General features: G+C 46.1%; 2 protein-coding genes and 1 pseudogene across 17 annotated transcripts; all 3 read right to left on the minus strand.

Moving 5' to 3' along the window:
* Positions 1–23,440: 23,440 nt before the first annotated feature.
* LOC129040406 (basic proline-rich protein-like) lies at positions 23,441–24,995 on the minus strand (annotated as a pseudogene).
* A 60-nt stretch (positions 24,996–25,055) lies between these two features.
* On the minus strand, positions 25,056–26,718 carry LOC129040408 (putative uncharacterized protein FLJ44672). Its single transcript, XM_054494885.2, has one exon. It carries the CDS (start codon positions 26,052–26,054, stop codon positions 25,071–25,073), a length of 984 nt encoding a protein of 327 aa, XP_054350860.1. The 5' UTR covers positions 26,055–26,718; the 3' UTR covers positions 25,056–25,070.
* A 3,677-nt stretch (positions 26,719–30,395) lies between these two features.
* Positions 30,396–102,909, minus strand: LOC129040409 (putative uncharacterized protein FLJ44672). 16 transcript variants are annotated; one of them, XM_063667298.1, is made up of 25 exons: positions 102,595–102,909; positions 100,116–100,226; positions 98,711–98,785; positions 95,579–95,695; positions 89,618–89,840; positions 87,497–87,646; positions 77,408–77,591; positions 76,003–76,061; positions 74,250–74,478; positions 73,488–73,572; positions 67,911–67,998; positions 55,012–55,155; positions 54,548–54,614; positions 54,038–54,134; positions 51,676–52,795; positions 51,085–51,189; positions 45,239–45,601; positions 44,982–45,105; positions 43,518–43,610; positions 43,272–43,395; positions 42,392–42,590; positions 41,839–41,932; positions 41,465–41,529; positions 35,838–35,960; positions 30,396–35,095 (listed from the first exon to the last, which is right to left on the minus strand). In XM_063667298.1, exon 25 carries the CDS (start codon positions 31,444–31,446, stop codon positions 30,502–30,504), a length of 945 nt encoding a protein of 314 aa, XP_063523368.1. In that variant the 5' UTR covers positions 31,447–35,095; positions 35,838–35,960; positions 41,465–41,529; positions 41,839–41,932; positions 42,392–42,590; positions 43,272–43,395; positions 43,518–43,610; positions 44,982–45,105; positions 45,239–45,601; positions 51,085–51,189; positions 51,676–52,795; positions 54,038–54,134; positions 54,548–54,614; positions 55,012–55,155; positions 67,911–67,998; positions 73,488–73,572; positions 74,250–74,478; positions 76,003–76,061; positions 77,408–77,591; positions 87,497–87,646; positions 89,618–89,840; positions 95,579–95,695; positions 98,711–98,785; positions 100,116–100,226; positions 102,595–102,909; the 3' UTR covers positions 30,396–30,501. The 16 variants fall into 16 exon arrangements, 2 of the variants coding, with proteins under 2 accessions (XP_063523368.1, XP_063523370.1); XR_008503622.1 differs by lacking the exons at positions 30,396–35,095; positions 35,838–35,960; positions 43,518–43,610; ... (2 more) ...; positions 73,488–73,572; positions 98,711–98,785 and adding exons at positions 40,557–41,186; positions 94,131–94,306; positions 100,465–100,586 and having other exon boundaries at positions 51,676–51,733; positions 89,730–89,840; XR_008503616.1 differs by lacking the exons at positions 30,396–35,095; positions 35,838–35,960; positions 43,518–43,610; ... (1 more) ...; positions 67,911–67,998; positions 74,250–74,478 and adding an exon at positions 40,557–41,186 and having other exon boundaries at positions 51,676–51,733; positions 87,539–87,646; positions 89,730–89,840.
* Positions 102,910–143,494: the final 40,585 nt, after the last annotated feature.

Here is a 143,494-nt window from a genome sequence, read left to right on the forward strand (position 1 = left end):
TTTTGAAACACTCCTTTTGTAGAATCTGCAAGTGTTTATTCGGAGCACCTTGAGGCCTATGTTGGAAAAGGAATATCTTCACATAAAAACTAGAGAGAAGGATTCTCAGAAACTTCTTTGTGATGAGTTCATTCAACTCACATTGTTGAACCTACCAATTGATAGAGAAGTTTGGAAACACTCTTTTTGTAGAATCTGCAAGGGGATATTTGGAGCCGTTTGAGGCCTATGCTGGAAAAGGAAATATCTTCACATAAAAACTGAACAGAAGCATTCTCAGAAACTTCTTTGTGTTGAGTGCATTCAACTCACAGACTTGAACTTACCTATAGAAAGAGCAGTTTTGAAACACTCTTTTGGTAAATTCTGCAAGTGGTTATTTGGAGCACTTCGAGGCCTGTGCTGGAATATGGAATATCTTCACCTAAAAACTACAGAGAAGCATTCTCAGAAAGTTCTTCATGATGCCTTCATTCAACTCACAGAGTTGAACCTTCCTTTTCATAGAACAGATTTGAAACACTCTTTTTGTAGAATCTGCAAAAGATATTTGGAGTGTTTTGAGGTCTATGCTGGAAAAGGAAATATCTTCACATAAAACTAGACAGAAGCATTCTCAGAAACTTCTGTGTGATGAGTGCATTCAACTCACAGACTTGAACGTTCCTCTCAAAGAGCAGTTTTGAAACACTCCTTTTGTAGAATCTGCAAGTGTTTATTTGGAGCACTTTGAGGCCTATGTTGGAAAAGGAAAGATCTTCATATAGAAACTAGACGGAAGCATTCTCAGAAACTTCTTTCTGATGAGTGCATTCAACTCTCAGAATTGAAGCTTCCTTTCGAAAGAGCAGTTTGGAAACACTCTTCTTATAGAATCTGCAAGTGGAACTTTGGAGCGTTCTGAGGCCTATGCTGGAAAAGGAAATATCTTCACATAAAAACTAGACAGAAACATTCTCAGAAACTTCTTTGTGATGAGTGCATTCTACTCACAGTGTTGAAGCTTGCTTTTGATAGAGCAGTTTTGAAACACTCTTTCGGTAGAATCTGCAAGTGGATATTTGGAGCGCTTTGTGGCCTATGCTGGAAAAGGAAATGTCTTCACGTAAAAACTAGACAGAAGCATTCCAGGAAATTTCCGTATGATAAGTGCATTCAACTCACAGACTTGAACGTTCCTTTTGTTAGAACTCTTTTGAAACACTCCTTTTGTAGAATTTGCAAGTGTTTATTTGGAGCGCTTTGAGGCCTAAGCTGGAAAAGGAAATATCTTCACATAAGAACTAGACAGAAGCATTCTCAGAAACTTCTTTCTGATGAGTGCATTCAACACACAGACTTGAACCTTGCTTTTGAAAGAGCAGCTGTGAAACACTCTTTTCGTAGAATCTGCAAGTGGATAATTGGAGCACTTTGAGGCCTATGCTGGGAAATGAAATCTCTTCACCTAAAAACTAGACAGAAGCATTCTGAGAAACTTCTGTGTGATGAGTGCATTCAACTCACAGACTTGAACGTTCCCTTTGATAGAACAGTTTTGAAACACTCCTTTTGTAGAATCTGCAAGTGTTTATTCGGAGCACCTTGAGGCCTATGTTGGAAAAGGAAATATCTTCACATAAAAACTAGAGAGAAGGATTCTCAGAAACTTCTTTGTGATGAGTTCATTCAACTCACAGTGTTGAACCTACCAATTGATAGAGAAGTTTGGAAACACTCTTTTTGTAGAATCTGCAAGGGGATATTTGGAGACGTTTGAGGCCTATGCTGGAAAAGGAAATATCTTCACATAAAAACTGAATAGAAGCATTCTCAGAAACTTCTTTGTGTTGAGTGCATTCAACTCACAGACTTGAACTTACCTATAGAAAGAGCAGTTTTGAAACACTCTTTTGGTAAATTCTGCAAGTGGTTATTTGGAGCACTTCGAGGCCAGTGCTGGAATATGGAATGTCTTCACCCAAAATCTACAGAGAAGCATTCTCAGAAAGTTCTTCATGATGCATTCATTCAACTCACAGAGTTGAACCTTCCTTTTGATAGAACAGATTTGAAACACTCTTTTTGTAGAATCTGCAAGAAGATATTTGGAGTGTTTTGAGGCCTATGCTGGAAAAGGAAATATCTTCACATAAAAACTAGACAGAAGCATTCTCAGAAACTTCTGTGTGATGAGTGCATTCAACTCACAGACTTGAACGTTCCTCTCAAAAGAGCAGTTTTGAAACACTCCTTTTGTAGAATCTGCAAGTGTTTATTTGGAGCGGTTTGAGGCCAATGTTGGAAAAGGAAATATCTTCACATAAAAACTAGACAGAAGCATTCTCAGAAACTTCTTTGGGATGAGTGCATTCTACTCACAGTGTGGCAGATTGCTTTTGATAGAGCAGTTTTGAAACACTCTTTTGGTAGGACCTGCAAGTGGATATTTGGAGCGCTTTGTGGCCTCTGCTGGAAAAGGAAATGTCTTCACATAAAAACTAGACAGAAGCATTCCAGGAAACTTCTGTATGATAAGTGCATTCAACTCACAGACTTGAACGTTCCTTTTGTTAGAACTCTTTTGAAACACTCCTTTTCTAGAATTTGCAAGTGTTTATTTGGAGCGCTTTGAGGCCTCAGCTGGAAAAGGAAATATCTTCACGTAAGAACTAGACAGAAGCAAAGGAAATATCTTCACGTAAAAACTAGACAGAAGCATTCTCAGAAACTTCTTTCTGATGAGTGCATTCAACACACAGACTTGAACCTTGCTTTTGAAAGAGCAGCTTCGAAACACTCTTTTCGTACAATCTGCAAGTGGATATTAGGAGCGCTTTGAGGCCTATGCTGGGAAATAAAGTCTCTTCACCTAAAAACCAGACAGAAGCATTCTGAGAAACTTCTGTGTGATGAGTGCATTCAACTCACAGACTTGAACGTTCCCTTTGATAGAACAGTTTTGAAACACTCCTTTTGTAGAATCTGCAAGTATTTATTCAGAGCACCTTGAGGCCACTGTTGGAAAAGGAAATATCTTCACATAAAAAGTAGAGAGAAGGATTCTCAGAAACTTCTTTGTGATGAGTTCATTCAACTCACAGAGTTGAACCTACCAATTGATAGAGAAGTTTGGAAACACTCTTTTTGTAGAATCTGCAAGGGGATATTTGGAGCCGTTTGAGGCCTATGCTGGAAAAGGAAATATCTTCACATAAAAACTGAACAGAAGCATTCTCAGAAACTTCTTTGTGTTGAGTGCATTCAACTCACAGACTTGAACTTACCTATAGAAAGAGCAGTTTTGAAACACTCCTTTTGTAGAATCTGCAAGTGTTTATTTGGAGCACTTTGAGGCCAATGTTGGAAAAGGAAATATCTTCATATAGAAACTAGACGGAAGCATTCTCAGAAACTTCTTTCTGATGAGTGCATTCAACACACAGACTTGAACCTTGCTTTTGAAAGAGCAGCTTTGAATCACTCTTTTCGTAGAATCAGCAAGTGGATATTTGGAGCGCTTTGAGGCCTATGCTGGGAAATGAAATCTCTTCACCTAAAAACTAGACAGAAGCATTCTGAGAAGCTTCTGTGTGATGAGTGCATTCAACTCACAGACTTGAACGTTCCCTTTGATAGAACAGTTTTGAAACACTCCTTTGGTAGAATCTGCAAGTGTTTATTCGGAGCACCTTGAGGCCTATGTTGGAAAAGGAATATCTTCACATAAAAACTAGAGAGAAGGATTCTCAGAAACTTCTTTGTGATGAGTTCATTCAACTCACATTGTTGAACCTACCAATTGATAGAGAAGTTTGGAAACACTCTTTTTGTAGAATCTGCAAGGGGATATTTGGAGCCGTTTGAGGCCTATGCTGGAAAAGGAAATATCTTCACATAAAAACTGAACAGAAGCATTCTCAGAAACTTCTTTGTGTTGAGTGCATTCAACTCACAGACTTGAACTTACCTATAGAAAGAGCAGTTTTGAAACACTCTTTTGGTAAATTCTGCAAGTGGTTATTTGGAGCACTTCGAGGCCTGTGCTGGAATATGGAATATCTTCACCTAAAAACTACAGAGAAGCATTCTCAGAAAGTTCTTCACGATGCATTCATTCAACTCACAGAGTTGAACCTTCCTTTTGATAGAACAGATTTGAAACACTCTTTTTGTAGAATCTGCAAGAAGATATTTGGAGTGTTTTGAGGCCTATGCTGGAAAAGGAAATATCTTCACATAAAAACTAGACAGAAGCATTCTCAGAAACTTCTGTGTGATGAGTGCATTCAACTCACAGGCTTGAACGTTCCCTTTGATAGAACAGTTTTGAAACACTCCTTTGGTAGAATCTGCAAGTATTTATTCAGAGCACCTTGAGGCCACTGTTGGAAAAGGAAATATCTTCACATAAAAAGTAGAGAGAAGGATTCTCAGAAACTTCTTTGTGATGAGTTCATTCAACTCACAGAATTGAACCTACCAATTGATAGAGAAGTTTGGAAACACTCTTTTTGTAGAATCTGCAAGTGGATATTTGGAGCCGTTTGAGGCCTACGCTGGAAAAGGAAATATCTTCACATAAAAACTGAACAGAAGCATTCTCAGAAACTTCTTTGTGTTGAGTGCATTCAACTCACAGACTTGAACTTACCTATAGAAAGAGCAGTTTTGAAACACTCTTTTGGTAAAATCTGCAAGTGGTTATTTGGAGCACTTCGAGGCCTGTGCTGGGATATGGAATGTCTTCACCTAAAAACTACGGAGAAGAATTCTCAGAAAGTTCTTCACGATGCATTCATTCAACTCACAGAGTTGAACCTTCCTTTTGATAGAACAGATTTGAAACACTCTTTTTGTAGAATCTGCAAGAAGATATTTGGAGTGTTTTGAGGCCTATGCTGGAAAAGGAAATATCTTCACATAAAAACTAGACAGAAGCATTCTCAGAAACTTCTGTGGATGACTGCATTGAACTCACAGACTTGAACATTCCTCTCAAAAGAGCAGTTTTGAAACACTCCTTTTGTAGAATCTGCAAGTGTTTATTTGGAGCGCTTTGAGGCCAATGTTGGAAAAGGAAATATCTTCACATAAAAACTAGACAGAAGCATTCTCAGAAACTTCTCTGGGATGAGTGCATTCTACTCACAGTGTTGAAGCTTGCTTTTGATAGAGCAGTTTTGAGACACTCTTTTGGTAGAATCTGCAAGTGGATATTTGGAGCGCTTTGAGGCCTATGCTGGAAAAGGAAATGTCTTCACATAAAAACTAGACAGAAGCATTCCAGGAAACTTCTGTATGATAAGTGCATTCAACTCACAGACTTGAACGTTCCTCTCAAAAGAGCAGTTTTGAAACACTCCTTTTGTAGAATCTGCAAGTGTTTATTTGGAGCACTTTGAGGCCTATGTTGGAAAAGGAAAGATCTTCATATAGAAACTAGACGGAAGCATTCTCAGAAACTTCTTTGTGATGAGTGCATTCAACTCACAGAATTGAAGCTTCCTTTTGAAAGAGCAGTTTGGAAACACTCTTCTTATAGAATCTGCAAGTGGATATTTGGAGCGTTCTGAGGTCTATGCTGGAAAAGGAAATATCTTCACATAAAAACTAGACAGAAGCATTCTCAGAAACTTCTTTGGGATGAGTGCATTCTACTCACAGTGTTGAAGCTTGCTTCTGATAGAGCAGTTTTGAGACACTGTTTTGGTAGAATCTGCAAGTGGATATTTGGAGCGCTTTGAGGCCTATGCTGGAAAAGGAAATGTCTTCACATAAAAACTAGACAGAAGCATTCCAGGAAACTTCTGTATGATAAGTGCATTCAACTGACAGACTTGAACGAATATTCCTCTCAAAAGAGCAGTTTTGAAACACTCCTTTTGTAGAATCTGCAAGTGTTGATTTGGAGTACTTTTAGGCCTATGTTGGAAAAGGAAAATCTTCATATAGAAACTAGACGGAAGCATTCTCAGAAACTTCTTTGTGATGAGTGCATTCAACTCACAGAATTGAAGCTTCCTTTCGAAAGAGCAGTTTTGAAACACTCTTCTTATACAATCTGCAAGTGGATATTTGGAGCGTTCTGAGGTCTATGCTGGAAAAGGAAATATCTTCACATAAAAACTAGACAGAAGCATTCTCAGAAACTTCTTTGTGATGAGTGCATTCTACTAACAGTGTTGAAGCTTGCTTTTGATAGAGTAGTTTTGAAACACTCTTTTGGTAGAATCTGCAAGTGGATATTTGGAGCGCTTTGAGGCCTCTGCTGGAAAAGGAAATGTCTTCACATAAAAACTAGACAGAAGCATTCCAGGAAACTTCTGTATGATAAGTGCATTCAACTCACAGACTTGAACGTTCCTTTTGATAGAACTCCTTTGAAACACTCCTTTTGTAGAATTTGCAAGTGTTTATTTGGAGCGCTTTGAGGCCTCAGCTGGAAAAGGAAATATATTCACGTAAGAACTAGACAGAAGCATTCTCAGAAACTTCTTTCTCATGAGTGCATTAAACACACAGACTTGAACCTTGCTTTTGAAAGAGCAGCTTTGGAACACTCTTTTCGTAGAATCTGCAAGTGGATATTTGGAGCGCTTTGAGGCCTATGCTGGGAAATGAAATCTCTTCACCTAAAAACTAGACAGAAGCATTCTGAGAAACTTCTGTGTGATGAGGGCATTCAACTCACAGACTTGAACGTTCCCTTTGATAGAACAGTTTTGAAACACTCCTTTTGTAGAATCTGCAAGTGTTTATTCCGAGCACCTTGAGGCCTATGTTGGAAAAGGGAATATCTTCACATAAAAACTAGAGAGAAGGATTCTCAGAAACTTCTGTGTGATGAGTTCATTCAACTCACAGTGTTGAACCTACCAATTGATAGAGAAGTTTGGAAACACTCTTTTTGCAGAATCTGCAAGGGGATATTTGGAGCCGTTTGAGGCCTATGCTGGAAAAGGAAATATCTTCACATAAAAACTGAACAGAAGCATTCTCAGAAACTTCTTTGTGTTGAGTGCATTCAACTCACAGACTTGAACTTACCTATAGAGAGAGCAGTTTTGAAACACTCTTTTGGTAAAATCTGCAAGTGGTTATTTGGAGCACTTCGAGGCCTGTGCTGGGATATGGAATATCTTCACCTAAAAACTACAGAGAAGCATTCTCAGAAAGTTCTTCACGATGCATTCATTCAACTCACAGAGTTGAACCTTCCTTTTGATAGAACAGATTTGAAACACTCTTTTTGTAGAATCTGCAAGAAGATATTTGGAGTGTTTTGAGGCCTATGCTGGAAAAGGAAATATCTTCACATAAAAACTAGACAGAAGCATTCTCAGAAACTTCTGTGTGATGAGTGCATTCAACTCACAGACTTGAACGTTCCTCTCAAAAGAGCAGTTTTGAAACACTCCTTTTGTAGAATCTGCAAGTGTTTATTTGGAGCACTTTGAGGCCTATGTTGGAAAAGGAAAGATCGTCATATAGAAACTAGACGGAAGCATTCTCAGAAACTTCTTTGTGATGAGTGCATTCAACTCTCAGAATTGAAGCTTCCTTTCGAAAGAGCAGTTTGGAAACACTCTTCTTATAGAATCTGCAAGTGGATATTTGGAGCGTTTTGAGGCCTATGCTGGAAAAGGTAATATCTTCACATAAAAACTAGACAGAAGCATTCTCAGAAACTTCTTTGTGATGAGTGCATTCCACTCACAGTGTTGAAGCTTCTTTTGATAGAGCAGTTTTGAAACACTCTTTTGGTAGAATCTGCAAGTGGATATTTGGAGCACTTTGAGGCCTATGTTGGAAAAGGAAATATCTTCACATAAAAACTAGACAGAAGCATTTTCAGAAACTTCTGTGTGATGAGTGCATTCAACCAACAGACTTGAACGTTCCTCTCAAAAGAGCAGTTTTGAAACACTCCTTTTGTAGAATCTGCAAGTGTTTATTTGGAGCGCTTTGAAGCCAATGTTGGAAAAGGAAATCTCTTCACATAAAAACTAGACAGAGGCATTCTCAGAAACTTCTTTGTGATGAGTGCATTCTACTCACAGTGTGGAAGATTGCTTTTGATAGAGCAGTTTTGAAACACTCTTTTGGTAGGACCTGCAAGTGGATATTTGGAGCGCTTTGAGGCCTATGCTGGAAAAGGAAATGTCTTCACATAAAAACTAGACAGAAGCATTCCAGGAAACTTCTGTATGATAAGTGCATTCAACTCACAGACTTGAACGTTCCTTTTGATAGAACTCTTTTGAAACACTCCTTTTGTAGAATTTGCAAGTGTTTATTTGGAGCGCTTTGAGGCCTCAGCTGGAAAAGGAAATATCTTCACGTAAGAACTAGACAGAAGCATTCTCAGAAACTTCTTTCTGATGAGTGCATTCAACACACAGACTTGAACCTTGCTTTTGAAAGAGCAGCTTCGAAACACTCTTTTCGTAGAATCTGCAAGTGGATATTAGGAGCGCTTTGAGGCCTATGCTGGGAAATAAAGTCTCTTCACCTAAAAACCAGACAGAGGCATTCTGAGAAACTTCTGTGTGATGAGTGCATTCAACTCACAGACTTGAACATTCCCTTTGATAGAACAGTTTTGAAACACTCCTTTGGTAGAATCTGCAAGTATTTATTCAGAGCACCTTGAGGCCACTGTTGGAAAAGGAAATATCTTCACATAAAAAGTAGAGAGAAGGATTCTCAGAAACTTCTTTGTGATGAGTTCATTCAACTCACAGAGTTGAACCTACCAATTGATAGAGAAGTTTGGAAACACTCTTTTTGTAGAATCTGCAAGGGGATATTTGGAGCCGTTTGAGGCCTATGCTGGAAAAGGAAATATCTTCCCATAAAAACTGAACAGAAGCATTCTCAGAAACTTCTTTCTGTTGAGTGCATTCAACTCACTGACTTGAACTTACCTATAGAAAGAGCAGTTTTGAAACACTCCTTTTGTAGAATCTGCAAGTGTTTATTTGGAGCACTTTGAGGCCTATGTTGGAAAAGGAAAGATCTTCATATAGAAACTAGACGGAAGCATTCTCAGAAACTTCTTTCTGATGAGTGCATTCAACACACAGACTTGAACCTTGCTTTTGAAAGAGCAGCTTTGAAACACTCTTTTCGTAGAATCAGCAAGTGGATATTTGGAGCGCTTTGAGGCCTATGCTGGGAAATGAAATCTCTTCACCTAAAAACTAGACAGAAGCATTCTGAGAAACTTCTGTGTGATGAGTGCATTCAACTCACAGACTTGAACGTTCCCTTTGATAGAACAGTTTTGAAACACTCCTTTGGTAGAATCTGCAAGTGTTTATTCGGAGCACCTTGAGGCCTATGTTGGAAAAGGAATATCTTCACATAAAAACTAGAGAGAAGGATTCTCAGAAACTTCTTTGTGATGAGTTCATTCAACTCACATTGTTGAACCTACCAATTGATAGAGAAGTTTGGAAACACTCTTTTTGTAGAATCTGCAAGGGGATATTTGGAGCCGTTTGAGGCCTATGCTGGAAAAGGAAATATCTTCACATAAAAACTGAACAGAAGCATTCTCAGAAACTTCTTTGTGTTGAGTGCATTCAACTCACAGACTTGAACTTACCTATAGAAAGAGCAGTTTTGAAACACTCTTTTGGTAAATTCTGCAAGTGGTTATTTGGAGCACTTCGAGGCCTGTGCTGGAATATGGAATATCTTCACCTAAAAACTACAGAGAAGCATTCTCAGAAAGTTCTTCACGATGCATTCACTCAACTCACAGAGTTGAACCTTCCTTTTCATAGAACAGATTTGAAACACTCTTTTTGTAGAATCTGCAAAAGATATTTGGAGTGTTTTGAGGTCTATGCTGGAAAAGGAAATATCTTCACATAAAACTAGACAGAAGCATTCTCAGAAACTTCTGTGTGATGAGTGCATTCAACTCACAGACTTGAACGTTCCTCTCAAAAGAGCAGTTTTGAAACACTCCTTTTGTAGAATCTGCAAGTGTTTATTTGGAGCACTTTGAGGCCTATGTTGGAAAAGGAAAGATCTTCATATAGAAACTAGACGGAAGCATTCTCAGAAATTTCTTTGTGATGAGTGCATTCAACTCTCAGAATTGAAGCTTCCTTTCGAAAGAGCAGTTTGGAAACACTCTTCTTATAGAATCTGCAAGTGGATATTTGGAGCGTTCTGAGGCCTATGCTGGAAAAGGAAATATCTTCACATAAAAACTAGACAGAAGCATTCTCAGAAACTTCTTTGTGATGAGTGCATTCTACTCACAGTGTTGAAGCTTGCTTTTGATAGAGCAGTTTTGAAACACTCTTTTGGTAGAATCTGCAAGTGGATATTTGGAGCGCTTTGTGGCCTATGCTCAAAAGGAAATGTCTTCACGTAAAAACTAGACAGAAGCATTCCAGGAAACTTCTGTATGATAAGTGCATTCAACTCACAGACTTGAACGTTCCTTTTGTTAGAACTCTTTTGAAACACTCCTTTTGTAGAATTTGCAAGTGTTTATTTGGAGCGCTTTGAGGCCTAAGCTGGAAAAGGAAATATCTTCACGTAAGAACTAGACAGAAGCATTCTCAGAAACTTCTTTCTGATGAGTGCATTCAACACACAGACTTGAACCTTGCTTTTGAAAGAGCAGCTGTGAAACACTCTTTTCGTAGAATCTGCAAGTGGATAATTGGAGCGCTTTGAGGCCTATGCTGGGAAATGAAATCTCTTCACCTAAAAACTAGACAGAAGCATTCTGAGAAACTTCTGTGTGATGAGTGCATTCAACTCACAGACTTGAATGTTCCCTTTGATAGAACAGTTTTGAAACACTCCTTTTGTAGAATCTGCAAGTGTTTATTCGGAGCACCTTGTGGCCTATGTTGGAAAAGGAAATATCTTCACATAAAAACTAGAGAGAAGGATTCTCAGAAACTTCTTTGTGATGAGTTCATTCAACTCACAGTGTTGAACCTACCAATTGATAGAGAAGTTTGGAAACACTCTTTCTGTAGAATCTGCAAGGGGATATTTGGAGCCGTTTGAGGCCTATGCTGGAAAAGGAAATATCTTCACATAAAAACTGAACAGAAGCATTCTCAGAAACTTCTTTGTGTTGAGTGCATTCAACTCACAGACTTGAACTTACCTATAGAAAGAGCAGTTTTGAAACACTCTTTTGGTAAATTCTGCAAGTGGTTATTTGGAGCACTTCGAGGCCGGTGCTGGAATATGGAATGTCTTCAGCCAAAATCTACAGAGAAGCATTCTCAGAAAGTTCTTCATGATGCATTCATTCAACTCACAGAGTTGAACCTTCCTTTTGATAGAACAGATTTGAAACACTCTTTTTGTAGAATCTGCAAGAAGATATTTGGAGTGTTTTGAGGCCTATGCTGGAAAAGGAAATATCTTCACATAAAAACTAGACAGAAGCATTCTCAGAAACTTCTGTGTGATGAGTGCATTCAACTCACAGACTTGAACGTTCCCTTTGATAGAACAGTTTTGAAACACTCCTTTTGTAGAATCTGCAAGTGTTTATTTGGAGCGCTTTGAGGCCAATGTTGGAAAAGGAAATATCTTCACATAAAAACTAGACAGAAGCATTCTCAGAAACTTCTTTGTGATGAGTGCATTCTACTCACAGTGTGGAAGATTGCTTTTGATAGAGCAGTTTTGAACCACTCTTTTGGTAGGACCTGCAAGTGGATATTTGGAGCGCTTTGAGGCCTCTGCTGGAAAAGGAAATGTCTTCACATAAAAACTAGACAGAAGCATTCCAGGAAACTTCTGTATGATAAGTGCATTCAACTCACAGACTTGAACGTTCCTTTTGATAGAACTCTTTTGAAACACTCCTTTTGTAGAATTTGCAAGTGTTTATTTGGAGCGCTTTGAGGCCTCAGCTGGAAAAGGAAATATCTTCACGTAAGAACTAGACAGAAGCATTCTCAGAAACTTCTTTCTGATGAGTGCATTCAACACACGGTCTTGAACCTTGCTTTTGAAAGAGCACCTTCGAAACACTCTTTTCGTAGAATCTGCAAGTGGATATTAGGAGCGCTTTGAGGCCTATGCTGGGAAATAAAGTCTCTTCACCTAAAAACCAGACAGAAGCATTCTGAGAAACTTCTGTGTGATGAGTGCATTCAACTCACAGACTTGAACGTTCCCTTTGATAGAACAGTTTTGAAACACTCCTTTTGTAGAATCTGCAAGTATTTATTCAGAGCACCTTGAGGCCACTGTTGGAAAAGGAAATATCTTCACATAAAAAGTAGAGAGAAGGATTCTCAGAAACTTCTTTGTGATGAGTTCATTCAACTCACAGAGTTGAACCTACCAATTGATAGAGAAGTTTGGAAACACTCTTTTTGTAGAATCTGCAAGGGGATATTTGGAGCCGTTTGAGGCCTATGCTGGAAAAGGAAATATCTTCACATAAAAACTGAACAGAAGCATTCTCAGAAACTTCTTTGTGTTGAGTGCATTCAACTCACAGACTTGAACTTACCTATAGACAGAGCAGTTTTGAAACACTCTTTTGGTAAATTCTGCAAGTGGTTATTTGGAGCACTTCGAGGCCAGTGCTGGAATATGGAATGTCTTCACCCAAAATCTACAGAGAAGCATTCTCAGAAAGTTCTTCATGATGCATTCATTCAACTCACAGAGTTGAACCTTCCTTTTGATAGAACAGATTTGAAACACTCTTTTTGTAGAATCTGCAAGAAGATATTTGGAGTGCTTTGAGGCCTATGCTGGAAAAGGAAATATCTTCACATAAAAACTAGACAGAAGCATTCTCAGAAACTTCTGTGTGATGAGTGCATTCAACTCACAGACTTGAACGTTCCTCTCAAAAGAGCAGTTTTGAAACACTCCTTTTGTAGAATCTGCAAGTGTTTATTTGGAGCGCTTTGAGGCCAATGTTGGAAAAGGAAATATCTTCACATAAAAACTAGACAGAAGCATTCTCAGAAACTTCTTTGTGATGAGGGCATTCTACTCACAGTGTGGAAGATTGCTTTTGATAGAGCAGTTTTGAAACACTCTTTTGGTAGGACCTGCAAGTGGATATTTGGAGCGCTTTGAGGCCTATGCTGGAAAAGGAAATGTCTTCACATAAAAACTAGACAGAAGCATTCCAGGAAACTTCTGTATGATAAGTGCATTCAACTCACAGACTTGAACGTTCCTTTTGATAGAACTCTTTTGAAACACTCCTTTTGTAGAATTTGCAAGTGTTTATTTGGAGCGCTTTGAGGCCTCAGCTGGAAAAGGAAATATCTTCACGTAAGAACTAGACAGAAGCAAAGGAAATATCTTCACGTAAGAACTAGAGAGAAGCATTCTCAGAAACTTCTTTCTGATGAGTGCATTCAACACACGGACTTGAAGCTTGTTTTTGAAAGAGCAGCTTTGAAACACTCTTTTCGTAGATTCTGCAAGTGGATATTTGGAGCGCTTTGAGGCCTATGCTGGGTAATGAAATCTCTTCACCTAAAAACTAGACAGAAGCATTCTGAGAAACTTCTGTATGATAAGTGCATTCAACTCACAGACTTGAACGTTCCTCTCAAAAGAGCAGTTTTGAAACACTCCTTTTGTAGAATCTGCAAGTGTTTATTTGGAGCACTTTGAGGCCTATGTTGGAAAAGGAAAGATCTTCATACAGAAACTAGACGGAAGCATTCTCAGAAACTTCTTTGTGATGAGTGCATTCAACTCACAGAATTGAAGCTTCCTTTCGAAAGAGCAGTTTGGAAACACTCTTCTTATAGAATCTGCAAGTGGATATTTGGAGCGTTCTGAGGCCTATGCTGGAAAAGGAAATATCTTCACATAAAAACTAGACAGAAGCATTCTCAGAAACTTCTGTGTGATGAGTGCATTCAACTCACAGACTTGAACGTTCCTCTCAAAAGAGCAGTTTTGAAACACTCCTTTTGTAGAATCTGCAAGTGTTTATTTGGAGCGCTTTGAGGCCAATGTTGGAAAAGGAAATATCTTCACATAAAAACTAGACAGAAGCATTCTCAGAAACTCCTCTGGGATGAGTGCATTCTACTCACAGTGTTGAAGCTTGCTTTTGATAGAGCAGTTTTGAGACACTCTTTTGGTAGAATCTGCAAGTGGATATTTGGAGCGCTTTGAGGCCTATGCTGGAAAAGGAAATGTCTTCACATAAAAACTAGACAGAAGCATTCCAGGAAACTTCTGTATGATAAGTGCATTCAACTCACAGACTTGAACGTTCCTTTTGATAGAACTCTTTTGAAACACTGCTTTTGTAGAATTTGCAAGTGTTTATTTGGAGCGCTTTGAGGCCTAAGCTGGAAAAGGAAATATCTTCACGTAAGAACTAGACAGAAGCATTCTCAGAAACTTCTTTCTGATGAGTGCATTCAACACACAGACTTGAACCTTGCTTTTGAAAGAGCAGCTTCGAAACATTCTTTTCGTAGGATCTGTAAGTGGATAAATGGAGCGCTTTGAGGCCTATGCTGGGAAATAAAGTCTCTTCACCTAAAAACCAGACAGAAGCATTCTGAGAAACTTCTGTGTGATGAGTGCATTCAACTCACAGACTTGAACGTTCCCTTTGATAGAACAGTTTTGAAACACTCCTGTTGTAGAATCTGCAAGTATTTATTCAGAGCACCTTGAGGCCACTGTTGGAAAAGGAAATATCTTCACATAAAAAGTAGAGAGAAGGATTCTCAGAAACTTCTTTGTGATGAGTTCATTCAACTCACAGAGTTGAACCTACCATTTCATAGAGAAGTCTGGAAACACTCTTTTTGTAGAATCTGCAAGGGGATATTTGGAGCCGTTTGAGGCCTATGCTGGAAAAGGAAATATCTTCACATAAAAACTGAACAGAAGCATTCTCAGAAACTTCTTTGTGTTGAGTGCATTCAACTCACAGACTTGAACTTACCTATAGAAAGAGCAGTTTTGAAACACTCCTTTTGTAGAATCTGCAAGTGTTTATTTTGAGCACTTTGAGGCCTATGTTGGAAAAGGAAAGATCTTCATATAGAAACTAGACGGAAGCATTCTCAGAAACTTCTTTCTGATGAGTGCATTCAACACACAGACTTGAACCTTGCTTTTGAAAGAGCAGCTTTGAAACACTCTTTTCGTAGAATCTGCAAGTGGATATTTGGAGCGCTTTGAGGCCTATGCTGGGAAATGAAATCTCTTCACCTAAAAACTAGACAGAAGCATTCTGAGAAACTTCTGTGTGATGAGTGCATTCAACTCACAGACTTGAACGTTCCCTTTGATAGAACAGTTTTGATACACTCCTTTTGTAGAATCTGCAAGTGTTTATTCGGAGCACCTTGAGGCCTATGTTGGAAAAGGAAATATCTTCACATAAAAACTAGACAGAAGGATTCTCAGAAACTTCTTTGTGATGAGTTCATTCAACTCACAGTGTTGAACCTACCAATTGATAGAGAAGTTTGGAAACACTCTTTTTGTAGAATCTACAAGGGGATATTTCGAGCCGTTTGAGGCCTATGCTGGAAAAGGAAATATCTTCACATAAAAACTGAACAGAAGCATTCTCAGAAACTTCTTTGTGTTGAGTGCATTCAACTCACAGACTTGAACTTACCTATAGAAAGAGCAGTTTTGAAACACTCTTTTGGTAAAATCTGCAAGTGGTTATTTGGAGCACTTCGAGGCCTGTGCTGGGATATGGAATATCTTCACCTAAAAACTACAGAGAAGCATTCTCAGAAAGTTCTTCACGATGCATTCATTCAACTCACAGAGTTGAACCTCCTTTTTATAGAACAGATTTGAAACACTCTTTTTGTAGAATCTGCAAGAAGATATGTGGAGTGTTTTGAGGCCTATGCTGGAAAAGGAAATATCTTCACATAAAAACTAGACAGAAGCATTCTCAGAAACTTCTGTGTGATGAGTGCATTCAACTCACAGACTTGAACGTTCCTCTCAAAAGAGCAGTTTTGAAACACTCCTTTTGTAGAATCTGCAAGTGTTTATTTGGAGCGCTCTGAGGCCTACGTTGGAAAAGGAAATATCTTCACATAAAAACTAGACAGAAGCATTCTCAGAAACTTCTTTGGGATGAGTGCGTTCTACTCACAGTGTTGAAGCTTGCTTTTGATAGAGCAGTTTTGAGACACTCTTTTGGTAGAATCTGCAAGTGGATATTTGGAGCGCTTTGGGGCCTATGCTGGAAAAGGAAATGTCTTCACATAAAAACTAGACAGAAGCATTCCAGGAAACTTCTGTATGATAAGTGCATTCAACTCACAGACTTGAACGTTCCTTTTGATAGAACTCTTTTGAAACACTCCTTTTGTAGAATTTGCAAGTGTTTATTTGGAGCGCTTTGAGGCCTAAGCTGGAAAAGGAAATATCTTCACGTAAGGACTAGACAGAAGCATTCTCAGAAACTTCTTTCTCATGAGTGCATTCAACACACAGACTTGAACCTTGCTTTTGAAAGAGCAGCTTTGAAACACTCTTTTCGTAGAATCTGCAAGTGGATATTTGGAGCGCTTTGAGGCCTATGCTGGGAAATGAAATCTCTTCACCTAAAAACTAGACAGAAGCATTCTGAGAAACTTCTGTGTGATGAGTGCATTCAACTCACAGACTTGAACGTTCCCTTTGATAGAACAGTTTTGAAACACTCCTTTTGTAGAATCTGCAAGTGTTTATTCGGAGCACCTTGAGGCCTATGTTGGAAAAGGAAATATCTTTACATAAAAACTAGAGAGAAGGATTCTCAGAAACTTCTTTGTGATGAGTTCATTCAACTCACAGTGTTGAACCTGCCAATTGATAGAGAAGTTTGGAAACACTCTTTTTGTAGAATCTGCAAGGGGATATTTGGAGCCGTTTGAGGCCTATGCTGGAAAAGGAAATATCTTCACATAAAAACTGAACAGAAGCATTCTCAGAAACTTCTCTGTGTTGAGTGCATTCAACTCACAGACTTGAACTTACCTATAGACAGAGCAGTTTTGAAACACTCTTTTGGTAAAATCTGCAAGTGGTTATTTGGAGCACTTCGAGGCTTGTGCTGGGATATGGAACATCTTTACCTAAAAACTACAGAGAAGCATTCTCAGAAAGTTCTTCATGATGCATTCATTCAACTCACAGAGTTCAACCTTCCTTTTGATAGAACAGATTTGAAACACTCTTTTTGTAGAATCTGCAAGAAGATATTTGGAGTGTTTTGAGGCCTATGCTGGAAAAGGAAATATCTTCACATAAAAACTAGACAGAAGCATTCTCAGAAACTTCTGTGTGATGAGTGCATTCAACTCACAGACTTGAACGTTCCTCTCAAAAGAGCAGTTTTGAAACACTCCTTTTGTAGAATCTGCAAGTGTTTATTTGGAGCGCTTTGAGGCCTATGTTGGAAAAGGAAATATCTTCACATAAAAACTAGACAGAAGCATTCTCAGAAGCTTCTTTGGGATGAGTGCATTCTACTCACAGTGTTGAAGCTTGCTTTTGATTGAGCAGTTTTGAGACACTCTTTTGGTAGAATCTGCACGTGGATATTTGGAGCGCTTTGAGGCCTCTGCTGGAAAAGGAAATGTCTTCACATAAAAACTAGACAGAAGCATTCCAGGAAACTTCTGTATGATAAGTGCATTCAACTCACAGACTTGAACGTTCCTTTTGATAGAACTCTTTTGAAACACTCCTTTTGTAGAATTTGCAAGTGTTTATTTGGAGCGCTTTGAGGCCTAAGCTGGAAAAGGAAATATCTTCACGTAAGAACTAGACAGAAGCATTCTCAGAAACTTCTTTCTGATGAGTGCATTCAACACACAGACTTGAACCTTGCTTTTGAAAGAGCAGCTTTGAAACACTCTTTTTGTAGAATCTGCAAGTGGATATTTGGAGCGCTTTGAGGCCTATGCTGGAAAATGAAATCTCTTCACCAAAAAACTAGACAGAAGCATTCTGAGAAACTTCTGTGTGATGAGTGCATTCAACTCACAGACTTGAACGTTCCCTTTGATAGAACAGTTTTGAAACACTCCTTTTGTAGAATCTGTAAGTGTTTATTCGGAGCACCTTGAGGCCTATGTTGGAAAAGGAAATATCTTCACATAAAAACCAGAGAGAAGGATTCTCAGAAACTTCTTTGTGATGAGTTCATTCAACTCACAGTGTTGAACCTGCCAATTGATAGAGAAGTTTGGAAACACTCTTTTTGTAGAATCTGCAAGGGGATATTTGGAGCCGTTTGAGGCCTATGCTGGAAAAGGAAATATCTTCACATAAAAACTGAACAGAAGCATTCTCAGAAACTTCTTTGTGTTGAGTGCATTCAACTCACAGACTTGAACTTACCTATAGAAAGAGCAGTTTTGAAACACTCTTTTGGTAAAATCTGCAAGTGGTTATTTGGAGCACTTCGAGGCCTGTGCTGGGATATGGAATATCTTCACCTAAAAACTACAGAGAAGCATTCTCAGAAAGTTCTTCATGATGCATTCATTCAACTCACAGAGTTGAACCTTCCTTTTGATAGAACAGATTTGAAACACTCTTTTTGTAGAATCTGCAAGAAGATATTTGGAGTGTTTTGAGGCCTATGCTGGGAAAGGAAATATCTTCACATAAAAACTAGACAGAAGCATTCTCAGAAACTTCTGTGTGATGAGTGCATTCAACTCACAGACTTGAACGTTCCTCTCAAAAGAGCAGTTTTGAAACACTCCTTTTGTAGAATCTGCAAGTGTTTATTTGGAGCGCTTTGAGGCCTACGTTGGAAAAGGAAATATCTTCACATAAAAACTAGACAGAAGCATTCTCAGAAACTTCTTTGTGATGAGTGCATTCAACTCACAGAATTGAAGCTTCCTTTCAAAAGAGCAGTTTGGAAACACTCTTCTTATAGAATCTGCAAGTGGATATTTGGAGCGTTCTGAGGCCTATGCTGGAAAAGGAAATATCTTCACATAAAAACTAGACAGAAGCATTCTCAGAAACTTCTGTGTGATGAATGCATTCAACTCACAGACTTGAACGTTCCTCTCAAAAGAGCAGTTTTGAAACACTCCTTTTGTAGAATCTGCAAGTGTTTATTTGGAGCGCTTTGAGGCCAATGTTGGAAAAGGAAATATCTTCACATAAAAACTAGACAGAAGCATTCTCAGAAACTTCTTTGTGATGTGCATTCTACTCACTCTGTGGAAGCTTGCTTTTGATAGAGCAGTTTTGAAACACTCTTTTGGTAGGATCTGCAAGTGGATATTTGGAGCGCTTTGAGGCCTATGCTGGAAAAGGAAATGTCTTCACATAAAAACTAGACAGAAGCATTCCAGGAAACTTCTGTATGATAAGTGCATTCAACTCACAGACTTGAACGTTCCTTTTGATAGAACTCTTTTGAAACACTCCTTTTGTAGAATTTGCAAGTGTTTATTTGGAGCGCTTTGAGGCCTAAGCTGGAAAAGGAAATATCTTCACGTAAGAACTAGACAGAAGCTTTCTCAGAAACTTCTTTCTAATGAGTGCATTCAACACACAGACTTGAACCTTGCTTTTGAAAGAGCAGCTTCGAAACATTCTTTTCGTAGAATCTGCAAGTGGATATTTGGGGCGCTTTGAGGCCTATGCTGGGAAATAAGTCTCTTCACCTAAAAACCAGACAGAAGCATTCTGAGAAACTTCTGTGTGATGAGTGCATTCAACTCACAGACTTGAACGTTCCCTCTGATAGAACAGTTTTGAAACACTCCTGTTGTAGAATCTGCAAGTATTTATTCAGAGCACCTTGAGGCCACTTTTGGAAAAGGAAATATCTTCACATAAAAAGTAGAGAGAAGGATTCTCAGAAACTTCTTTGTGTTGAGTGCATTCAACTCACAGACTTGAACTTACCTATAGAAAGAGCAGTTTTGAAACACTCCTTTTGTAGAATCTGCAAGCATTACTTGTTTTTTTCTTTCTAAAGTTTACATCAAGATGAAATTTTGGAGGTGGGACATTTCTGTTTACTGGAGGTCTAGGGTAATTACTAGTTAAAGCTGTTTGTCTTTGGAAATTTTTAGTAAATGTTTTCTATCTTCCAAACCACAGTATATGGTTTTATTTATGTCAGGAGAGAAGGTTAAATGAAAAAAACAAAAGAAAACATTTCTGTCACACTCTAAATATGAACCAAAATTTTAAATTAAAGGTATACCTGAGCTAGTGACTCAAAACCAACACAAATAAACATGTGTGAGACCAAATCCAAGAAATCATGCATGGCTTTAACTAAAGCTCCAAAGAGAGCACAAAAAGTGTAGCTTTTCCATGATTAAAACACCTATTAAAAACAGCTTCCTGCAAATGGGGTGCAATCTACATTTTCAGACCACATATTCTAGTGTCTCAACTTCTCAGTTTACCATCAACCCACAAAGGCCAGTCAGAAGATGGAAAGCAATGGTCGGTAAAACAGAAGAACAAAAAATTTCTATGGGGTAGAAAAGCTTCCAAATGTGTACTCCAAAAGTCCGAGAGTTGTACAAATGATAGAAAACAAATAAATTAATCATTATAAATGTTTCTTGCCTAAGCTAGGGGTACTAACCGAGAAATAAAATTTTGAGGGTGAGTCTAAAAACCTTCAATTTTTTTTTCAATTTGATTTCAGCTGCAATGCTGTTTTGCTAATTACCTGGACGTTAACATTTCAAATACATGGTAAGGTTTACATCTTTGAGGGACTGAGAAAGGCCTGGGAAAGGTTAAAGTATATGTTGTAAATCCTGCAGCAAAGTCAAGCAGGCAATTTGAGCATGTAAAGGGTTTTCTTGAGGCGGAGAAAGAAGAGCCCTCTGAAAATGTTATGTAGTTATTATACAGGTAATAGTTATTCAGCTTGGTCTGTAACTTGTCTGTGGCTGGATATTGTTTATGGGTTATACTCTAATTCACAGTTTCTGATGTCATTTCACAATGTCTAAAAAATACGACCTATTGAATGTCTACTTTCATGAAGTTACTGACATAATTTTGAACACAAAATTTTAAAATTTTAAATATTTTTCTATGGAATTTGACAATAATATGTATGCTCTTTATACTAGTTAATAATGCTATCCATTTGTTCATATGATAACTAATCAAACTGCCTTAAATGTTAATGAACACTCTTTATGTTTACTTATTTGTTGTATATTAAAAAAGTTTATTTTTTGACAGTTTAATGTCACCTAATATTATATTTAATGTTTCAATTTCTCATTTACATGAATGTTTCTGTTATTTTAGTCTTACAGGTATTATTTAAACTGTCTGGGCAAATGCCTTGGAATAGTGCGTAACACATCGTGAATTCTATGTACGTGTTCAGGGCTGTTTCATCACATTTTAATCTGTCATACCCTTCTTCATTTACCCCACGAGAGGCACGAGCCGGGCCTCCACGGCCCAGCGTGAGGGAGGACCTCGGCCCGCACAGGCCAGTGTGAGGCAGGAGCTCACACCACTGGGCGGGTTGCGAGAGGCATGAGTCGGGCTGAAACAGGCCACTGTCAGGGAGGAGCTGGGCCTGTCGAGGCAGCCGGGAGGCAGGCAGGAACCTGGCCCCGGGAAGCCGCCGTGAGGCCAGGCGAGAGCCGGGCCCGGAGAGGCCCATGGGAGGCAGGAGTGGGGCCTGCAGGGGCTGATCTGCAGCCAGGCCTGCGTCTGCGCAGGCCACCAGGAGGCAGCAGGCGGGCCTGCAGAGCTTCGGCTGGAGAAAGGGCTGGGCCCACAAAGGCTGGCGGGAGCCGGGCAGGAGCTGAGCCCAGAGAGGTTGTTTGCTTTGCTTGGGAGGCAGGAGTTGGGCCTGTCGACGCAGCCAGGAGGACCAGGAAGAGCTGGGCCCGGAGGGGCCGCCATGAGGGAGGCAGAGGCTGGGCCTCTAGAGGCCGACGGGAGGCAGGAGCTGGCGCTGGATGGGCCCACTCGAGGACGTGATGCGCCCGGAGAGGCCGCCGGCAGGCCGGACCTGGACACGGGGAGGCCGGCTTCACGACGAGTTGGGCCCCCAGGGGCCGCCGGGAGGCCCAAGTTGGGCCGAGAGGAGCACACTGGAGGAAGTCTGGGGGCCCGGACACGCCATCAGAGTGCGAGGAGCTGAGCCCGGAGAGGCCACCGCCGAGACCTGAGCTGGGCCGGGAGAGCATGGCTTGAGGAAGATTTGGGCCGACAGAGGCCCCAGGAGCTGGGCAGGAGCTGGGTCCAAAGCGGTTGCTGTGAGGCAGGAGCCGGGCCTGTAGACGTAGCCGGGAGGAAGAGCTGGGCCTGGAGAGGACGCCGGGAGGCAGCACCAGGTTCTGGAGAGGCTGACTTGAGGAGGTGCTGGGCCTGCAGAGGCCACCAAAGGGGACAAACCGGGCCCGGGAAGGGCGTCGTGAGGAGCCAGCTGGGCCGAAAGAGACCGTCGGGAGGCAGGAGCTGGGCCTGTCGAAGCCGCCGGAAGGCAGGCGCGTTGCACTGCGGGGGGGCCGCAGGGAGGCCAAGAGCGGGGCGTGGAGACTCCAATGTGAGGCATGAGCCTGGGCCTGTCTACGGGCCCTCAGAAGGCAGGAGGCTGGGCCTGGGGAGGCCGACCGGAGGTCAAGCTCTGGGCCTGAAGAGGCCGCCAAAAGTCCAACGCGGGGCCTGGGAGGGCCGCCGGGAGGCGTGAGCCGGGCTGGGCCTAAAGAGGCCACTGGGAGGCAGGAGGAGCTGGGCCTGGAGAGGCCGAGTGGAGGAAGTTGTGCACCTGGAGAGGCCGCTGAGAGGCAAGAGCTGGGCCGGGGGAGGCCGACTGGAGGACGACTTGGGCCCGCAGAGGCCGGCGGGAGGCAGGAGCTGGCCCTGGAGAGGCCCACTGGAGGACAACTTGGGCCTGCAGAGGCCGCCAGGAGGAAGAGCTGGGCCGGGAGAGACCGACTGGAGCACGTTCAGGGCCTGGCGAGGATGCAAAGGAGCAAACGCCAGGCCTGGAAAGGCCGCCGTGGAGGCAGGAGCTTGGCCTACGCAGGCCACTGGGAGGCAGGAGCTGGGCCTGCAGAGGCCGCCGAAGGGCAGGAGCCTGGCCAGAGGAGGCCACGGCGAGGCAAGAGGTGGGCCTGGAGGGCCCACTGCGAGGTCGAGGCTGGGCCGGGAGAGGCCGCCAACAGGCAGGAGCTGGGCCTGGGGAGGCCACGAGAGGCACGAGCCGGGCCTCCACGGCCCAGCGTGAGGGAGGACCTCGGCCCGCACAGGCCAGTGTGAGGCAGGAGCTCACACTGCTGGGCGGGTTGCGAGAGGCATGAGTCGGGCCGAAACAGGCCACCATCAGGGAGGAGCTGCGCCTGTCGAGGCTGCCCGGAGGCAGGCAGGAACCTGGCCCCGGGAAGCCGCCGTGAGGCCAGGCGAGATCCGGGCCCAGAGAGGCCCCTGGGAGGCAGGAGCGGGGCCTGCAGGGTCTGTTCTCCAGCTAGGGCTGCGTCTGCGCAGGCCACCGGGAGGCAGAAGGCGGGCCTGCAGAGCTTCGGCTGGAGAAAGGGCTGGGCCCACAAAGGCTGGCGGGAGCCGGGCAGGAGCTGAGCCCAGAGAGGTTGTTTGCTTTGCTTGGGAGGCAGGAGTTGGGCCTGTCGACGCAGCCAGGAGGACCAGGAAGAGCTGGGCCCGGAGGGGCCGCCATGAGGGAGGCAGAGGCTGGGCCTCTAGAGGCCGACGGGAGGCAGGAGCTGGCCCTGGAGGGGCCCACTCGAGGACGTGCTGCGCCCGGAGAGGCCGCCGGGGGGCCGGACCTGGGCCCGGGGAGGCCGGCTTCACGACGAGTTGGGCCCGCAGGGGCCGCCGGGAGGCCCACACTGGGCCGAGAGGAGCCCACTGGAGGAAGTCTGGGGGCCCGGAGACGCCGTCGGAGGGCAAGGAGCTGAGCCCGGAGAGGCCACCGTCGAGGACTGAGCTGGGCCGGGAGAGCGTGGCTTGAGGAAGTTTTGGGCCGACAGAGGCCGCCAGGAGCTGGGCAGGAGCTGAGTCCAAAGCGGTTGCTGTGAGGCAGATGCCGGGCCCGTAGATGCAGCCGGGAGGAAGAGCTGGGCCTGCAGAGGACACCGGGAGGCTGCAGCTGGGTCTGGAGAGGTCGACTTGAGGAGGTGCTGGGCCTGGAGAGGCCGCCAAAGGGGACAAACCGGGCCCGGGAAGGCCGTCGTGAGGAGCCAGCTGGGCCGAAAGAAGCCGTCGGGAGGCAGGAGCTGGGCCTGTCGAAGCCGCCGGAAGGCAGGCGCGTCGGACTGGGGGGGCCGCAGGGAGGCCAAGAGCGGGGCGTGGAGACTCCGCTGTGAGGCAGAGCCTGGGCCTGTCTACGGGACCTCGGGAGGCAGGAGGCTGGGCCTGGGTAGGCTGACCGGAGGTCGAGCTCTGGGCCTGAAGAAGCCGCCAAATGTCCAACGCGGGGCCTGGGAGGGTCGCCGGGAGGCGTGAGCCGGCCTGGGCCTAAAGAGGCCACTGGGAGGCAGGAGGAGCTGGGCCTGGAGAGGCCGACTGGAGGAAGTTGTGCACCTGGAGAGGCCGCCGAGAGGCAAGAGCTGGGCCGAGGGAGGCCGACTGGAGGACGACTTGGGCCCGCAGAGGCCGGCGGGAGGCAGGAGCTGGCCCTGGAGAGGCCCACTGGAGGACAACTTGGGCCTGCAGAGGCCGCCAGGAGGAAGAGCTGGGCCGGGAGAGGCCGACTGGAGCACGTTCAGGGCCTGGCGAGGATGCAAAGGAGGAAACGCCAGGCCTGGAAAGGCCGCCGTGGAGGCAGGAGCTTGGCCTACGCAGGCCACTGGGAGGCAGGAGCTGGGCCTGCAGAGGCCGCCGACGGGCAAGAGCGTGGCCCGAGGCGGCCACGGCGAGGCAAGAGGTGGGCCTGGAGGGCCCACTGCGAGGTCGAGGCTGGGCCGGGAGAGGCCCCCAACAGGCAGGGGCTGGGCCTGGGGAGGCCACGAGAGGCAAGAGCCAGGCCTCCACGGCCCAGCGTGAGGGAGAACCTGGGCCCGCATAGGCCAGTGTGAGGCAGGAGCTCACACCGCTGGGCGGGTTGCGAGAGGCATGTGTTGGGCCGAAACAGGCCACCGTCAGGGAGGAGCTGGGCCTGTCGAGGCTGCCGGAAGGCAGGCAGGAACCTGGCCCCGGGAAGCCGCCGTGAGGCCAGGCAAGAGCCGGGCCCGGAGAGGGCCCTGGGAAGCAGGAGCGGGGCCTGCAGGGGCTGTTCTCCAGCCAGGGCTGCATCTGCGCAGGCCACCGGGAGGCAGAAGGCGGGCCTGCAGAGCTTCGGCTGGAGAAAGGGCTGGGCCCACAAAGGCTGGCGGGAGCCGGGCAGGAGCTGAGCCCAGAGAGGTTGTTTGCTTTGCTTGGAAGGCAGGAGTTGGGCCTGTCGACGCAGCCAGGAGGACCAGGAAGAGCTGGGCCCGGAGGGGCCGCCATGAGGGAGGCAGAGGCTGGGCCTCTAGAGGCCGACGGGAGGCAGGAGCTGGCCCTGGAGGGGCCCACTCGAGGACGTGCTGCGCCCGGAGAGGCCGCCGGGAGGCCGGACCTGGACCTGGGGAGGCCGGCTTCACGATGAGTTGGGCCCGCAGGCGCCGCCGGGAGGCCCAAGCTGGGCCGAGAGGAGCCCACTGGAGGAAGTCTGGGGGCCCGGAGATGCCGTCGGAGGGCGAGGAGCTCAGCCCGGAGAGGCCACCGTCGAGGCCTGAGCTGGGCCGGTAGAGCGTGGCTTGAGGATGTTTTGGGCCGACAGAGGCCGCCAGGAGCTGGGCAGGAGCTGAGTCCAAATCGGTTGCTGTGAGGCAGGAGACGGGCCCGTAGACGCAGCCGGGAGGAAGAGCTGGGCCTGGAGAGGACGCCGGGAGGCTGCAGCTGGGTCTGGAGAGGCCGACTTGAGGAGGTGCTGGGCCTGGAGAGGCCGCCAAAGGGGACAAACCGGGCCCGGGAAGGCCGTCGTGAGGAGCCAGCTGGGCTGAAAGAGGCCGTCGGGAGGCAGGAGCTGGGCCTGTCGAAGCCGCCGGAAGGCAGGCGCGTCGGACTGGGGTGGGGCCGCAGGGAGGCCAAGAGCAGGGCATGTAGACTCCGCTGTGAGGCAGAGCCTGGGCCTGTCTACGGGCCCTCGGGAGGCAGGAGGCTGGGCCTGGGGAGGCCGACCGGAGGTCGAGCTCTGGGCCTGAAGAGGCCGCCAAAAGTTCAACGCGGGGCCTGGGAGGGCCCCGGGAGGCGTGAGCAGGGCTGGGCCTAAAGAGGTCACTGGGAGGCAGGAGGAGCTGGGCCTGGAGAGGCCGACTGGAGAAAGTTGTGCACCTGGAGAGGCCGCCCAGAGGCAAGAGCTGGGCCGGGGGAGGCCGACTGGAGGACGACTTGGGCCCGCAGAGGCCGGCGGGAGGCAGGAGCTGGCCCTGGAGAGGCCCACTGGAGGACGACTTGGGCCTGCAGAGGCCGCCGGGAGGAAGAGCTGGGCCGGGAGAGGCCGACTGGAGCACGTTCAGGGCCTGGCGAGGATGGAAAGGAGCAAACACCAGGCCTGGAAAGGCCGCCGTGGAGGCAGGAGCTTGGCCTACGCAGGCCACTGGGAGGCAGGAGCTGGGCCTGCAGAGGCCGCCGAAGGGCAGGAGCCTGGCCCGAGGAGGCCACGGCGAGGCAACAGGTGGGCCTGGAGGGCCCACTGCGAGGTCGAGGCTGGGCCGGGTGAGGCCGCCAACAGGCAGGGGCTGGGCCTGGGGAGGCCACGAGAGGCACGAGCTCGGCCTCCACAGCCCAGCGTGAGGGAGGACCTCGGCCCACACAGGCCAGTGTGAGGCAGGAGCTCACACCGCTGGGCGGGTTGCGAGAGGCATGAGTCGGGCCGAAACAGGCCACCATCAGGGAGGAGTTGGGCCTGTCGAGGCTGCCGGGAGGCAGGCAGGAACCTGGCCCCGGGAAGCCGCCGTGAGGCCAGGCGAGATCCGGGCCCGGAGAGGCCCCTGGGAGGCAGGAGCGGGGCCTGCAGGGGCTGTTCTCCAGCCAGGGCTGCGTCTGCGCAGGCCACCGGGAGGCAGAAGGCGGGCCTGCAGAGCTTCGGCTGGAGAAAGGGCTGGGCCCACAAAGGCTGGCGGGAGCCGGGCAGGAGCTGAGCTCAAAGAGGTTGTTTGCTTTTCGTGGGAGGCAGGAGTTGGGCCTGTCGACGCAGCCAGGAGGACCAGGAAGAGTTGGGCCCGGAGGGGCCGCCATGAGGGAGGTAGAGGCTCGGCCTCTAGAGGCCGACGGGAGGCAGGAGCTGGCCCTGGAGGGGCCCACTCGAGGACGTGCTGCGCCCGGAGAGGCCGCCGGGAGGCCGGACCTGGGCCCAGGGAGGCCGGCTTCACGACGAGTTGGCCCCACAGGGGTCGTCGCGAAGCCCAAGCTGGGCCAAGAGGAGCCCAATGGAGGAAGTCTGGGGGACCGGAGACACCGTCGGAGGGCGAGGAGTTGAGCCCGGAGAGGCCACCGTCGAGGGCTGAGCTGGGCTGGGAGACCTTGGCTCGAGGAAATTTTGGGCCGACAAAGGCCGCCAGGAGCTGGGCAGGAGCTGAGTCCAAAGAGGCTGCTGTGAGGCAGGAGCCGGGCCCATAGACGCAGCCGGGTGGAAGAGATGGGCCTGGAGAGGACGCCGGGAGGCTGCAGCTGGGTCTGGAGAGGCCAACTTGAGGAGTTACTGCGCCTGGAGAGGCCGCCAAAAGGGACGAACTGGGCCTGGAACGGCCGTCATGAGGAATGAGCTGGGCCTGAAGAGGCCATCGGGAGGCAGAAGCTGGGCCTGTCGAGGTCTCTGGGAGGCAGGCTGGAACTTGGCCCTGGGAAGCCGCTGTGAGGCGAGAGCTGTGTCTGAGAAGTCCCTGGGAGGCAAAAGCGGGGTCTGTAGGTGTTGTTCGGCAGCCAGAGTTGCATCCGTTCAGGCCCCCTGTAGGTATAAGTTGGGCCTACAGAGGTTTGGCGGAAGAAAAGTTTGTTCCTGCAGATCCTTGTCTTGAGAAAGGCTTGTGCCTACAAAGGCTGGCATTATCGGGGTAGTATCTTAGCCCAGAGACGTCTGCTGTGAGGTGGTAGGTTGGCTTGTTGATGCAAACACGAGAAACACCTGGGCCTGGAGAGGTCGCCACGCACAAGAAAGAGTCTTGGCCTCTAGATGCCGACGGGATTCAGGAGCTGGTACCGGATGGGCCCACTTGAGAACATGTTGCACCTGGAGAGGCTGCCGGGAGGCTGGATCCTGGCGTGGAGAGGCGGACTTCAGGACGCTTTGGGCCAGCAGAGGCTGTCGAGATGCCCAATCTGGGATTAGAGAAGCCGAATGGATGAAGTTTGAGGGCCTGAAGACCCGCATTGGAGGGCAGGAGCTGAGTCTGGCGAGGCCTCCGTGAGGCATGAGGTGGGCCGGGAAAGCTTTGTTTGAGGAAGTTTTGGGCCTACAATGACTGCTAGGAGCTGAGTAGGAGCTGAGTCTGAAGAGGGTGCTGTGAGGCAGCAGTTGTGCCTGTAGATGCAGCTGGGGGGAACAGCTGGGCCTGGAGAAGAGGCCGGGAGGCTCCAGCTGGGTCTGGAGAGGCCTACTTGAGGAGGTTCTGGTCGTGGAGAGGCCGCCAAAAGGGACAAAGTGGGCCTGGAAAGGCCCTTGTGAGGAGTGAGCTGGGTCTAAAGCGGCCATCAAGAGGCAGGAGCTGGTCCTGGAGAGGCTGATTTGAGGAAGTTTTGCTCCTGGAGAGGTCACTGAGAGGCAAGAGCTCCTCCTGGAGAGACGGACTTCAGGAAAATTTGGGCCTGCAGCCGCCACGTGGATGCAGGAGGCTAGCCCTGTAGAAGCTGAGATGAGCACCACTATTTCAGCCTGCAGAGGTCGCTGGAAGGAAGAGCTTCGCCTGTAGAGATCGACTGGAGGAAGTTCAGGGCCAGTAGAGGATGCAAAGAAGCCAACGCTACGCTTGTACAGGCCGCCGTGAGGCATGAGGTTGCCCTACAGAGGCCACTGGGATGGAGGAGCTGAGCCTGTAGAGGCTGACTTCAGGGCGATTTGGGCTGCAGAGGCTGTTCAGAGGAAGAGCGTGGCCTGGACATGCCGACTACAGGAAGCTGTGGGCCTGGAGCGGATGTCAAAAAGCAAAGGCCGCCGAGAGGCCTGAGCCTGGCCTATAGAGGACATTGGGAGGGAGGAGCTGGACCTGTAGAGGCTCCTGAAAAGCAGGAGTTTGGCCTCAGGAGGCCACGATGAGGCAAGTGGTGGGCCTGGAGGGTCCACTGTGAGGTAGAGTATAGGCCTGTGTATGCCGATGTGAGGCAAGAATTGGGCTGGGAGGAGCCGTCTTTGGACAATTTGGGCCTGCAGAGGCTGCCAGGAGGCAAGAGCTGTGCCTGGAGATTCCGCCTTTTCACATGAGCTGGGCCTAAAGGGGCCATTGTGAAGCAGCACCTGGACTTGTCGTTGACTGCTGGGAGGCAGGCAGATTTGTGGCCTGGGTAGGCCGCCATGAGGCAAATGCTCAGTTTTCGGAGGATGCCGTGATGCAGGCAGAAACTCAGCTTTCAGAAGCTGCCGTGAGGGAATATTTGGTCCTGTCGAGGCTGCCGGGAGCCTGAAGGTGGGCCTGGAAAGCTTGACTTTAAGAATTCTGTGGCCTACAGAGGCTGCCAGCAACTTGGCAGGAGTTGGGCCAAAAGAGGTTGTTGTGAGGCAGGAAATGGGCCCATTGACGCAGCCGGGAGGATGAGCTCATCCTGGAGATGCCAAATTGAGGACATTCTGGAGAGGCTGCAAAAGGCAAAAGCTGTGCCTGGAAAAGTCACCATGGGGCATAAGCTTGGCCTAAAGAGGCCTTTCAGAGGCAGGAGCTGGGCCTGTAGAGGTTGCTGAAAGGCAGCTGCTTGTTCTGAGGATGCTACAGTGAGACATGAGCTGGATCTGAAGGTTCCACTGTGAGGCAGAGGCTGGGCCTGTAGAGGCCAACAGAAGGTAGGAGCTAGGCCTGAAATGGCTGATTTGAGTAAGTTTGCAGCTCTGAGAGTCCACAGGAGGCAGGAACTGGGCCTGGATAGGCGACGACAGCATGAGTTGGGCCTAAACAGCCCAGTGTGAGGGAGGACGTGTGCCTGTTGAGGCTGCTGCCAGGCAGGCAGAAACTTGGCCTGGGGCAGCTGCCATGAGGCAAGAGCTGGGCCTGGAGAGGCTCCTGGGATGCAAGAGCAGGCCCTGCAAAGATTGTTCTCAAGTCAAAGTTGGGCCTGAACATGCCACTGGGAAGCAAGTAGGCCTGGAGAGTTTGACTTGAGGAAGTTTTGGGCCTACCGCAGCTGCCATGAGCTGTGCAGGAACTGGGCCAAAAGAGGTTGTTGTGAGGCAGCAGACTCAGCCACGAGGAAGAGCTGAGCCTAGAGAAGCCACCCTGAGGCAGAGGCTGGGCCTGTAGAGGCCAATAGGAGGCAGGAACTGAGCCTGCAGAGGCCAACTTAAGGAGCCTTTGGGCCTTCAGAGGCTGCCAGGAGGCAGTAGCTGGGACTAGAGAGGCTGAATTAAGGAAGTTTTAGGCCTGGAGATGACATCCCAGGGAAGGAGCTGGGCCTGGAGAGGCCACCATGAGGCATGAGCTGGGTGTAGAGGCCAGTGTGAGATAGGACCTGGGCCTGTCCAGGCTGCTGGGAGACAGGCAGGAACCTGACCAGGGGAAGGTTGCCATGAGACAAAAGTTGGGCCTGGTAACGCCCTTGTGACTCATAAGCTTGGCCTAAGAAGGCCACCGAGTGGCAGGAGCTGGGTGTGTAGAGGCTGCTGAAAGACAGGAGCTTGGCTTGGGGGGGGCGCCGCAGTGAGGCAGATATTGGGCCTGAAGAATCTGCTGTGAGGCCGATGGGAGGCAGGAGCTGGGCCTGGAGAGGCCACCAAGATGCAGGAGCTGGGCCTGGAGAGGCTGCCAATAAGCATGAGCTGGGCCTAAAGAAGCCAGTGTGAGGCAAGAGATTAGCCTGGAGAGGCCAACTTGAGGAAGATTTTGGCCTGGAAAGCCTGTCAGGGACAGGAGCTGGGCCTGGAGAGGCCACCGTGAGGCATGAGCTGGGCCCAATGACAACAATGTGAGGCAGGAACTGGGCCTGTCGAGGCTGCTGGAAGGCAGGCAGGAACTTGGCCGGGGATGATCTCCGTGAGGCAAGAGCTGAGCCTGGAGAGGCCACTGTCACGCAGGAGCTGGCCCTGTTCAGGCCACCGGGAGACAGAAGTGTGTGCTGGAGAACTTGATGTGAGGAAGTTTTGCGCCTACAAAGGCCACCAGGAGCTGAGCAGGAGCTGAGTGGAAACACATTGTTGTGAGGCAGGAGGTGGGCCTGGAGATGCAGCCAGGAGGAAGAGCTGGGCCTGGAGAGGCCCACTTGAGGAAGTTCTGGGCCTGGAGAGGCTGCCAAAAGGCAAAAGCTGGGCCGGAATGGCCACTGTGAGGCATAAGCTTGGTCTAGAGAGGTCATTGGGAGGCAAGAGCTGGGCCTGTAGAGGCTGCTGAAAGGCAGCAGATTGGCATGGGGGGCTGCGGTGAGGCAGAGGCTGGGCCTGGAGAGTCTGCTGTGAGGCAGAGGTTGAGCCTGTAGAGGCAGGAGTTGGACCTGGAATGGCAGACTTGAGAACGTTCTTGGTCTGGAGAAGCCACCAGGATGCAGGAGCTAGGCCTGGAGAGGCCACCGAGAGGCATGAGCCATGCCTAAAGAGGCCAGTGTTAGGCAGGAGCTCTGCCTGAAGAGGCCGACTTGAAGTTTTGGGCATGGACAGCCTGTTGGGGGGCAGGAGCTGGGCCTGGAGAAGCCACCGTGAGGCATAAGCTGGCACTAATGACGTTAGTGTGAGGCAGGATCTGGGCCTATCAAGGCTGCCAGGAGGCAGGTAGGAAACTGTTAAGCGAAGACCTCCGTGAGGCAAAAGCTGGGCCTGGAGAGTCTGCTGGGAGGTAACAGCTGGCCCTGGAGAGGCCATTGTCACGCAGGAGCTGGGCCTGGAGAGGCCATTTTCACACAGGAGCTGGGCCTGTCCAGGACATTGAGAGGCAGAAAGTGGGCCTGGAAAGCTTGACTTGAGGCAGTTTTGGGCCTACAAAGGCCACTAGGAGCTGGGCAGGAGCTGAGCCAAAAGAGGTTGTTGTGAGGCAGAAGTTGGGCCTCCAGGCACAGCCAGAAGAAAGAGCTCGGCTTGTAGAGGCCACCTGGAGGCAGCAGCTGGGCCTGGGAGACTGACAGAAGGCAGGAGCTGGGCCTTGAGGGGCCGACTTGTGGACATTTTGGGCCTGGATAGGCCACCCAGAGGCAGGAGCTGGGACTAAACAGGCTGTTTTAACGCAGGAGCTGGGCTTGTACAGGCTGCCGGGAGGCAGAAGGTGAGCCTCAAGACACCACTGTAAAACAGGAGCTGGGTCTTGGAGGGTGGCTGTGAGGCAAAAGCTGGCCCTTGGGAGGCTGATGAGAGGCAGGAGCTGGGCCTGGTGAGGTCAATTTGAGAAAGTTCTGGGCCTGGAGAGAAGGCTGGGAGGCAGGAGCTGGGCCTAAAGAGGCCGTTGTAATGATGGAGCCACGCCTGTGGAGGCTGCCGTGAGGCAGTAGCCTCATCTGCAGAGACTGTCGTGAGGTAGGGTATGGGACTAAATAGGACATTGGGTGCCATGAGCTTGGTCTGTAGAGGCTGACTGGAGAAAGTTCTAGGCCTGAAGAGGCTGCTGGGAGGCAGGAGCTGGGCCAAAAGAGTCAAACACATTACATTTATTAGGTACTTTATTTCCCCTATTATGTTGTAAGATATAATGAAATCATAGAATTCACCATAATGTAGCATCAGTGGCTGTGTTAAGCCTGTTTTCCTGTGACTAGATGGTCCCATCCTCTGAGCATGATGGGAGAAAGTGACAGATCATCAGGCATTAGATTCTCATAGGGACAGCGCAACCTAGATCTCTCACATGCACGGTTCACAAATAGGGTGTGAGCTCCTATGAGAATCTAATGCTGCTGCTGATCTGAGAGAAGGCGGAGCTCAGGCAGAAATGTGAACAAAGGGGAGTGGCTGTAAATACAGATGAAGCTTCCCTCACTCGACACCACTCACCTCCTGCTGTGTGGCTCCTTACAGCTCCATGGCTCAGGGGTTGGGGACCCCTGCTCAAGTGCATCCAAAAGGACCCTTCCCACACCACTCTTCATAGTGGTCAAGTGCAGCAAACACTTAACTCCCAAGGCATGTGCCTCAGCTGGCATTTCATCACAATCAACAGTAAGTGGTAGCTTGAGTCATTGTGAGGTCACTTCCTGGAAATCACCAGCATCCCATTTCCCATTGGCAAGGAGCTCAGCACTGCCCCTTGGATAACCAAACCTATGCCCAAATCCCATCTGTGTGGGTTTATCTCCTGGGACCCTTCCTAGCATATTAGTCAGAGTCCAATCAGGAGACATAAACCACTCAAAAGTTTAAAGTGGTAAAATTTAATACAGAGAATTATTCATTATAACGGGGAACAGCACAATGAGAGATTGGCTAGCACAAACTAAAGAGAACTCTAGAAAATAAAAGACTAGTACAGGCCAGACATCACGGCTCATGCCTGAAATTCCAGCAATTTCAGAAGCCAACGCAGGAGGATTGCTTGAGGCCAGGAGCTAGAGACCGGCCTGGACAGCACAGCAAGACCCTGTCTCTATCCAAAAAAAGAAAAAAATTAGCTGGGAGTGCTGGTGCACACTTGCAGTCCCAGCTACTCGGGAAGCTGACATGGGAGGGTAGTTTGAGCATGGGAGGTCAAGGCTGCAGTGAGTCATGATTATGCCATTACAGTCATCAAGCCTGGGTGACACAGCAAGACCCTGTCTCAAAGAACAAAACAACAACAACCATTTACAGACAGAAAGGAAATAGAGCTAATAAGCTATGGAAAGATGTTAAAATGTGACAAATAAAGTAACATGAGGTCTTTTATCTATTTAAAACAATGAAAAAAACTTATTAAATTATAATACCCTGTGCTGGCAGAGGTGCAGTGAAATGGACACTTTCTTGTATTATGAGGGGTGTTTTAAGTAGTACATAGCCTTCCAGGGTAAAGCTTGGCAATTTTTTAAAATAATAAAGACAGGGTCTCACCTTACTGCCTCCTCCAACTCTTGGCCTCAAGCAATTGTCCTGTCTTAGCCTCCAAAGGGCTGGGATTATAGCTGGGAGGCACCCAAAACCTTGTCAGTTTACATCAAGGGCAAATAGAATGTCCATTCACCATGACTCACAGTAATCTTACTTCTGGAAATACCTTAGGGAGGCAATTCAATCTAAACAAAAGGTCAACTGTACAAACTCAAGTGAAAATCTAGGAGTGATTGAAGACAGAGTAGTTAAGTGAAATAAGAAACAGTTATAAGAAACTAAACTATGATATTTATAGGCATCTAGTAAAAGGTCACTTCATGTTAGCTGCTACTTTTTTGAGACGGAGTGTCACTCTGTCACTCAGGCTGGAGTGCAGAGGCCTGATCATGACTCACTACAATCTCAGCTTCTCTGAGCTCAGGCGATCTTCCCACCTCAGCCTCCCAAGTAGCTGGGACTACAGGAACACGTCACCACACTAGGCTAATTCATGTATTTTTCTGTAGGGATGGTGACTCCCTTTGTTTCCGAGACCTGTCTCAAACGCTTGACCTCAAGCCATCCTCCTGCCTCAGCCTCCCAAAGTATTGTGATTAATGGTGTGAGCAACCACACTTGGCCAGCTGCTACTTTTATCAATATTATTATTCCACCCTATTAAAAATTATTTGTCATTACAAATTATTATTTTAAAGGCTACAGAACAGTATGTGTCCTACAGCATAATTGTAAAACCACATACAGTTGTCCCTTGGTATACAGAGAGAATTCGTTCCAGCCACCTATCTCTGCATATATCAAAATCTATGCATACTCACATTTCGCAGTCATCCCTCTGGAACCCACATACAGAAAAAGTCCAAATATGAGTTGGGCATAGAGGCAAGCACCTATAGTCTCAGCCACTTGGGAGGCTGAGGTGGGAGGATTGCTTGAGCCTGGAAGGTTGAGACTACAGCACCACCACACTCCAGCCTGGACAACCAAGCAAGACCTTGTCTTGGGGGGGGGGGGGGGGGAACAGGTTAGAAATTATCTAATGAGGTTTGTTGGGTAAAACTCCATATAAGCAAAATATATATTAATGAAGCAAATCATGATAAATTAGTACAACGGACTTTTTGGAGTCTCTGACAATAAAGGTAAGAAAAATGCAAAACACAGAGATAGATGGTAAAAAAAAAAGAAATTAGGGAAGCATTCTATATGTCTAATAAGAAGATGCTAGCCATGTTTGTGCAGCAGCAGTATGTCGCAATACGACATACCTTGGAGAAAAGTTAACCGATGAGGAAGTTGATAAAAATGATCAGAGAAGCAAAATACTGATAGCGATAGTCAATAAACCACGAAGAATTTCCATAAGTGATGTCAGCAAAGTGGGAATATTGTACAGTGTGTGTTGAAGTTCTTATACAACAGTTTATTTGCCTTTTTTTTTTTGTAAGGAACATATATACTACAAGTTCTTCTTGCTGTCGAAAGAATATGTGTGAATAAGTTATTTGAACTTACTCTTCTGTTTTTCTACTTTTCCTGCCATCATCCCACAGCCTTTAGACATTTTTTACCTTTTTAGAAAATTGAACAAGCGCTTGTTGTCATGGTTCATACCTCTAGGATGGGAGGCAGGGGTGGAAGGGTCACCTGAGGCCAGGAGTTTGACACCAGCCTGGCCAATAAAGTGAGACCCCATGTCTACAAAACAATTTAAAAATTAGCCAGGTGTCATCATGTATACCTACAGTCCCAGCTACTCAGGAGGCTGAGGCAGGAGGATCCTTAGCCCAGGAGTTCAAAGCTGCAGTGAGCTGTGATGGCACCACTGTACTCCAGCCTGAGTGACAGGGTGAGATCCCATCTCCTAAAAGAAAAGAGAAAAAAAGAAAATAGATTAAGTAGCAAGTTCCATGTGCCTTACTTTGAATATTTCTAAACTAGAAGTTCTCAATCTTTTGGGGTCTAGCATCCTTTTACATTTTTTAACTTTATTGAAGATCTCTAAGACTTTTTCTTTATATAAATATATTAAAATTAGAAAATATAACTAAATTTTAAAAATATTATTACATATTAATAAAACCATTACATGTTGATATAATACAAATTTTTAAAAATATTTAATATTCATTACATATTAATAATAAAATCATTACATGTTAATACTCTTTTTTTTTTTTTGGAGATGGAGTCTCGCTATTTCACCCAGGCTGGAGTGAAGTGGCGCGATCTCGGCTCACTGCAACCTCCATCCCCAGGCTCAAGTGATTCTCCTGCCTCTGCCTCTCAAGTAGCTGGGCAGGTGCCCACCACCATGCCCGGCTAACTTTTGTGTTTTTTCAGTAGAAACGGGGTTTCACCATGTTGGCCAGGCTGGTCTCGAACTCTTGACCTCAGGTGATCCATCCCCTTTGGTCTCCCAAAGTGCCAGGATTACAGGCATGAGCCACTGCACCCACCCCAATTAATACATTTTTAAAAACACTGATTAGTCAGGCAACAACACTGGGCAGCGGTCTCCTCATTCCCGGAAGTACAAACCCCACTGCACGGCTCTGAGGTTGCAAGGGCTGCAGAGACAAAAGGCTCTAACTTGAGATTTCATTATTTTATTTGTATTTCTGTTTGTACTGTGAGACAGGTCGTGCTCTGTCACCCAGACTGGAGTGCAGTTGTGTACTTACAGCTCACTGCAGCCACAATCTCCTGGGCTCAAGCCATCTTGCTGTCTCAGCTCCCCAGTAGCTGGTACTACAGTTGAGTGCTACCATACCTGGCTATTTTTTAAATTTTTTGTAGAGTGAGGGGTCTTGCTATATTGCCCAAGCTGGCCTCAAACTCCTGACCTCAAGAGATCTGCCCACCTCAGCCACCTGAGTAGCTGGGACTACAAGTATACATCACCATGCCTAGCTACATTTATTTTATTAAATTTTGAAAAACATTTTTGTAGAGAGGAGGTCTTACTATGTTGCCCACGCTGGTCTTGAACTCCTGCCCTTAAAAGATACTCCCATCTCTGCTTCCCAAACAGCTGGGACTAGAGGCATGAGCCACTGCACTGAGAATGAAGAGATTTCTTTAATCTAGCATCCCATACTTGGTAGGATTGAGAAAGGCAGTAGTGTTTTTTAAAATTACTTAATAATTCAGTAAGAATCAAACTCAACCTTGACCCCTGCCTTCTCTCACACCCCACATCTAGTCTGTCAGGAAATCCTGTTGACTGTCTTCAACACGTACTGAAGATCCCCACCCAGCAACTCCCTGGCCTCCTCCCCTACTTCTCTCCTCTGACCATCTCTCACCACCACCAAGACCCTGGTCAAGACCACTAACATCTCCTGCCTGATGCTGACACAGCTTGGCCCCCATGCTTCTACCCACATCTTCCCACAGCCTTTCTCAACTCAGCAGCCAGAGAATGCTTTTATATCAGGAGACAGATCACGTCGCCTCTCTGCTCAGAACCCTCCCACAGTTCCCATCTCAGTCAGAGTAAAAGCCAAAAACCCCCAGCAATAACCTCCCAGGGCTTATGTGATATGTATTGATCCCTTCCCCTAATTCTCTCCCTCTATCCTTCTGCTCCACTGGCCTCCTTCCAGAGCCTTAGACACACCTCAGACACTTTATTCTGTTTTTCTGCCTATAATCCTCTTCCCTCAGCACCTTGGCCAACTCCTTCCCCTCCTTCAAGTCTTTGCTCAATTTTCACTTAGGAGGCCACCCCTGACCATTCTATTTAACATTGCCATCTGTCCCCATGCCCACCATGCTCATGTCTTCTCTTTTTTTTCTTTTTTTCTTTCTTTTTTCTTTCAGTCCCTCTCTCTTTCACAAGATCTCACTCTGTCACCAAGGCTGGAGTGCAGTGGTGCAATCACAGCTCACTGTAACCTCAAATTCCCAGGCTCAAGCGGTCCTCCCACTTCAGCCTCCCTAGTAGCTGGGACTACAGGTGTATGCTATCATCCCTGGCTCATTTTTCTTATTTTATTATTTATTTTATTTTATTTATTTTATTTTTTATATATTTTATTTTATTTTATTTATATATTTTATTTTATTTTATTTTAAATTTTGAGACAGAGTTTCACTCTTCTTGCCCAGGCTGGAGTGCAATGGTGCAATCCCAGCTTTACTGCAACTTCCACCTCCTGGATCCAAGTGATTCTCCTGCCTCAGCCTCCCAATAGCAGGGATTACAGGTGCTTGTCACCATGCCTGGCTAATTTTTGTATTTCCAGTACAGACAAGGTTTTGCAATGTTGGCCAGGCTGGTCTCGAACTCCTGAACTCAGGTGATTCACCCACCTCGGCCTCCCAAAGTGCTGAAATTTCAGGCATGAGCCACCGTGCCCAGCCAATTCTTTTATTTTTCATAGAGACAAGGTCTCACCATGTTGCCCAGGCTGGTCTTGAACTCCTGGCCTCAAGTGATCCTCTTGTCTAAATTCCTGAAGGGCTGGGATTGCTGGCATTAGCCACCATGACTGGCTTCATGTTCATTTCTTCTTGCTGCTGCAACAGTTTGCAGTTTCTTACATTTAGTGGCTTAAAACACCACAAATCTACCATTTACAGTTCTGGGGGCCAGAAGCCCAAAATAGGTCTATTAAGGCTAAAGTCAAGGTGTCAGCAGGCTGCATTCCCTCTGGAGACTCTAAAGTGTTCCCTTAGCTTTTCCAGCTTCTAGAAGCCACCCACATTCCTTGGATCATGGCCCTTCACTCCATCTTCAAAGCTAGAAGTGAAGCATCTTCAAATCTCCCTCTCTGACCTCTGCTTCCATCACCACATCTCCTGCTCCAATTCTAACTCTCCTACCCTCTTTCTTTCATAAAGATCCTTGTGATTGCTGGGCATGGTGGCTCCCACCCATAATCCCAACACTGGGAGGTCAAGGCAGGAGAAACACTTGAAGCACAAAGTTCGAAACTAGACTGAACAACATAGTGAGACCCCACCTCTAGAAAAAAATTAAAATAAATATTAGCCAGACATGGTGGTGTGCACCTGTAGTCCCAGCTACTTGAGAGGCTGAGGTGAGAAGATCACTTTAGCCCAGGAGTTTGAGATCGGCCTGGGTGACATAACTTAAATCTCATCTCTATGAAAATGAGCTGGGCATCAGTGACATGCATGTGTAGTCCCAGCTACTTGGGAGGCTGAGGAGGGAGAATGGCTTGATCTCAGGAGGTCAAAGCTATAGTGAGCTATGATCACATCACTGCACCCCAGTCTGGATGACACAGGGAGATTCTGTCTCAAAAAAAGAAAATAAATACATATTTAATCTCTGTCCCTGGTTCCTGGCACAGAGCTTCTAAAGCTCTTACAAAGACCTCAGTGATAGACATGATAGGAGCGTCTTTTGTTTTTAATATTTAGTCTTGGTCCCAGGTTTCTAATACAACAGCCTCTAAGAACTTTGGGGGCAACCACATGATTAGAGGCTTGGAACTTTCAGCCTCATGCACTGAACTCCAGGAGGAAGAGGGGCTGAAGACTGTCTTAATCACCAGTAGCCAAAGATTTTATCAATCATGCTTCCATAATAAAGCCTCCATAAACACCCTGAATGGGGTTTGCAGAGCTTCTGGGGTTGCTGAACACAGGAGATGCTGGGAAGGTGGCATGTTCAACAGAGGGCATGGGAGCTCTGTGCCCCTCCTAACTTACCTTGCCCTGGGCATCTTTCTTTTCTTTTGAGACAGGGTCTGGCTCTTTTGTCCAGGCTGGAGTACAGTGGCACAATCTCAGCTCACAGCAACCTAAGCCTCCCCAGTCCCCAGCTCAAGGCATCCTCTTGGCTCACCTTCCTTGGTAGCTGGAATAATAGGTGCACAACACTGCACCCGGGTATTTATTTTTATTTTTCTAACTTTTTGTAGAGATGGGTTTTCACCATGTTGCCCAGGCTGATCTCAAACTCCTGAGTTTAAGTAATCCTCCCACCTCAGCCTCCCAAAGTGCTGGAATTACAGACATGAGCTACCACATCCGGGAAGTACGTCTCTTTCACTGGCTGTTTCTGAGATGTATCCTTTACAATAAACCAGTAATAGGAAATGAACTGGCCAGATACAGTGGCTCACATCTGTAATCCTAGCACTTTAAGAGGCTGAGGTGGGAGGATCACTTGAGCCCAGGAATTTGTGGCCAGCCTGGGCAACACAACAAGACCCCATCTCTACAAAAAATAAAAGAAATTGGCCAGATGTGGTGATGCAGGCATGTAGTCTCAGCTACTAGGGAGGCTGAGGTGGGAGGACCACTGGAGCCCAGGCAGTTGATGCTGCAGTGAGCTATGACTGCACCATTGCACACCAACCTGTGCAACAAAATGAGAACCTGTCTCTCAGAAAAAAAGAAAATAAACTTTTTCCGAGTTCTGTAAACCATTCTAGCAAATTATTAAACCCAAGAAGAGGGTCATGGGAACCCCTCATTTGTAACAGGTTGGACAAAAGTACAGGTGACAACCCAGGACTTGCCATTTGCATCTGAAGTGAGGATAGTCTTGTGGGACTAAGCCCCTAACCTCTGGGGTCTGTGCTAACTCCAGGTAGTGTCAGAATAAAATTGTGGGATACCCAGTTAATATCCAGAACACTGGAGAACTTGGTGTACAAACTCCACACACACGTTCAGTCAAAAGTGCGTGAGTAGAGACAAACACAGGCTTTTCTGTCACCTGTCTACCTGCTTAACTGCATAGGAGAGGCAATACGTGGTGCTCATGAACAAAGCAAGCGTTAAAGTCAGACCAGACCCAACATTTGACTCAGTCTTAATATCCAGGTGAGCCTGGGCAAATCATTCATTATTCCTAAGTCTTCATCACTTCATTCATAAAATGGGGATAACTGTGGCACCTACCTGTGATTTTGTGAGAATTAATGAGATATTATTACGCTTGGTGTTATTGTGATCATTATACCTATTCCAAATTATTTGACAAGGACAGGGATGGATGATAACATCAAAACATTAGAAACTGTAGTGAGGTCTCTCAGGCAAAATTCCATACAATCAAATTTATTGTCGCTACAAAGCATTACTGCCACACTTAATTCACCATTTCCTGAAAAAAAAATGTGCCAACTTCATTGTTCAGGTCATTACAGTGCTGGTTTCCCTGCCTGGGCAGCTCACTCCATCCCATCCCAGCCCTTTCCCCATCCCTCCACCTCCTCCCTTCCCTCCCCATTCTCATACAACTCTTCCTCATCTTTCAGGACTTGGTTTCAAAGGTCACCTTAACTGGAAGCTTCTCTCACCCTCCAGAAGAGCTTCCCATTGCACTTGATGCATGCACTATTATTTGATCATTTTTGAGTTATATTCCAAGTCTTTTTGTACCTGAATAACATGTTGCCCAGTCAGTCTCTCTTCCTGGACTCTGAAGTCTTTCATGGTAGATCCAGCTGGAAGTTGACAAAAAGACATTCTTTTGAAATAGAACGATGACACAGACAGACATAAGTTCTTAAATGTTTTAAATGGTATGTGAAACTTTAACAAAATTCAAAGGCTTCTGGGGAACATTTAGGAGGGAAAGTTACTGGGAATGTCATAAAGGATTAATTTGTATTTTATTTTATTTTATTTTTTGAGACAGAGTCTCATTCTGTCACCTAGGTTAGAGTGCAGTGGTGCAATCAGGGCTCACTGCAGCCTCGACCACCTGGGCTCAGGTAATCTCATTTAATTTTTATTTGGTTTAAAAAACTCACGTGTTGGTTGAGCGTGGTGGCTTATGCCTGTAATCTCAACACCCTGGGAGGCTGAGAGAGGTATATTACTGGAGGCCAGCAGTTTGAGATCAGCCTGGAAAACATATTAAGGCCCTGTCTCTACCAAAAAATAACAGAGTGAATGTGTGGAAGGCAATTTTTCCACAGACTGGGGGTGAAGGAAATGATTTCAGGATGTTTCAAATGCATTACACATATTGTGCACTTTATTTCTATTATTATTACATTGTAATATATAATAAAATAATTCTACAACTCACTACAATGTAGAATCAGTGGGATTGCTGAGCTTGTTTTCCTGCAACTAGACTGTCCATCTGGGGTGATGGGAGATAGTGACAGATCATCAGGCATTAGATTCTCATAAGGAGCACGAAACCTAGATCCCTCACATACACATAACAGGGTTCGTGCTCCTAGGAGAGTCTAATGCTGCTGCTGATCTGACAGGACATGATGCTTAGGTGGTCATGCAAGTGATGGGAGGGCTAGAAATACAGACGAAGTTTCCCCTCACTTGCCTACTGCTCACCTCCGGCTCTGTGGCCCTGTGGTTGGAGACCCGTGCTCAAGTGCATCCGAAAGTATCCATCCCATGCCATTCTTCAGAGTCATCTTTACTGCCACAGTGGTCAAGTGTAGCACTCCTAAGCTCGCAGGGCCTATGGCTCAGCTGGCATTTCATCACAATCAACAGTAAGTGGTAGCTTGAGTCATTGTGAGGTCACTTCCTGGAAATGACCAGCATCCCATGTCCCACTGGAAAGGAGCTGAGCACTGCTCCTTGGATAACCAAACCTATGCCCAAATCCCATCTGTGTGCATCTATCTCCCGGGATCCTTCCTATTATCAATTCTGTATTCGTAGGAGTCCAATCAGGAGACACAAGCCACTCAAAAGTTTAAACTAGAATGAGGAAAGTGGCTCACACTTGTAATCCCAGCATTTTGGGAGGCCAAGGTGGGTGGATCGCTTTGAGCTCAGGAGTTTGAGACCAGCCTGGGAAACATTGTGAAACCCCATCTACAAAAAACACAAAAACTAGCCAGATGTGGTGGCATATATCTGTAATCTCACCTACTCAGGAAGCTGAGGCAGGAGAACTGCTTGAGCCTGGCAGGTGGAGGTTACAGTGAGCAGAGATTGTGCCACTGCACTCCAGCCTGGGTGATAGCGTGAGACCCGATTTCAAAAAAAGAAAAAGAAGAAGAAGAAAAACAATATATGTAAATTTAGTATAAAAAGTATTAATTTTGGCCAGGTGCAGTGGCTCACGTCTGTAATCCCAGCACATTGGGAGGTAGAGGTAGGCAGATCACCTGAGGTCAGGAGTTCGAGACCAGCCTGACCAACATGGAGAAACCCCGTTTCTACTAAAAATATAAAATTAGCCAGGCGTGATGGCACATACCTGTAAATCCCAGCTACTTGGGAGGCTGAGGCAGGAAAATCGCTTGAACCCTGCAGGTGGATGTTGTGGTGAGCCGAGATCACGCCATTTCACTTCAGCCTGGGCAACAAGAGCTACACTCCATCTCAAAAAAAAAAAAAAATTAATTTTAACAGAGGATCAGCATACTGAGGGACACACTAGCACAAATTAAAGACAACTCTAGAGAATACACAACTAGCAGAGACCAGGCATGGTGACTCAAACCTGTAATCCCAGCTACTTGGGAAGCCTAGGCAGGAGGATCGCTTGAGGCCAGGAGTTGGAGACCAGTCTGACAAACATAGTGAGACCCTGTGTCTACCAAGAAAAGAAAAAAATTAGCCAGGTGTGGTGGTGGTGCACACCTGTAGTTCCAGCTACTTGGGAGTCAAGGTTGGGAGGATCCCTTGAGCCTGGAAGTCTAGGCTACAGTGAGCCAAGATCCTGCCACTGCACTCCAGCCTGGGCAACAGAGACCCTGTCTTAGAAATAAGATAAGATAAGATAAGACAAGATGGGATGAGGTAAGATGAGATAAAATAAAATAAAATAAAAGTGTTAATCCCCCTATGGGAATCTCCTCCGGCCCTCTCTGGAACCTCACTTGTCAGTTCTTCCTCCCACTTCCCTGTATCTTTAACCTATCCCCCGCTTTTAGCTCCTTCCCACCATCATTTAAATTACTCAAACTTCTTCTATTTTAAAAACCTCTCCCTAAACTCAGTGTGTCCCCTGCTTTAGGTCTCCAGCATACCCACTGAGCCATCTGCTCCCCCTGGTGCCTTCTCCACACAGCAGCCTGAGCCATGTCTCTAATCCATTAATCTTGTCACGTTACTCCCCCATTTACATCACTTCTCCTTGTCTCGGGGATTAAGTCCAAACTCCTTAAAAGCCCCTGCTCTGCCCTGCCTTGCAAGGCAGCCTCACTGCTTGCCCTTCTCCATTTTACCTGCTGTGGAGTCCAACTGAGCCTCATCTGCCCCCTGAATTGGGAATTAGATTCTCATAAGGAGTTGAATCCTGAATCCACATTCTTTCCCCTCTGGGAGTCTCTGAAGTAGGTGATGCCCTCTGCTTAGAGTACACTTCCCCTTAAATCTCTACTCTCTTCCTGGCTAGCTTTGGCTCCTGTCACTTGTCCACTTTGGCATCACCTCCTCCTGGAAGCCTTCCTTGACTCTCCAGATTCTCAGGAGCATGGGAGGTGAGGTGCTCCTCCCATGAATGGATGGAGATTAGCGAGTATGTGTTATTCATGCTTAATTCACTAGTGCTTAGCTGAGTGCCTGGCACAAAACAGTTACTGTGGTGGCCAAAGTAATGACCCCCCCCACCAATTGCTCATGTCCTATATTACAATGCACAAATACATAGGAAGGGGGAATTAAGAGTGCAGATGAAATTAATGTTGCTAATCAGCTGACCTTAAAACAAGATTATCCTTGAGTATCTAAAAGAGCCCATGTAATTACAAGTGCTCTTTAAATGTGGAAGAGGGAGGCAGAAAGTTAAGAACCAGAGATGGTGGGCACAATGGTTTATACCTGTAATACCAATACTTTGGGAGGCCAAGGCAGGAAATTCCCTTGAGTGCAGGAGTTCAAGGCCAGCCCTGGCAACATAGTGAGAGGCCCCATCTCTACCAAAAAAATAACAATAATAATCACCGTGTGTCACAGTGCTTACCTGTAGTCCCAGCTACTGGGAAGGTTGAAGTGGTAGGATCGCTTGAGCCTGGGAGTTTGAGGCTACAATGAGCCATGATAGGACCACTGAACTCCATCCTGAGTGACACAGCAAGGTCCTGTTTCTAAAGAAAAAAAAGGACATTGGAATCAGGATCCCCTCCATCCTAAGGTGCCTACAATGCATCTCTCTCTGCAAACGAGTAAACATCATCCTCCAACTCCTCACAGAGTGGAGCAGCAGGAAAACTCCCTCACCTCATTTCTGTGCAGTTTGGGAGGCCTGGACAGCCCAATAACCAGCTCCTTGCTGATGACGCGATCGGGAAATGGCTGGAGTTGAGCTAAGGAGAATTTGGATCCTTCTTTCTTTTGGTTCTCAAGAGGCAGGGTAGGGGTCAGGCATGGTGGCTCATACGTGTAATCCTTGCACTTTGGGAGGTCAAGGTGAGAGGATCGCTTGAGGCCAGGAGCTCAAGATCAGCCTGGGCAACATAGCGAGACCCGGGTGGCATGCACCTGTGGTCCCCACTACTTGGTAGGATGAGATGGGAGGATTGATCACTGAATCCCAGCAGTTTCAGGCTACCATCAGCCATGATCACACCACTGCACTCCAGCCTGTGTGATAGAAACAGACCATGTCTCAAAAAGTAAAAAAAAAAAAAAAAAGAGAGACTATAGGCAGGCACCACCACACCACCACATCTGGCTAATTTTTAAATATTCTGCAGAGATGAGGTCTTGCTAGGTTGCCAAGGCTGGTCTAAAACTCCTGGCATCAGGCTGGGCATGAGGGCTCATGCCTGTAATCCCAGCACTTTGGGAGGCCAAGGCAGGCAGATCACCTGAGGTCAGGAGTTTGAGACCAGCCTGACCAACATGGTGAAACCCCATCTGTACTAAAAGTGCAAAAATTAGCTGGGCAGTAGTGGCATGTGCCTGTAATCTCAGCTACTCGGGAGGCTGAGGCAGAAGAATCACTTGAACCTGGGAGGCGGAGGCTGCAGTGAGCCGAGATCGCACCACTGCACTCCACCCTGGGTGACAGAGTGAGACCGTCTCAAAAAATAAAAAAAAAATACAAAGAAAGAAAAACAAAAACAAACAAAAAAAACTCCCAGCATCAAGAGATCTTCCTATCTCACCCTCCCAATGCCCTGGGATTATAATTTTTGTTTAGAATAATTGAAGACACTTGTTCTTACACTGCTTTAAGGTATAAAGGAAAAAAAAAAAGACAATAACAAATGTTGGTGAAGGCCGGGCACAGTGGCTCAGCCTGTAATTCCAGAATTTTGGGAGGCTGAGGTGGGCAGATCACTTGAGGCCAGAAGTACGAGACCAGCCTAGCCAACATGGTAAAACCCCATTACTACAAAAAAATATGAAAATTAGCCAGGCATAGTGGTGTGTACCTATAATTCCCAGCTACTCAGGATGCTGACATGAGAGAATCACTTGTGCCTGGGAGGTCAAGGCTATAGTGCACTGTGATGGCATTACTGTGCTACAGCCTGAGACACAGAGCAAGCCCCTGTCTAGAAAAAAAAAATGTCAGTGAAGACGTGGAGGAATTGGAACCCACATACATTACTGGTGGGAACATAAAATCATGTAACCAATTTGTTTGGGTATTTCTTTTCCTGTCATTTTAATTGGATTTTTCAAAAAATCAAGACAGGGTCTCACTATCTAGCCTAGGCTGGTCTTGAACTCATGGGCTCAAGCCACCTCCCAACTGAGCCTCCTGAGTAGCTGGGATTACAGGTGTGAGCCATTGCACCTAACTGGTATAGCCACTTTAGAAAACAGTCTGGCAGTGTCTCAAAATGCTAAGTGTACAGTCATCATATAATGCAACAATTTCACTCCTAGGCATATATCCCAGAGAAATAAAAATATATGTCCACACAAAAACTTGTACAGCAATCTTCATAGCACCATTATTCATAATGGCCAATACATGGAAAAAACCCAAATGTCCACCAACTGATGAACAGATAAACAAAATGCAGTGTGTCTCTAACATAGAATATTATTCAGACATAGAAGGAATGAAATATTGATACACACTATGACATAAAGGAACTTTGAAAACATTGTGCTAAGAGGGGAAAAAAAGCCACAAAAGACCACATATTATACAATTCTATTTGTCCAGGTTAGGCAAATCTATAGTGACAAAAAATCAATCAATGGTTGCCTAACGCTGGCAGCCAAGGCAGGTGGGGGGAGTAGGAGGTAGTGGCTAAGGGGTGCGGATTTCTCCTTTCATATAGGGTAATGAAAGATTCTAAAAGTGACTGTGGTGATTGACGTACAGCTCTGGGAATATTCTAAAACCTACTGAATTGCAGATTTCAATAAATAAAGTGAATGGTATGTGAATTGTATTTTAATAAAGCTATTATTTTAAATAATAATAATAAGGGGCTGGGCACAGGTGGTCATGCCTGCATGTAATCCCAGCTCTTTGGGAGGCTGAGGCAGGAAGATCACTTGAGGTCAGAAGTTTGAGCCCAGTCTGAGCAACCTAGAAAGATCCCGTCTCTATGATAAAAAAATAAAAAAAATTAGCTGGGCATGGTGGCACACGTCTGTAGTCCCAGCTACCTGGGAGACTGACATGGGAGGATTACCTGAGCCCAGGAGTTTGAAGCTACAGTGACCCATGATCATGTCACTGTACTGCAGCCTGGGTAACAGAGCAAGACCCTGTCTCTAAAAAGGAAAGAAAAGAAATGCAAGTTTTTATCACTTCGTGAGTGTAGCCAAGTTGGTGGAGAAATAGACAAGAATAAAAGGGCATTGAATAATGAGGGTGAGTGGCTGGTTAGGCTCAGTTGCCAGCTAATCAGCTTCTAAAAAATTCATTAGTAAAGTTACAGCTCTGGGGATAGCCATGCAGTCAAAGAATGAATGCTAAGTTCATTACAAATGCTCATGGTCTTTCTTTACATGCCTCCTAGTGAAAAATTCCTAAGTGTCTGAATAGGAAGTCTGCAATGATAGCAGCTATTTATTAAAGACTACAAAAAAGAAATGGATGCCACGCATGGTGGCTCACGCCTGTAATCTCTACACTTGGGGAGGCCTAGGCAGGCAGTTCACCCGAGGTCAAGAGCTCGAGACCCGCCTGGCCAACATGGTGAAACCCTGTCTCTACTAAAAATACAAAAATTAGCTGGGTGTGGTAGCATGTGGCTGTAATCCCAGCTACTCGGGAGGCTGAGGCAGGAGAATTGGTTGAGCCCAGCAGGAGGAGGTTGCAGTGAGCCAAAATCATGCCATCGCACTCCAGCCTGGGCGACAAAAGCAAGACTCTGTCAAAAAAAAAAAAAAAAAAAGAAATGGCATCTTTTTCAAGAATGACATAGTTTCATGATAAAAAAAGTTCTAATTTTGCATTTTGATTTGATTTAGCCAATATGACACCAATCTTGGATAAAGTGCAAACAACGCAATTTCATTTTCTCATTAATCAAAACTGATTTGGTAGTCTAATATCAATTCTGATCTTTTAAAAAACTGATCAGATAAAAAAAATTATGGAATGATGGAGCCAATAAGATGTTACAATTTCTTTTAAGAAGAATTTCAAAACCCACACATATCTGAGATGAGCAAGTATGAGGAAACATATTTGATTACTATATTTAAAAATAAACTGATTATGTATCCAACAGCAACTGGAAAGAGGTCTCCTCATCCACAGCCACACAAACCCAATCACACAGCTCTGCGGTTGCAAGGACTGCATAGCCTAGAAAGGACTGGTCTGACTTCAGATTTCATTTCATTTGTATTTGTATTTTGAAACAGGGTCCCACTCTGTCACCTAGGCTGGAGTGCAGTGGTATAATCATAGCTCACTACAGCCTTCACCAACTGGGCTCAAGAGATGCTCCTGCCTCAGCTGCCCCAGCACCTGGGAATACAGGCAAGTAACACCATGTCACGCTATTATTTTTTTAATTTTTGTAAAGAGAGAAGTCTTGCTATATTGCCCAAGCTGGCCTCAAACTCCTAGCTTCAAGAGATCTGCCTACCTCAGCCTCCTGAGTAACTGAGGCCACAGGTACACACCACCATGTCCAGCTATATTTATTTTATTAAATTTATTTTTGTAGAGAGGAGGTCTTGCTATGTTGCCCAGGCTGCTCTCGAACTCATGGCCTTAAAACATACTCCCATCTCTGCCTCTCAAGCTGTTGGAACTATAGGTGTGAGACACTGCATCTGGCCTGACTTGAGATTTCTTTAATCTTGCATCCTTTACTTAGTAGGACTGGGAAAGGTAGCAGTGTTTTTTTTTTAATTACTTAATAATTCAATTAGAATCAAACTCAAGCTTGACTCCTGCCTTCTCTCGCAGTTCATATCCAGTCTGTCAGGAAATCCTATTGACTGACTTTAACACGTATCCGGGCTCTGACCATCTCTCACCACCACCATGACCCTGGTCAGGACCTCTACCATCTCCCACCTGGATGTTGCCACAGCTTGGCCCCCCATGCTTCTACCCAAATCTTCCCACAGTCTTTCTCAACTCAGCAGCCAGGGGGTGCTTTTAAATCAGGAGACAGATCATGTTGCCTCTCTGCTCAGAACCACCACGCAGTTCCCATTTTAGTCAGAGGAAAAGCCAAAGCCCCAGCAATGGCCTCCCAGGGCTTACATGATCTGTACTGATCCCAGCCCAGCAACTCCCTGGCTCCTCCCCTACTTCTCTCCCTCTATCTCTTTGCTCCACTGGCCTCCTTCCAGAGCCTCAGACACACCAGGCAGTTTCCTCCCAATGCCTTTATCCGTTGATTCAGCCTACAATGCTCTTCCCTCAGCACCTCAGCCAGCTCCATCCCCTGCTTCAAACTTTTGCTCAATTTTCACTTATAAGGCCAACCCTGACCACTCTACTTAACATTGCCATCTGTTCCCATTCCCAACATGCTCATTTTTTTCTTTCTTTTTGAAACAGAGTCTTGCTCTATTGCCCAGGATAAAGTACAGTGGTGCAGTCACAGCTCACAGCAACCTCAACCTCTCAGGCTTAAACAATCCTCCTGCCTTGGCCTCCCTAGGAGCTGAGACACCTGGCTAATTTTTTTTTCAATTTTTTTTTTTTTTTTTTTTTTGAGACAGAGTCTCGCTGTCACCCAGGCTGGAGTACAGTGACGCAATCTCGGTTCACTGAAACTTCCGCCTCCTGGGTTCAAATGATTCTCCTGCCTCAGCCTCCTGAGTAGCTGGGACTACATACAGGTGCCCGCCACCATGCCCAGCTAATTTTTGCTTTTTTAGTAGAGACCGGGTTTCACCACGTTGTTCAGGTTGGTCTTGAACCCCTGAACTCAAGCGATCCACCACCTTGGCCTCCCAAAGTTCTGGGATTACAGGCTGAGACACTGCATCTGGCCCCAACCACATTTTTTGAGGCTTGGAACTTTCAGCCTCACTCGCTGAACTCCAGGAGGCAAAAGGGGCTGGAGATTGACTTAACGACCAATGGCCAATGATTTTATCATGCTTCCATGAAAACCCTAAACAATACGGTTTGGAGAGCTTCCGGGTTGCTGAACACAAGGAGGTGGTGGGAGGGTAGTGTGCCCAACAGAGGCATGGAAGTGCCCCTTCCCACTTACCTTACCCTGTGCATCTCTTTCATTGGCTGATCCTGAGATGCAGCCTTTACATTGAGCCAGTAATAGAAAATAAACTGGCCAGATGTGGTCGCTCATGCCAATAATCCCAGCACTTTCCCAGATCTTTTTACCTTGACCTCCAAAGTGGCTGGGACAATAGGCATGCATTAGTGTACCATCATACCTGGTTATTTTTTTTATTTTCAGTAGAGATAAGGTCTCACCATGTTTCCCAGGCTTGTTTCAAACTTCTGGGCTCAAGCAATCCTTTTGCCTCAGCATCTCAAAGTGCTGGGGTTACAGGTGTGGGCCATGGCCCAGCCTGGAACCATGCTACTTGTATAGTCTGCAGAACTGTAAGCCAAATAAACCTTTTTCCTTTATAAACCACCCAGCCTCAAGTGTTTCCTTATAGCAATGGAAAATGGACTAATACAGGAATTGTATGTCAACACTTACCAGACTGTGATGAGCACAATGACAGAAGTATAGAGTGGGAATGAAATGCTCCCAAGGGGCTTCTTGTTGCATCACAGAGAGTGGGGTGAGACATCTCAGCTGCGGCTAAAGATGAGCAAAGATGAGAATGAAAGAGTGATGATGGGAGTAGGGAGAGGGTTTCCTGAAGGACCAGTAAAGTCCCGGAAGGAAACTGACATTCCGTGTGGCTGGAGGGTAGGTGAATTCAACTGTCATTGCAATTCAGCAACCCGCACATTTAAGTTTGTGTTTGATTTTCAATAACATCAGCCCTGCGGATACAAGAAATAAGGAATTGTGTTTGCGCTATCATGGAAGCTCTCTGGATCTTAGACCGTGACTTATGCTGAGAGGTAGACTTGAGCTTTTTGTTTTTCTCTCTGTAAGTGCTCAAGTGCAGCGGTCCCCAATTTTTTTGGCACCAGGGACCGGTTTTGTGGAAGACAATTTTTCCACAGACTGGGTGCAGCAGGTCAGTTTTGGAATATTTCAAGTAAATTACATTTATTGTGTACTTTATTTCTATTATTATTACATTGTAGTATATAATGAAATAATCATGTAACTCACCATAATGTAGAATCAGTGGGAGTCCTGAGCTTGTTTTTCTGCAACTAGACGGTCCCATCTGGGGGTGATGTGAGACAGTGATAGATTACCAGGTATTAGATTCTCATAAGAACAGAGCAAGGTAGATCCCTCACATGCACAGTTCACAATAGGATTCACGCTCCTATGAGAATCTAAAGCTGCCGCTGATCTGACAGGAGGCAGAGATCAGGCAGTAATGTGGGGAGTGCCTGTAAATACAGTTCAAGCTTCACTCACCCACCCGCTGCTCACCTCCTGCTGTGTGGCCCAATACAGGCCTGTGACCCAGGGATTAGGGGCCCCTGCTCAAGTGCATCCAAAAAGGCCCTTCCCACACCAGTCTTCATAGTGGTCAAGTGCAGCAACTACTTAGCTCCCAAGGTATGTGCCTCAGCTGGCAATTCATCACAATTAACAGTAAGTGGTAGCTTGAGTCATTGTGAGGTCACTTCCTAGAAATGACCAGCATCCCATATCCCACTGGCAAGGAGCTCAGCACTGCCCCTTGGATAACCAAACCTATGCCCAAATCCCATCTGTGTGGGTCTATCTCGTGGTACCCTTCCTAGCATCAATTCTTTATTTGTAGGAGTCCAATCAGGAGACACAAACCACTCGAAAATTTAAAGTGGTAAAATTCAAAATAAAAAAGTATTAATTATAACAGGGCAACAGCATAATGAGAGATTGGCTACCAAAAAACAAAGAGAAGGCTAGAGAACATAGGACCAACGGAGGCCAGGTATTGTAGCTCCTGCTTATAATTCCAGCAATTTCAGAAGCCAAGGCAGGAGGATTGCTTGAGGCCAGGAGTTTGAAATCCGCCTGGGAAGCACAGTGAGGCCCTGTCTTTAAAAAAAAAAAAACAAAAAAAAACACGAAAACAAAAAACCTCCAACTCAAAAACAAATAATAAAAATAAACAAACAAATAAAATAAAAAATAAAAAATTTAGCTTTGCATGCTGTTGTACGTCTGTAGTCCCAGCTCCTTGGGAAGCTGAGGTGGGAGTATTGCTTGATCCCAGGAGTTTGACACTACAGCGAGCCATGATCACACCACTGCACTGCAGCCTGAGTAACAGAGCAAGACCCTGTATCTACAAAGGAAAGAAAAGAAATGCAAGTTTTTATCATTTTGTGAGAGTAATAAAGTTTGAGGAGAAACAGAGAAGAACAAAAGAGCACTGAATGGTGAGGGTGGGTAGCTGGTTAGGCTCAGTTCCTAGCTAAGTGGCTTCTGAAAAATTCTTTAATAAAATCATAGCTCTGGGGGTCAGTCATGCAGTCAAATGATGAATGCTAAATCCATTACAAATGCCCATCATCTTTCTTTACATGCCTTCTAGTGAAAAATTCCTAACTGCCTAAATAGCAAGTGGTCTGAAATCACAGCAGTTGTTTATGAAAGAAATAACATCTCAGCCAGGTGCGGTGGCTCATGCCTGTAATCCCAGTACTTTGGGAAGCCAAGGCGGGCAGATCACCTGATGTCAGGAGTTGGAGAACAGCCTGGCCAACATGGCGAAACCCCTGCCTCTACTCAAAATACAAAAAATTAGCTGGGTATGGTGGCGGGCACCTTAATCTCAGCTACTCAAAAGGCTGAGGCAGGAGAATCGCTTGAACCTGGGAGGCGGAGGTTGCAGTGAGCCGAGGTCACACCACTGCACTCCAGCCTAGGCAACAAGAGCAAAACTCCATCTCAGAAAGAAAAAAAAATCTAAATTTTTAAAAACCGTGAGTCAAATATTATTTTCCTCCTCCCATTTTACAGGTGTGCAACCTAAATAACAGAGAATTGAAGCAATTTTCCTAAGTGGCAGAGTGCAGATTTAAACCCTATCACTTTGGCCTCAGAATTTGTGCCTTATATTATTTTATTATTTTAAAATTCATCTTTTTAAAACCAAGAGACTTATGCAAAATTGTGCTAGGATTCAAAAAAATCCTCTTGCTTTTCCTGACCATGGGTGCAGGCAGGGCTCATGCAGCATTTTCTTTACTTATTTATGTCCAGCTTGGATGGAGACATGATGACAGGAGCTCCCTCCATCACCGTGCACCAGAAAGAAAAGTGAAGAGAAGCACAGGGAAGCCAGTCTTACCATGTTTGAGCAACTGAACCAATGTCAGCCTCAGCCTACCAGCACAATTACTTTTCTGTGAGAAAAACAGGCATCTCCCTATTTGGAAAATCACAGCTGGCTGCAGTAGTAAAGAATCCACAAGTTATTCCTGGTAACACTATTCCTACAGCCCTAACCTGTCTCAAAAAAAAAAAAAAAATGATCCTAATGCAGTTATTTCCTTTTGCATTCATGAGGAGAGGGAAGAAATACCCATATTTGATGGTTGGCTGGGAACTGTCTTTGGTATTGTATGAAGTATTTTAATATTGTAAACATGAAAAGATGAGAATCCTGGAGACCCTGTGGGCTTGGAGAAAAGGAAGTACATTAGAGGGTGTTGTAGGAAATATTTTCATTCCAGGCACTGCTGTTAAACTACCCCTAAACTTTCTTTCCTTAGAAGAACAGAAAAAACAAAAGAGCACAAAAGATCAAGAAACATTCCAGGTGACCCTCTCCACTCTCATTTGTTGTAATAAAGGAAAAGCATTTTGGAGATATTCTTGAGTGCAGTTTATGATGTGATCCAAGTTATTTATTTTCTGCTAATGATTTTCAAAATTTGAATTAAAAACTTTCAGAAATTTAGCTTTATCAAAGGCAGCTATTCACATGTAAAACTAGTTTGGTTAACTTCATCTGTATGAACACATAGCTAGTGAATTGGCATAACTATTAAACTGAAGAATCAACAGAAACATGCCAATGACTGGCCCTTACCTTCCACAGTGACCTCAATTTCAGGAAGCTTTTCATTACTCTCAGGACTTCATGGTCTTTTGGGGGACTGAAAGTTGTAAAATAAGCACAGAATTACTTTAGTGTATTGTAGGAAAAAAAATACAAAAGGAGATGTTTTATAAGAGTAGAGTATTAAACTTCATACAGTTTGACTCTTTTCAAAGAAACCTGCAGAATTAAACTTGTAGTGTAATCCTCCAAAGGCGGCTCAAAAAAGCCATAGAAACATGAATAAAGTAGGATTGCAAATGTGACATTTCCAGTGAAATTTTTTTTTTTAAAAAGAAAAAGAGGTCCATTAAATAAAATACCTTAAAAAGCTAAGAAACTAACTGCAAGTCCCACAAAAATATTGGCCAATGATTCTCTATGATTTTATAAAATGCTGATAAAGAATGTCTTAAGGTAGTGAAATATAACAGGAAGTACATGTAATCTCTTACCTTTAGTGTGGCAAGTAGGAAATAATTAGTTCAAGCCAAGAAAGAATACCAAGAAATGTTACAGTAGCCAGTACAACGGTGGTCTAACAGCTAGTAAAACAGTCCTGATGAGAGTTTTTTCCAAAAGGAGTTCGCAGAGTCACCCTGTAATGTAACAATAATTCCTATCATTGTGGACAAAAACCCTGACTTTTCCTTCCCATGACTGGCAAGTAATTGTATGAAGAATAAATTACTTCTTTCATGAAAAAGAAAATTAACACTAGTGTATTTTCTTCAGCCACTAAAATTCTGCAGAAACATAGATATAGTAAGAAACTCAATCATCACATCAGGCCGGGTATGGTGGCTCATGCCTGTAATCCCAGCACATTGAAAGGTCGAGGTGGGTGGGTCACTTGAGTTCAGGAGTTCAAGACCAGCCTGACCAACTTGGTGAAACTCCATCTCTACTAAAAACACAAAAATTAGCCAGGCATGGTGGCGCATTCCTGTAATCCCAGCTACTCAGGAGGCTGAGGCAGGAGAATCACCTGAACCCAGGAGGCGGAGGTTGCAGTGAGTGGAGATCACACCACTGGACTCTAGCCTGGGCTACGAGAGTAAAACTCTGCCTCAAAAAAAAAGAAAAGAAAAGAAACTCAATCATCAATATTTAGTCACTCTTAAGATTGACCCAGGAGTAACAGAGAAGATAAAACCCAGCAAATTAGACTTCATTCAAGTACTTAGGTGTACTGTGAGCCACCATGGTGCCTCTAAACACCATGGAGGCAGTGGTCACTATTCTTGCACTGATGAAGATGGCTGTGGACAGCACGGGGAACTTCAGGGGCAATGGAGAGTGCCAGGACTGCAGCTCAGAGCCAGGCTTTTCCATGAAGGACTTATAGCCACACTTGTCACCTCTAGCTAGAAAAACATTTTAGTAGAAATGTCATTTTATTGTTTTAATTCCAGAAATGACTTCAGTGGCAAATAGAACTTATTTTTTTACTGTTGTTGTTGTTGTTGAGGCAGAGTCTCACTCTGTTGCCCAGGCTGGAGTGCAGTGCTGTGATCTCAGTTCATAGCAGCCTCTGCCTCCCAGCTTCAAGTGATTCTCCTGCTTCAGCCTCCCGAGTAGCTGGGATTACAGGTGCCAGCCACCATGCCTGGCTAATGTTTTGTATTTTTAGTAGAGATGGGGTTTCACCATGTTGGCCAGGCTGGTCTCGAACTCCTTACCTCAGGTGATTCACTCACCTCAGCCTCCCAAAGTGCTGGGATTACAGGCATGAGCCACCACACCCAGCTTAGAACTTACTTTTTAACAACAAACTTCATTTTATTACTCCCATGGATGATTCTTTCAAGTCATGGAATTCCAAACCACGTAGGGCTTTGAAAGGGAATCCCCTCTGGCAAGCCTTCTACATATAGGAACTCGGGGTTTGATTCAAACGCAGAATATGGTACTTTTACTGCCTCAGCGAGCCCAACAGCTTGAGCTGAAAGTGCAAGAGAACGGTTTGTGGAAGATAAAATTTGACACAGACATTCTTTTATTTGTATCTGCATTCTCAAGTACATTATGGACAAGTTCCCTACAATCGAGCAATATCCACTTCATATTGAAGGCGTTTTGCTTAGGCTATTTGGCAAATCTGAAGAACAAGCCTAAAAGATAAGCACTTTTAAAAGATACATTTAACACTTCTTTTTTTGAGAAGGAGTCTTGCTCTGTTGTCCAGGCTGGAGTGCAGTGGCATGATCTCAGCTCACTGTAATCTCCACCTCCCGGATTCAAGTGATCCTCCGGCCTCAGCCTCCCCAGTAGCTGGGACTACAGGCACACACCACCATGCCTAATTTTTTCTATTTTTAGTAAGCGGGGGTTTCACCATGTTAGCCAGGATGGTCTTGATCTCCTGACCTTGTGATCTGCCTGCCCTGGCCTCCCAAAGTGCTGGGATTACAGGCGTGAGCCACTGCACCAGGCCCATTTTTAACACTTTCAATCAAAAGCAGAGTTATGTTATTAGTCAAAATGACCTCTGTGTTCTAAGCAGAAATGACTGAAGGCCATTCTCCACACAGCAGTGGTCCCTGGTAGCCTTTCCATTCTCATCAAGAGGCAGGGTAGCTGTGCAAAGACAGGTGGTTTCTATGATGCAACTAAGCAGCGCTCAGTAAGTTCGAGTCATCAGACACAGAGTAGTCAGGATTTCTGATAAGGAAAGGAAACGTCAACATCAGGTACTGAGATAATGGACAGGAACGCCCTGGGAATGCTGTGAGTGCTCCCCACTCCTTGCTTCCTTCTCCATGAGGGACACACCCAATCAACTGAAACACACTTTCTTGCTGAGCCTCCTCAGAATTATTCGAGACAGCACTACAGGAAACCGCTGTCAATAAATCTAAGTATTTGCCACACGTGTGTTAGCCAGATTAGAAATACAGACAGCAGAATGACACTTACCCAACGCCTCCCTTCCTCTCCCATTCTGACACATGAGAAAGCTGAATCCGAGAGAAATGAAGTCGTCTGCTTGGTTTCAATAGCAAATGTAGTAGTAGAAATAAACCAAAGCCTGGCTTCTGGGACCTTCTGTTTTTAGGTCCTCAACTTCTGTAATTCATTCAGACATGACCCTTCATTGATATGTTACTAAAGACACACTGTAGGGGAAGGGACTATGAGTCCCTTCATGTTCATATGAAAGAGTGAGACTTTTGTCTCCAAAAAATAAATAATACAAAAATGTTTCAATTTAAAAAAAAAGTATGATGGTCTTTGGCAATGTTTAAATAAAAAATAAGAGTATCCCCTTCAAATAAGCTGACACTAACACATAATAACCAGGGTCACAGAATCACAGAGGCCAGTGAGATTAAAAAGTACCCCTGTGATTCTGTGACAGATACACCACCAGGAAAACTTCCTGTTCCTGTCCTCAACAAATCCACAGCAACATAATGTCAGCAAGTGCCTCCCCTACTTCCAGGCAGCCACAGGGAAAGGGGAGAGCAAAGAAACCACTCTCTGTGTCACTGATAAGTGAGGCTCAATGGGAAACATGAGGCATGAGGGGCATCCAAAGGTAGGTGACAATTTCAGTGTCTCCCCTTTGTCTTCCTGCTTCAGATATCATCTGCATCTTCTGCTCTTTTCATGATAAGGAAGGAGGCAGCAATAGCATGTCTACTGTGAAAAGGTGGAACTACTCATTAGGCATCATGGAACTTATTGTAGAAGTTTAGACAATCCTGGGAAGCTTTCAGACCTGGTCTCCTAACATGTACATCTAAGTCTGCTAAGGCTCTTGAAGAGGCAGTAGACTGTGAACCTCCAGGAGTTAACACAGGTTTTCTAGGGTCTTCACACTGCTAAGTACAGTCATGGCAACTCCTTCATTTCCTTTTTAAACAAGTGTTTTCCCAATTATCCCTTTAAAATTGGGCAGTTTAGGCCGGGCACGGTGGCTCACCCCTGTAATCCCAGCACTTTGGGAGGCCAAGGCGGGTGGATCACTTGAGGTCAGGAGTTTGAGACCAGCCTGGCTGACATAGTAAAACGCCATCTCTACTAAAAAATACAATAATTAGCTGGGTGTGGTGGTAGACACCTGTAATCCCAGCTGCTCAGAAGGCTGAGGCATGAGAATCCCTTGAGCCTAGGAGGCAGAAGTTGCAGTGAGCTGAGATTGTGCCACTGTATTCCAGCCTGGGTGACAGAGTAAGGCTCCATCTCAAAAAAGAAATTGGGCAGTTTTCCGCCTCTGATATAGCAAGTGAGTGTGCACAGTGATTAGTAGTGATGAGCTAATAAACATTAACTAGGCCATGGTGGTTTTTTAAAACCGTGATTGGCTGGGCGAGGTGGCTCATGCCTGAAATCCCAGCACTTTGCGAGGCTGAGGCAGGTGGATCACGAAGTCAGGCGATCAAGACCAGCCTGGCCACATGGTAAAACCTCATCTCTACGAGAAATACAAACTTAGCCAGGAATGATGGTGAGCTCCTGCAATCCCAGCTACCCGGGAGGCTGAAGCAGAATGTCTGGAACCCGCGAGGCAGAGGCTGCCAGTGATAGGAGATCACACTACTGCATTAGAGCCTGGGTGACAGAGCGAGACTCTGTCTCAAGAAAAAAAAGGAAAAACTGATAAAACACGTGGGCCCCTAAAATTTGAAAGTTATATGCAAGACTGGGTTAAAATATGTTTAAAACACATCTTCTAAAAAATGTATGAACAGCGCAGGTGTGACAATATGCTAAAAAAAATCTATGAGGAGTGTGGAAGAGCAAGACAGTGGTCCCCCTTCCCTGCTCCCTTTACAGTTTGATTTCATCCTTGGCTTTTCATAATGGACTTTTGTAAAGAGGGTAGATTTGCATCCAGGTCTAGGATTACAACTATAGGTTTCTGTTTGTTTGTTGAGATAGAGTCTCACTCTACTGCCCAGGCTGGAATGTAGTGGTGCAATCCTGGCTCACTGTAACCTCCGCCTCCTGGGCTTACGTGATTCTCCTGCCTCAGCTACATGCCCAGCTAATTTATGAATTTTTTGTAGAGATGGATTTTCACCATGTTGGCCAGGCTAGTCTTGAACCCCTGACCTCAAGTGGTCCACCTGCCTCAGACTCTCAAAGTCCCGGGATTACAAGCATAAGCCACTGCCCCCAGCCTGGGTTACAACTATTTTAAGACCACTTTCAGCAGAAGTGTAGCCTCAACTAGATAAATGCAAACATGTTGGCTCATGCCTGTAATCCCAGCACTTTGTTTGTTTTTTTGAGCTGGAGTCTTGCTCTGTTGCCCAGGCTGGAGTGCAGTGGCGTGATCCCGGCTCACTGCAACCTCTGCCTCCTGGGTTCAAGTGATTCACCTGCCTTAACCTCCTGAGTAGCTGGGACTACAGGAATACGCTACTACGCCTGGCTATTTTTTTGTATTTTTAGTAGAGATGAGGTTTCACCATGTTGCCCAGGCTGGTGTCGAACTCCTGAGCTCAGGCGATCTGCCTGCCTCAGCCTCCCAATGTGCTGGTATTACAGGCTCACCACACCCAGCAATTCCAGCACTTTGGAAAGCCAAGGTAAGAAGATCACTTGAGCCCAGGAATTCGAGACTAGCCTGGGCAACATAGGGAAACACTGCCTCTACAAAAATTAAAAAATTAGCTGGGCTTGGTGGCATGTACCTATGATCCCACTTACTTGGGGAGGCTGAGGTGGGAGGATCACTTGAGCCTAGAAGGTTGAGGCTGCAGTGAGCTATGATTGTGCCATTGGACTCCAGCCCAGACAACAAGATGAGACCTTGTCTCTTAAAAAATAAAAAGATAAATGCAAATGTGAATCACCTACAGAGTTAAAAGGCCACAAATGTTCCAATGTTAGCAGGGAGCCTAGAAGAAGCCTCCACAGCTGCCCCAGTCAACCCAACTAAGAGAAAGAGGTTTAGGTAAGGCAAGCCTTCATTTAAGCCCATCAGGTTCTGCAGAAAAAATATTCCATGGTCATGGGATGACCTGACTGACTGATGCAAACTGTCCACACAGCTAGTTGACCTTTGCCTCCTCCCTAGATCCAAGATGTACTGGAAATGAATGCCACATGAGATCTATCCCTGCCCTCCTTATCACACACCCTTTCTAGGAGAGCCCACACTAGCTGATGACTCTGGAATTCTGGTTACCATGAATCTAGATATCATGTCACTGAGCTCTGTCTTTCCAACTACCTTTTAGACATGTCTACCTGGATGTCCTGAGCATCTTATGTCCAAAGATTAATTCCTTCTCCCTGACAACATGTTCTTTGTTTCTCCACTTTCCCTGTCTCAGTTAATGACACTGCCATGCACCAAGATACCTGAACCAGAAACCTGAAGGGCATCCTACACTCCTCCTTCTGCCCTCCTCCTATTTCTATTCACTGTGTTAACAATAAGCTGTCCTGATATTTTACCTCCTAAATACTCTCAAAAACTCACTTTCCCTTCATATTCACTGGCACCCCCTATTCAGCATCTCATCACTCATTCAACAATATTTAATGAGTATGAAGCATAGCTAGGTGTTTTAAAACAGAATAAAAACAGTGTGATCTTTGTTTTCTGATGGCTAAACATCTAGTTTTTTCTTTTTTTTTTTTCCTGAGATGAAGTCTTGCTGTGTTGCCTAGGCTGGAGTACAGTGTCTTGATTTCAGCTCACTGCAGCTTTTGCCTTCCAGATTCAAGCAATTCTCCTGCCTCAGCCTCCCAAGTAGCTGGGATTACAGGTACACATTGCCACGCCCAGCTAATTTTTCTATTTTTAGTAGAGATGAGATTTTACCATGTTGGCCAGGCTGGTCTCAAACTTCTGACCTTATGATCCGTCAACCTCAGCCTCCCAAAGTGCTAGGATTACATGAGTAAGCCACCACACCCGGCTAAAATCTAGTTATTTCTTATATGAACTATTCAGGTATACTCTTGACTCTTACTTACAATTCATTCCCTAAACAATATCCAGAGTGTCTCCTCCTCACAACTTAAATTAGATCATTTAATTCAGAAGTCAGTAAACTTTTTCTATAAAAACCAGATAGTATTTTAGGTTTCTGGGCCATATGTTCTCTGTTGAAACTACTCAACTCTGCTCTTGTAACACTAAAAACAGCCGTGGACAATATGTAAACCCATGGGTGAGACTGTGTTCCAATATGGTTTATTCGTTAAAATAGGCAGCAGGCCAGATTTGACCCATGGGCCGTAGTTTGTCGACCCCTGATTTAATCACAATGCTTCTTACTCCACTGGAATTCATCCAGATTCCTTTCCATGGCCTAGAAGGTCCATCCTCATCTGAATATTACTTGCTCCTCCAGGGTCTACTATGCTCCAGCCACCCTGATCATCTTTATGGCGCTTCAACACTATGCCAAGTCTGTTAACATCTCAGGTCCCTGCCCTTGATATTCTACCCAGCAGGACCAGACCAGATCTTGACCAGATCTTCTTCGAGCTGCCTCAGCTCAAATGTCACCTCCTCAGAGAGGTCTTCACTGCCCACCCCAATAGGTCAGTACCCATTCCAACGCCCATAACTCCCATAGCTCTTTTTATTTTCTTCAAATTACTTATCACCATCTGAAAAAATATCATTTGTTGCATGTACATAGCCTGCTTCCCCACCACCACACCACCACTAGAATGGAAGCTCCCCGAGAACAGAGACTGACTTACTCATTCTCCCTTAGTTCCCAGGACCTAGATATGTGCCTGGAACTTAGCAGGGGCTCAAAAAATATCTGTTATCTGAACTGTTATTGCCTCTCATCTCACTCCCTTCAACTCACTGGTGTCTTCACTATCACTAGTCACCTTTCAAAAATACAAATGGGGCCAAACATGGTGGCTCACACCTGTAATTGCAGCACCTTGGGAGCCCGAGGCAGGAGAATCACCTGAACCCAGGAGGGTGAGGCTGCAGTGAGCCATGATCATGCGACTGCAGTCCAGCCTGGGAAACAGAGTAAGATCCTGCCTCAAAAAAAAAAAAAAAATTAGCAGTGTGTGGTGGTGCACACCTGTAGTCCCTGCTACTTGAGTGACTGAGGGAAGAGAATCACTGAGCCCAGGAGTCTGAGATTACAGTGAGCTATGACTGCACCACTGCATTTATGCCTGGGCAACAGAACAAGACTCTGTCTCAAAAAAAGAAAAAAGTGCGCAGGGAGCAGGGGCTCATGCCTGTAATTCCAGCACTTTAGTAGGCCAAGGCGGGTAGATCACCTAACATCAGGAGTTTGAGACCAGCCTGGCCAACACAGTGAAACCCCATCTCTACCAAAAATACAAAAATTAGCTAAACATGGTGGTACATGCCCGTAGTCCCAGGTACTTCAGAGTCTGAGGCAGGAGCATCGCTCCAACTCAGGAGGCGGAGATTGCAGTGAGCCGAGACTGTGTCACTGCACTCCAGCCTGGGTGACAGAGTGAGACACCATCTCAAAAGAAAAAGTAAAATACAAATGAATCATTGAATCGTGTCACTCTCCTGCTTAAAACATTTCCATGGCTTCCCACTGGCTTTAAGATACAAATGCAAATTATGTGGCAAGATCACTATAGCTCTTATCACACCTTCCCACACTCTCCCAGTAGTAGACTCTGAGCTCTAAGTGGCAAGGACCAACTCCTGTTTATCTTTTTATCTCAGGTGATCAGGACAGTACCAGGAACACTGTTGGTGTTCCATGAATACAGAATGAAATCAATCAACAGTAGTACAACAACTACCACAAAGCACAAATCTAATGCAATAACTCAGTAAGTACCCAATTTTAAGGAAATGAAGCAAGATTTTGCACAACACTCGTTTTCTTTTCATTTTTTTTCCCCAAGACACAGTCTTGCTCTGCCACCCAGGCTGGAGCGCAGTGACGCAATCTCACTGTATTTTTAGTAGAGACAAGGTTTCACCATGTTGGCCAGGGTGGTCTTGAACTCCTGACCCGGTGGCCTGCCTGCCTCAGCCTCCCAAAGTGCTGGGATTACAGGTGTAAGCCACCACACTTGGCCTCTTTCTTTTCTTTGGAAGCTATTTGGGTGGGGGCTATGCTTATAACTCTGGATTTGACTTTGGATTTTGCCACCAAGATTTTACCTGGCAGGCAGTACTTATCACTTTCTATAAGAATGAAGGGAGGAGGCACGAAGATAAGTCATACAAATCTATTTCCCATGATCAGCTCTGGTAAAAGGGTTAGGAAAAGAGACATAACACGGAGGCTAAAATGCAACTTAGGGATTCTCCATAGATTCCAAGTGTCTACATTCTCCTTGTCATCTATTAGCAAAGAAAACCCAATGCTGGCTGGTTTGCTGTATAAAATAATCTAAGAGATTCAGGATGATCTCATCAATAGAATGTAAATTGTTCCTTCTAGAACAATTTCCATTAGCCCTTTGAAATCCTTCAACATTCATTAATGCCAAAGAGTTTTCACCTAATTTAATCTGATGGGTATGTGACCAGAGTCTTTCTAGGGAATACAGACTCCCAAACTGTTCAGATAGAAAGCAAGGAGGGAATTTATTACTCAAAATCAAAGGGAAATAAAAAGAGGTCAACCTAGAATGTCATTATTCTTGCTTGGTAGGGAGGGGAATGGATTCCAGAGTCATTCCATGACGTTTACATGACCTCCTTATTAGCATCTAAAAGCTTCCAGTGTTGGATGCAACAAGCTATGTTCTCTTCTAATGTAATAAAATCTGCTTCAGCAAAGCTTATGCAAAGCCATCCCCAGACTGCAGAAATAATAGGCTATAAATTACTGGATCTCCCATTTGATATAATGAAGTATAAGCATGGTCCTGCGTGACCGTTAACCTAAGCCCAGGTAGGACCTTGTTTACTAGAGTATTAGGCATGGGTTGGGGCAATGATTCTAACCAGAGAAACTGGCTTCAGTGAGGGCAGGTTTGCAATCCAAGGCATGGCATGCATAGGACTGGTGAAATTCAGGGTGATTGAAGCAAAAGCTTCAGAACAAGAAAGACCACATCTGGGGGTAGAGCACAAAACTCTCATGAGATCAATCTTTTTAAGAGTGAGGCAGAGCTACATAGCAGTTTTAGGAGATCTGTTGGTGCCCAACAAGAGCTCCATACTGGCTGTAAGCACGGATGCATGCTGTAGTCTCAGGAGAGGAGGTTCACAAAAGTAATTCAGACCAACAGCCCAAACTGCGTTCTCTACTAAAAGGAATCAAGGCTCCCTACAGAAATGGCTGACTTCTTGTATGGTGCAGTATACAGATCATGGAACATCTTTTATGCTAGAAAGCAATGAAGCCATCAAAGTCCAAAAAGATCACATCAAAAAGACATGAGAGTCAACTTGAAGAGATAATTATTAACCTAAATGAGACGATGTATGCATCCAAAACAATTAATAAATAATAACTGCAATGGTCTAAAATACATCAAATGCAAACAATAATCTATGAGTTCACAATGATATTCAGGAAAAAAACTATTGGTCACTAGAGTAGAGGTTACTACGTCACTAACTCATTACTCTGAAAAGTGACTTAAAATAGGAGGTAGGGTGGAGAATTTGGTATGTATCCAGTTTTTCCTGTACCGACAAATTTTTAGGGAGATTGAATAAGATGAAACAAATCTGGCAAAATGGAGATAACTGTTTAATCTGGGGATTGGATACATGGAGGTTCATCTTATTTCTTTTGTGTATATTTGAACCCCCTCCCAAAAAAAGCACAAGACAGAATGTGAGCTAAGCAGCTTAGGGTTTAGGAAAGGCTTCTGCCTACAAGAGACACTAGGATATGAGGGGTAGTTTTAGCCCTGATAAGCTGAGCCAACTGGAGGTATATAGACAGGTGCTAAATTGCAGAGGTATCATGTTGCCCAACACTTGATCAAATCCTAGATCCTAGGTCTGCTTGGTAGCATGTTTCCTAGGTGATGGATCTGAGGCTACCTATAGAACTTCCTTTGCAGTCATAATTGGCTCAGAAACTACAAAACGGCTTGGTCTTGAAAATGGAGCCATCTTTGTCCATTTCATGCTGCTATAAAAGAATGCCACAGACTGCATAATTTACAAAAAGGAATGAATGAATGAAGGAAGGAAGGAGAGAGAAAGGAAGAAAAAAGGAAGGAGGGGAAAGGGAAGGGGAAGGGAAAGGGAAACGAAGGAAGGGAAGGAGAAAAGGAGGGAAGGAGGAAAGGAGGGATGGAGGGAACGGAGAGAAGGGAAGGGGAGGGAGGGGAGGGAGGGGAAGGAAAAGAATGGAGAAAGGAAAGGAAAGGAAGAAATTTATTTTGTACAGTTCTGGAGGCTAGGAAGTCCTAGGTTGAAAGGCCTGCATCTGGTGACGGTCTTCTTGCTGCATCATCCCATGGCAGGACAAGAGAGTGGGAGAAAACAAAAGGGACTCAACTCTGTTACAATAAGCCCACTCCTGTGATTACTAAACTATTACCACAATAACATTAATTCATTCATGAGGGCTCTCTTTATTAGGCCCCACATCCCAACTGTTGCATTGAGGATTGAGTTTCCAACACATAAACTTCCAACACATTTAAACCATAGCAGAGCCCTTATGTAAATTCAACCAAGAGGAGCTGGGAAAATCAAAGGCATGAGAAAGACAGCAAAGTCTAGCAGAGAAGTATGTGCAGGTTAAGGAAAAAAGTCACAATGAATCCTGTAGTGCAGACTACTTTGTACAAAACACCTAAAAATGATCTCATTAACTCCCCCAACTCACCTGCACCCACATCTAAAAAGCCACACACATGGATCACGAGGTCAGGAGATCGAGACCATCCTGGCTAACACAGTGAAATCCCGTCTCTACTAAAAATACAAAAAATTAGCCAGGCACGGTGGCGAGTGCCTGTAGTCCCAGCTTCTCAGGAGTCTGAGGCAGGAGAATGGCATGAACCCGGGAGGCAGAGCTTGCAGTGAGCTGAGATCATGCCACTGCACTCCAGCCTGGGCGACAGAGTGAGACTCTGTCTCAAAAAAAAAAAAAAAAAAAAGAGCCATACACAGCACCACCAAAGGCAGCATTCTCCTCAAAACATGAGCTGTGAGAATCCAGACAGACACCCAACCTCAACAGCTCCAGAACAGCCCCAAGACAGCTCCTCCCTAACCACCACTCAAGTAACCAGCTGGGAAAGTATTCAGAAAACCCAAATCCTGACACACCACTACCAAACAACTTAAAACAGCAAAGAACAACCCATTTAAATAGCAATGCCAGCTGCCAGGAACAGTAGGGACAATGAGTAGAAGAAAAGCAGACCTCTTGGGGTCCACCAAGACCCGGTCTCTCAGCGTCAGCACTTTCAAATGCAGAATCCATTCATCTCTGAGGCCTGTGGTGCTTGAGTCATGTTGTCCTCAAAGATAAATGAGCAGGCAAGCTGGCTAGAAAACCACTCAAGGTATTACTCTTTAAAGAATCTTCATAGGGTCAAAGAGGAATGGGTCTACACGCTATGTGTATTTCCCACAGATTCTGAGGATGATGTCAGTATCCCTTTGCAGATGTGTTTAATACTTTGCAGTCATTTGTATTCCTGCCACTGAGCGCCAGTGCTTTTCTAATTTGAACACATTCCAGCTCACGCTGACCCCAGCTCCATGGATCTGGTTACCATTAGCCAAGACCGTCATCCATACTGTACCTTTTAAAGAGTCCTAAAAACAGCTCTTCCCCTACTCTTCAAAGACAAGTAAAAATGTCTGCCAAAGAAATGGGGAAAAAAGATTCAGAGACAGAATACAATTAACATACTATCAAGAGAGCAAAAAGTGAAGGGAGAAGAGAAACTAGGAAAATCATATGTGACCTCACACCTATTTCCAAAGCTGGGCTACTATCCTTTTGCTTGTGTCTAAATAAGGCACCAATTTTAAGCTGCTACTGGAAAAAAGGAAAAGAGAAAGAAAGAAGCAGGTCCAGGCCAGGTCCAGTGGCTCACTCCGGTACTCCCAGCACTTTGGGAGGTCGAGGCGGGTGGATCACCCAAGGTCAGGAGATCGAGACTAGTCTGGCCCACATGGTAAAACCCCGACTCTACTAAAAATACCAAAAAAAAAAAAAAAAAAAATTAGCCAGGCGTGGTGGTGCATGCCTATAATCTCAGCTACTCGGCAGGCTGAGGCAGAATCGCTTGAACTCGGGAGGCAGAGGTTGCAGTGAGCTGAGGTTGCACCACTGCACTCCAGCCTGGGCAACAAGGGTGAAACTCCATCTCAAAAAAAAAAAAAAAAAAAAAAAAAAAAGAAAGAAGGTGGTCCAAATCTTACAGTAAAACTTTTAGCATAGAAAATATGCTATGGTGAGAATTCCATTCCCTGGTTACTTACCCCATAGGCTGAAGAGCTGCCTCTACCTCTAAGGATCAGGGCACTCTGTGTTTGATGGCAGAACCTAAGTCAGAATCCAGCACAATCCCTGACAAGTGACAACATCAGGGTGAGTTATCCTGACCTTGACATTGCTTCTCCAGCTCTCCGATTAAAAAAATACACATAAGAACCAAGGAAGAGATCCCTCCTTGCCACCTCAGTTGTTTGAAATTAGCTACTCAAGATCCATTTTGTCGAGATCAACAGCTCCCATGAGAGACTGTGAGGCAGATCTGATCACTCAGAGGGCTAAAGGCAACCTTATAAAACCTGATGATGTGAAAGGAGGATGTAGCTGCTGCTCAGAAACTCCACTAGTCCATCTTGGAAAGAAAGAATCTATAAACAGAGTAATTCCCAGTTTCCAATTCTAGGCCTTACAGTTTTGCTGGGTGTCTCTAAGCTTTTTTTTTTTGGAGATAGTCTCACTCTATCCACCAGGCTGGAGTGCAGTGGTGCAATCTCCACTCACTGCAAACTCCACCTGCTGGGTTCAAGCAATTATCATGCCTCAGCCCCCTGAGTAGTTACCCACCACCACACCTGACTGATTTTTGGGTTTTTTTTTTTTTTTTTGAGACAGAGTCTCGCTCTGTCGCCCAGGCTGGAGTGCAGTGGCACAATCTCGGCTCACTGCAAGCTCCGCCTCCCAGGCTCATGCCATTCTCCTGCCTCAGCCTCCCAAGTAGCTGGGACTACAGGCACCCGCTACCACACCCAGATAATTTTTTTGTATTTTTAGTAGAGATGGGGTTTCACCATGTTAGCCAGGATGGTCTTGATCTCCTGACCTCGTGATCTGCCCACCTCAGCCTTCCAAAGTGCTAGGATTACAGGCGTGAGACACCGCGCCCGGCCTGACTTTTTTATTTTTAATAGAGGTAGGGTTTCACCATGTTGGCCAGGCTGGTCTTGAACTTCTGACCTCTGGTGATCCACCTGCCTCGGCCTCCCAAAGTGCTGGGATTACAGGCGTGAGCCACCGCACTGAGCCTTCTGCTCTTTCTTATTTTGCCCACCTAATGTAAGAAAACTAAGCTAAAATAAACTTTATAACCAAACCAAAATTAAGTTCTCTAGGTGGTATGGCTACTATACTCAGCAGACTTCAACTTCCCTTGACCCAAAAATGGCTATCTACAAGTCACCATCCTCAGAGTACATTTCAGATGCAAACTAGAATACATCGGTGTACAGTATGAAAGTCCAGAGTCTTTGCTTGAGTAAAACTAGACGCAGCAAAACCGTGGGTTTCGTGCATGATTCGTATTGTAAGAGAGGTCATGGGGAGTAGAATTAAATATGACACCTTCAGCCGGGTGCAGTGGCTCATGCCTGTAATCCCAATACTTTGGGAGACCAAGGTGGGCAGATCACCTGAGGTCAGGGGTTCCAGACCAGCCAGGCCAACATGGTGAAACCCTGTCTCTACTAAAAATACAAAAATTATCCAGGTGTGGTGGCAGGCACCTGTGATCTCAGCTACTTGGGAAGCTGAGGCAAGAGAATCACTGAAACCTGGGAGACAGAGTTTGCAGTGAGCCAAAATTGTGCCACTGCACTCCAGCCTGGGTGACAGAGCAAAACTCTTGTTTCAAAACAAACAAACAAACAAACAAAAACAAATATGACACCTCTTGACTTACGACCAAAGTTCCTTCTAAACTCAGTTTGGGGCACCATATATCACAAACCAGATGGCAAGAAATTAAATAAATTTTGGTCTTTTTCATGCCATCTCAATTAATTACATCTTGGTCAATTCACAAACATGTTTCAGCAAATGCTGGAGGAGTTTTTCTCTCTTTAGGAGTCCTCTTTCACTTTACCTGCTTAACAAAAGACCACACACACTTAGAAAGAGGATGAAAACAGGGCAGCTTCAGGACATGCTGCACAGGGAAAACTGACTATCCCAAAAAGAGGGCTCTACACCCCCCTGACAACTCCACAATAGACTGGCTACACACAAATGCCTGAAGGAAGTTTATCAAGCAAATGAACAGTTGACTAGGCACAGTGGCTCATGACTGTAATCCCAACACTTCGGGAAGCTGAGACGGGTGGATCACCTGAGGTTGGGAGTTTGAGACCAACATGGAGAAACCCTGTCTCTACTAAAAATACAAAAAATCAGCTGGGCGTGGTGGCACATGCCTGTAATCTAAGCTACTTGGGAGGATGAGGTAGAAGAATCTCTTGAACCTGGGAGGCGGAGGTTGCAGTGAGCTGAGATCGCACCATTGCATTCCAGTGTGGGCAACAAGAGTGAAACTCCATCTCAAAAAAGAAAACAAAGAAAAGAAAATGAAGAGTTGGTAAGATCAAGACTTCTGGCCCAAAGGGCCTGCAGCTGTTCTGACCATTTATCAAAAAATCTTAATTTAAATGGAGACACACTGGACTGTGACATGCAATACAAGAATTAAAGCAGCAAAGGGTCTTGATTTGGGTTTCCTTTCCACCCTACACAGCTCCAGTGAATGGAGGTGTGAGCATGCCTGTGGTGCTCCTGACACATCTGGGGTAGTTCCCATTGACAGTGGTCAACCTTTGGGATTTTCTACACATTGCAGGGTCATCGTCCATCTATGCTAAACTAGAATGTCCAGATAAAAGCTCCTGTTTAGAGACTGGAGAGAAAATTGTCAAACCTGAAAGCCCATGAACTATCTCAGTCTAGGGAGAACACATGTAGGAAAGACTACAGAATCTGATGTCAGAAGCCTAATTTCAGGTTGACCCATACACCTTTATGATTGTGAGTAATTAACTTACTTTTCAAGGCTCTGTTATTCTCTCATCAATGAGAAAAGTGGACCAAATACTCTCCCAGATCCCTTCCAATCTTAACATCCTCTGACTTTATGATTAAAGGCTGCAGTGGCTCATGCCTATAATCCCAGCACTTTGGGAGGCTGAGGTGGGCAAATCACCTGAGGTGGGGAGTTTAAGACCAGCCTGACCAACATGAAGAGACGCTGTCTCTACTAAAAATACAGAATTAGCCAGGTGTGGTGGTGCATGCCTGTAATCCCAGCTACTTGGGAGGCTGAGGCAGGAGAATTGCTTCAACCTGGGAGGCAGATGTTGTGGTTAGCCGAGATCATACCATTGCATTCCAGCCTGAGCAACAAGAACAAAACTCTGCCTCAAAAGAAAAAAAAAAAAAAAAGTGATACTAATAAAGCTAAAACTGTGGCTTAACCCCAATAGGAGCCTGCTGGGATTATGCTAAGCAAAAACTATTCCACACAGAGCCACTCTGACCATGCTCCTCCCTACACCAGCTATCATACAGATATGCACCACTGGTATGAGAACTCCCTTCTACAGAGGACACTGACTGATTCAATAATAGGCTGATTTAGTCATTCAACCAAAAAATATTTGCTGAGCACCTTTCTAGGTATTTAGGTATACAAGAGAACAAAACAGACAAAATCCCTTCCCTCATGGAGCTTACGTTTTAGAGAAAGAGGAAGAGGAGTCAGATATCAAATAGGAAATATGAGTTGAGGATATATTTTATGCAGAGCAGCCTGGAGTCCCTTGATAAGGTGACTTCTGAGCAAAAATCCAAAGCACTGCAGAGTGAGCCATGCAGACACTAGGGGAAGAATGTTCCAGGCAGAGGGAACAGCAAGGCCCAGAGACAGGACAGGGTCAAGCATGCCTGGCATGTTAAAGGAAACACCATGAGCTCAGTGTTTATGCAGAGGAGTAAGAGCAGGAGAGTAGCAGGAAGCAGTGAGACAGGTCGTAGGGGCCAGATCATGTAGAAAACAAAGCCACTCGAGAGTTTGAACAGACAGGTAAACATGTTCTGAATTCCACTGTAAAAGGATTGTTCTAGCTGTTGTACTTAGAGTAGACTAGGAGGGCGGGGTGGCTCAAGCCTGTAATCCCAACATCTGAGAGGCCGAGGCAAGTGGATCACTCGAGGCCAGGACTTCAAGATCAGACTGGCCAACATGGCGAAACTCTGTCTTTACTAAAAATACAAAAAATTAGCCAGGCCTGGTGGCTCATGCCTGTAATCTCAGCTACTAGGGAGGCTGAGGCAGGAGAATCACTTGAACCCAGGAGGTGGAGGCTGCAGTGAGCCAAGATCAAAACATTGCACTCCAGCCTTGGTGACAAAGCAAGACTCCGTCTTAAATTAAAAAAAAAAAAAAGAGAGAGAGAGTAGACTGAAAGAGGCAAGCATGGAAACAAGGAAACCAGTTAGGAGACTACGGAGATAATCCAGGTGACAGATGATGGCAGATGGGTCCAGGGTGGCAGCAGTGAGGAGTGAAGAGGGACAGACTCTGGGATATATTCTGAAGTTGAATCAACTGGACACTGGAGGACAGGATGATCTTGGAAAATCTTGGGACTACTGCAGAATGGAATGAAGCCAAATGGCACTAAATTCCAACATATACTGTGAAATCCTGGGATCAGGGATTTGTTCACCTCTGTCACCTACTGTCCCACCCAGTACTTGGCACATAATGGGGATATAAAAATCTTCAATTCTTGAATGAATAAATGTAGAACTGAATATTTTACAAAGCCAAAAACCCTGAAATTTGATAGGTCACTAGGAGACCAAAAAGCATCTGGTACTAGATATATTTTACTAACAATGGATCCCCTCCCCTGAGTAAATCTATTTCTCTTTTTTCTTTTTTTTTTTGAGACAGGGTCTTGCTCTGTCACCCAGGCTGGCAGTGGTACAATGTTAGCTCACTGCAACCTCTGCCTCCCAAGATCAAGCAATTCTCGTGCCTCAGCCTCCTCAGTAGGTGGGACTACAGGAACCCACCACCATCCCCAGATAATTTTTTTTGTGTGTATTTTAGTAGAGATGGGGTTTCACCATGTTGCTGAGGGTTGTCTCAAACCCCTGAGCTCAGGCAATCCACCTACTTTGGCCTCCCAAAGTGCTAGGATTACAGGCATGAGCTACCACACTCAGCCTGAATCTCCTTCTTTTTATAAAAAAAATTCCCTTTATAACTTATTTCACAGTAGTAAGCAATGAAGCTGATGAACAACTTCACATAAATACAGTTGAAAATCTGAACAACTTGGCCATTTCCCTGAGAGGCCAGATGTAGTCAACAAACCTCATACCACCTCAGTAACTTCCAACTAAAATACAGGAATAAATGTTACACAAGTAGTAAGCTCATGTTCTTATAAATAGTAAATCATGTGCCAGGCACCGTGGTTCACACCTGTAATCCCAGCACTTTGGGAGGCTGAGGCAGGTGGGTCATCTGAGGTCAGGAGTTCAAGACCAGCCTGGCCAACATGGTGAAACCCCACCTCTACCAAAAACTACAAAAATTAGCTGCATATGGTGGTGCGTGCCTGTAGTCCTAACTACTTGGGAGGCTGAAGCATGAGAATCCCTTGAACCTGGGAGGCAGAGGTTGCAGAGAGCCGAGATCATGCCACTGCACTTCAACCTGGGCAACAGGGCGAGACTCTGTCTCAAAAATAAAATAAAATAAAAATAAAGGCATATACGACGTCACTTACATGGACAGGTGTTAAGGGCTTGTGTGGAGGAGTTATGGATGAGGACGAAAGTCGACTTGGAGACAATGGAGGCTAACTGGAGTTACTGGATGAAGAAAGGAGGGAAAGAGAGAAAAGGAAAAGGGTAAAGGGAGTGGAAAATTCGCCTCAGTGTAGAGGTCATCTCTGATTGCTGACAAAGGAAAATGTTGGAGAAGGTCTGAAAATATTGCTAAAGGTTGGTAGTTTCAGAAAATCTTGTAATATTTCCTTCACTTTAAAAGAAAACTCAGCTCAAAGGTTTAGTAGCAGTTGTTTCTTTTCCCCCATGGATTTCAGAGTAGTTGAACCATTCAGCCACAGAAAATAACTCCAGTATCAACCACATTGGAGTACTACCAATAAAGACATGGGACTCTCCTCCTCTGAGGTCGAGCGCTTCATTCACTTGCTGCTCAGCCTCCTCTTCTGCCCATCCTCACCTCCTTTTCTGGCATCTGTTCCTCCCATGGAGGACTTCACAGCCTCCTCACAGAGCCAGGTGCCACCTCCCACTCTTCGAGGCTCCATCACCTGCCTGGCTCCACTGCCTTCTCACGTGTGACCTCTACCTTTCACCAAGCTGAGGACACAGTGCACCCATGGTGTGTTTAAGGAGACAGTTCTGATGGCCACAAAATTCTGTCATGTGGTCTGTGATTTGAATTGTCCTGTCCAAAGACTAATGCATGGTCCACGGTCAGGCCAAGTAAGGTTATGTTAAAATGACAAACCAGCAAGTACCTTTAATTCCTTCCAAGATCTTTTATGAGTGGGAGAAAGTCGAGTGCTGTTAGTGATGGCAAGAGTGGAGATTCTCCTTCTGGTGACACCTGCTGCACTCTGGTGACGATGGCAGGTCCAGCACTGCTCCAGCACCAAATCCTTGCAGTGTCTTCTATGGCACTTGCACATTCTTTATGTAATACAGGCTTCACATTCACGGTTTCTGTAATCACTGTCACATCTGCCCCTAATGAAAGCGGTGACTGTACTCCTCACAACCTTGAATTTGAGCTTTGTCTTCAGAAATGAAGTTTTCTACAGGTTTCATCATCTTCAGACCAATGCAAACTGAAGATCTACCTCCAGTAATATTTTTATTTCTCTATTACTTCCCTTAGCAAAAAATGTGTAACTTCCAATCTTAAATTCTTCACCAATGCTTTGATACTTTGGCTAAATCAAAAGCATACTGAGGGCATGGTGTGGTGGTTCACACCTGTACTCTCAGCACTTCGGGAGGCCGAGGTGAGCGGATCACAAGGTCAGGAGTTTGAGACCAGCCTGGCCAACATGGTGAAATCCCATTTCTTCTAAAAATACAAAAATTGGCCAGCCATGGTGGCATGCACCTGTAATCCCAGCTACTCAGGAGGCTGAGACAGAAGAATTGCTTGAACCCGGGAGGCGAAGGTTGCAGTGAGACAAAATCATGCCACTGCACTCCAGCCTGGGAGACAAAGCGAGACTCCATCTCAAAAACAAAACAAAACAAAACAAACAAACAAAAAAACCCGTGCTTAACCTATGAGTTAAGCACTGAGTTTTGTCTTCTCCACTGCAGAACTCCTGGACAAGGATAATTTTCTTACCCTACTACAGAATTTCTCAACCACTTTCCATGCCATAATCCACAAAAAATCTATTTGGCACACTGACTGACCTTAAGTAATTGCCCCCAGGTACTGTGAGAGCTGAAGGAGCAGTATTTCAGGACACACCCATTAACCCAACTTGAGAACATTTATTCACCTTAGTATTCATGAGAATGATTAACTGCACAAATTTGTAAACACCTAATACATACACATAATTCATACTTGATTCCCAACACTTATTTCCTGACAATACAAAACTTCGTACTAAATGGCCATTTATTAGTTCTTGGCAACATAAGTTCCTAAGGTAGTGGATGATCTACAAATTGTGGCCAATTACTCTGACAATGCACAATGGCAAACAAAAAGATGGGAAAGAAAGAAAGGTACACTTACAGCTCTAATAAAGAAACTAGGCCGGGCACGGTGGCTCATGCCTGTAATCCTAACACTTTGGAAGGCTGAGGTGGGCGGATCACTTGAGGACAGGGGTCCAAGACCAGCCTGGCCAACATGGCAAAACCCCATCTCTACCAAAAATACAAAATTTAGTTGGGCATGGTGGCATGCACCTGGAATCCCAGCTACTCGGAAAGCTGAGGCAGGAGAATTGCTTGAGCCTGGTTGCAGTGAACCTAGATCACACCACTGCACTCCAGCCTGGGTGACAGAGTGAGACTCTGTATCAAAAAAAGGAAGAAAGAAAAAAAAAAGCTTGGGTTACCCCTACACTGCATCTGTTCATATTGATAAATCACAGAGTGCCTATATTGAGCTTCTGCAAAAGATTTCTTGGGGAGGTGAAGGAAGGAGCAGTTCCATCATTTTAAAACATTAATTTTTAAAAGCTTCAAGATTAATCTGTGCTTTTAAAAACGATTTCACAACTATCTTACCTGTTGTATTTGTTCTTGGCTGAGTGACTTCAGTTGTATTGTGAGTAAGAAGTTCTGGTCTGTAAAAAGAGTTGATATTAATATTATAATAAAACATTTAGAAGATATTTACAGGTCTTTCTCACACAGCTTTGCACTGCTAACTATTATTATTTAAGAAAGAGTCTCATTCTGTCATCCAGGCTGGAGTGCAGTGGCACAATCCTGACTCACTGCAACCTCTGCCTCCCATGTTCAAGCTATTCTCCTGCCTCAGCCTCCCAAGTAGCTGGGACCGCAAGTTTGCACCACCACACCTGGCTAATTTTTGTATTTTTAGTAGACACAGGGTTTTGCCATGTTGGCCAGGCTGGTCTTCAACTCCTGACCTCAGGTAAACCACCCACCTCAGCCTCCCAAAGGGCTGGGATTACAAGCATGAGCCACTGCATCTGGCCAGTTTTTAAACATAATCCATTCTGCCTTCATTTTACAGTGAAAAAAAATCATTTTGGTGACTTGAATTTTGAAAATAGCAATTTTCAGACATTCAGGTGAAACCACTGGATGTCTCCAAAGTCATCTTTTTTGTAAGATAAATATGCAAAAGTCACTTTTCCCCCAAACCAGCTCAATTATATTTCTGAATCTTAAGATGAACTGTCCCACAGCACAGCCAGAAGGTGCTTGCTGTATCATCTTAAACCTTTCCTCTCCCTTATAACTCAGTACCAACGAATATACACAGATGCACAACCTCAATCAGTAAGCAAGACTCTACCCACTTCAACATTCCTTCCACGAACAGAGAGAGGCCTTCTCTTCCTACCCCCAACACTCAAACTACCCATGTGTTTCCATTCAAAATCAAGCCAGAATAACTCTTCTAAAGGGCAGATCCAAATTATTTTAAGAGGAAACTGCTATGAGACCATTTAATGACTGCCACTGCTTCTGTAGGAGCCAAGGCCTTCCTCTGGCCACAAAAGTCTATCTAAGCAATCCCACCACAACCACATGGCACTCCTCACTCCACAAAGAATGTGTAATGTATATGAAGATGTGAGAGATGTGAGCATATTTGACTCCTCTCTGCCTTTACTCATATTTGAAACACACTGCCTCCCTTCTGGATGCACAAGTGACTGATCTGGGTGTGCCATCCTTGCCTTCTCCCCAAAAAATGTTCAATAAATCTTCATTGCATTTTTCTTAGTATTAAGCGTCCCAAGGACAGGGTTCTTGCTAGACCCAAATTTGCACATCTGATGCTTATACTAAATAAATGTTTGTTCAATAAATGAATCTAAATGTTAATTTTAATATAAAGAAGTCACGATGAAAGGGGAACAAAAGGCCCATCTTTGTCAAATTAATCTCTCCTTAGGGAAGACAATGAATTTGTTTCTGCAGATTATCATCTTACCTCTTCATAACAAATTTAATTCGATTGCCCTCTTGAAAGATGTTTTCCAGCCTTGGGATTCCATACCATGAGGGTCTTCTGAAAGGAATGTTTTCTGGTAGTCCTTCCACATTCAGATCATTCACATGTGCTTCAAATTTTTGGTACAATACAGCCTTGGCTTCAGTGCTCCCCAAGGCTTCAGCTGAACACAACCAAAACAATTCAGAAGATTATGTTTGTGTTGAAATCAGATTTTTAGTACATTCCAAAGCAAGGTGCAGGTCAATTTTTTTTTAATTGGAAAAACTCTAGAAACATATTTACTAACTATTGAAACAGACTTAAAGCAAAGGCAAGTATAAATGACCCATCATTAGACAGATCAACGAGACAGAAAATTAACAAGGATATTAAGGACTTGAACTCAGTTCTGGACAAAGCAGACCTAATAGACATCTACAGAACTCTCCACCCAAATCCACAGAATATACATTCTTCTCAGCACCTCATCGCACTTATTCTAAAATTGATCACATAATTGGAAGTAAATGCAAATGCAAAAAAACAGAAATAATAACAGTCTCTCAGACCACAGTGCAATTAAATTAGAACTCAGGATTAAGAAACTCACTCAAAACCACACAACTACATGGCAACTGAACAACCTGCTCCTGAATGACTAGAGGGTAAATAACAAAATTAAGGCAGAAATAAAGACTTTCTTCAAAATCAATGAGAACAAAGACATAACATACCAGAATCTCTGGGACACATTTAAAGCAGTGTTTAGAGAGAAATTTATAACACTCAAGGCCCATAAGAGAAAGCAGGAAAGATTTAAAATTGACACCCTAACATCAAAATTAAAAAAACTAGAGAAGCAAGAGGAAACAAATTCAAAAACTAACAGAAGACAAGAAATAACTAAGATCAGGGCAGAACTGAAGGAGATAGAGACAAGAAAAACCCTTCAAAAATTCAATGAATCCAGGAGCTGATTTTTTGAAAAGATCAACAAAATAGGTAGACTGCTAGCCAGACTAACAAAAAGAGACAAGAATCAAACAGACACAATAAAAAATGATAAAGGTGTTATTACCACTGATCCCACAGAAATACAAACTACCATCAGGGAATACTATAAACACCTCTATGCAACTAAACTAGAAAATCTAGAAGAAACAGATAAATTCCTGGGCACATACACCCTCCCAAGTCTAAAGCGGGAAGAAGTCAAATCCCTGAATAGACCAATAACAAGTCCCGAAATTGAGGCAGTAATTAATAAGCCTATCAACCAAAAGTAGTCCAGGACCAGACAGATTCACAGCCACATTCTAACAGAAGTACAAAGTGGAGCTGGTACCATTCCTTCTGAAACTATTCTAAACAATAGAAAAAGAGGGACTCTTCCCTAACTCATTTTATGAGGCCAGCGTCACCCAGATAAAACCCGGTAGAGACACAACAAAAAAGAAAATTTCAGGCCAATATCCCTGATGAACATCGATGCAAAAATCCTCAATAAAATACTGACAAACCAAATCCAGCAACACATCAAAAAGCTTATCCACCACGATCAAGTCAGCTTCATACCTGGGATGCAAGGCTGGTTCAACATACACAAATGAATAAACGTAATCCATCACATAAACAGAACCAGTGATAAGAACCACATGATTATCTCAATAGATGCAGAAAAGGCCTTCGAAAAATTTCAACACCACTTCACGCTAAAAACTCTCAATAAACTAGATATTGATGAAACATATCTCAAAATAATAAGAGCTGTTTATGACAAACCCACAGCCAATATCACGCCAAATGGGCAAAGTCTGGAAGCATTCCCTTTGAAAACTGGCACAAGACAAGGAGGCCCTCTCTCACCACCCCTATTCAACATAGCATTAGAAGTTCTGGCCAGGGTAATCAGGCAAGAGAAAGAAATCAAGGGTATTCAAATAGGAAGAGCGGAAGTCAAATTTCTGTTTCCAGATGACATGATTGTGTATTTAGAAAACCCCATCGTCTCAGTCCCAAATCTCCTTAAGCTGATAAGCAACTTCAGCAAAGTCTCAGGATACAAAATCAATGGGCATCCCTACACAACAACAAAAGACAAACAGAGAGCCAAATCATGAGTGAACTCCCATTCACAACTGCTACAAAGAGAATAAAATGCCTAGGAATACAACTTACAAGGGATGTGAAGGACCTCTTCAAGGAGAACTACAAACCACTGCTCAAGGAAATAAGAGAGGACACAAATAAATGAAACAACATTCCATGCGCATGGATAGGAAGAATCAATATTGTGAAAATGGCCATACTGCCCAAAGTAATTTATACATTCAATGCTATCCCTATCAAGCTACCATTGACTTTCTTCACAGAATTGGGAAAAACTACTTTAAATTTCATATGGAACCAAAAAAGAGCCCACAGAGCCAAGACAATCCTAAGCAAAAAGCACAAAGCTAGAAGTATCAGGCTACCTGACTTCAAACTATGCTACAAGGCTACAGTAACCGAAACAGCATGGTATTGGTACCAAAACAGATATATAGACCAATGGAACAGAATAGAGGCCTCAGAAATAAAACCACACATCTACAACCATCTGATCTTTGACAACCCTGACAAAAACAAGAAATGGGGAAAGGATTCCCTATTTAATAAATGGTGTTGGGAAAACTGCTTGAGCCATATGCAGAAACTGAAACTGGACCCCTTCCTTACACCTTCTACAAACATTAACTTAAGATGGATTAAAGACTTAAACATAAGACCTAAAGCCCTAAAAACCCTAGAAGAAAACCTAGGCAATATCATTTAGGGCATAGGCATGGGCAAAGACTTCATGACTAAAACACCAAAAGCAATGGCAACAAAAGCCAAAACTGACAAATCAGATCTAACTAAAACTAAAGACCTTCTGCACAGCAAAAGGAACTGTCATCAGAGTGAACAAGCGAACTACAGAATGGGAGAAAATTTGTGCAATCTATCCATCTAATAAAGGGCTAATTTCCAGAATCTACAAAGAACCTAAACAAATTTACAAGAAAAAAAAAATCAAGTGTTGAGATATGAACAGACACTTCTCAAAAGAAGACATTTATGCAGCTAAAGAACATACCAAAAAAAGGCTTATCATCACCGGTCATTAGAGAAATGCAAATAAAAACCACCCCAGTTAGAATGGCGATCATTAAAAAGTCAGTAAACAGCAGATGCTGGAGGGGATGTGGAGAAATAGGAATGCTTTTACACTATTTTTTGGGAGTGTAAATTAGTTCAACCATTGTAAAAGACAGTGTAGCAATTCCTCAAGGATCTAGAACCAGAAATGCCATTTGATCCAGCAATCCCATTACTGGGCATACACCTAAAGGATTATAAATCATTCTACTATAAAGACACCTGCACAAGTATGTTCATTGTGGCACTATTCACAGTAGCAAAAACTTGGAACTAACCCAAAAGTTCATCAATGATAGACTGGATAAAGAAAATGTGGCACATATACACCATGGAATACTAGCCAGGTGTAAAAAAGGATGGGTTCATGTCCTTTGCAGGAATATGGATGAAGCTGGAAACCATCATTCTTAGCAGACTAAAGAAGAGAAAACCAAAAACTGCATGTTCTCACTCATAAGTGGGAGTTGAACAATGAGAACACATGGACACAGGGAGTGGAGTATCTCACATCGGGGCCTGTCAGAGGGTGGAGGGCTAAAGAAGGGATAGCATTAGGAGAAATACCTAATGTAGATGAGGGGTTGATGGGTGCAGCAAACCACCATGGCATGTGTATAGCTAGGTAACAAAACTGCACATTCTGCACATGTACCCCAGAACTTAAAAGTATAATAAAAATAATAATAATCACAAAATGCTGCCCCCAATACAAGGCCACAATTTAATTAGAGCCTATAAAACAGGACAAACAAAAATGTCACTCTGTTTCCTTCACTCCACAACTTGTATGTGTGGCTTACAATGCATTTACTTTAATATCAGTCTTGATAAACTCTGGGGCAGAAAACCAGGGGTAACCCACCTAATCCTTTCATGAAATGTCTAACATGGCCTCAAGTGTGTGGGATCTTTCTCAAGCCCCCATGCTTCAGTGCCATTTGCTGATAGCCCTTCCCCATGAGTGAAGAAGCTGTGTCACTAGTTGAACACTAGGTACAAGAGAGCATGAGAATCATGCTTGCAGCTGTAGTTAGCTGGGGAGCTAGTGGACGGCACTGCTCCATGATTGTACATTCTGAGTTCTCCCATTTTAATGATAACTGTATATGTTTTCTATCTCTGAAGATTCTTGCATTTTTACATATCAGAATCCCAAGGCTGATAAATATTTAAAAAATTAAAATAATAATAATAATAAAAATAGCCAGGCACAGTGGCTCATGCCTGTAATCCTAACACTTTGGGAGGCCAATGTGGGCGGATCACAAGGTCAGGAGATCGAGACCATCCTGGCTAACATGGTGAAACCCCATCTCTCCTAAAAATACAAAAAATTAGCCAGGTGTGGTGGTGGATGCCTGTAGTCCCAGCTACTTGGGAGGCTGAGGCAGGAGAATGGTGTGAACCTGGGAGGCGGAGCTAGCAGTGAGCAGAGATCATGCCACTGCACTCCAGTCTGGTTGACAGAGTGAGACTCCATCTCAAAAATAAATAAATAAATAACAATAAATGACCCATCATTAACAGCCAGATTTTGGCAAATTTAACTGTCCTGGTCCCAAGACAATCTTAATAACTCTAAGATCTTAAAAGACTAAACACTATTTTTCAATATCCTGAGAAAGAGAAAGAAAATCATTATAGACAATAAAGAATACAACCTAAATACTATTTGCTTTTTCTTTTTTCTTTTTTTTTTTTTTTGAGACGGAGTCTTGCTTTTTCACCCAGGCTGGAGTGCAGTAGCATGATCTCGGTTCATTTCAACCTCCGCCTCCTGGGTTCAAGTGATTCTCCTGCCACAGCCTCCTGAGTAGCTAAGATTACAGGTGCCTGCCACCACGCCTGGCTAAAATTTTTGTACTTTTCAGTAGAGTTGGGGTTTCACCATGTTGGCCAGGCTGGTCTCAAACTCCTGACCTCAAGCGATCCACCCACCTCAGCCTCCCAAAGTGCTGGGATTACAGGCATGAGCCACTGCACCTGGCCTGCAAATACTATTTGGAAGCAGCCTTTTGCTACTAACTGCTCATGACAGTAATAACCCTCCTCCATCGGCTGCTGCAAACTGGCATTTCAGGCTAAACTTTCATCTACACAGGAACAACAAGATCAATCTTCTTTACCCCTTCAACCTTGTGAGCATGCTATTAAAAAAAAAAATTTGCACAAAGAATTAATGGAATGGGAAATTTAAAAAGTAAGCAGAGGCCTGTTTAGATTACAAGAAGCATAACAACCAAAGTTAGCACATGAAGATTGTTTGGATCCAGATTTAAAGCAAAATTTTTCAGATAATAAGAAAATGAGATACTGTTCAGGTAAGAGTGAGGAAACTTGGCTAGGTGCAGTGGCTCACACCTGTAACCCCAGCACTTTGGGAGGCCGAGGTGGGAGGATCACCTGACGTCAGGAGTTCAAGACCAGCCTGGCCAATATGGTGAAACCCCATCTCTACTAAAAATACAAAAATTAGCCAGGTGTGGTGGCGTGCGCCTGTAATCCCAGCTACTCAGGAGGCTGAGGCAGGAGAATTGTTGGAGCATAGGGGGCAGAGGCTGCAGTGAGCCGAGATTACACCATTGCACTCCAGCCTGGGCGACAGTGCAAGACTCTTTCTCAAAAAAAAAAAGAAAGAAAGAAAAGGGTGAGGAAACTCAACTAAGGGCTGCATATGAGCTGATACCAAAAAATCATTGTTCATTTTGTCAGATGTGATGAGATAGTGGCTGTGTAGGAATACATAAATGCTGTTCGGGGATGCACACTGAACAGATAAAATGATGTGATGACTGATTTGCTTTACAATATTCCCACAAAGGGAGGTAAAAGAACAGAAGAACAAAATGTGGGACAATCTTAAAGATCACAGAAATTGAGGAATGGGTATTTTAGTAGTCATTGTACTATTTTCTCTACTTCTGAATAGGTATAAAAATTGTAATTTAAAAATGTAAACTAAAACAGCCAGGCGCAGTGACTCATACCTGTAATCCCAGCACTTTGGGAGGCCAAGACAGGTGGATCACATGAGTCAGGAGTTCGAGACCAGCCTGGTCAACATGGTGAAAGCCTGTCTCTGCCAAAAATACAAAAAAACAAAAAAAATCAGCCAGGTATGGTGGCAGGCACCTGTAGTCCCAGCTACTCAGGAGGCTGAGGCAAGAGAATCACTTGAACCCAGGAGGTGGAGGCTGAAGTGAGCTGAGATTTTGCCACTGCACTCCAACCTGGGCGACAGAGTGAGAATCCACCTCAAAAAAAAAAAAAGAAAGAAAAAAGTATAAATGAATTGACTAATCCCTGCTCTGAAGCCACATCCAAACAGAACTCTAAAAAAAAGATTCAAGCAATTTACATGGCGCTGTTTATATACACCTCTCCCTCACACCTCTGTAACATTTAAATATTTTGCAACATGATGGGTGGGAGTGGCTCAAAGCTGGACATGCTGGCATGTGCCTGTAGCCCCAGCTACTTAGGAGACTGAGGCAGGAGGATAACTTGAGCACAGGAGTTCTAGTCCAGCCCAGACAACATAACAAGACCCTGTTTCTTTTTTTTTTTTTTTTTTTTTTTTTGAGATGGAGTTTGACTCTTGTTGCCCAGGCTGGAGTGCAATGGTGCAATCTCGGCTCACTGCAAACTCTGCCTCCTGGGTTCAAGTTATTCTCCTGCCTCAGCCTCCCTAATACCTGGGATTACAGTCACACACCACCACACCCAGCTAATTTTATATTTTTAGCAGAGATGGGGTTTCTCCATGCTGGTCAGGCTGGTCTTGAACTCCCGACCTCAGGTGATCTGCCTTCCAAAATGCTGGGATTACAGGCATGGGCCACCACATCAGGTCAATCCTGTTTCTTTAGAAAGAAAGGTTGGGGAGCTGTCAGGGAGCTCACTGATGAATTATTTTGGCAATATCAACAATTGCTATCAAAACACAACTATAAAATCCAAAATTATACCTATTCCCAGATCTTTCTCCTTACTTCCAAACTCATTTATTCAACTGTCTCCTCCACCTCCACACCTCAACTTAAATGTCAACTCAAAATAAATTAATAATTAATTTCTGTGTTCTTAGATTGGCTTTCCTCTAACATCTCAAGACTTGTCTTAAATTCTTACTTAATGTTATTAGCACCAAATCTGAAGGACTCTAGTACAGAGACTCTTTGATATAAGAAACGTGTTTTTGAGAAACCACACAAAATGAAATAATTATTATAGCTGTAAAAACAAATATGCCCATAAACAAAAAACAGTAAAGGATTAAAGGCTTTCAGTCACACTAGAGAGTGATGTTAAATTAAATTATTCTGTTAATTCAAGAAAATACATAAACCTAATTCCAACGAATTTGCTATAAAATAAAAAAGAACCAATTGTTGAAGTTGAGAGTGAAAAAAGTGGAAGTTTTAGAAAGAGGTGAGGCCAACTGCAGAATGTGCTCATTACATATCACCAAGGCTGCCCCAATCACATCCCCTACCTCCCCATCCCCTTATTCTACTTAATTCTACCCCAGATCTTAACACCTTACACTGTAAATATCTCCTACTTACTACACGTTTCCCCACCAGATTGAATGCTCCAGAATGTATGGGGCAGTTCCCCCGCACCTCACTCACAGGTGCCAAATGACTGCAGGATTATGAGGCTGGAAGTAGTAAATATTTCCTCAATACTTGCAGTGGTTCACAGCAATGAAAAATCTAAGATTTCCTCTCTCCCTTTCAGGAACCTTAAAGAAAGCAGCAATACTGTCAGAGGCATCTGAAAGAGAGCAACTCGATCTTAAATAGGAGCTGGGTAAAATGAGGCTGAGACCTACTGAGCTGCATTCCCAGATGGTTAAGACTTTCTAAGTCACAGGGTGAGGGAGGTCAGCACAATATACACGTCATAAAGACCTTGCTGATAAAATGGGTTGCAGTAAAAAAGCCAGCCAAAACCAAGATAACCATGAGAGTGACCTCTGCTCGTCCTCACTGCGATACTCCCATCAACTCCATGGCAGTTTACGAATGCCATGGCAATGTCAGAAAGTTGTTCTGTATGGTCTAAAAGGTGAACCATAAAATTAATCCACTCCTGGCCGTGTGCAGTGGCTCTCACCTGTAATCTAAGCACTCTGGGAGGCCAAGGCGGGTGGATCACCTGAGGTCAGGAGTTTAAGACTAGCCAGGCCAACAAGGTGAAACCCTGTCTCTACAAGAAATACAAAAAAAATTAGCTGGGTGTGGTGGTACATGCCTGTGATCCCAGCTATTCAGGAGGCTGAGGAAGGAGAATCACTTGAACCCAGGAGGCAGGGGTTGCAGTGAGCCGAGATCACACCAGTGTACTCCAGCCTGGACTCCATCTCAAAAAAAAAAAAAAAAACCACAGTATGAGAGGCTGGGCATTGTGGTTCATGCCTACAATCCAAGCATGTTGGGAAGCTGAGGTAGGTGGATCACCTGAGGTCACAAGTTCGAGACCAGCCTGACCAACATGGTGAAACCCCATCTCTACTAAAAATACAAAAATTAGCTGGGCATAGTGGCAGGTGCCAGTAATCCCACCGACTTGGGAGGCTGAGGCAGGACAACCACTTGAACCTGGGAGGTGGAGGTTTCAGTGATCTGAGACCACACCACTGCACTACAGCCTGTGTAACATGAGCAAAACTCTGTCTCAAAAACAGAACAGTAAGAGAAAACTGAAGCTGAGTCCTACCCATTGTATTTACTTTCCTAAATAAAACATTATAAAAAACATTACTCAGTAATATAATTTAGTTGAAGGGGAAAAAAACAGACTTATCAAATTTTTTTGCAAAAAAGCTGATCCATCATTTTCCCTCATTTAGTGATTCTGGCATACCATATTCCTTCCCCATCAAAATCACAGGAACACAAGTTTTCTCAATCTAATGGGTTTAATAACTTGGGTTATTAAATATTATTATAAAATAGGCAGTATTTTTCTTTCCTGTGACTATTTTTTTTTTTTTTTGAGATGCAGTCTCGTTCTGTCACACACGCTGGAGTGCAGTGGCACGATCTCGGCTCACTGCAAGCTCCGCCTCCCGGGTTCATGCCATTCTCCGGCCTCAGTCTCCTGAGTAGCTGGGACTACAGGCGCCCGCCACCACGCCCGGCTAATTTTTTGTATTTTTAGTAGAGACAGGGTTTCACCGTGTTAGCCAGGAGGGTCTCAATCTCCTGACCTAGTGCTCCACCCGCCTCAGCCTCCCAAAGTGCTGGGATTACAGGCATGAGCCACCGCACCTGGCACCTGTGACTAATATTATTTCTAAGATCCAGAATGTATTTATTACCGAAACAATGCTGACATACACTGCACAAAAAAAGAACCAGACATTCATTAAAGCTAGGAAAAAGCAGAACTCAGTGTGTTCAAGAACCACTAGCAGGCAGGACAGGTTGTCTCATGCCCGTAATGCCAGTACTTTGGGAGGCTGAGGTGGGCAGATCACCTGAGGTCAGGAGTTCCAGACCAGCCTGGCCAACATGGTGAAACCCAAACTCTACTGCAAATAAAAAATTAGGCAGGTGTGGTGGCAGGTGCCTGTAATCCCAGCTATTCGGGAGGCTGAAGCAGAGAGAATTGCTTGAACCCAGGAGGTGGAGCTTGCAGTGAGCTGAGATCACACCACTGAACTCCAGTATGGGCAACAGAGGAAAACTCCACCTCAAAAAAAAAAAAAAGAGAACAGCAAACAGCTAGCAGGTGCCATTTGCTATGGGGAGACTAGGGATATGATCTTGCTGGCAATCCTTCCATTTTAGTAAATCTAAACAGTGTGATCCCATTCTTTTTTGTCTGCACTCCACTCTAGAGCCAAAACAAGAAAATCAATCATATTTCTATTTCTTTCAAAACACACTTAACAATTAAGAGATGATACGCATGGCTCCATGCTCTAAAAGGAACCTTCTTATGTCCTGGGTATCGTGGACATTTGATGAATGCTTGTTCAGTTGGCTAGTGTAGACTTCAATAATAAACTGTTCAGTGCATAATGTCAGATAAATCTTGCATCTGAAAAGCAGGACAAATATTGTTCTTTTAGTTCTGTCTACCCATAAATGCAACACTTACATGTATTTATAATGGGTTAATAAAAAGAAAATGAGTTTATTGTTCAAGAGAGTATTAGAATTTTGACAACATGAATTCTCCTGTCCTGGAAAATTAATTAAAATTATTTAATTTTAAATAATTAAAAGTAAGAGGGATATTATTTCATGTGAAAGGTACCATTAAAAAAATCATTGTTAAGCATTAAATAATTATTTCACATAATCTTCTGACTTAAGACTGCAGACCTACTGCCTGAAGCTGGTTTATCAAGTTGTAAGTCTTCACGTGTTGAATTCATAAGTTCATGTCTGAAGGGTGAGAATACTTAATATTCACTAGGCAATATTCAGCAAAGTAATATTCACTGGTGCATATTTTACATTTCATTACCAAGGGTGGCTTTGAAAAAAAAAAAAGACAGGCTGGCCATGGTGGCTCATGCCTGTAATCCCAACACTTTGGAAGGCTGAGGCAGACAGATCATGAAGTCAGGAATTCAAGACCAGCCTGGCCAACAAGGTGAAACCCTGTCTCTACTAAACATACAAAAATTATCCAGGCGTTGTGGCAGGTGCCTGTCATCCCAGCAACTCAGGAGGCTGAGCTAGGAGAATCACTTGAACCTGGGAGGCAGAGATTGCCGTGAGCCAGGATCACACCATTGCACTCCAGCATGGGTGACAACAGCGAAACCCCAGCTGAAAAAAAAAAAAAAAAAAAGAAAAAGAAATAGAAATATCCCATTACTTTAAGGCAATGTAGATACAGCCAGAATTTCTACAGAAGTCTGAACCACATTATAAAGCCAGAAAAACATACTAGCTAATATTATTTAATACATATAGCACTAAATGGAAGAGGTAATATTTTCTTTTACTTCTTTTTTTTTTTTTGAGACAGACTCTTGCCCTATCACCCAGGATGGAGTGCAGTGGCAGAATCTCGGCTCACTGCAATGTCCGCCTCTTGGGTCCAAGCAATTCTTCTGTCTCAGCCTCCTGAGTAGCCGGGACTATAGGCACCCGACACCATACCTGACTAATTTATATATTTTTGTAGAGACGGGGTTTCATCGTATTGGTCAGGCTGGTCTTGAACTCCTGACCTCAGGAGCTCCGTCCACCTCAGCCTCCGAAAGTGCTGGGATTACAGGCGTGAGCCACCATGCCTGGCCGGAAAAGGTAATATTTTCCAAACATATACATTAGCGTAACCTTATTGGACTTATAAAAATAACTTTTTTTAGTAACAGAAGCAGAAGATTCTCCTGAACTGTATCATTTCAGCTAACATTTATTTACTTAAGATTAAAATAATATAACAGCTATAAAAAGTCAAGAGGTAGCCAGGCACAGTGGCTCATGCCTGTAACCCAAATACTTTGGGAGGCCGAGGCAGGTGAATCACCTGAGGTCAGGACATTGAGACCAGCCGGGCCAACATGGTGAAACCCCATCTCTACTAAAAATACAAAAATTAGCTAGGCATGGTGGCAATCACCTGTAGTCCCAGCTACTAGGGAGGCTGTGATGGGAGAATCACTTGAACCTGAGTGGTGGAGGGTGCAGTGAGCTATGATTGCACCACTGCACTCCAGCCTGGGTGACAGAGCAAGACTCTGTTTCAAAGAAAAAGTCAAGAGCACGGAGAGTATTAAATTCAGACATAACCAATGGTGTATCATCAGAACAGCTCCATTTTTTTTGCTATCATTATACGTTAAGGTCAATTAGCTAAACACGAATATTTGTACTAAAGTTTTAAGTGTACCATATAACACATTATTGCTGACTTAGGTTTAATGTCCTTTGCCGTACAATATACCTGAATATCATACTTATATATCACAACAAAAGTATCTTTCCCTAAGGCAATTACCATTAATACTGCTTTAAAGTTATAAAATGTGGGCTGAGGTGTGGCTCACACCTGTAATCCCAGCACTTTGGGAGTCCGAGGCAGGCAGATCACAACGTCAAGAGATCAAGACCATCCTGGCTAACACGGTGAAATCCCGTCTCTACTGAAGTACAAAAAGTACCTGGGCGTGGTGATGCACCCCTGTAGTCCCAGCTACTTGGGAGGCTGAGGCAGGAGAATTTCTTGAATCTGGGAGGCAGAGGTTGTGGTGAGCTGAGATTGCAACTCCAGCCTAAACAACAAGTAGGAAAGTTTGTCTCAAAAAAATATATATATATAAAATGTGAGAATTGTTTTTATAATTTTACAACACCTGAGCAATACTGTCTTTAAACTAAATAATCTAATAAATCACCATCACAACAAAAGCCCCACAAGATAATCTGTTTCACCTTATAAAAAGCACTGACATTTAGTGTGTGGTAATCTGTTGCAGCAGCCACAGGAAACTAGTATTGTACTGAAGCCTCAACACCCACATGAAGGGGCTGGGCATGGTGGCTCATGCCTGTAAGCCCAGCACTTTGTGAGGCCCAGGTGGGTGGATCACTTGAGGTCAGGAATTCGAGACCAGCCTTGCCAACATGGTGAAACCCCATCTCTAAAAATTACAAAAATTAGCTGGGTGTGGTGACACATGCCTATAATCTCAGCTACTCAGGAGGCTGAGACATGGAAACTGTTTGAACCCAGGGTGAGGCGGAGGTTGCAGTGAGCCAAGATTGTGCCACTGCACGCCAGCCTGGGTGACAGAGTGAGGCTCCATCTCAACAACAACAAAACAAAACAAAACAAAATAAAACAAAACAAAACAAAACCCCACCTGAAGAAGGTTTCCGTTCTGTCAACAGTCCCCCACCCAACCTCTCAGAAGCACACAGTCTTTTGCTGTGGGCCATGGAGAGGAAGACGGAAGCGCCTCCTCATTGTAGAGGCCTACCCAGGAGAAACTCAAGGGAAGGCACTCCCAGGCCGGTCCTTCTGCCAAGGCCATTTTCTTTTTTTTTTTTTTTTCTTGGGGTGGGGGGGCACAATTTCACTCTGTCTCCCAAACTGCAATGCAGTGGCACAATCTCAGGTCACTTCAACCTCTGCCTCCCCAGTTCAAGTAATTCTCCTGCTTCAGCCTCCCGAGTAGCTGGGATTACAGGAACATAGAATGTCTAGCTAATTTTTGTATTTTTAGCAGAAATGGGGTTTTGCCATGTTGCCCAGGCTGGACTCAATCTCATCGCCTCAAGTGATCCACCTATCTCAGCCTCCCAAAGGGCTGAGGAGTGAGCCACCGCACGCAGCACTCACCAAGGCCTTTGGTGGCAGGCTTTTTCCAGGTGACCACTCCTTATCTGGTCTGGTTCTGCCCCACTCTCCCTCTAACCACGTTGGAATCCCTCCCTACTTTTCAGTAGAGGAGAGTGTGTACCCCAATCTCAGCTTGGTATGATTCAGATCTGCATGTACCTCATTAAACCTGGCTGATCCTCAAGCCCTGGAGAAAAAAAGGTCTCTCTGTGAGTATGATACAGGACAGGTCTGTCCCCAGGACCCTGGGAGAGGGAAGCCCAATGTCCCACCAGGTTGGCAGCGCTGGGGAAGGGAAAGTGTTATGGTAGCCCCAAGACTAAAAAGAGACAGCAGAGGGAGCAGGACATCACTCCCATAGAACTCATGCCACTGCCTGAGCGAGGTGAGGGAGGAGTGCACCTGAGTGACGTGAGGGGGCAGAGAGGCATGGTTCCAGGGCAGCTCTCACCCTTACTTCCTGCCATGTTACTCTGATCCCCTGCAGGTGAGCCTGCCCACTTTTGGCTTAGGGCTGCTTCTGGGGCCTGTGCTCAAACGCAGCCCCCCATGGCCATGGCTCCAGGAGTGGGGCAGAGCAGGGAGGAGTCCTAGATAGAGGAGAGGCTGGGGCAGGAGGGAGTGGGCCTCAAACTCCAGGAGGGGGCCCTTCTCATAGGTCCTCTTTTCCGGCCTCTCTTTACTTACCCCTGGGCTGATCACCTGGGGAAGAACTGAGGCAAGCTTTCTCATCCTCAGGTCTGAGGGGTTCAATTACCGGGCCCAAGTAGCTGGGATTACATGCATGCACCACCACGCCTGGCTAATTTTGCATTTTTAGTAGAGACAGGGTTTCTCCATGTTGGTCAGGCTGGTCTCGAACTCCTGACCTCAGTTGATCCACCCACCTCTGCCTCCCAAAGTGCTGGGACTACAGGTGCGAGCCACTGAGACTGGCCAAGAAATCCTTTTCTAAAAATGAGCTGGGCTCGGTGGCTCATGCCTATAATCCCAGCATTTTGGGAGGCCAAGGTGGGTGGATCACTTGAGGTCAGGAGTTTGAGACCAGCCTGGGCAACATGATGTAACCCCATCTCTACTAAAATAAATAAATAAATAAATTAGCCAGGTGTGATGGTGGCCACCTGTAATCCCAGCATCTCAGGAGGCTGAGACAGGAGAATCACTTGAAACTGGGAGGCGGTGGTTGCAGTGAGCAGAGATCATGCTACTGCCCTCCAGTCTAGGTGACAACAGTGAGACTCCATCGCAAACAAAAACAAAAAACCAGATTCCATCTCAAAATAAATAAATAAAACAAAAAATGTGGTATGGCAATGAAAATAATTACTGTGTTAAAGACAGTTTCGTAGAAAATAAAAGACCACTCAGATACAATAAGCTGTCTTTTTAGATGAGTATACTTGTTATTCTTATTTTACAGCTAAAGAAACTGGCTCAGAGAATGTTACTTGATTGGACCATGTTGCATTTCTGGACGGTGCAGCTGAGATCAGACTTTGTGTGTAAATCCACTAGCCTACCAGGGTGCTTCTCATAAAGGTAAGAAATGTAAATTTGGCCTAATATACAAAGTTGCCAGGGCAGCACTGGGTCAATTCTACATACAGTACTTCTATATTCATCAAGAGAAACCTTAAGGGAAGGTGAAAATGCTTCTAGAAGGCAACTGGACACCAGCGCCCTGGCTTGCTGCCTTTGGGCTCTTCCTCTAAGGCCAACAGTGACCTGAAATTACCAACTGTTTCAATCAAGTGGACAAAATGGTACCAAAGTCGTCAACATCAGACAAATTCACTTGAGGACTTATCTATGTGCTTTGAAAGACAAAACTGCTTTTGTAAAGGATACTGTATTTTAGAAAAACAAAATCATATTAACAACTAATAACACTGTAAAATGCTGATGTGTTGAATGCTACTTTAGAAAAACATGTTCAAATCCAGGAAAAAAATTTCTGATAGAAAACTATATAATTGGCTGGGCACCATGGCTCACGCCTGTAATCCCAGCACTTTGGGAGGCTGAGGCGGGTGGATGATGAGGTCAGGAGTTCAAGACCAGCCTGACCAACATAGTGAAACTCCATCTCTACTAAAAATATAAAAAATTAGCCAGGCATGGTGGCGTGTGCCTATAATTCCCGGCTACTCAGGCAGGCAGAAGAATCGCTTGAACCCAGAAGGCAAAGGTTGCAGTGAGCAGGTGAGCCAAGATCACACGACTGCATTCCATCCTATGTGACAGAACAAGACTCTGTCTCAAGAAAAGAAAAGAAAAGAAAACTACGTATCAATTATCTAGCTAGCTAGCTAACTATCTAGAGAAATGGTTTCATTCTATTGCTCAGGATGGAGAGCAGCAGGATGATTATAGCTCACTGCAGCCTTGAGCTCCTGGCCGCAAGTGATCCTCCTGCCTTAGCCTCCTAAGTAGCTGTGGCCACAGGTGGACAGTTACACCTGGCTTTTTGTTGGTTTTTTGTTGTTGTTGTTGGTTTTTGTACAGAAAGGGTTTCACTACATAGCCTGGGCTGGTCTCAAACTTTAGTCTCGATGTGTCACCCAGGCTGGGGTGCTTGGTGTGATCTCTGCTCATGGCAACCTCCACTTCCCAGTTCTAGTGATTCTCCAGTATCAGCCTCCCGAGCACCTGGGACTACAGGCATGTGCCACCACACCCGGCTAATTTTTTTATTTTTTGTAGAGACTGAGTTTCTCCATGTTGGCCAGGCTAGTCTCGAACTCCTGACCTCAGGTGACCCACCCACCTCGGCCTCCCAAAGTGCTGGGATTACAGGCGTGAGCCACCATGTGGGGCCAAACACTTTCTTACATTATTAAACAGCACAACCCAGGTGGGGCACGGTGGCTCACGCCTGCAATCCCGACAAGTCTGAAGGCCAAAGTGAGAATATCAGTGAACCCAGGAGTTTGAAACCGGCCTGGGCAACATAGCGAGAGCCCCATCTCTACAAAAAATACAAAAATCAGGCTAGGCGTGCACCACGCCCAGCTAATTTTTGTACCTTTTGTAGAGATGGGGTTTCATCCTGCTGCCCAGGCGGGTCTCGAACTTCTGAGCCCAAGCCATCCTCCCACCTCGGCCTCCCAAAATGCTGGGATAACTGGGCCCAACCAGCCTCATGTTTTCTTTAAGCAGTCCCTCCCTGTTGCACACTTGGATAGTTTCCTTTTTTACTTTTTTAGACAGGGGTTACCTCAGTCTCGCAGGCTGGAGTGCTGTGGTGGGGTCATAGCTCACTGGAGCCTTGAACCGGGGTTCAAGTAGCTGGGAAGCTGAGGTGAGACTAAAGAGATGGGGTCGCGCCAGGTTAACAGGCTGCTCTTGGCCTGAAAGGATCCTCCCGTCTCGGCCGCCACCGGACACAGTTTCCTATTTTTGACAGACATACACACTGTGCTGGGTGGGAGTTTGTCAACTACCCTTCTCCAGCCAGCAATACACAAGACCTGGAGAGGAGGTGGTGGTTACCAGGCTCCACTGTCAGAAGACTGACCATCTCCAGGCACTACACCGCCCCTGTGACGTCACAGAATGCCAGCTCACAGGACTTTTGGAAAGGGCGCCTCTGAGACGTCAACGAAGGCGCGCCCCTATGGCGTCACAGAGGACCGACCCTCACACGCAGCCAATCGGAAGTGAAGGCGGGGCTGCTCAGCCTTCCTGGAGCGCGCATACATGGGGGAGTGGCCACAAGAATTACAATTTACACCATCATCCTCTGAGATTTGGGGATGATGGATGAATAAATACAGGCACAGACAGGTGATCCGCCCAGAGCTGATGAGTAACAAACCTGCTCTCAGGCCGTGTGACTCCTAGATTAGTACTCTTCTTTTTTTTTTTTTTTGGAGAGAAAGTCTCACTCAGTTGCCCAGGCTGGAGTGCGGTGACACAATCTCGGCTCACGGCAACCTCCACCTCCTGGGTTCAAGTGATTCTCCTGCCTCAGCCTCCCGAGTAGCTGGGACTACAGGCGCCTGCCACCACACACATCTAATTTTTGTATTTTTATTGGAGACAGGGTTTCACCATGTTAGCCAGGCTGCTCTCAAACTCCTAACCTCAGGCGGTCCTCCCGCCTCAGCCTCCCAAAGTGCTGGGATTACAGGTGTGAGCCACTGTGCTTGGCTGCTTTTTTTTTTTTTTTTTTCTAAATAGAGATGGTTAGCAAGATGTGGTGGCACAAACCTATTGTCCCTCCTACTAGTGAGACTGAGGTGGGAGGATCACTTGAGCCTAGGAGGCAGAGACTGTAGTGAGTCAAGATCATACCACTGCATGCCAACCTGGATGACAGGGTGAGACCCTGTTTAAAAAATAAAAAAGATATGGGGTCTTGCTATGTTGCCTAGGCTGATCTTGAACTCAGCCTCAAGCAATCCTCCGGCCTCAGCCTCCCAAAGTGCTGGGAGTACAGACATGAGCCGTTGCACCTACCCCTGGGAACTTTTTGCTGGGAGAGGTTTCTCTTATCTGTCCTGGCTTCGGGAGGGCAGGACCGCAAACCAAGGGTTTCTTCAAGTGGACAGCACTTTGGGAATGAAAGTGGGGTCAGTACTTGGTGTGCAGCAGAGGTGGCTGTAGCCTACAGGGCCTGCTGGAGCCTAGGACAGCACTTCATGGGGAAAGCTTGGGCCTTACCTGCCCAGGATCTCATTGGGCTAATAATTGTCATGGAAGTCCTGTGCGGAAAGAGAGTCCGGCAGTGCCTTGTCCAGGGTCATGCTCAGATCCTCAGCAAGGGAACTCCGGGTGGCTCTGAGAATGGAACACAAAGAAGCTGTCAGCCCTCCCGCCCCAGGGGATGTTCTCCTTGGGGCCTGGAACTGTTTCTCACTCATCCTTGCATCTCCTGGCACCACACTGGCCTACAGTGAATGTTCCAAATAAACGTTTGTGAATTGAGGCCGGGCATGGTGCCTCACCCCTATAATCCCAGCACTGTGGGAGGCTGAGGCGGACAGATCACTTGAGACCAGGATTTTAAGCCCAGCCTGACCAACATGGTGAAACCCCATCTCTACTAAAAATACAAAAATTAGCCGGACGTGGTGGCACACGCTTGTAGTCCCAGCTACTTCAGACGCTGAGGCAGGAGAATTGCTTGAACCTCGAAGGCAGAGGTTGCAGTGAGCGGAGATCGCGTCACTGCACTCCAACCTGGGAGACACGGCAAGACTCCAGCTCATAAAAGAAAAAAAAGCTTCTTTGTAGAGATTGGGGTCTTGCTCTGTTACCCAGGCTGGAGTGCAGTGGAACAATCATAGCTTGCTGCCGCTACTGCTGCCTCAACCTCCTGGGCTCAAGCTATCCTCACACACTAGCCTCCTGAGTAGCTGGGACTAAAGTATCCCCCAGGCTTGAGTGCAGTGGTGTAATCTCGGCTCTCTGCAACCTCCACCTCCCAGGTTCAAGCTATTCTCCTGCCTCAGCCTCCCAAGTAGCTGGAATTATAGGCACCTGCAACCATGCCCGGCTAATTTTTTGTATTTTTAGTAGAGACAGGGTTTCACCATGTTGGCCAGGCTGGTGTCGAACTCCTGACCTCAGGTGATCTGCCCGCCTCAGTCTCCCAAGGAGAAGAAACTGTTGGTCTCATAAGTGTCCTTCAGCTGTACCAAAATGGAAATGGCTAGTTCATCTCAAGTAGCAGGGGAGCCCAGGCAGGGGCAGCTGGGGCACCGGGGTCAGGGACCGAGGCTGCTGTCCGCTAACTTCAAAAGCTGACAGGGGAATCAGGAGGGTGCTCAAAGGATGTCAACCCGGGTGTGGGAAGGCCCAGGATTACAGGTGTGAGCCACTGTGCTTGGCCACTTTTTTTTTTTTTTTAGTAGAGATGGTTAGCAAGATGTGGTGACACACACCTGTTGTCCCTCCTACTAGGGAGGCTGAGGTGGGAGGATCACTTGAGCCTAGGAGGCAGAGACTGTAGTGAGTCAAGATCATACCACTGCATGCTGACATGGATGACAGGGTGAAACCATGTCTAAAACATAAAAAAGATATGGGGTCTTGCTATGTTGCCCAGGCTGATCTTGAACTCAGCCTCAAGCAACTTTATTATTATTATTGTTATTATTTTTAGAGACAGGGTCTCACAGTCTCACCCACGCTGGAATGCAAAGTGCAATCACAGCTCACTGCATCCTCAAACTACTGGGCTTGAGTGATGCTCCTGCCTCAGCCTCCTGAGTGGCTGGGATTACAGGCATGCACCAGCACGCCTGGCGCATTTAGCCCAGGGACATCAAACCCCCATCCCTGCCTGGGACCCCTTCTGTCAAAGCAGTGAGGGTCCAGCTGGGAGCCTTGAGCCTGGGTGGTTCTAACTGGCTGAGTGGTGGGGCCACATTCCCTGGCTTGGGCTGTCAGGGCAGAATCACAGGGGGTCATACCACTGTGGGGCTTGGGGCCCTCACTCACTGATGTTGGGGTGCCCTGAGACCTTGTGCAGGATGTCAACCTCCTTCAGTGTGGCTTCTCGCAGCTCCTGCACCTCCTCGGGGGTGAAGCTGCCTCCACTGGTGATGCTGACCTTCACAGCATGCTCCTGGCTCGTGGGCTTGTGGATGCAGCACCTGACCACAATGCTAACGCCCCTGGGAGTGCCAAGGACAGATGGCCTCAGGGGCCCTCACCCCACGGGGAGTCCCAGATTCAAGGCTGCAGCAGAGATGTCCTGCCCTTATCTAGAGATTTACACTTTCCCTCAACTTCCTCTGAGCTTTTGGGGATTGTGGATGAATAAATACAGGCACAGACAGGTGATCTGCCCAGAGCTGATCAGTAAGAAGCCTGCTCTCAGGCTGTGTGACTCCTAGTTAAGTGATTTTTTTTTTTTTTTGGAGAGAAAGTCTCACTCAGTTGCCCAGGCTGCATTGCAGTGGCATGATCTCGGCCCATGCAACCTCCACCTCCCGTGTTCAAGTGATTCTCCTGCCTCAGCCTCCCGAGTAGCTGGGACTACAGACGCCTGCCACCACACGCACCTAATTTTTTTATTTTTACTGGAGATGGGGTTTTACCATGTTAGCCAGGCTGGTCTCAAACTCCTAACCTCAGGCGGTCCTCCCGCCTCAGCCTCCCAAAGTGCTGGGATTACAGGTGTGAGCCACTGTGCTTGGCCACTTTTTTTTTTTTAATAGAGATGGTTAGCAAGATGTGGTGACACACACCTGTTGTCCCTCCTACTAGGGAGGCTGAGGTGGGAGGATCACTTGAGCTTAGGAGGCAGAGACTGTAGTGAGTCAAGATCATACCACTGCACGCCAACCTGGATGACAGGGTGAGACCATGTCTAAAAAATAAAAAAGATATGGGGTCTTGCTATGTTGCCCAGGCTGATCTTGAACTCAGCCTCAAGGAATACTCCCACCTCAGTCTCCCAAAGTGCTGGGAGTACAGGCATGAGCCATTGTACCTGTCCATGGGAGCGGTTCTTAAGCACACTGAATTCTGCTTTTTCCTGGCTTTAATGAATGTCTAGTTCTTCCTTTTTAGGTGCAGTGTATGTCAGCATTGTTTCAGTAATAAATGCATTCCAGATCTTAGAAATAATATTAGTCACAGGTGCCAGGCGCAGTGGCTCACACCTGTAATCCCAACACTTTGGAAGGCTGAGGCAGACAGATCATGAAGTCAGGAGTTCAAGACCAGCCTGGCCAACATGGTGAAACCCTGTCTCTACTAAACATACAAAAATTAGCCAGGTATTGTGGCAGATGCCTGTCATCCCAGCTACTCAGGAGGCTGAGCTACAAGAATCACTCGAACCTGGGAGGCAGAGATTGCAGTGAGCCAGGATCACACCATTACACTCCAGCATGGGCGACAAGAGCAAAACTCCAGCTGAAGAAAAAAAACAAAAGAAATATCCCATTACTTTAAGGCAATGTAGATACAGCCAGAATTTCTACACAAATCTGAACCATATTATAAAGCCAGAAAAACATACCAGCTAATATTATTTAATACATATAGCATTAAATGGAAGAGGTAATATTTTCTTTTACTTTTTTTTTTTTTTTTTTTTTGAGATGGAGTCTCACCCTATCACCCAGGATGGAGTGCAGTGGCAGGATCTTGGCTCACTGCAACCTCGACCTGCCAGGTCCAAGCAATTCTCTCGTCTCAGCCTCCCAAGTAGCTGGGACTACAGGCACCAGCCACCACACCCAACTAATTTTTGTATTTTTGTAGAGACAGGGTTTCACCATATTGGTCAGGCTGGTCTTGAACTTCTGACCTCAGGTGATCCGTCCACCTCAGCCTCCCAAAGTGCTGGGATTACAGGCGTGAGCCACCGTGCCTGGCCGGAAAAGGTAATATTTTCTAAACATATAGATTAGTGTAACCTTATTGGACTTATAAAAATAACTTTTTTTAGTAACAGAAGCAGAAGATTCTCCTGAACTGTATCATTTCAGCTAACATTTATTTACTTAAGATTAAAATAATATAACAAGTATAAAAAGTCAAGAGGCACCCAGGTGCAGTGGCTCATGCCTGTAACCCACTTTGGGAGGCCAAGACAGGTGAATCACCTGAGGTCAGGACTTTGAGACCAGCCGGGCCAACATGGTGAAACCCCGTCTCTACTAAAAATACAAAAATTAGCCAGGCATGGTGGTAATCACCTGTAGTCCCAGCTGCTAGGGAGGCTGTGATGGGAGGATCAACCTGAGTGGTGAACGCTGCAGTGAGCTATGATTGCACCACTGCACTCCAGCCTAGGTGACAGAGCAAGACTGTTTCAGTGAAAAAAATGAAAAAGTCAAGAGCATGGAGAGTATTAAATTCAGGCATAACCAATGGTGTATCATCAGAACAGCTCCATTTTTTTGCCATCATTATGTGTTAAGGTCAATTTGCTAAACACGAATATCTGTACTAAAGTTTTAAGTGTACCATATAATACATTATTGCTCACTTAGGTTTAATATCCTTTGCTGTACAATATACTTGACTATAATACTTACATATCACAACAAAAGTATCTTTCCCTAAGGCAATTATCATTAATACTGCTTTAAAGTTATAAAATGTGGGCTGAGGGGTGGCTCACACCTGTAATCCCAGCACTTTGGGAGTCCGAGGCAGGCAGATCACAACGTCAAGAGATCAAGACCATCCTGGCCAACATGGTGAAACCCCGTCTCTACTAAAGTACAAAAATTACCTGGGCATGGTGATGCACCCCTGTAGTCCCAGATACTTGGGAGGCTGAGGCAGGAGAATCTCTTGAATCGGGGAGGCAGAGGTTGCGGTGAGCTGAGATTGCAACTCCGGCCTGAACAACAAGTGCAAAACTTTGTCTCAAGAAAAAAATATGAAATGTGAAGATTGTTTTTATAATTTTACAACACCTGAGCATTACTGTCTTTAAACTAATCTAATAAATCACCATCACAACAAAAGCCCCACAAGATAATCTGTTTCACCTTATAAAAAGCACTGACATTTAGTGTGTGGTAATTTGTTGCAGCAGCCACGGGAAACTAATATTGTACTGAAGCCTCAAAACCCACCTGAAGGGGCTGGGCATGGTGGCTCATGCCTGTAAGCCCAGCACTTTGTGAGGCCCAGGTGGGTGGATCACTTGAGGTCAGGAATTCGAGACCAGCCTTGCCAACATGATGAAACCCGGTCTCTAAAAAAAATACAAAAATTAGCTGGGTGTGGTGGCACATACCTATAATCTCAGCTACTCAGGAGGCTGAGACATGGAAACTGTTTGAACCCAGGGTGGGGCGGAGTTTGCAGTGAGCCAAGATTGTCCCACTGCACCCCAGCCTGGGTGACAGAGTGAGGCTCCATCTCAACAACAACAACAAAAACCCCACCTGAAGAAGGTTTCCAGTTCTGTCAACAGTCCCCCACCCAACCCCCCTTAGAAGCACACAGTCCTTTGCTGTGGGCCATGGAAAGGAAGAAGGAAGCACCTCCTCATGGCAGAGGCCTACCCAGGGGAAATGAGGAAAGGCACTGCCAGGCAGGTCCTTCTGCCAAGGCCATTTTCTTTTCTTTTCTTTTCTTTTTTTTTTTTTGGAGACACAATTTCACTCTGTCTCCCAGACTGGAGTGCAGTGGCACAATGTCGGCTCACTTTGACCTCTGCCTCCCCAGTTCAAGCGATTCTCCTGCCTCAGCCTCCAGAGTAACAGGGATTACAGGAGCATAGCATGCCTAGCTAATTTTTGTATTTTTAGCAGAGATGGGGTTTTGCCATGTTGCCCAGGCTGGATTCAAACTCCTCACCTCAAGTGATCCACCTATCTCAGCCTCCCAAAGGGCTGAGGAGTGAGCCACCGCACACAGCACTCACCAAGGCCTTTGATGGCAGGCTTTTTCCAGGTGACCACTCCTTGTCTGGTCTTGTTCTGCCCCACTCTCCCTCTAACCACGTTGGAATCCCTCCCTACTTTTCAGTGGAGGAGAGTGTGTACCCCAATCTCAGCTTGGTATGATTCAGATCTGCATGTACCTCATTAAACCTGGCTGATCCTCAAGCCCTGGAGAAAAAAAGGTCTCTCTGTGAGTATGATACAGGACAGGTCTGTCCCCAGGACCCTGGGAGAGGGAAGCCCAATGTCCCACCAGGTTGGCAGCGCTGGGGAAGGGAAAGTGTTATGGTAGCCCCAAGACTAAAAAGAGACAGCAGAGGGAGCAGGACATCACTCCCATAGAACTCATGATGCTGCTGCCTGAGTGAGGTGAGGGAGGAGTGCACCCGAGTGACGTGAGGGGGCAGAGAGGCGCGGTTCCAGGGCGGCTTTCACCCTTACTTCCTGCCATGTTACTCTGATCCCCTGCAGGTGAGCCTGCCCACTTTTGGCTTAGGGCTGCTGCTGGGGCCTGTACTCAAACACAGCCCCTCATGGCCATGGCTCCAGGAGTGGGGCAGAGCAGGGAGTGGGACAGAGGAGAGGCCGGGACAGGAGGGAGTGGGCCTCAAACTCCAGGAGGGGGCCCTTCTCGTGGGTCCTCTTTTCCGGCCTCTCCTTCCTTACCCCTGGGCTGATCACCTGGGGAAGAACTGAGGCAAGCTTTCTCATCCTCAGGTCTGAGGGGTTCAATTACTGGGCCCAAGTAGCTGGGATTACAGCCATGCAACACCACACCTGGTGAATTTTGCATTTTTAGTAGAGACAGGGTTTCTCCATATTGGTCAGGCTGGTCTCAAACTCCTGACCTCAGCTGATCCACCCACCTCTGCCTCCCAAAGTGCTGGGATTACAGGCGTGAGCCACCACGCCAGGCGGAACACATTATTTTATTAAATAGCATAACCCAGGTGGGACACGGTGACTCACGCCTGTAATCTCTACAAGTCTAAAGGCCCAGGTGAGAATATCAGTGAACCCAGGAGTTTGAGACCGGCCTGGGCAAAATAGCGAGACCCCCATCTCTACAAAAAAACACAAAAATCAGGCCAGGTGTGCACCACGCCCAGCTAATTTGTGTACCTTTTCTAGAGATGGGGTTTCATCCTGCTGCCCAGGCGGGTCTCGAACTCCCGAGCCCAAGCCATCCTCCCACCTCGGCCTCCCAAAGTGCTGGGATAACTGGGCCCAACCAGCCTCATGTTTTCTTTAAGCAGTCCCTCCCTGTTGCACACTTGGATAGTTTCCTTTTTTACTTTTTTAGACAGTGGTTACCTCAGTCTCGCAGGCTGGAGTGCTGTGGTGGGGTCATAGCTCACTGGAGCCTTGAACCTCGGGGTTCAAGTAGCTGGGCAGCTGAGGTGAGACTAAAGAGATGGGGTCGCGCCTGAAAGGATCCTCTCGCCTCCGCCGCCACCGGACACTGTTTCCTTTTTTTGACGCACATACACACTGTACTGGGTGGGAGTTTGTCAACTACCCTTCTCCAGCCAGCAATACACAGGACCTGGAAAGGAGGTCGCGGTTACCAGGCTCCACTGTGAGGAGACTGACCAGCTCCAGGTATTACATCGCGTCTGTGACGTCGCAGAAGGCGCGCGTCTGTGACGTCGCAGAAGGCGCGCGTCTGTGACGTCGCAGAAGGCGCGCGTCTGTGACGTCGCAGAAGGCGCGCGTCTGTGACGTCGCAGAAGGCGCGCGTCTGTGACGTCGCAGAAGGCGCGCGTCTGTGACGTCGCAGAAGGCGCGCGTCTGTGACGTCGCAGAAGGCGCGCGTCTGTGACGTCGCAGAAGGCGCGCGTCTGTGACGTCGCAGAAGGCGCGCGTCTGTGACGTCGCGGAAAGCCAGCCTGTATGACGTTGCCGAAGGCGCGCCTCTGAGCCCTCACCGAAGTCGCGCCCTAAGACGTCACTGAGGGCGCGCCCCTATGGCGTCACAGAGTACCGACCGCCACGCGCAGTCAATTGGAACTGGAGGCGGGGCTGCTGGGGCTTCCTGGAGCGCGCATGCGCCCGCGAGCTGCACAAGGTTAACACTTTCACCCATCTCCCTCTGTGCTTTTGGGGATGGTGGATGAATAAATACAGGCAAAGACAGGTGATTTGCCCAGAGCTGATGACTAACAAGCCTGCTCTCAGGCTTGTGGCTCCTAGTTTAGTGCTGTTTTTTTTTGTTGTTTTTTTTTGTTTGTTTGTTGAGAGAAAGTCTCACTCTGTCACCCAGGCTGGAGTGCGGTGGCATGATCTCCCCTTACTGCAACCTCCGCCTCCTGGGTTCAAGCGATTCTCCTGCCTCGGCCTCCCGAGTAGCTGCAACTACAGGTGCCTGCCACCACAGACATGTAATTTTTGTATTTTTATTGGAGACAGGGTTTCACCATGTTGTCTAGGCTAGTCTGAAACTGCTGACCTCAGGTGATCCTCCTGCCTCAGCCTCCCAAAGTGCTGAGATTACAGGTGTGAACCACTGTGATGGGCCGCTTTTTTTTTTTTTTTTTTTTGATAGAGATGGTTAGCCAGATGTGGTGGCACACACCTGTTGTCCCTCCTACTAGGGAGGCTGAGGTGGGAGGATCACCTGAGCCTAGGAGGCAGAGACTGTAGTGAGTCAAGATCATACCACTGCATGCCAACCTGGAGGCAGGAGTATTGCCTGAGGCCAGGAGTTTGAGCCAGTCTCGGCAGCATAATGAGATTCCGTCTCTATAAAAAATAAAATTTAGCCAAGTGTGGTAGCGTGCACCTGTGGTCCCAGCTACTCGGAAAGCCAAGGCGAGGATTGCTTGAGTCCTGGAGGTTGAGGCTGCAGTGAGCTATAATTGCGCCATTCCAGCCTGGGAGAAAGGGTGAGATTCTGTCTCAAAAAAAGAAAAAATAATAATAAAACTGTGGGGGAAGGATACTCAGATCCCCTACTGGAAGCAAGCCTTCCTCATTCCATCATATTCTGCTCATCCTCCAAAGCTCGGCTCAGGGGCCTGCCTCTCCACCAAACTTCCTAGCCCTCGGCCCCCTTCCTTCCTGTTTCCACAGCACTGATATCACCTTGTCCTGCCCAACTATGTAGCGTGCAGGCCTCCATCTTCTACCTGACTGCAGAACCAGAGAGCTCTGGTGCTATCTGGTTCCACGTGTCCCCACTGGCACCTCGCCTGGAATGTTGTCTGCACCGACCAGTGCTAACAATGGAAATAGCAGGCATGCCTGACCACGTGCTGAGGCTCAGTGTGCAGCACTGGTCAGCTATGATTTCATCTCAGCCTCTAGCATCCCGCTGGGGTAGCTTAATAATCCCTGGATTTCACAGATGGAAAATGTTAGGAAAGTCTCTAAGCCCCCATGGAAGGTCCCAGAGCCTAAATTCAAACACAAGTGGAACATTCCTCTGCTTCACTGTGATCTGGTGTGAATTTTAACCTAAGGTCCTGGCATTTAAGAGCTGGAAGGCACCACGGAGGTGGAGAGCTCAGCCCTGTCATTGGATGGAAGCTGAGAACCCGGTGAGATTCTCACTGGGACTTTTGCAGGGAGTTGGGGGGAATTCTGAAGGTGGTACAGATGTTCTGACCCCAAGACCGTCTCCTCCAGCTGGACCACACACTTGTTTCCTGCTCCTACACCTGTCCATCCTACCCCTTGGATTCTGGGTGTACAGAGGAGTGGGCACATGCTAAGGTCAGCCCTGGGTTAGCCTCATGGACAAGGTGGGCCTGGAGCAGGAACCCCCACCTGATAGAAGACAGCTGAAGTGTGTCCGTACACACTTGGTGTGGGCATCACTTGCACATAGGTGCAGCCTTTGCTCTGGGAAACCACTTTAAATGACTTGATGGCCTCACCATGGTGGAGACATGGCTTGACTCCGGAGAGACTCCATCGTAGATAAATATTTGAGTAAAAGGTTTCATGTTAGAATAGCATCTGCATGCAAATGACAGGCAATGGGTGGGTGCAGTGGCTCACACCTGTAATCCTAGCTACTTGACAGGCAGAGGCAAGAGGATCACTTGAGCCCAGGAGTTTGAGACCAGCCTGGACGACATGGTAAGACCCCATCTCTAAAAAACAAAACAAAAAAATGTTTAAATTAGCAGGACATGGTAGTCCCTGTAGAGAAAGCTACTCAGGAAGCTGAGGCGAGAGGATTGCTTGAGCCCAGGAGTTGAAGGCAGTAGTGCGCTATGATTGTGCCACTGCATTCCAGCCTGGGCAACAGAGCCAGACCCCATCTCCATCTCTTTTTTTGGAGACGGAATCTGGCTCGTCCCCCAGGTGGAGTGCAGTGGTGAGATCTAGGTTCACTGCAACCTCCACCTCCCAGGTTCAAGCAATTCTCCTGCCTCAGCCTCGGGAGTAGCTGGGATTACAAGTGCCCACCACCATGCCTAGCTAATGTCTGTATTTTTAGTAGAGACGGGGTTTCACCATGTTGGCCAGGCTGGTCATGAACTCCTGACCTCAAGTGACGCACTCGCCTTGGCCTCCCAAAGTGCTGGGATTGCAGGCATGAGCCACTGCGCCTGGCCCAGACCCCATCTCTTTAAAACAAAAAAGTACATGAGGTAAATGGGGAAAACGCCTGTGAGACAAGACCAAAACCTGCAGTGGCTGCTAAATGTCAGTACGATGAGCCCAGAATTCTCCTACATCCCAGTGGTCAGGGAGGACCACTGAGCTGTGTGTCTTCTGTGATTCTCCCCTGGCTCTGAGCCCTTTGCACCTGCACCTCACAGCGCCACTCAGATCCCTGGGGGTAAAGTGCAGCGGGAGATGGTGGCCAGTTGTAGTCTGATAGGATAAAAGCCACGGGAGAGTTCTGAAATTCTCTTTTTCTCCCGAGTATGTATTTCTGCATCTTTACGGAGCCTCATCAATGCTTTTTAAACCTACCCTGGGATTTGAACCAGTGCCCATAGATACAGAAGTCTTGTCAGGTCAGCCAGGTGCTGCTACTGAGGCAGCATCTCTCCCTAGCCCCACACCCACAGGTTCAGAAGGGAAACGCTTCCCCCGAGTGGCTTATGAGACCCAGTACTTCTAGTTTCACTTGTTTAAAAACACCGTACACAAGAAAAAGGCTGTCAAAACACAAGCAGTGTTTGAAACGAAGCTTTGTAGGTCCCCCTGCACTACCACCGTCATGGGCAGCATAGCAGATGAGTTCAGGGACACCAGCTGAAATGCGTGCAAGAGAAACCAGGGCTCGTGGCAGACATGTGTGTCTCTGTTTTGTTGACCAACTTCTGCTAGAATTCATAGCCATCTAGCTTATGTATTGGATTTTTATTTCTGTGACATCTGCATCTTTTAAAAATATCAGTTAGGGCCAAGGTGGGTGGATCACTTGAGGTCAGGAGTTCAAGACTAACCTGGCCAACATGGCCAAACCCTGTCTACCAAAAATATAAAAATTAGCTGGGCATGGTGGTGTGTGCCTGTAATCCTAGCTACTTGGGAGGCTGAGGCAGGAGAATCACTTGAACTGGGAGCCAGAGGCTGCAGTGAGCCGAGATCGTGCTTCTGCACTCTAGCCTGGGTGACAGAGCGAGACTCCAAATCAAAAATAATAATAATAATTTAAAAAATCAGTCAGTAGCCAAGCACCATGGCATATACCTGTAGTCCCAGCCACTTGGGAGGCTGCAGGATCACTTAAGTTCAGGAGTTCAAGACCAGCCTGGGCAACATAGCAAGCCCTAATCTCTACAAAAAATAAAAAATTAGCAGGGCATGGTGGCACATGCCTGTAGTCCCAGCTCCTCGGGAGGCAGGAGGATTTCTTGAGCCTAGGAGTTCAAAGCAAACCTGGGCGACATAGTGAGATTCCATTTCAAAAATATGTATCAGTAGGTTAATCCAGACATTGTCACATGGGCCAAGCGACCAAAGTTACATCTTAGAGTTGTGGACGGTGTAATCAGATGACTGTGACTGCAGTCACAGAAGGTCAGGGTAGAAAGAGGCTTGAAGAGAGGCACACTTCTTCTAGCCAGAGCTTTCCTACTGAGCTCCTTAAAGCTCAGGGGAAAGTGGGATGGGGTGGGGGGGGGGGGCGACCTAAATCCAACCCCCTCCCATCTTCAACCAGAGTGACCCCATTTGTACCTGCTCAGCAGTATCGTGCATCCATGTAAAATTTTATTTGAAAATGGTCTTCTGCAATTAAAACTACAAAAAAAGATTGAAAGTGGCCAACTTAAACTCCACTCTGTTTCTTTTTTGATTTGGGAGACTGGTGTGCATAGAAGGGAAGTGTCAGCTAATGAGACTATAACCTCACCACAGATGCCTGCCCATGGCTGGTGGAGCTCCCAAGGCCTGGGCCACACCCTATGTGCCCTGTGCCAAGCCAGTGGAGGGGGGGGTGTGTTCAGCACGTGTTTGTAAGATAAAGAAAAACATGCTTCCCAATTGGCCATATTACCCAGAGGGCAATATTGATTTAGATCTTATTTCAGCTTGGCTAGAGAGGCTCAGGTACCAGTGAGCAGAAGTCTGGCCATTGTGGTGGATTCTGGAAGATAATGTGCCATACCATTAGCAGGGGTGCAATTTGGGGTGTGAGACCACCAGAGCTTTGATTCCCCCCGCCACACTTGTATTATTTGGAGTTGTTTTGTTGTTGTTCATGGTAATGACCTATGATTAGACAACAATCTAGTTCCATTTGCAATAGGGAATAATAAGTCTGTGACACTTACAGCCTCTAGACCTGGGGAACCTCTGGCCACCCCGAGGGGGCCCTGGTCATCCTGCTGCTGGTCATGTCCAGCTCCGGGTGGCTGGCTAGGTGGCCTGGGTGGGAGGTCCACTCTTTGTCTTTATAAAAAGAAGGGCTTGGGCCAGGCATGGTGGCTCATGCCTGTAATCCCAGCACTTTGGGAGGCCAAGGCAGGCAGATCACCTGAGGTCAGGAGTTCAAGATCAGCCTGACCAACATAGCAAAACCCCGTCTTTACTAAAACATACAAAAGTTAGCCAGGCGTGTGGTGGGTTCCTGTAATCCGAACTACTCGGGAGGCTGAGGCAGGAGAATTGCTTGAACCTGGGAGGCAGAGGTTGCAGTGAGCCGAGATTGCACCACTGCACTCCAGCCTGGGAAACAGAGTGAGACTCCATCTCATAAATAAACAAATAAATAAATAAGATAACAAGGTGTGCTGGAGACGGCCACAGGCCTGTGGCAGCCACGCCGTCAGGGAAATGGAGTCAGAGAGAGCTGCATCTGCTCTGATAGGGAGGTGGGTGTGTGCAGAATCCTCTGGGGGTGGCTCAGGCCTCCCAGGGGAGCACTTACCTTTTTATTTCCTAGTATGTCACAGCTGCTGATGCAGGAATAAAGCAAAGTGCCTGCCACTCTACGCGACTGCCGTTTGTTCATTCATTCATGTATTCGTTCTTCCTTTACACATGCATGGCAGATTAACAAAAGGGCCTCTACAACCTAGCCGCGTGGTGTCCATGGGTTTTTAGCCTCTCTGAGCAGGTTTGACAGGGCTGCTTTTTCCTCTCCCTAACTCCCTAACTTCCTCTCCCTAACTAGGGGAGGTTCCTCTCCCTAACCTCCCGATGCAGACTGGGACATTCTCAGGCTGTGTTTGAGCCACCCCTTCATCCTCTGTGCTTTTCCCTGGCATCCTCAGCTCCCCTCTCCCCATCATGGTGCTCCTGGGCTGTTCCCAGAGCTCCTATTACTCTCTGTGTCCTCCCAACCCCAAACCCGTCCAGCTCTGTATCCACCTGCCCAGCTGCCATTCATGCTGCAGATGTAGCACTCCCAGAGCCCATCTGTCTCCACTCACTCAGGCATCCTACCTCCTACCACTGGTGGTGGCCGCAGTGCCCACTGGGCCACCCCAGCCAAGCCCAAGAATAGCCACATGGGAGCCCTTCCTCCATCTGCCCTTCCTCATTCACACATTACCACATCTTGCCAATTTCATCTCCTGAGGACCTCATCTTCCATCATTCTCTCCCCATCATACCACAGTTGCCCCCTTTATTTCTCTCCTAGACCTCAGCTGGCATTACTTGGACAGTCATTTCTTTGGAACCTCCTGGCCAGCTTTGCACACATTTAACTAGACTAAGATTTGAGACCAGACATGGTGGCTTATGCCTCTAATCCCAACACTTTGGGAGGCCAAGGCAGGCAGATCCCCTGAGGTTAGGAGTTTGAGACCTACCTGGGCAACATGGTAAAACCTCGTCTCTACTAAAAATACAAAAATTAGCCAGGTGTGGTGGCACACACCTGTAATCCCACCTACTCGGGAGGCTGAGGCAGGAGAATTGAACCTGGGAGGAGGAGGCTGCATTGAGCCAAGATCACGCCACCACACTCCAGCCTGGGCAACAGAGTGAGACTCCGTCTCAAACAACAACAACAACAAAAAAGAAGATTTGAGCTCCCTTCTCAGATCCGTGCCTCTCGACCTAGGCTGAAGGCTTCTACTCTCTCCGGTGTCACCTTCAGGAACCTGCTTGTTACTTCCCTCCTAAGAATGTTCCAGAAGGTCTTGGTTTATCTTCTGGAGGGCATTCAAGAACTCAGAGTCATCTCCCATGTCTAGAAGAGAAATATTAAGGCCAGGCATGGTGGCTCACACCTGTAATTTCAGTACTTTGGAAGGCTGAGGCAGGAGGATCACTTGAGCCCCAGAGTTCAAGACCAGCTTGGGCAACATAGCAAGATCTCATCTCAAAAAAAAAAAAAAAAAATTAGCCAGGCATGGTGGCACATGCCTGTAGTCTCAGCTACTTAGAAGGCTGAGACGGGAGGATCATTTGAGCCCAGGAAGTCAAGTGCAGTGAGCTGCGATCGTGCCACTGCACTCCAGCCTGGGCAACAGAACAAGATCCTGTCTCAAAATTTAAAAAGGGAGAGAGAAACAGAAACACGGCAGCTTGGAAACCTGGCTGGGGGTGATTGTGGGGAACTGCTGCTGACGGGCTCTCAGGCACACCCCCCACTCCAGCCATTTTGCCTGGCTGCCTTAGGAACCCTCCTCCTACTCTTCTGAGAGTCCCCTCCAGGCAGTCATGGCTCACTTATCCCTGCCACATGAACTCCAGAAAGGATTCTTGGTAGAAACCCACAGAAACTGTTCCCAGTCACAAAGCATGCCAGGTGCATCCTGTTCTTTCTGTCACTTAAAAAAATAAATGTGTCTCTATCCCTCCTTCTTATAAAACAGTACCCTCTCACACTGCGTGGCTTGAATTCTGGTCTTACTTACGCCTTTGGATTCAATGACCTTCATCAAATTTCTGCAAGACAAGGGCCATTTACAATAAACGTTGTCAGAACTTCACTTAGCAATGTACTCGGGAAATAAATTTTGGTCTCTAAATAGAGAAACAAATGCAACAAATAATCCCACAGACCATTATAACATATCTTTTAGATGGTAGTTGTCAAGGATTAGAGTTACTCGCCCAGAACTGTTGTTGGTGTTTGGAAGCATCCAGACATTGGCTGGCCCATGTCCCACAGGGGCATCTGCACAGCACCCTGGTGAGCAGAGAGTTGTGTGTATGGGGACTAAGCAGAGTGGTAGGCAGTTTGCAGGAAGCTTGCCAATGCTTATTAATATTTACCAAAGAGATGCAGGACCGGCCGCGGTGGCTCACGATAGTCATCCCAGCACTTTGGGAGGCTGAGGTGGGCGGGTCACAAGGTCAGGAGTTCAAGACCATCCTGACCAAAATTGTGAAACTCCATCTCTACTAAAAATACAAAAATTAGCCGGGTATGGTGGTGCATATCTGTAGTCCCAGCTACTTGGGAGGCTAAGGCAGGAGAATCCCTTGAACCCAGGAGGCGGAGGTTGCAGTGAGCTGAGATCATGCCACTGTACTCCAGCCAGGGCAACAAAGAGTGAAACTCCATCTAAAAACGAACAAAAAAAGAGGTGCAGGACCATCTGCATATGTTACATTTTGGTGATAATATCTGACCTTCTGGGAGAAGAGATATGTTACATATGTTACATTTGTTACAAGAGAATGTCTTACCCCACCCCCATGGACCCAGAAAGGGTCCTTCTGGGAGAAGAGATATGTTACATATGTTGCTTTTGTTACAAGAGAATGTCTTACCCCACCCCCACGGACCCAGAAAGGCGTGCACATGTGGATGGCAGGAGAGTGACTGCAGATACTTCCTGTGTTGCTATCCTCTGCTCCAGGTGGGTACTGGTCACAGGCACAGGACAGAAGGCTCCCCAGAGTCTGATCCTGTCTTGAACCCAGCTGGCTATCCTGCAACCCCCAACCCACTGGCCTTTGGGAGTGGACGACAGCCCATGTCTCCAGGTGGCCAGGCCCCCCTGTGCAGGCATGTTACAGCAAGTTGTGTTTTTCCGGTTTGTCTCTGCCCAGCATGGTGTGACCATGGAGGGGACACTGAACAGACCTGGGGGTGGTGGTACCGAGGCAGAGGCAGGTGCACAGTTGTTTCCAAGGGAGAAAATGAATTCATGATCTAAAATGCAAAACCTTAATTATGCTTGACTCCCCTCCCTCCCTCCCTCATTTCTCTCTCTCCCTCCCTCCATCCATCCTTCCCATGTTTCCTTCCCTCCCTCCCTTCCTCTCTTCCTCACACCCTTTATTGACCTTCTTTCATTTTGTGACTTTGTCAAATACAGCTCCAGGCTGTCTTCTCTTTCTCCTCTGCTCTGGCCACACACATACCCTTCCACCCTGTGTCTGCCCATAGAAATCTTGGGTCCCTTCCAGTATTCCTGCCCACCATGGCCTCTGTTAGGAGATTCCCGTGCAGTCTCCTAGCAGGGCAGCCCTTCTGGGAATCGCTTCCCGGTGCTTGTGTGCACTCCAGCCCAGCCCTTAGAGCTGCTTACTTGGCTTTTGTCTTATGTCCTCTGACCACCTATCAGGGCCTGTCCATGGGGCTGTGTCTTCATGGGAGCAGCCCCAAACACAGTCCTTGTCAGCACCCCGATCTGGACCTGAATTGGGCCCTTGCGCTCACTACCTGTGGACCAAAGACAAATCAGGTTCTCCCCGTCCCCAGAGTGGGGAAAGCAGTAGTGTGGGCCTCCCTGGGGTCCCCACGACAGTGTAGTGAGTGTGGGCACGGAGCCTGCTGCACGTCTCTATGGACATTTCCATAACTTTTCTTTTCTTTTTTTTTCTCTGAGATGGAGCCTTGCCCTGTCACCCAGGCTGGAGTGCAGTGGCACAATCATGGCTCACTGCAACCTCCACCTCCCGGGTTCAAGACATTCCCCTGCTCCAGCCTCTCGAGTATCTAGGATTACAGGTGCCCACCATCAAGCCTGGCTAATTTTTGTATTTTTAGTACAGACAGGGTTTCACGAGGTTGGTGAGCCTGGTCTCAAACTCCTGAACTCAAATTATCCTCCTGCCTCAGCCTCCCAAAGTGCTGGAATTACAGGCATGAGCCACTGCACCCAGCTAACTTTTCAGTTTATAAACACTAATACCTACTTGTGTCCCGTGGCCTCATCTCAGCCATGTGAGGCTGATGTTGTGCCCATTGTACAGATGGCAGAGCAGGCTCAGGTTCAGGAAGCTGGTGGAAGCCACCCAACCATGAGGTGCAGAGCACAACATCTGGGACAGGGTCTTCGCGACAGCTCTTGGGATCCTGTCTTCTCATGGTTGCGATCTCAGAGAGCTTTCACTGTTGGATCAGAGGCTGACTCCAGACTCCACCCCAGTGCTGCTGGGCCCTGTGGGCAATGACAGAGCAGTCCTTGCTGGCCTGACTCATATTCCTGAGTCTCAGGGGTTCCTGTGCCACCAGAGAATGAGCTCCCCAAGTGTCAGTCACTTGGTTCAGTGCCTGTATCTTAAACTGGGCACCTTTAGCAAAAGTCCAGTGTGGAGCTATGTACCCTCCTGCCACAGCCCAGGATCTAGCACAGAGCTGGGTACTGTGCCATCATAAGCCCCCATAAAGACTGCCGTAGGCGTCGCAGTGCAGATGGCAGGACTGTGCCTGGGCTGCAGGCGCACATATACCAGGTATGTGCAGTGGAGACTGTAGGGCTGTGCCCGGGATGCAGGCGCACATTTACCAGGTGTGTGCAGTGTGGATGGCAGGGCTGGGCCTGGGCTGCAGGCGCACATTTACCAGGTGTGTGCAGTGCGGATGGCAGGGCTGTGCCTGGGCTGCAGGCGCACGTTTACCGGGTGCGTGCAGTGCGGATGGCAGGGCTGTGCCTGGGCTGCAGGCGCACGTTTACTGGGTGTGTGCCATGTGGATGGCAGGGCTGTGCCTGGGCTGCAGTTGCACATTTACCAGGTGTGTGCAGTGTGGATTTCAAGACTCAGAGATGAGACAGCCAGTTCCTGTCCTGCCTGAGGGTCAGGCAGGGGTAACCATCTAAGACCCTGGGCATCTTCCCCAGCTTGGGCGGTTCCCCAAGCCATCGCTTTTCAGCAGGACGGCCAGCAGGGCATCTGTCATCTTCGTCCACCAGCATCACAGCCTGTTTTGGGGAGAAGTAGTATTTCCACACCCCACTCAGGCTGATAGCATTTGAGGAAGAAGAGAAAGAGGGGCTTTTCGGTTTTCTGATTTCCTTTCTGAAGGTGAACCTGTCACTGGTGAAAAAAATTGTTTTTTGTTTTTTGTTTTTTTGGACCAAGAAAGCGGCCTTGGCCTCCAGTGCCAGAGCAGGCTCTGGCTTGGGCAGAGGATCCTGGAGAGGACGCTATGCTGTGTTGGGCAGGAAGTCGCTTCCTCCCTCCAAACGTAGGTGTCCAGCTCTCTCTTCCTCCCTTTGTTAAGTAGAAGGAGCTGTTATGCCAAGGGCAGGCAAGAAACAGGCCCCTGAGTGCTCAGGTTCATGGCCGGGCTTTAAAGCAAGAGTTTCCTCTTGGCCCTCGGGCCACACTTCTGGCTTGCCGAGGACAGACAGCAGGAAGAATGCTGGCCTCCCCCATGCCACCAGATCCTGTCCCCAGGCCAGCAGGAGGGGAGGGGAAGCAATCTCATCACGGGAGCAGGAGGGGCCAGCTCTGGAGTCCACATGGCTGTGGCTGGGCTGTGCTTCTAGAAGCAGCAGCTCTTGCCGCCTCTCTCTAGGGATTTTTGTCTTTCTTTTAAAAACTTTTTTTTACCTTCTTTTTTAAGATGGGGTCTTGCTATGTTGCCCAGGCTGGTCTCAAATTCCTGGGCTCAAGCGATGCTCCTGCCTCAGCCTCCCAAAGTGATGGGATTGCAGGCATGAGCCAGTACACCTGGCTGACTTTTATCTTTCCTACCAGCCTTTTCATGTGAGCTGAGCCTGCAGGCTGTGCCTAAGCATAGCCCTTTGAACTTGATAGACCGTGAGCTTCGAAAGACTCCTTTGCAGTCTGAGTTCTCTGGCAAATACACTAGCTTGGTTAAGCCGACTTTTCTTTGATTGATGTTGGCTGCGTCTAGAAAGCAGGATTGCCACCACTCCTTGAAGCACCCCATGATTAGAGTGTCTGAGCGCTGCTTCTGCTCTGCTGAGGCTGGTGACAAATTGCCTGAAAAGACCCCCTGTCAGAGGATGATGGGCTCATCTGCAGCAGGGCCACTTGCAGCCCAATTGCTTCCAAGATTAAACCTTTCCAAAGCGGTCTGCACTGCCCGGTACACAGTTGGGCCACTTGGTTTAAGATTACAGATGAAGGTACTGAATTGGATCTCATTTAAAAATATATAGGTTTTAAAGTTTGAGGGCTCAGGAAGAAAATGAAATCCTTTGTCCCAAACCAGGGCCTGGTTTTGTCACTGGCACGTGCACGTGTGTGTGTTTGTCTGTGTGTGTGTGTGTGTGTGTGTGTGCGTGTGTTCTAAAGAGACCCTAGTGGCCGGACACTGGGGCTCACATCTGTAATCCCAGAACTTTGGGAGGCTGAGGCGGGAGGATCACCTGAAGTCAGGAGCTCGAGGCCAGCCTGGCCAACATGGCGAAACCCTGTGTCTACTAAAAATACAAAAATTAGCCAGGTGTGGTAGCAGGCAACTGTAATCCCAGCTACTTGGAAGGCTGAGGCAGGAGAATCGCTTGAACCTGGGAGGCAGAGGTTGCAGTAAGCCAAGATTGCACCATTGTATTCCAGCCTGGGTGACAAGAGTGAAACTCTGTCTCAAAAAAAAAAAAAAGAGAGAGAGAGAGACCCTAGTTTAGCTCTTTTGGAAAGCAACTGCCCTGCATTAGGCTTGTTTCTGGATGCTAGCACTAAAATAGCAATCAGACTCTGCATGCCTCTAACAGGCAACTTGTCCACAAAACCACTTCCAAATGTTTTCCCAAGTGCAAGTGTCTGACCCAGGCTTCTTTCTCATCCACCTCCTGTGGAAGAAAGATTGCATCTTGAGTTCTAAAGATTTTTAAACAATTTCATACTTGCAGACCAATGTATACTTTATGTCCATTGACATTGGAAAACATTCTTATCTAATCAATCGCTCTGGCCCAGCTTTAGATTTCTCCAGAAATAGCTAGATCCTGTGGGCACCTCGAGGCTGCAGCCCATTGTGCAGAATTGCTTAATGTGTACCTCACCTGGTTTTTGCCTTCATGCCATTGTTGGTCCCTCAGTAAAATGTTCATTTTGTTGGGTTTTATGTGCAAGAATGCTGGTGGGTTGGGTGAGTGTTAGTATTTAAGGGAAAAGTTGCTTTGTTTTCTTTTGTTTTTAAGAGTTAGGATCTCGGGAGGCTGAGGCAGGAGAATTCCATGAACCCGGGAGGCAGAGCTTGCAGTGAGCCGAGATCACGGCACTGCACTCCAGTCTGGGGCACAGAGCGAGACTCCGTCAAAAAAAAAAAAAAAAAAGTTAGGATCTCACTTTGTCACCTGGGCTGGAGTGCAGTGGTGCAATCATAGCCCACTGCAGCCTCAAACTCTTGGGCTCAGAGGACCCTCTCACCTCACCCTCCCTGAGTAGATGGGACTACAGTGGGTGCACATCACCATGTCCGGCTAATACTTTTTATTTTTATTTTTGTAGAGGTGGGGTCTTGCTTTGTTGCCCAGGCTGGTCTTGAACTCGTGGACCTCAAGTAATCACCTCACCTTGGCCTCCCAAAGCATTGGGATTACAGGCATGAGTCACCATGCCTGGCCTGATTTGCTTCTGACTAGTGTCCTGCATTTATTAAAGACCCTAGATCGCTCCTGGTGTTCTAAAAATAACCAAGCCCACCTATCTGCCTTCTAGACATGGGCTGGAGGGCCTGCCATGAGCATCCTTGGGTATTCCCAATAGCCCTAGTTAACCCAGGCTGACTTACAATTCCTCCCTCTCTTAACCAAAATTATGTTGAATTTTTGTGTTCCTTGTCTTGTAACTGAAAAGCTCTTGTTTATTTGTTATTTAATTTTTTTTTTTTTGAGACAGATTCTCACTCTGTTGCCCAGGGTGGAGTGCAGTGGCATGAACTTGGCTCACTGCAACCTCCGCTTCCCAGATTCCAGCTATTCTCCTGTCTCTGCCTCTAGAATAGCTGGTACTACAGGAGCCTGCCACCACACCAAGCTAATTTTTTGTATTTTTAGCAGACACGGGGTTACACCATGTTGGCCAGGCTGGTCTCGAACTCCTGACCCCAGGTGATCCACTCGCCTCAGCCTCCCAAAGTGCTGGGATTACAGGCATGAGCCACCACACCCTGCCCTGTTTGGCATTTTTAATGCCCTATTGCCATTATTTGCACTTATTCTTTTGCAGAATTTCAGCACCAGTGGTCAGGATGTTCCTTCTGGCCATGCACATGCAGGACACCCAACAGGCACTTGATAAGTGTGTGCTGAGCAAAACTCACTTCTTCCTTCTGGCCACATTCATCACAGGTGTACTCAAAGCAGCAAGAGCTTGCCGCAGCTCAGAAGTGCTTAGTTGCTAATTAGCTGTTTTCACAAAGATACTGAAATTGGAGACATCAGTGTTCATCCTTTAGCCATAGCATTGGAAGAATATGATTGATTTACAACTGTGACTAAAAAGGTGTTTAGAGAACTGTTCTACGTAAAACAAGACAGTAAGCTGGGTGCGGTGGCTTGAGCTGGTAATCCCAGCTGAGGCGGGTAGGTTGTTTGAGCTCAGGAGTTCTGGACCAGCCTGGGCAACATAATGAGACCCCATCTCTACAAAAATATTTTTTTAAAAAAAAAGCTGAGTGTAGTGGTGCATGCCTGTAGTCCCAGCTACTTGGGAGGCTGAGGCAGGAGGATCTCTTCAGCCTGGGAGGTGGAGGTTGCAGTGAGCTGTGGTTGCACCACTGCACTCCAGCCTGGGCATCAGAGTGAGACCCTGTCTCAGAAAGAAACAAAAAATATATAGTGTGTGTGGTTGCAACTTTTGCACATCACCTTGAGTTCTGGGCAAGGGGAGAGGAACTGAGGTTGGTCACTTCTTGCATGGATGGCTTTGGGATTTGGGTGAGTTTTTTGCTCCACAGTACTTTTCACCCTGTATTTTCTCATAGGTTTTGCCCCACTGGAGCTTTATATAGAGATTGGGGCTCTCAGGTCCCATATGGTACTTACTAGCGAGAGTTCTAAGTGGCAAATCCCCTTCCTGCCCCGGCATTGGTACAAGGCTGCCTTGCTGTTGGACCACGATACTCCAAGAGTCCAGTTCTCCTGTTTGCTTGAGTCCGAAGCAAGGTCCCACTTGGGAGTTATAGATCAGACTCCTTTGATGTCAGAGCATCACAGCAGAATTCTAGGCCACCCGGGCATGAGTGCTCTCTGCAGATCTGCGAGTGGTGCTGGTCCACCCTGCCACCTCCACCCCTAGCACCATATCTGTGTGATTAAAGCTGTGACCTGCCCCTTGGGTGGAAGCCTTCCAGTCCTTGGAAGAAGAATCTTAGCTGCTTCTGTGTGCAGAGGATGTCTTTGTGGGATTTTTTTTTTCTTTTTCTTTTTTTTTTTTTTTTGAGACAGAGTCGTACTCTGTCACCCAGGCTGGAGTGCAGTAGCGTGATCTTGGCTCACTGCAACCTCCGCCTCCCAGGTTTAAGTGATTCTCCTGCCTCTGCCTCCTGAGTAGCTGGGACTACAGACACCCACCACCATACCCAGCTCATTTTTGTATTTTTGGTAGAGACAGGGTTTCACCATGTTGGCCAGACTGATCTCAAACTCCAGACTTCAGGTGATCTGCCTGCCTCGGCCTCCCAAAGTGCTGGGATTACAGGTGTGAGTCACTGTGCCTGGCCCAGAGAGACTCTTTAGGGAGGCTCCTTGATCCCACAAGGGGCAGGGGTCTCTGGCAAGGCACAGCCCATCCCACCAGGCCCAGCGCCTGGTGATGACCACCCCCCCACCACCAACCCACCCCACTGTTCTGTTGTCAGAATGTGTTCATTGTTTTATTGTAAATAAACAATATGACAATAAAGGGAGGTTACTCAATAAAGGGAGCTGCTCAGAAGGTGACCAGAGCAGGGTTGGAGTGCCAGCCTGACATTCACTGTTTGCTTTATTGCAAGGCCACTTGGAATTGGAGGGGATCTCAGATTCGAGTCTGAGCTGGAGGAAGGAAGGGACTCCTGCACCTTGGACAGAACTCGGGCTCTCCCCGGGGTTAGGGGCCTCGGCTCTGGTGCAGCTCCACCACTTCATTAGGTCACCCCAGGTGGTTTCACCCTCAGATTTCTCATCCCTGGAACGGCATGTTTGCAGCATCATGGGCTCCTATGGCATTGAATCAGATGTGTTTGTGAGGCAGTAAGGCAGCCAAGATGTCACTTACATGAAACTTACATTGCAACCCCAGTTTTAGCTTGATGTAGGATGTTAAGTATCACTGTCTCCTTGAACACTCCCAGTCAGCAGTTTGCTTCATGTTGCAAGATGTTTAGTTCTAGGCTGGGCCTGTAATCCCAGCACTTCGGGAGTCAAGGTGGGAGGATCACTTGAGGCCAGGGGTTCAGAACCAGCCTGGGCAGCATAGTGAGACCCCTGTCTCTACAAACTATACACACACACACACACACACACACACACACACACACACACACACACCTGGTCAACATAGTGAGGCCCCTGTCTCTACAAACTACACCACACACACACACACACACACACACCTGGTCAACATAGTGAGGCCCCTGTCTCTACAAACTACACACACACACTTTATAAAGATGTTTAGTTGTTTTGGGTTTCCTAGAAAACACAGCTTAATTTTTTTGTCTTCCTTCACCTGCACCTGGACGCAGTGGGAAACATTTTCCCAGTGGCACGAGGTGGACCAGGTGAGCTATCCTCACCTGATGGGGCTGAGACAGGGCTTTGGTATCCTGCCCCAGAGCCCAGCTGTTACCATGTGGCCTGATTTGCGATGCCAAGCAGCCTTCCTTACAGGTCCACACACCTCTGGTTTTTAGCATGAGATTGGGGCAACTTTTCTTCCTCTGGCCCAGCCAGGTGTAGTCAGGTACAAAGGAAAGTGACCTAGAATGAAGAGGTTGCCCTGACCTGGTGGTGGAATTGGAGGCTGGGAGCACAGGTCGGATGGCTTGAGTTCATCTGTTTGGCAGTGGATCAAATCCCCCTCCTCCCACATACTCAATTTATGTGGACTGGGAAAGAATGTTGGATTTCAACATAAAGAAAATAAATTGGGCTGAAAAATCAACTCATAAATCACAAAAAATTTTCATTCTAAGAGTGTTCTGGGCTTTTAAGAAATATATTCCTATCTCACATCTCGGTTGTATTCACAGCCACCATTGAGCTAGAGTCATTCCCAGGTGGAGAAACTGAGGCTCAGGAGTTATGCCTGCCTTGGAAAGGGACGGTGCTAAGACTTGAGCTCTGGTGTCCTGGCCATGGAGCTAGGCTCCTTCCACGTGGCCTGATTCCTGGGATGTAAAGCAGCCATCCTCACAGGGCCACACACCTGGACAGGTGCACAGTGTGGCAAGTAGAGAAGCAAAGAAACAAGATAATTGATCAGGGGTCCACACTCTCTAAAAGGGCCCAGTGCTACATATGTTAGTCTTGATGGAGAAAGAGGCAAAATCAGGATATTATGTAGGCACTTATATGACCACTTTAAATGCAACTGTTTGAAAATGTAAAAACCATTCTTAGCTCACGGGCCGTAAAAATCCCAGCAGCTGGATGGTTTTAGCCAACTCGCCACGGCTTGCAGACCCCTGGGAGAGAGCATCTGCTGCTGTTGCAGGCAGGGCCTGCAGGTCATCCCCTGTTCAGGTCCCCCTCCTGACCCTCGTTCAGTCTCTATCAGCTTCTACCCAGAAGTACTTGGTAGTCAGGGGTTTTCTGTGTCACAGACAACTTAGCTTTCGATAGAGTCAGAAAGGAACGCTTGGAAAACTCCCATAGATGCATTAAAAAAATCTCCATTGGGCTGGGCACGGTGGCTCACCCCTATAATCCCAGCATTCCGGGAGGCTGAGGCAGGTGGATCACCTGAGGTCAGGAGGTCGAGACCAGCCTGCTTTCATTTTGTTTTGTTTTGTTTTGAGAAAGGGTCTCACTCTGTCATCCAGGCTGGAGTGCAGTGGTGCAATCATAGCTCACGGCAGCCTCAAGCTCCTGGGCTCAAGTGATGTTCCCACCTCAGCCTCCCAAGTAGCTGGAACCACAGGTGTGCTCCACTGCACCTGGCTACATATTTTATTTTTGCAAAGATGTTGGTCTCCTTGTCTTTCCCAGGCTGGTCTCGAACTCCTGGCCTCAAGTGATCTTCCTGCCTCGGCTTCCCACAGTGCTGGGATCATAGGTTTTGAGCCACACCGTGCCTGGCCTCTTTCTTCTTGAAGCTAGTTTTCCTGCCTGCATGATTCCCAAAGTTTCACCACACTGATGCTGGTTTCCCCTCCTCTCTACTCCACCCGCTCAGGCTGGGGCTCTCAGGGACACAGTCAGCAGCTTAGCCTCTGGAAAGACCTGGAAAGATCACATCCTTCCGGGAACCTGCTTCTGGAGGCACAAGTGGTGTAGCACCTCTTAGGCCCTTTCAATGAAGTAAGAACAGCTTATTAGCATCCCAGGCTAAAAAGCCTAAAACCCTTTGCTTTTACCAAGCCAGAGGGTCCAAAGAGAAAAGTCACGAGGAGTGAGCGGCTATGTAGATGAGGTTAGCTGGAGAAACTGGTTCATTTTGGAAGCCAATAGAAAACCTGCTTGGAAAGCTAAGGCTGCCGGTGCTGAAGTCTGTCATTTTTAGTTGCAGACCGTAGGAAAAAGTAAGAGGACCCCAGTGGAGCTGCAGCCATTCAAAGAAAGCTGCCCGGGGTTTCACTTCAGAACCTCACTCCTTTTAATGTGGGAGTAAAGAGAAAAAGACCCACGGGGGTTCACTGGCTCAGAAGTCGGTCTCTTTCAGTTTGGAGCCTCCAGTTGGAAAACTGGATTTTAATAGCCAGGTCCATGGTCTAATTATTCTTTGAACAGGGAAGCCTCCCCAGGATCTCCGCTGACCACACCTCAGGGCGCCCTTGAAGGACAACACTGGGATGCCAGTTTGTATCAGAATCCTGGTAGAATGGATTTTTCTTTTCTTTTCTTTCTTTTTTTTTTTTTTTTTTTTTTTTTTGAGATGGAGTCTCGTGCTGTCACCCAGGCTGGAGTGAAGTGGCACAATCTCAGCTCATTGCAACCTCCGCCTCCCAGGTTCAAGGATTCTCGTGCCTCAGCCTCCCGAGTAGCTGGGATTACAGGTGTGTGCCAACTTGCCCAGCAAATTTTTGTATTTTTAGTGGAGACAAGGTTTCGCTATGTTGGCCAGGCTGGTCTCAAACTCCTGACCTCAGGTGATCTACCTGCCCTGGCTTCCCAAAATGCTTGGATTACAGGTGTGAGCCACCACACCCGGCCTTAGAATAGATTTTTCTTTTTGGGAAAATAAGGTTATTGGTGAATAGGTTTGGGCCATCATCTTCAGAAACTGATTTAATCTAGAACAGTTTGTGATGGGCAGATGTGGAATAAAACCACTGGATTCATCAGGTGTCACTGCCAAGGGTGCAAGGGTCTGCTCTGTGCTGGGTGTGTGAGAGGAGCGAGAAGCCATCCCTGCCCGCCACAGAGCAGGCAGGGATGCAGTGGAAAGCCCTTGCTTCTTAGATTTCCCACGCAAAGTGTATTTCTTGTAGATTTCATCAATGTGGGCGTCCTCCTCCATTTGGCAGCGGCTCTCTGCGAGCTGCCTCGGGGTGGATCTCTCTTCATCTTTGCTGCTGGCCTCATCCAAGGAACAGACCCCATGCTTGGAGCCGAGATGCCCCAAGGTCTTCACTGATGGCCTCTGAATTTTTATTTTGTTTGTATTTCATTTTTTATTGATTAAATTTTTGATACAGGGTCTCGCTCTGTCATGCAGGCTGGAGTGCAGGGGTGCGATCCTGGCTCACTGCAGCCTCAGCCTCCCATGCCTAAGCCATGGCCCTCTCTTTGAAACCCTTGGCTCATTCTCAGGCCAAACCACTCACTGAGGCCCTTGGCTCTTCCACAGGTCTCAGTCTTCTGCCCCTCTTAGTTTTCAGTTTTTGCAGCCTTTCTGTCCTCTTCTCCTCTCCTGTTAAGGGGACACTTCCAAGGGCCCTGGCCACAGAACCTCCTCACCTCCTACCCTCAGCCCCTGGGTGCCAGGGCCTGGGTTCTCTGTGGAAGTCCTGCCAGCTCTGGGTATTTCCCAGTGTGGATTTCTCATCATTTTCACCACTGGATCAGTTCCCAGGCTGTGCCCCTCCTGTCTGGCTCGTGGCAGGGGCTGCTGCCCTCACCCTCACCTGGGTCCTAAACTTCTACAAAGCCCTACTCTCTCCTGTTCCCATCAGTCTGCTTGCCAAGTCCAGTTTATTTTAATTCTGGAGAACATTGTCCTCCTCCTCCCTGCTCCCTGGCCACAATTCACTTCTTTTTTGGGGGGGATGGAGCTCTGTGGCCCAGGCTGGAATGCAATGGCACAATCTCGGCTCACTGAAACCTTTGCCTCCTGGGTTCAAGCGATTCTCCTGTCTCAGCCTCCTGAGTAGCTGGGACTGCAGGCACGCACCACCACACCTGACTAATTTTTGTATTTTTAGTAGAGATGGGGTTTCACCATGTTGGTCAGGCTGGTCTCGAACTCCTGACCTCAGGTGATCCGCCCACCTCAGCCTCCCAAAATGCTGGGATTACAGGTGCCACCTCTGGTTCTCTTACCTTTGTCCAGACTTTTATTTCCCAGCTGGTATCTTCCATCTCCAGGTTTTCCCCTCTGACCGGTCCTTTAGGAGGAGTGACCTGCCTAAAGCAGACCCTGGTCTGGTCTCTGCATATCTTTTGCATGATTGGTGGCCATCCCCTGGGTTCCTCCAGGGGCCTCGGTGGTCTGGGAGCCTGGCCCAGCTGGCCCCCTCTCCCACGTGGCTTACTCCATCAGCTTCACCTTGTTTATATCTCTGGATCTCCTCTTTTTTCTTTCTGTTTGTGTCTTGTCTCTTTCTGGAAAGTCCCCCACGTCTACTTACCCCTCTGTGTGCACTTTGTTTATATCTCTGGATCTCCTCTTTTTTCTTTCTGTTTGTGTCTTGTCTCTTTCTGGAAAGTCCCCCATGTCTACTTACCCCTCTGTGTGCAAACGTCACTCAGTTCAGGTGTCCCTAATCCAGCCAGGAGGGATTTTCATTCCTTGGGCCCCCATCATAGGCTAGCTGTGCCTGTCTTTCAGCACATTTCATTTCCTGCCTGGTATTTTGGTTGTGCGTGTGTGTCTTTATTCTCCTCATGTAAGCCTTGAGGTGCAGAGTGTGTGGCTGTTCGCCTCTGCCCTCTCTAGAGGTCAGAATATGACCAGTGTTCAGCCCCCATCTGAAAGAGCCCAAGAACCCCAAGTCCCAGCCTGTCCTGCTCTGCTGGGGGCCCACATGCCTGGAGACGAGGCACCTTTCCTTCCCTGACATTGACTAGGATAGGACACAGGGTAGAGCCCGAACATTGAGCAATTGTCAAACTGCCTACTTACGATGAACAAAATAGCTTCTCAGAAGGCGAGACCACTGTATGGTCATGGTGAATCCTGACTTGCACCTCAGGTCTTTTATCAGGATTTTTGTTTTTCCTGGTGGGCACAGATGTGCCTGGAGCAGATCAGAGGCCTCTCAGGTTCTTGATCACTCATGGCAGTTCAGGCCCACCAGGAGCAAAGTCAGAGATCAAGACAGCAGGGGAGAGAAGGGAGGTACAGGGAACCCTCAGCCCTGCGTGCTCCAGCAGGTCTGGGTGATTAACCTGAATTGCAGCATTCAGAGGCTCGTCCCACCAGCCATGATGGTTCCAGATGAAATGCAGCTTAGAAGGCAGTGTGGCGTAGTAGCTTTGGCGCCAGCTGCTCCCAGAGTTTGGATTGTAGCCAAATGGCCTCAGGTGCAATGTACAACCTCTGGGAATTCCAGATTTCCTATTTATGGGACAGAGATGATTCCATACCTGAAGGCTGTTTGGAAGCATCTAGAAGCAAGCACAGTGCAGTGGCTGTCATGACACTGGCCACACGAATGATGGTGTTAGGATCCCTCCACGGATGTAGCCAGGTGACACCCCTCACCTGGGCCACACAGCACCCTAATGTACACATTGAAGAAAGGCTATGTGGGGCTGCAGAGTAGCTCATTTCTAAGAAGGCCAAAGAAATTGCTCAGTCCAGACCAGGGAGCCCAGCCTGTCTTTTAGAGGTGGGATCTTGCTATGTTGCTCAGGCTGGTCTTGAACTCCTGACCTCAAGCGATCCTCCCACCTTGGCCTCCCAAAGTGCTGAGGTTCCAGGCATGAGCCACTGCACCCAACCTCTAGCCTCTTTCTACAAGTAAAATGATTCAAGTGAGTTCAGGCCCATGCCAGGTCTCAAACCTTGGCCCTCTGTCCATCTTCCAGCCTCTACTCCTTCTCTCTCATCATAGGATCTCCTGTCCTTCTGCACACCAGGGTGGCAGACAGGTTGGCCAACCGCCTTGGATTTCTTTATCTCTAGTACATGTTCCTGTAAATTTAAACCTCCTCAGTTAGGTAAAAGATTTGGAATTACTAACCTTCCTTTTGTGCTGCCTAACGTTCTTGCCATTTAAGATTAGCAGGCATAATTTCAGTGAGCCTTCATGACTGCCGTGCCTCACTTAGCTTAATCTCTGGTTGGTACATGTTAAAACATAAAGACAGCCTCCCCAGCACACATGGAGAGCTTGAAAACAAAAGGTTGCTCCGACCTCTCAGAACAGCGGACTTCTTAAAAAAGAAAGAGTGAGGTGGGCAGCCTCCCTTGCTGCCAGCGCTAGATTCTGTGATACAAAACAGCAAGGTGCAGCTGGACATGGCAGCTCGCACCTGTAATCCCAGCATTTTGGGAGACTGGGGTGGACAGATCACCTGAGGTCAGGAGTTCGAGACCAGCCTGGTCAACATGGTGAAAACCCGTCTCTACTAAAAATACAAAAATTAGTCGGTCATGGTGGTGCATGCCTGTAGCCCCAGCAACTCGGGAGGCTGAAGCAGGAGAATCACTTGAACCCAGAGGTGGAGGTTGCAGTGTCCCAAGATCATGCCACTGTACTCCAGCCTGGGCAACAGAGCAAGAAGACTCCTTCTCAAAAAAAAGAAAAAAAAGTGACTTGTACATGTGCTTACATAAGAAAGTGAGATTCACTGAGTGAACCATGCATAGCATCTCTTAAAACTGTATCATGGAATTCATAATCGGGCGGCTCCTCTATATCAGGCAACATACAGGTGATGTACACACCTGTAGCTTCCTGGAAACGGAAGGAAGGAAGTAGAGATGACATCATCTGTTACTTGTTTGTATGTATGTGCATATTTAACTTAATGCATGTCTGTGTGCTTAGGGACATGTCACATGCATGTGAGGGACATTTATAGGATGACAGGGTGTCAAAAAGACATTCAGGAAACTCACTGAAGGAGTTCTGCTGGTGGATGTGAGGACTATTCTGAAAGATGCCAGTCGTGCTCTGTTGCTAAGCCCAAAGCATGGATATAATTTTATAAATCTAAAATTATAATGGTCAGGTGTGGTGGCTCATGACTGTGGTACCAGTGCTTTGGGAGGCCAATGTGGGCAGATCACCTGGGGTCGGGAGTTTGAGACTAGCCTGACCAACATGGAGAAACCCCGTTTCCACTAAAAATACAAAATTATTCGGGTGTGGTGGTGCATGCCTGTAATCCCAGCTACTCAGGAGGCTGAGGCAGGAGAATTGCTTGAACCTAGGAGGCGGAGATTGCAGTGAACCAAGGTCACACCATTGCACTCCAGCCTGGGCAACAAAAGCAAAACTCTGTCTAAAAAAAAAAAAAAAAGAAAATTATATTGTTATTGAAGGTCTCTTTGTTCGGAGAAAGCCCTCTCTGGACATATCATTGTGTGGTGTATCCACGCCAAAGATTGGGTGTAAGTCTCCCAGCAGTTACACCAAATTGTGGCCAAGTCCAGCACTGAGAATGCAGTGGGCGTTCAGAGAAGGACACATTTGGATTTCATGATCCTCTGCCTGGCAGGAGCCACTCAACCCCTGCAGCCCCTTCCCTGAGACCACCAATGTCTTTCTCTTCAGTTTTGCTATTCTCATATGCTGGCAATGGAATTTTGGAGACGAACATGATCTCTTCTGCCTATTTATTTATTTATTTATTTATTTATTTTTTCCTTCCAGGTTCAAGTGATTTTCCTGCCTCAGCCTCCCAAGTAGATGGGATTACAGGCATAAGCCACCATGCCTAGCTAATTTTGTATTTTTAGTAGAGATGCGGTTTCACCATGTTGGCCAGGCTGGTCTTGAACTCCTGACCTCAGGTGATCTGCCCACCTCGGCCTCCCAAAGTGCTGGGATTACAGAGATGAGCCACCGAGCCTGGCCTTCTGCCTTTTTCTGTCAACTCCCTGTGGGTGGCAGAGCTACGTCATGGAGTCAGTGACCAGCCAGGGCAGGACATGGAGGTACACCCCTCTCATTTTCAGTGGCAGGGTGGGAGGATTTTTATTACCTTATCTAGACACTTGAATTTATTATTTATTTAGAGATGGCATTTCGCTCTTGTCACCCAGGCTGGAGTGCAATGGCATGATCTCCGGTCACTGCAACCTTTGCCTCCTGGGTTCAAGTGATTCTCCAGCCTCAGCCTCCCAAGTAGCTGGGATTACAGGTGCCCACCACCACCCACAGCTAATTTTTGTATTTTTAGTAGAGACGGGGTTTCATCATGTTGGCCAGGCTGATCAACACTTGAATTTAAACTATATATTTTTTTTTCAGATGATTTTGGACTACGGAAAGGACTCTTCAAAAGGGTATTCTAAAATAATTTCACCAAATTAGGTTTTTAAAATAGATTGCCATATTGTTGATTTCACATTTGCTTTTTTTAAAAAATGTATTTTATTTATTTATTTACAATGTTTCTTTAAGGTATGGGGCCTTACTCGCTCATCCAGGCTGGAGTGCAGTGGTGCAATCTCTGCTCACTGCAACCTCTGCCTCCCAGGTTCAAGCAATTCTCATGTCTAAGCCTCTCAAGTAGCTGGGATTACAGGTGCACACCACCACATCCAGTTAATTTTTGTATTTTTAGTAGAGATGGGGTTTCACCATGTTGGCTAGGCTGGTCTTGAACTCTCAACCTCAGGTGATCTGCCCACCTTGGCCTCCCAAAGTGTTGGGATTACAGGTGTGAGCCATCACACCTGGCCTTCAGCAGCTGTGTTGTAGCTGAAGATTTTGTACTTGTTACATGGGGAAATACGACAATGAAAGCAGAAGACAGACTGGTCACTATACTTTCCCCTGCATCCTCTCTGGCTGGACTCCTTGAAGGTACTGCCTGGGGTCATGAAGAGATGGCTCTGGCTGCTTCCAGAAGGTACACATCTCCGTGTCCATTCTGTGTCCTGGAGAGTGGGAGTGGGAGGCTGTCCGTCTTTGTATCTCTGTCTCTCAGTACAAGTTTGTTGAATGAATGAATGAATGAATGAATGAAGCAGTCCCCCAGAGAATTCTTAAATCATCTTAGCCAGTCATGGAATTTCCTAGAAAGTCAGCTTTTCAAATCCTGAAAATATTTTCAGTATTCGTCTCTTTAACAAATATATCAAAAGCAGTTGGCACCAACCACAGTTTTTCAGCTGATTCCCAAATATGTGATAAGAAACACCTAATTCCTTGGGGGAGAAAGCTTGTTTAGGTGAAATTCTTGTGGAAATCCTTACAGCCCTGTGGTGTTCGCTAAGACATAGCAAGAAGGTAAATAGCTAGGTACTTTGATCTACTTCAAATACTTACCAGTTTAAACATTCTGCCATTCTGCCGTCATACCAAAAAAAAGTCACCAGCCCAGGGTTGTGAACGTCCTTACTGTCGTCAGACATGCTGTCTTGTGTGGCTGAGATGTAGATCCAGAGAAATTTTTAAGAAAGGCAGTAAGGTACAAAAATGCCAAAGCTGATGTCAAGATGGTTGGAGATAAATAGATCTGTATTTGCCATATGTGGTAATAAAATAAAGTCTGTGCAAATTTGCTTGACATTTATGGACTTCTATGATTCATCTGCCAGGGCCAGCAGCTCCAGCCAAGAGATAATAGAATGTCTTCAATTGTATTTCTTTCCTGAATTGTTTCACTACAAAGAAGCCATGTTGTGTATCCAGAAGAAAATTCCAGGACTCTGTAAAAGTCACTATTTGGGAACAAGCCTGAGAAAGCTTGCTTAGAGGAATTCCAGAAGTATTCAAAAGGCAGTTATTGAGCAAACACATAATAATTCTCTAAGCATCAACAATTTTCCATAGATACAAGCTCACGTATACAGCATATTTTCTGTGGCTAGTCACTCCAGAAATAGAGGGTTCTTTGCTTTCTTGACTGATAGACTCATATGCAAACTCTTCTAATTTCATTTTATTTTATTTTATGTTTTTTGAGAAAAGGTCTTGTTTGGTCCCCCAGGCTGGAGTGTAGTGGTGCAGTCATGGCTCACTGCTGCAGACTTGACCTCCCTGGGCTCAAGCCATCCTCTCACCTCAGCTTCCCGAGTAGCTGGGACCATAGGCACATGCCACCATGCTTCGCTAATTTTTGTATTTCTTGTAGAGACAGGGTCTCACCATGTTGCCCAAGGTGGTCTTGAACTCCTGGGCTCAAGCAATCCTCCCACCGCAGCCTCCCAAATTGCTGGGATTACAGGCATGCATCAACATGCCCAGTCTGTTTTCCATTTTAATCTGTTATTGAGTGAGTCACAATTTGAGACTCCATTTCCAGGGACAGGTTGCAAAACAGGTACTGAGCCATGTGTGTCCTTCACACCCAGCAGTTTCTATACTGTGTCTATCTCTGTTCAGTTCCCTGGAACTCTCCTGGGCAGCAAGCTCAGAAAAGACCTACTTCTGTGGCCTTCACAGCAGGTTGCTGTTAGACGCACCTTTTTGCTGCTTCTTTGGTGCCCTTGAATGGACTTGCTTGGCTGCAGTGACATTGGGTCCCCTTCCTAGCTGCGTGCTGCTCTGCCATTGGGGAAGTCGGGGAAGGCCAGGAAGCCTTTCTTTGCTTGGAAGTTTTTGTTTCCCCTTCACTTGCTAGGTTGGGATAATCCATTGTCTTTTATGTCTTTAAACATAAAATCTAGTTTCAAAGGTTTAAATTTCCTCGTTGTCCCCTAAGTTACATGTTTCTTAGGCTTGGTTGCTATCTGTATGGTACAAATAATTCCATTTAGAAATTAAGAAATTATGGACTGCATTTTAGATGCCAGTGGCTCTATAGTATCCCCCGACCACCAAAAAAAAAAAAAAAAAAAGCATCTAAAAATTGTGAGGTTGCCACTTCACCACTTAGATCTTTCTGGCTGCACGTGGGTTACCAGGTGCCTTGCCAAGATCCTGCCTCTGTTTCCATGTGTGTGTTTGAGTGAGTGTCCTGGAAAGTATATACACTGTGCCTTGTGTCTGCAAGTAGATTTACCCATCGTTCATTATTAATTATTCCTCTGAGCAGCTCTGTGAAGCTAGTAAATATTAATAAACATTATGTGCTGATTATGAACCTAAGACAAAAGGATGTATTTTTCAAGCTGCTTAATTTTAGATAAGTTAGTTGCACACAAGTGATGAATAAATGTGAAGTTAGGCATCCAGGTGGAGAAACAAAGAAAATCAAACTAGAACTGCAAAAGGAATGTGCCTGAAATCTGATTTTATTTTATTTTATTTTTGAGATGGAGTATCACTCTATTGCCCAGGCTGGAATGCAGTGGCATGATTTCAGCTCACTGCAACCTCCGCCTCCCAGGCTCACGCAATTATCCTGCCTCAGCCTCCCAAGTAGCTGGGACTACTGGCACCCGCCACCATGCCCAACTAATTTTTGTATTTTTAGTAGAGATGGGGTTTCACAATGTTGGCCAGGATGGTCTTGAACTCCTCATCTCAGGTGATGTACCCACCTCGGCCTCCCAAAGTGCTGAGATCACAGGTGTGAGCCACCGTGTCTGGCCAAAAGGGTACAATTTATTTAAAGACAAAGAAAGGAAAAACAAAAGTCATAATTGTGTTCACTTAGAAACATCTCCCATTTCATACCAATGTCTTTCCTGGTGTGGTTGTCCAAATACATATATGTGTGTGAGATTCATTGTTGTCATGTTGGGGTCAGATTGTAAGCATGCTTTATGAAAGTTTGTGGCTCCTTTCACACATCTGCCCCCTACGCATCAAGATCTGAGCTCAGGCGCCCCTTCCCCAAAGGAGGCTCCCCAAAGGAGCCTTCTCTGCTGTCTAAGAACAGGTCTGCCTCTTTTTTTCTTTTTCTTTCTTTTTTTGGAAGCAGGGTCTCACTCTGTCACCAGGCTGGAGTGCAGTGGCACAATCACAACTCACTGCAGCCTTGACCCCCCCAGGCTCAAGCAGTCCTCCCACCTCAGACTCCCAAGTAACTGGGATTACGGGCACATGCCACCACACCTGGCTACTTTTTAAAAATTTTTTGTAGAGATATGATCTTGCTGTGTTGCCAAGGCTGGTCTTGACCTCCCAGGCTCAAGTGATCCTCCCTTACCCTCCCAAGTAGCTGGGACTACAGGCACGTGCCACCACACCCAGCTAATTTTTTTGATTTTTAGTAGAGATGGGGTCTTTCTATGTTGCCCAGGCTGGTGTCAAGCTCCAGAGCTCAAGCAATCCTCCCACCTCAGCCTCCCAAAGTGCTGGGATTATGGGTGTGTGCCCCTGTGCCTGGCCAGGTCTGCCTCTTAAACTCCCTTCACACCATGTGCCCCCTTCTACAGCACCAGCCACAGGTAAGTGTCGTGCATGTTGGTGGTGATTTGACTCATGTCTCACCCGCCATGCAACAGAAGCCCAGGAGGCACAGCAGCCTGTGACCTCTGCTCATGATTGAAGAAGCCCCTGAAACAGGGCCAGAAGGCCCAAAATAGCCACTCAACAAACATCTGTCAAATAAATGGAAGTCATATGCATCATTCCAAGTCTTTGCTATTCTTCAAAAAGTAATCATACTGACTCCAGTCTACAGTGAGCTATGATCGCGCCACTGCACTCCAGCCTGGATGACAGAGCAAGACCTTATTTCTTAAAAAGAAAATAATTATACTGACTATCTAATATGTGATTGTATTTTTTTAGTAGAATTCTCTAACAAGTACTCCAATGGTGTTGGAATCCACATTGTTTCTAGTTTTTCTCTGTTCTAAACACATGCTGAACATTCTTGTGAATCAATCTTTGCCTACATCTCTGATTATTCTTATGGATAGACTCCTAAAAGTACTAAGAGTGAGGATTCATCTGCATTCTGATTTTAAATAGCCCATATGTCTAAATGTTAGCAGGGCCTAAGATCTGGAATAAATGACACAGTTGCAAAAGTCAGAGTCACACCTCCTGGTTGGTTTCAGAGTCCTGAGCTGAAATGATGCCTTTGGGATCCATCACTATCTAGCACAGGAGTCCCCTTTGCAGCAGTGTCCATAAAAAGTTAGCTTGGGCTGGGTGCGGCAGCTCACACCTGTAATCCCAGCACTTTGGGAGGCTAGGGTAGGTGAATCACCTGAGGTCAGGAGTTCAAGACCAGCCTGGCCAACATGGTGAAACCCTGTCCCTACTAAAAATACAAAAATTAGCTGGGCATGGTCATGCGTGCCTGTAATCCCAGCTACTCCAGAGGCTGAGGCAGGAGAATCACTTGAACCCAAGAGGCAGAGGTGTCAGTGAGCAGAGATCACTCCACTACACTCCAGCCTGGGCAACACAGGGAGACTCCATCTCAAAAAAAAAAAAAAGTTAGCTTGGTGATGAGTCTGGGAAGAGCATCTCTTCATTCATTCATTCAATCTGCAAGTATTCACTGAGTGTCTGCCCTGAACCTAGCATCATCCATGGCCGCAGGAATAGAATGTACATCTCCTCAAGTGTCTCCTAGAAATGGAGACCTCACCACTCTCACTAAGACACAAGCTCTCTGAGGGCAGGGACTGTGACTGTATCATTCACTGCTCATAGTAAACGTTCAAATGGTTTTTGAATAAATTAAAATATAATACGTGGGGCAGGCGCGGTGGCTCACACCTGTAATCCCAGCACTTTGGTAGGCCAAGATGGGTGGATCAACTGAGGTCAAGAGTTTGAGACTAGCCTGGCCAACATGGAGAAACCCTGTCTCTACTAAAAAATACAAGAATTAGCCAGGTATCCTGGCACACACCTGTAATCCCAGCTATTCAGAGGCCAAGGCATGAGAATTGCTTGAGCTGGGGAGGTGGAGGTTGCAGTGAGCCAAGATCTCACCATTGCACTCCAGCCTGGGCAACAGAGCAAGACTCTGTCTCAAGAAAGTAAAAAATAAAAATAAATAAAATATAATATGTATAACATGTTGTTCCTCTCTTTGACAAATTCCAAATCTATTGATGTATAGATACATCAATAAGTCACAGCTGTATTTTCAAAGTTCTGAAGTGCAACTAAAGATCTGTTTATTTTTAAGATGAAGTCTTGCTCTGTCACCCAGCCTGGAGTGCAGTGGCATGATCATAGCTCACTGGAGCCTCACCCTCCTGGGCTCCAACAATCCTCTCAACTCACCCTCCTGAGTAGCTGGGACTACAGGTGCTTGCCGCCATGCCTGGGTAATTTTTTTTAATAAATGTTTTATACAGCAGGAGTCTCCCTATGTTGCCTAGACTGGTCTTTAACTCCTGGCCTCAAGCAATCCTCCTGTCTGGGCCTCCCAACATGCTGGGATTACAAGTGTGAGTCACTGTGCCCAGTCAGAGGTTTTGACATGAGCAGTTACTCAGAAAGGGAACTGGAAGAATATTTTGAAATCAGACCTAGAGGCAAATCAGACTTATTTAAGAGAATTAACTAATGGAGACTGAGTTTGGCTTCTCCCATTTCCCACCACTGATCCCCTGACCACGTGGAGTCCTGCAGGAAATCCCTGTGCCAGGTGTGCTAGCTCAGGACACATGGCTTTGGAAATGAGGCAGGGCAGATGCCAGCCCAGGCTACTGGAGCTGGTGCTTGCATGCCCCTCTCAGTGGGATATCTGATCCCCAGATGCCAGTGAGGCTCCAGCTGTCCTGTCTGAGCTGCCCCTGAGACCACACACAGGATCTCAGAGTGGACAAACAGCCTTGTCCTTGACAATGAAAAGTTTTCAGCTCTGAGACCAGAAGAAGGCTTAGTGCAACCATTTCTCAAAGTTTTAGTCTCTTAAAATTGGGGACTCCCGAGAGCTTGTATGTGTGTGTGTGTGTGTGTGTGTGTTTGTGAGTGTGTGTGTGTGTGTGTGTGTGTGTGTTGTATCTCTCAGTATTAACTGTGTTAGACATGAAAGCCTAGGAGTCTGCAAAGCACAGGAACACACACACATATGAGTCACTGGTGTCAGAGTGAGGCTATCATCACACATCACAGCCATCTAGAAAACTCCACTGTACACTTGCGGGAGAAGGTGAGGAAAAGGCAAGTAACAAGAGTAGTTTTGACCTTGTGGACCTTTGAAGGGATCTAGGGAGCTGAGAGTCCCCAGACCCTGCTTTGAGGGTCGCTGGCTTAGAGACATTTGCATCCAGGCTCTGCCAATGCTACTGAGCTGCGGCCACATACTGCCAGATCACGGCCTTGGTGCAGTTCATATCTTCCCTTCTTCCAAGTCCTTTGCACCATCCTCAGCCTTTATCCCCCTCAGTCCACATTTGGGCATTACAACTTAGATAACCCCCTACTCCCACTTTTCATCATCAAAGTTTTTTTTTTTTTTTTTTTTTTTTTTTTTTTTTTTTTTTAAGACATAGTCTCATTCTGTTGCCCAGGCTGGAGTGCAGTGGTGCAATCTCATCTTACCGGACCCTACACCTCCTGGGTGCAAGCGATTCTCCTGCCTCAGCCTCCCGAGTAGCTAGGATTACAAGTGCACACCACCACACCTGGCTAATTTTTTTCTATTTTTAGTAGAGACGGGGTTTCACCATGTTGGCCAGGCTGGTCTTGAACTCCTGACCTCATGTGATCTGCCTGCCTCAGCCTCCCAAAGTTCTGGGATTACAGGCATGAGCCACTGTGCCCAGTCTCATCATCAGACAAATCTTGCACATTCCCTGTTGCTCGGGAACCCAGGGGTCCCTGCCTATGGCTCTAGGGTACCCCTCGCTTCTTCCCAGCAGGCACCCTGTGTTGAAATCCTGCACCCTCATCTCAGCTCCTGAACCCACCAGTCCCCTAAAGCCAGCCTTTTCCATTGTGGAGTTATACCCGGCACCACATGAAAGCCACCACATCAGCATTGGAGACTTTCTGCCAGGACACAGAACATGTCTTAAATGGCACAAAGACATTTAAATGGGAAGAAATTACAGCAAGAGTGAGTTTATCCCTTTCAAGATGCTCTTATTTAATAACTAAAAAACTCACAAAGATGTGCATTTTATCCAACTACAAAAGCAGTGTGGCAGGTTATATATTGTGGTAACTACATTTTTGGGGTTTCATTCCTCCTTTAAACCAGATTTCTATTATTTCAGAAAATCAACCATTGTAGAAAAAGACTTCATTTATTTCATTTCGGGTGGCCCATACGCTGTAAAAACAGGTCAAGAACAGTAATCTAAATTGACTGCTGATAAATAATTAAAGCTAATGGAATTTTTCTCAGACCTGTGAACTAAAATCTTTGAGAAATTGCCAGGACATATTTACTGTCTCCTGTTGTATAGAAACATATTTTTTATTTAATACTTCAGTTTCAATCCCATTTAAAATTACCCTTTCTATCACAAGGACTGGAAGGAATATGTGTTCATCTACAAAAGTAACCAGAAGAACGATGCCGCACTGATGGCTATATGGTTCATCTTCAGATGAGATGGGAAGTGACACTTTTTGTATCCTGGAACAAAAGAAACTTCATTTTTCACTGAACTACATTTTAAGTTGAGGTCTACAGTCTGCATATCACATAATATATATTGTCTTGTTTTTAAAGACTCCATACCTGGTCTAAGCTAAGAGCTTAGCTTAGCTTAGGGTCTTAATGTAAGACCCTCATCTTACATTGATGAGGGAAACTTACAGCTATCTTACATGTCATCCAGGAAAACAAATACTAAGAACATTTTTTCTTTTACCAATAATTACTGTTCTCTCATTGGTGCTACCAGGACCTTATAAAAAGACATTGGGGTTGGGCATGGTGGCTCATGCCTGTAATCCCAGCACTTTGGGAGGCTGAGGCAGGTGGATCCCTCGAGGTCAAGAGTTCAAGACCAGCCTGGCCAACATGGTGAAACCCCATCTCCACTAAAAATACAATATTAGCCAGATGTGGTGGTGGGCACCTGTAATGGTGTAGTGGTGTGAGCTATGATCACACCACTACACTCTAAGCTAGGTGACAGAGCAAGATGCTGTCTCAAGAAAACAAAAACTTGCAGTACAGGTCTGTCCTGTAGGTCCCTCTGTGATGATGGAAAAGTTCTGTATCTGTATGGTTGGATGCGGTAGCCACCAGCGCCAAGTGGCTACCGAATCCTTGAAATGTGGCTAGGGTAACTCAGAAACTGAATTTTCCAAATTTACTTAATTTTAACTAAGTTGTATTTAAATATAAATAAGCACATATGGCTATATGTGTTGATATAGAATAAGAAGACTTCTTCACCTGGGGTCTCGAGATAAGTCTTACTTAGGAAGACTCTGATAAAATAATTTGCAGAGTTTTATTTCTGAGAGCAAGGTCAGTAGCTTTCCTCAGATTCTCAGAAGGCTTCATGAACTAAAATGTAGGCCTAGTGCAGTGGCTCATGCCAGTAATTCCAACAATTTAGGAGGCTGAGTTGGGCAGGTCACCTGTGGTCAGGAGTTTGAAAGACCAGCCAGCCTTGCAAAACCCCGTCTCTACTAAAAATACAAAAATTAGCTGGGCATGGTGGTGGGCACCTGTTGTTCCAGCTACTCAGGAGGCTGAGGCAGGAGAATCACTTGAACCCAGGAGACGGAGGTTGCAGTGAGCCAAGATTACACCACTGCACTTCAGCCTGGGCAACAGAGCGAGACTTCGTCTTAAAAAAACAAAACAAAACATAGTTTTAACGCCTAAATTTTCAGTAAATAAGATATTATCTTAGTTGAGTCTTTTCAAAGTATTCGAAGCACTTTCTTAGTTACTTTATTTTAAATAAAATGCTCTGAACAAGATCATATGCAAGCACCTACGGTATGTCCTGGTGTTTCAAATTGGGCACTGGTGGCTTGAGATAAAATTTATTGTGACTTTGTCAGACGTGGATTCAAAACAGGCTGTGTGTCCCACTAACAGTGCATTAAAATGGCAGCTTGGGCCGGCTGTGGTGGCTCACACCTGTAATCCCAACACTTTGGGAGACCAAGGCAGGCAGATCACTTGAGGTCAGGAGTTCAAGACCAGCCTGGCCAACATGGCAAAACCCCGTCTCTACTACAAATACAAATATTACCCGGGCTTGGTGGCAGGCACCTGTAGTCCCAGCTACTCAGGAGCCTGAGGTGAGAGAATCACTTGAACCCGGGAGGCAGAGGTTGCAGTGAGCTGTGATCATGCCATTGCACTCCAGCTTGGGCAACAGAGCGAGACTCCGTCTCAAAAAAAAAAAGGCAGCTAAAATGCAGTGCAGTGGCCCAGGTCCATTTCAGATAGAAACAGCAGCCAAACCCCCATTCTAGTCTATTTTATTCTAAGCAAATTAATTATCTCACTTAGACTGACACCAGCAAAAGCTTTAGTCTGTAGCACATTCAAAATTAGGTGACCAGGAGTTAGTAGAAATAAAACGTCCTTGTAGGCTGGGTGGGGTGGCTCATGCCTGTAATCCCAGAACTTTGGGATGCTAAAATAGGCGGATCTCTTAAGCCCAGGAGTTTGACCCTCGCCTGGATGACATGATGAAACCCCATCTCTACAAAAAAATACAAAAGTTAGCCAGGCATGGTGGCATACGCCTGTATTCTCAGCTACTTGGGAGGCTGAGGCGGGAGGATGACTCTAGCCCAGGAGGCAGAGGTTGCAGTGAGCCGGGAATGTGCCACTGCACTCCAGCCTGGTCGACAGAGTGAGACTCTGTCTCAAACAATAATGGCAACAACAACAAAAAAGAACCACCTCGTATTCTTAAATAAGTTTAAATCCTGGAGCGCCAGTTGGTGTTATCTATGTTTTAGGAGTGCAGGAACCGGCGAGGTCCCAGGCTTGCTTTAGATAATGATAATCAGCACTGACTGCCACGCTGTTTTTAGGAGGACTTAACCAATGTGTCCCTTCTTTCTCCTTGGCAAATGGCTGCTTCCTGACCTCCGCCCCCTGCTCCAGGATTTGCGCAAGGAGGTAGCAGCGCTGCTGAAGAGCTTCCACGGAGAGGTAAGCTTTTCTATTCATTTTCTATCCTGAGCCACCCTTTGCTTTGTGGCTAATCAGTCTTTTTATTCATGTTAAAGAAATACTCCAGGCAAAAGGTGCTGCCCCGATGGTGCTTTCCCGGCTGCTCCAACCTAGCATCATGCAGATTTTGTGCTCTGCGATGTGATTTTCCACTGGGTCCTTGGTGAAAGCCCTCATGGAAAAGGAACCTATGCTCAGAATATACAGAGGTGTGGTGGATTCCAAGCAGAAGCGCCCTGTGTGGTGGGAACAGGCAGGTAGTTTGCACCACAGCCTTTAGGAGCCCATGCGTCCCCTCTAGGAAGTCGCCTCGTTCCCTGCGCTGGTCTGGGGCCGCCACTGCCATGAGTGTGAGCCGTGAGTGCTATGCTTTGGTGAGAGGCTGGCAGGGGCACAGGGATGCCACTTGATCGCAGTCTTGAAACCCAGATCATCGGGCAGAAACCACGAGGAGGAAGTCTGGGCTCAGTAAAAGGACGCGGTTTCTAACAGATCCTTCCAGAGAAGGACGGAGCCATCTGGCAGACGGCACGTGGGTGGCAAATCACCTGGGATATCGGCCCTGGCTACCTGTTAGCGGGAACAGCAGCCACAGAGGAGACTGGGCTCCGTGTGGGTGGCATTCCTTGCCAGCCCTTTGTTTAAAGATTGAGTGATGTTTAGTAAGCCAGAAATTGTATTGGTGAGGATTTACTGGATCTCACCTCTTTACCTTCTCCCGTTGGAAAAACAGAATGGGGAATCATACTAAGCTGATGAGAAAAGGAAACAAGACATTTCTAAAGCCCCTGAAATAGCCCATATTGGAACAGTCGTAAGAATTTTTTTTTTTTTTTTTTTTAGACAGAGTCTTGCCATGTCACCCAGGCAGGAGTGCAGTGGCACGATCTCCGCTCACTGCAACTTCTGCCTTCCAGGTTCAAGTAATTTTCCTGTCTCAGCCTCCCAAGTATGTGAGATTACAGGTGCGCACCATCACGCCCAGCTAATTTCTGTATTTTTAGTAGAAACGGGGTTTCACCATGTTGGCCAGGCTGGTATCAACCTCCTGACCTCAGGTGATCCTTCCGACTCGGCCTCCCAAAGTGCTGGGATTACAGATGTGAGCCACCATGCCTGGCACGGATTTCATTTTCTTGCAACTAAGTCACAGGCTACAAATGGGGGAAGGGGCGGGAGAGATACTGCGGTGAGATACAGTAGGTTTCCCTTGGGACACAGGTGATGTGGGCCTTATATGGAAAGCTGGGTTCCTGGGCCCAGAGCTCCAGAGCAAGTGGTCGGGCTTCCATTTGGGAAATTCTTCAGCTGGGAGCGAGAGCAGGGAGTGAGTGAACGAAGGAGGCCAGGGGATATTGTAGCCAGAGACAGAGAGGCAATTTCAGGACATCAGAAGGGACCAGCCTAGAAAGAAGACACAGTGTTTGGTGATGGCTGGAAATTTTAGAGAGCAGAACAGTGCTCCTCTCTTAAGATCATTTTCCTGCCTCATTCAGCCCCCATGCACGCAGCTTGGTCTGACCAGCAGGACACCTGCATCCCAGGGCTTGGATGGACTTGAACCGTCTTTTTCTCAGAACTTCATCTCCAAGCTGGCACTTGATGAGTGAAACCATTACCTGACACCTACCCACATTTGTTCTTACCTGTTCCGTTACTTATTCAGCAGCTTTTGAGAGACCCACTGGCTTCCTAGTTCTCTAGCTCAAAGAGTTCAGTGTGCTTTTGGGGTGTTTGCTTGTATTTCTTTGTCATTGAAAAATTTCAAAGCTGTATAAAAATGGAAAGATTAGTACAGTGAACACCTGTACACTTTTTTTTTTCTTTTTTTGAAACGGAGTTTTGCTCTTGTTGCCCAGGCTGGAGTGCAATGGTGCAATCTCGGCTCACTGCAACCTCCGCCTCCCAGGTTCAAGTGATTCTCCTACCTCAGCGTCCTGAGTAGCTGAGATTACAGGCATGCATCACCATGCCCAGCTGATTTCTGTTATTTTAGTAGAGACAAGGTTTCATCATATTGGTCAGGCTGGTCTCTAACTCCTGACCTCAAGTGATCCACCCACCTTGGCCTCCCAAAGTGCTGGGATTACAGGCGTGAGCCACTGTGCCTGGCCATCCTGTACGCTCTTTACCCAGATCCACAGTCGTTAACATTTCACCCTTTGTACCTCCCCTGTCCCCTCCCCACCCACCACTTTTGCTGAACATTTGGAAGTAAGTTGCAGAAGCATGCATGGCGCCCCTCAAATGCACATGGAAGGCTCCCAAAGTTAACAAAACGTTAACGTTCTCTGACATTACCACAATAGCCACAAATATCACACCTGGGAAAATTCACAGTAATTCCAGGTCATCTCCTCTTTGATCTAAAATCAATTTTTTCCGATCATACCTAAGATGTCTTTTATAACTGCCCTCCCTGCAACTGGGGTCCAATCAGGTTCACACATTACATTTGGAAATATATCTATCTATAGATCTGTCTATCACTACATCATGTTTTATGATTTTCTATTTTAAAAAGTTTTTTTTTTTGAGACAGGGTCTCACTCCATAACCCAGGATGCAGTTCAGTGGTGACATCATGGCTCACTGCAGCCTCTACCTCCTGGGCTCAGCAATCTTCTTGCCTTCTCACTCCCCCACTTTCCCCCAACCCAGGTAACTGGGACTATACATGTGCACCACCACATCTGGCTAATTTCTTTCTATTTTTAGTAGAGATACGGTTTCAATATGTTGCCCAGGCTTGTCTCAACATCCAAGGCTCAAGCCACTATGCCTGGCCTGGAAGTGGTTTTTATTTAATTAATTAATGTATTTATTTATTTATTTATTTATTTATTTTTGAGACGGAGTTTCTCTCTTGTTGCCCAGGCTGGAGGGCAATGGCACAATCTCAGCTCACTGCAACCTCTGCCTCCCAGGTTCAAGCAATTCTCCTGCCTCAGCCTCTCAAGTAATTGGGATTACAGGCATGGGCCACCATGCCTGGCTAATTTTTTTGTGTTTTTAGTAGATGGGGTTTCTCCATGTTGGTCAGGCTGATCTCGAACTCCTGACCTTAGGTGATCCGCCCACCTCAGCCTCCCAAAGTGCTGGGATTACAGGCATGGCATGAGCCACTGCGCCTGACCTGGAAGTGGTTTTTAAAATATTTTACTTCCATCCTTTCATTATGATGTGTTGCTATTAAAAAGGTGATCATGCCTGTTAATCCCATCACTTTGGAGGACAAGGCAGGAGGATCGCTTGACCCCAGGAGATCAAGACCAGCCTGGTCAATATAGTGAGACCCCATCCCAGGCTCACGGCTGTAATCCTAGCACCCTGGGAGGCTGAGGTGGGTGGGTCACCTGAGGTCAAGAGTTCAAGACCAGCCTGGCCAACATGGTGAAACCCCATCTCTACTAAACATACAAAAATTAGCCAGGCGTGGTGGTGTGTGCCTGTAATCCCAGCTACTCAGGAGGCTGAGGCATGAGAATCACTTGAACTTGGGAGGCAGAGTTTGCAGTGAGCCGAGATTGTGCCACTGCACTCCAGCCTGGGTGACAGAGCGAGACTCCATATAAATAAATAAGTAAACAAATAAATAAAAGTTTAAGATATTATAATGAAATGATTACTTATAATTATGATAACAAAATCCTAAAATGTAACTCACACTGAAATTAGAGTTATTTATTCACGATTGATTGATTATGATACCTAATTTTGGGTGTTTCACAAGCCCAACAAATTGATGGGTGGTGTGGGGGAGGTATACCCTTAATATTCAGTCCAATTTAAAGCTTATTGTAGTCCAACAATAATTTAGACAATCCCTTCAGTAAAGTAATACACACACCCTCTAGGAAAATGCTGTCTTTCTACCTTGTCTGGCCAATCCTTATTTCTCTTCCTGAGAAGAGTCGTGGTGTGGAAGGTTGAGGGGATGAGGAGCTGGCTCAGAGAACCTCTTGGTAGTAGAGGAGCAAGTGTCCTCAGGGAGGAATATCGTCTTAAGGAATAACATGAGTACTCGTGTTAGAGAAGAAAAGAAAGACTAACAATCTATGAACTAAGCATCAGCTTTATGAAAGTAAAATAGGCCAGTATGACGGCTCATGCCTGTAGTCCCAGCACTTTGGGAGGCCAAGGCAGGAGGATCATCCGAGGCCAGGAGTTCGAGAGCTGCCTGGCCTAACATAGCAAGACTCTGTCTCTATTAAATAAATAAACAAATAAATGTACAACAGAATAAGTTCAAATAGAATGAAAGAAATGATAAATATAATTAAAATAATAATAAATATAAGAACAGAAATGAATGAAAAAGAAAACAAAGAGCCAGGAGAGAAACATTCCAAAAGTCATTTATTTGAAAATATCACTACAATTTGACAAACCACTGTACTAATCAAGATAAAATACATTAGGAATAAAATTGGGGATGATATTGCAGCTGCTGCAGAGATTAAAAAGATAATAAGAGAATGTTATAAGCAACTTTATGCCAATAAATCCTTAAGTAGAAAAAGTTCTAGAATTGTGTAACTACCAAAACTGATTAAAGAAGAAATAGAAAACTTGAATAGCTTCATAACTATTACTGAAATACTTCGATAAAGTATAGACAGTTTTCCGAGAGAGTTTTATCAATTAATCATGAAATAAAGAGTTCTCATACTTAGCAAACTCCTTCAGAAAATAGAAAAAGAGGGAGCACTTCTTAACTCCTTTTATGAGGCTAATATAATCCTGATACCCAAACGAGACAAGAACAGTACTAGAAAGGAAAATTAAAAGTCAGCCTTATTGGCCAGGCGTGGTGGCTCACATCTTTAATCTTAGCACTTTGGGAGGCTGAGGCAGGTGGATCACTTGAGGTTAGGAGTTCAAGACCACCCTGGCCAATATGGTGAAACCCTGTTTCTACTAAAAATACAAAAATTAGCCAGGCATGGTGGCAGGTGCCTGTAATCCCAGCTACTTGGGAGGCTGAGGCAGGAGAATTGCTTAAACCCAGGAGGCAGAGGTTGCAGTGAGCTGAGATCATGCCACTGCACTCCAGCCTGGGTGATGGAGCGAGACTCCATCTCAAAAAAAAAAAAAAAAAAGTCAGTGTTAGTGAATAAATACATGAAGTCTTTTCAAAGGTATTAGTAAATTAAATCCATCAAGCTTGGTATATCCGAAGAATGCTGTCTCATTTAAAATTTTCAAAATTTATTAATGTAAATTCATGTCATTAGCAG

This window comes from Pongo pygmaeus, chromosome 6 (assembly GCF_028885625.2).
Source record: "Pongo pygmaeus isolate AG05252 chromosome 6, NHGRI_mPonPyg2-v2.0_pri, whole genome shotgun sequence".
NCBI classification, from domain to species: Eukaryota; Metazoa; Chordata; class Mammalia; order Primates; family Hominidae; genus Pongo; species Pongo pygmaeus.

What these genes read in the sequence shown, in the direction of transcription:
- LOC129040408 (XM_054494885.2), bottom strand. Translation starts at nt 26,054, where the DNA reads ATGCCCTGCTCTTGGCCTCCCTGCGGCCCCACCCCAGTCCGACGCGCC.
- LOC129040409 (XM_063667298.1), bottom strand. Translation starts at nt 31,446, where the DNA reads ATGACCTCTCTAGACCAAGCTTATGCCTCACAGTGGCCATTCCGGCCC.